Source organism: Nelusetta ayraudi, unplaced genomic scaffold, assembly GCF_046127955.1.
Source record: "Nelusetta ayraudi isolate G7.1 ecotype Tasmania unplaced genomic scaffold, CSIRO-AGI_Nayr_v1 ptg000042l, whole genome shotgun sequence".
In the NCBI taxonomy this organism is placed as follows: Eukaryota; Metazoa; Chordata; class Actinopteri; order Tetraodontiformes; family Monacanthidae; genus Nelusetta; species Nelusetta ayraudi.
The window spans coordinates 3,788,607-3,910,215 of NW_027466092.1; the positions used below are offsets into that span (position 1 = coordinate 3,788,607).

General features: G+C 44.0%; 2 protein-coding genes across 8 annotated transcripts; one reads left to right on the plus strand and one right to left on the minus strand.

Moving 5' to 3' along the window:
* Positions 1 to 4,917: 4,917 nt before the first annotated feature.
* On the plus strand, positions 4,918 to 65,009 carry gas7b (growth arrest-specific 7b). Of its 3 annotated transcripts, XM_076033727.1 has the most exons (16): positions 5,177 to 5,361; positions 18,906 to 18,998; positions 19,255 to 19,318; positions 26,738 to 26,855; positions 33,881 to 33,958; positions 34,602 to 34,690; positions 36,979 to 37,032; positions 41,466 to 41,555; positions 44,342 to 44,457; positions 44,688 to 44,762; positions 50,411 to 50,489; positions 53,203 to 53,331; positions 53,837 to 53,960; positions 60,830 to 60,909; positions 61,450 to 61,548; positions 62,582 to 65,009. In XM_076033727.1, the coding sequence occupies exons 1-16, from the start codon at positions 5,315 to 5,317 to the stop codon at positions 62,693 to 62,695; spliced, it is 1,449 nt and encodes a 482-aa protein (XP_075889842.1). In that variant the 5' UTR covers positions 5,177 to 5,314; the 3' UTR covers positions 62,696 to 65,009. The 3 variants fall into 3 exon arrangements, with proteins under 3 accessions (XP_075889843.1, XP_075889842.1, XP_075889844.1); XM_076033729.1 differs by lacking the exon at positions 18,906 to 18,998; XM_076033728.1 differs by lacking the exons at positions 18,906 to 18,998; positions 19,255 to 19,318 and having other exon boundaries at positions 4,918 to 5,361.
* Positions 65,010 to 66,060: 1,051 nt separating this feature from the next.
* LOC142893290 (putative uncharacterized protein MYH16) lies at positions 66,061 to 117,835 on the minus strand. 5 transcript variants are annotated; one of them, XM_076033732.1, is made up of 23 exons: positions 117,575 to 117,835; positions 100,356 to 100,583; positions 95,763 to 95,867; positions 92,880 to 92,966; positions 91,825 to 91,970; positions 89,835 to 89,925; positions 81,619 to 81,675; positions 76,665 to 76,751; positions 75,995 to 76,240; positions 75,778 to 75,895; positions 74,383 to 74,510; positions 74,105 to 74,301; positions 73,900 to 74,032; positions 73,311 to 73,527; positions 72,149 to 72,285; positions 71,956 to 72,059; positions 71,250 to 71,442; positions 70,781 to 70,984; positions 70,564 to 70,689; positions 69,518 to 69,688; positions 68,075 to 68,275; positions 67,833 to 67,979; positions 66,061 to 67,499 (listed from the first exon to the last, which is right to left on the minus strand). In XM_076033732.1, the coding sequence occupies exons 1-23, from the start codon at positions 117,671 to 117,673 to the stop codon at positions 67,347 to 67,349; spliced, it is 3,375 nt and encodes a 1,124-aa protein (XP_075889847.1). In that variant the 5' UTR covers positions 117,674 to 117,835; the 3' UTR covers positions 66,061 to 67,346. The 5 variants fall into 5 exon arrangements, with proteins under 5 accessions (XP_075889847.1, XP_075889848.1, XP_075889846.1 ...); XM_076033733.1 differs by lacking the exon at positions 117,575 to 117,835 and adding an exon at positions 109,638 to 109,793; XM_076033731.1 differs by lacking the exon at positions 117,575 to 117,835 and adding an exon at positions 102,439 to 102,603 and having other exon boundaries at positions 92,880 to 92,963.
* Between the last annotated feature and the right edge of the window lie 3,774 nt (positions 117,836 to 121,609).

Consider the following 121,609-nt stretch of genomic DNA (forward strand, 5'->3'; position numbering starts at 1 on the left):
TCTCCGTGACTGCTGCTCCCCTCAGTGTAAAGCAGTGTATACCACCACAGTGTGGAAGACCAGTGTGAAGTAGACATGTATGCTTGGATCAACTAAAATGGATTTTGGATAGATAGTGGTGTGAAAGCAGTGATGCAGAGTGGAATCTGTCTGTGCCTGGATAAGAGATGAGGGGAGAAGAGTTCTGATTACGGCACACTCAAATGAAAACTAATAATAGCAGCATACCATCATGTATACAACCACTGGAAAAAAATTGGTGTAATTATGATTGTCAAGCTCTACTTTGACCAAAATGTTTGGTTCCTGTATCCAACATTTATATATATATATATTAAAAAAAACAAAGTGAACTAATGTAGCTAACATGTGTTAGCAGCTCCTGGGTTTATATTTTCAACATAATGATGTAAATAGATCCAGAGCCCTTCCAGAGACAAGTGACTTATAATGTGCTGTTTTGTCCTCCACACCCCAAAAAACAAAGTGCACTAAAGTCAAGTTCAATAGAAGCAAAATACTGAAAGAATAAAAAAATTCTCAAAGAAGCTGTTATTGTAACTGTAACAAATAAAAATAAATAAATGGGAAGTTTACCATCTGGATCTAATCTCAGCGATGGATCTATGTTTAATTTCTCCACTGAACTGGTGCAGTCTGATGATTAAAGTTCCTTTTTTTTCTTGGTTGCTTTGTCTTCGCATTCACGGCTCTGTAATGGTCATTGAGGAGTAGTAGACAAAGCAGTGACAGAGACTATGACCCAGCAGTGGATGCCTGGCCTCTGTCATTGATAAGTAGCCCTCTGTGAGATCTATATGATCCAAATCTTCAATACGTATAAAAGAAAATTGAAGTGCATTATACCTGGGTGTGTTTTATAATCAAATAAAGACCTTTGAAATGAAATTCCAGAATTGAACCAATATAATGATCTGTCATGTCAAAGAATAAATCATGAAGTTTCCAAAAAAAAACTGTTAATATGCATTTCCCCCCTTTAAACAATATGTTGCTATGTGTTTTACCAGCAAGAGCCACTAGAGGGCTTCCTTTATCAATAGAAGAAACAAATGAGGAGCCATCGACGTCTCTCTCTCTCCCCCTCCCTCTCTCTCTCTCTCTCTCTCTCTCTCTCTCTCTCTCTCTCTCTCTCTCTCTCTCTTAAATGGGACAAACAATAATTGATTCGTCATGATCAGATAACTTGTGCTCTTCTCAGTCAGAAGATCGCACACATGCAAAGACTTGCGGTACTGAAACCAAACATCCCACAGCAGATGTTTGAGCGCGAGCGAGGCAGCGTTATTACAGAGAGTCTCACTCAAATACTGACACTTAGCTCCTTTGTCTCCCTTCACCAAGTGTCGCATTTACGTTTCATTCCCCCCATCGAGTTTGTCACGGGGGCAACTCCACAACAAGTTAAAAGGTCGACACAAGGGTCTACTGTTAAGAGAGAATTTTAATTGCGGCAACTGTTAGGAGGAAGCTAAAGGCAGAGCGGGAGGCTGTAAGCAGATGGCCAGAATTCTGTTTTCGGAGACTTATTACTGTTACTCATTCCTTCAAAAATAACTAATGGTGGGAGGCTGCTCGGCCAGAGTCTGGGGTGAAATATAAACACTTCAAACAATTCTGCTACTCCGTCTATTTTTAGCCATGACCTTTTAATTTGAAAGAACAAATATATACGTATACTAGCATAGATTCTCTGCTCCAACGAAATAAGCATGATTTGTGTATGTTTTTCCAAAGTTCACACGCTGTTCATCTCTGTCCACACTCTGCTTCTTGTTAGGTTAAGAATGAGCACAAATCAACAAGGATTAAGACACATGACGGGTAAATTAAAAAAAAAAAAAAAAAAAAAAAAAAAAATCCGCGATGTGTAGTGTTATATTGACGAGGCTTGACAACCGAGCTTCGTTGCGTACATCATTTACTGACTCACGTGCATCAACTTTCAGTCAAATCAGAGCCACCAACACTTCCGTATATCCACATCAATAACTACGGGTACCTGTAGAGGCACAAACACTTAATACATTACAAGTAGTGGATGAACGTGGCCTCCAGCCCCTTTTCTCATCATAGTGCCCCAGTAAACTACTTCTTAATTTTATTTTTTAATCTTAACATTTAAACCAAGTTTAACGGTGCAGGAAGTGATTGGTTAACGTGCCACCCACAGTTGAATACAAACCCACTAACAACCCATTTCAAACAGTAATGCTAGAGAAAGACAGTCAAAGTGCAAATTATAGTTGTAGACCTTGAGATTTTGCTGCTGTTGCCTGCCAGTCATGGCAGTAGCAACTTGTGACATACAAAAACAAAACTCATATAATAAAAATAATACATCTTGCCACAAGAGGGCGCAAAAGGTACTGAATACATGTGTAAATGTAGGTAATTCACGATATTCTGACTGGGGCCCTCTATTGACAGAAGCCTGTGCAGTAAAAAAAACAATGCTGGTGTTCATACAAAACACAAGGCATTTTCTAGTAAGCAAGGACTTGTTATTTCCAGCATGGCTTCCCTTTCTGGAGGAACAGTTGTGCATGTGCTCAGGCCTCTGTAGTAGAGACGTTGCATTCATCGAAACCCTTGAGGTGGAAACTTTTTGGAGGGCTCATCAAACCTTTAGGGAAAGATGTGCCGATCCACAGGCGTGGAGCCCTGGTGAGCGAAAATGAAAGATGTGCTCCAAGAGGACCAAGGAGCCGGTGTGAGCTCTGGCAACTTCAAGCCTGCCTCCAGTCACGGGGAGGTGCTCACACCACACTCATGGCGAGTGCCCTGGGAGTGAGAGGCCCTCACCTTGGCAACCTCTTCAGCGGGAAGCCCAGGACAGCCTCCAGCAGCCGCATGCCAAAGACACAGTGGTGGCACATAGCTCCAAGTTGGAATGCTGGCTGAGGGGGAGCCAGTGAAAGAATAGACCTTTGTCACTGCAGTCGTTACTGCTAAAAAGGCTTCCAGTGGTGTTCGGCTCATTCCAGACAGGTCCGGAAGATGTCAGATACTGATCGTGCGCTTGTGCTTAACTCGAAAAGCTCTGCAAATGGTACTTGAGCTTTATAAATTTGATAAAATATTTATTTCAGGACAGGTAACCTTTAGCCATGAACACCATGAGAAAGGACGATGGAGATGCTTGTTGGAAGGGTCGCAAAGGAAACTTTGCACACCCTTCCTTAGCTGCCAGCTCCAGTAGACAGGGTCTTGGAGCTGAAGCTTCTGAATCACAAACTGTGAATCTGGTCTGCGCACAGTGGATGGTGGCAAGTAGGAGAGCGACCTACGGTGCAACGACTCTTAAGTCTGCTGTGTAAAGCGCAGCTTCTCTCCCACTGATGGCAGAACTGTCTCAGATATACAAAGCTGCCTGTTGATAAAGTTATTGTCTAAGTTACAATGCACACACTTGTTTCGTTATAAATAATGTTATGCATTTTTGATTTACTGTTTTGTTTTATTTACTTGAAACAAGGAGGAATGTTGGAAAGCTTCGCTGAAGTGAAAGAAAAATTGTTATGACTCAACCATAAAAGGCAAGAAAATGAGCAGGCGATTCGAGCTTTATGAATTTTCAAAGCTCAAGAACAATATCTCTTTCCAGGGGGCAGGCATTCAGGATAACTCATAGACCTTGATGATGGCAGTTTATCGTTGGAATAACTAATTCTCTCATTGTCTTTTTGTAATTTGTGGCCCCTTGTATCTTCTGCCATCTGAAATCCTGTGGCTCGATGAACGATCTCAGCGCCTTCCCGGCATTCATCAGCTGCTGAGACAAATCTTGTTGACAAAAAAAGGCAAAGAGGTAAAAAGTTGTGTCTTCTGCAGAAGTATTTTTTCTTTTTAGAGCACCAACGTCATACAAGTGTTGTACACACAGGGAGGTGTCTGAAAACGTGTTTAGTATCTTTTTCTTTTTTCTTTTTTCTTTTTTTTTAAAGTCCATGACTTGAATACAATGAAAAAGAAGAACACATAAAATCTGTCAAGGGTTAGTTCTATTGATTTTGATATAAAGGCTCTTTACAGCCACTGCAGTAAACCTGTGTGCCTCACCCGGGCTTGAGTCATTGCACATGGTGATATCTAGAGGCTAAAAATAAATAGATGTCCTAATACCTAGCAACAGAGCAAATGAGGAACTAAGACTTGGTGTTTTTGGAAAATTTCATAATGACAGAAAAACTCGAGTTTCAAGTTGCCTACTCTACAGAAACGTCCTTTCCTCCAGAACGTTCTTCCTAATTATGTTGCTCTTGCAGCATTTCGGTAAGGGATAAAAGGTCCTTCGGGTTGTGCTAATTACATAAATGAGCAGTTACCAAAACCACTGAACTGAATCAATACAGTAATGAAACCTCTTCATCTTTTAGTCACTGCTTCTACAAGCTCCTCTATAATTTATCAACAGTTGATAACTAAATTGATTGAAGAAAACATAGTGTCGCACACAATTTCCGGTGAGGCTTTTCAAACTAAACACCGAAGGAGCTTTAAAAGAGGACAAAGTAGCCAAAAACTGTTTTTAAGATGATGATGCTGGTGGTAACTCGTTGTTGCTCATTGCAGAATTTATTCTCAAACATTTTGGAATTGAAAATAACAAAAACAAACAACAAGAAAGAAACAAAAACAACAAACGAAACACATCGACTCCGGCTGCCTGTTTGCAAACAAAACTACCCGAAATAATATTTACAAATCACGTGACATGGATACATAAAGTAATAAAATACAAATTTATATCCCCTCTAGTTCGAAACGTCGCGAATCGTTCGTCTTCGCTTACGGTTTGTGCTTTTATTTTGAAGTCCGCAACGAGTTTTTGTTTCCGCTGTGCGCGTCACTTGCAACTTGATGCAGTAGTGGCCGCCCCTCGGGCTGAGAGCGGCGGCAAGCTGAGCGGCAGAGCGGCTAGGGTCGTCCTGACAGTCGGACAGAGTGCAGACGAGCAGCAGGAGGCAGAGCGGAGGGAAGCAGCGCCTGTTCCCGCAACTTTCCCGCAACTTTCACTTGCCGCGCTCCCCAACACGCGACAAGACTAACGAGTTCAACAGACGACAACAAAGCCCTTTCTTCATTCATTGAGACAAGTTCCGTTCGTCCTCGGGAGGTGTGTCGGGAGCTGTCAGCCGCCCCTCACCGTTCACCACCATGTCCGGATCCTACTACAAAACTCTGTACCCGTTCAGCGGCGAGCAGCACCAGCAGGGACTGACCTTCGAGGCCGGGGAGATCATCAGAGTGGTCCAGGCTCTGCCCGGAGGATGGTGGGAGGGCGAGAGGGATGGACACAGGGGGTGGTTCCCCTCCAGCTACGTCCAGGTCCTGGAGGTAAGAACCAAGAGTTCCTCCCTAGTCTAGTGATGATAATGATGATGATGATGATGATGACATAGTCACTGTTTTGTTTTGTTTTGTTTTGAGTGAGTCTACAGATTGGACTCACTTTATGTTATTGTTCTTGTTATTTTTAAATGTTTTAAACTACTTGTGTGTGTGATCAACTTTCAACTTGATGCCACAATAAGTGACTTGAGGGGGCAGTGGGGTGGAGATGAGGTTACGGAGCAGCAGCCACAACTTGAGCATAAAGGCAGCATTGACAGACACACTAATGAATCATTTTCTCGTGCTGCGCACAATATCACATTAACTCCAGCCTTCCCAGCAGCCTGGCTGAATTCTGGCTCAACAGCCACACACTTCCTCATTCCACACGCATTCCAGTCACACACACACACACACACACACACACTCAGGTCTCGTCTGTCTGTGAGTGTGTGTGCACAGGACATGTTACTCTCGGTCTGTCTGGTCAACCTCCCCCGAATCCTCCTCCTCCTCTTCCTCCTCGTCCTCCTCCTCCTCAGCAGCGCTTCACTTGCTCTGTCACTGGGTTCACACATTCAGCTGCAGCTGCAACAAACTTTTCACAGTATCTTTTTTTTAAGTCGTCATGGCTACAGGGGACAGACACAGTGCTGCGGTGGTCACTGCTGTCGCCTCGACGACAGAAGGTTGTGGGTTCGATTCCAGAGCCTCCCTCTGTGGTCTTCAGGCATGTTCTCCCTTGTTTCTGTGTGTGTGTGGGTTCCGTCCTGGTTCTCCAGTGTTTGCAACATGCACATTGGGGCTAGTTGGAAACACCGAATCAGACGCAATTGGTTGTGTGTCTCCGTGTGGCTCTCAGATGAACTGGTCCTGGGTGTCTTGGGGTGACAGGCTGCAGTACTCCCAAGACCCTGAGTGCAGGGGAGGCACTGAAAATGTAAGGTTTGATTGAAACACTTTGACTTTGTGGCACGGCCAGGGAGGCATCTCAGTGGGCTCCTCCTTGGAAGCTTGGTGCTGATGGCCAGATGTCTTTGCAGTGACACCACTGCTGCTAAATACGCTGAATGTGCGTATGAAACAGCGGTAAATGGTATATTGTTCACCTTGCAGTGCAGCTGGAATGCATTGGTTTTAAGTTTGAAATGTCATTATTTCTAATCTAAAGCATTTTAGTTCATGTTAAACTACAGTACCATATACTGTATGTGATTCTTACATTTTTGGTTTTACTGGTCATACGATCTATTTCATTCGTAAAAAAAACAAAAAAACAACCCAAAAATCATGAGATCATATGGAGGTAAGACTATGTAGAAAATGTAGTAAAGCGTTATGTTAAGTTAAAGTCATAACTTGACCAGTGAAATAACAGAGTCCATAAGGGATTTCTGCACTTTTTGGAACTAAGCTCCTCCTGCAGGAACAATTTGGAGGAGAAGCTGTTTTGAAAGTGTGACTTGGCACCAGCTGAAACCAGTAACGGACCAGTGACAAGTCCGTGTATTCTATGACCTTTAAGCCTCCTTCAAGCTGCAAAGTAAAAGATGGACTCTTTCTGAGAGGTTCAGTGAAAGGTTGGAGACCTTTTTTTATGAGAAAATATTGGCAGTGAATTTTGGCAGAATGTGGAGCCTTAAAGGTCATGGCCCCGTCTTAATTAAACTCTTCAGAAGTCAAACCCCTGGGAACCGCCGTCCCATTTTTTTTTTTTTTTTTTTTACCCACAGTCTTCATTTACATCATGTATTTGTTGCCTTTAGGAGTTGTTAGTGTGATGTCCAGTCATGACTTTTTTGAGTGGTCTGAAATACAGTCTACTCAGCTCTCCCAGTGTGATGTCAGTACTTTCTGTGTGGACGTGTGAAATGTATTGACTCTGTGAGGTTCATCACTGAGAGCATTCACCCCATCCGTTATCAAGACTGTTGAAAACTTACCTGCTGCACTGGTCACCTGTGTGGACATGCAGCTTCTGGCTGATGCGTCCTGCTGTGCACTGAATCTTGTTTCCTTAGGAAACAACAAAATGGCAAAAAATTGAAAAAAACAAACAAACACACACAGCATAGAGCACTTTTCAAACTGTTGTGTGCCTCATTTGTAAAAATAAATAAATAAATAAATATATATATATATATATATAAAAAAGAAAAAGTTCTGACCGGAACAAAAACAGCCCTCAAACTGAATGATCCAGTTGTTGAATTGTGGCATGTGGTTGTTGTTGGGAAGTTTGGGGAAGTTTCTCTGCCTGCAAGATATTTCTCAACCCACTCAACTAAACAACGGGATTTTGTCAATAAAGTCACTTGACTTTCGCAATACTGCATCTTTCTTTTGCGGCATCGTTTCTCTTTATTCTGTATCATTCCATTCATGCACTTCTGTCATCTGCTCTGAATCTGATCTTTGTCACCAATGATGGTCGTCTTGGGTTTTTTTCTCCGTTCAAACTGAAGCCTCACAGCTCTGGTGTTAGTTGTGACCTGACGCGCATTTTCATCCATCCATCCATTGTCTGCAGGTGTGCTGGAGACTAGATGCCTTTTAAGCCCTTTATTCTAACACCCCAAAGTCTTGAGGGATCTACTGAAAGCAGCACATCGAACCCTCTGTTTACGGCCTGCTGTTGAATGGCTCAGTTTTATTGGGCCTTTGTGTTTGGAGGTAGTTTATAGTGAAGTGGTCTCAGTCTCAGTCCCTGACGGCAGGCTGGCAGTGTTGCCACTCACCTTGGAGCGGCATCAGAGCCCTTTTTGACGCCAGAAAAGGCAGATTGTCCGAACTTTGTGAACTTTTATCAATTCCAGACTGTTTATTGACAGGCAAGGGGCAATCATGTGTATTGCTGATAAGAAAACATTGGTCAACCCTGACGTTAAACCAACAATGACTTCATTTCGCTGTGACAAATGAGTCTGTTTGCTTTCGCTTCCTTAACTGCAGGGCGTCGAACATATGACATCGCTGCGTATTAATCTGAAAGAAAGGCCCTGTGCGGTTTGTACAATGACTCGCTTCCACACTTGGCAACGCGGCCGTGTTTCACAAAACACTGACAGAAAGCTCGATAAAGTCCCGAGTCCTGCGGCTAGACTAAATTAGGCAACAGCAACATGCTTATCTGATGCTGCTCCTGGCTTATCACACCCACCGATTCTCCACAGTTTCGGGTAAAACCCAGGCGACTTGGCAGCGGCGGTGTTGTGGTTTCACATCTTGATTCCTACCACAAGCCATCGTTCTTGTCACTGCCCACTGTTTCCTTGCACTTGAGTGGAGGAACGGCCTGCGAACGGGAGCTGGAGGAGAGCGGAGTGACGGAGAGGCGACGGTGGGCGGAGGCCCAGCAGGGACATTCTGGGTGTGCTCCGCTCTTAGGACACTCTGAAGGTTTTTGGTTTTCTCAGCTAAGTTGTAAAATAAGACAAGTTCCACAATTTTTTTTTTTTTTTTTTTTTTTCCCCAATCTACTGAGGAAGTGACGCTTTTCATTTTACACCCCTGAGCCGTCACTGCACATCGCTGCTTCCTCCTTTTCAAACAGAAAAAAACACCAATAATAGTGCTGCCTGTAATCTTGACCCAACATCAGGAAATGGATGGACGTAATGCATCACCTTGCTATTGGGCGTAGCACTGCCTCCTAAACTAAAATGACAAAACAATGCTACCAATACCAATGAGATCTGAACAGACAGACTGCTGTGAGTGTGTGTGGAATGATTTGTGTGCTTTTGAGTACTGAGACATCTGATCGACATTGTCACTGTCTGTATGTTTTAACCAGCCGCTCACACACTCACATAAAAGGGAGCTGTTGTTACGTACGGTGTGATAGCTTGATTTTCCAAACAACACGGAATCCCGTTCATTTCTGAAAAGCAAAACAACGTACCTGGCCACCTTCAGCTTGTCATTACATTTCCTGGTAGTAGTGTCTCTGGCTGGCTCAGGGTTACTGATTAATGTGTACTTAATCAGAATATTAGTCACTAACTACGACTGGGGAGGATGGCTTCTGCCCTGCCTGTGGTGCTGTGACTTGATTCACCCCTTGACCTTGTTGTGAGTTCATTCTCAGGGGCAGTTTTTGGTTCTGGTTTACCAGGTTGCGTTTCTTTGTTCCCAGCGCTTGCTTTCTGACGCTTCTTTCCTCTTGGCACTCCTTATTTATTGTAATGTGCGAAGAACAATGTTTCAATGAAACAATGGAAATTAATCAGTCAATGATGAAACCATCAAACTTCAAAAAACATCAAACTGCAAACAGAAGATTTTCAACATGCCGAAAACAAAAAAATATGTCACCATTTTGTCCTTGTGGTCATTGTCAGGGACTCTCAGGCTGCTATACCATCATTTAGAATGGGTCATATGTTCAGGCTGGTGTGCACTGATCACCTTTGGTTTGGGGGGGGGGGGTTATAAAACTTGGCCCAGTAAACAATGCAGCTCTGTTTGGACCCTGTTGACATCTTCAGTATTGCGGCTTTGTTCTACAAACAGCTCCATTCTTTCAGGCATAATGAATCATTCAGAATGTTGCCGCCTGGTGCATCACCCAGCAGTAGACCGTTCCTCACTGACTGCCACTTGAGCTTCACATTTGGGCTGCACAACTTCTGATGGAATAGATGATGCATTTTCAATAAAATCCAGTCATATTTGTCAGACCAGAGTGGCCTAACGTGTTTTAGTTGTCCCAAGTGAATCAAATGTGTGTGTGTGTGTGTGTGTGTGTGTGTGTGTGTGTGTGTGTGTGTGTGTGTGTTTTTAGATGAAGTGATGATGTTGGTTGCTGTTGCTGACAGATTATCAGACAGAAGTCACTGAAAATGAATTCTCAGTAAGTATTTGTATTGCAGGAGAAGCGCAGTTCTTTGTTTAAAAGACACATTTCTAAGTGGTTGGATCTTCTATCTTAACTGCAATCCAAAAACAGAATGCAGGCTCTTTCCATAACGATACAGATTTTCCAAAAGACTATGTCAGCTGAAATGCGCCCAGAGAAGTATACCATTCACTGTGACTGACAGTGAATCAACAACAACAAAAAGATAAATATTTTGTAATAATCCTTTAGTTATCCATAGTTTCACTTTTTGTGTTGTCATAAAGTTATATTGGTAGTCTTGTGCGTGTCTCCTTCCACTCATGGTGTCACAATACAATCAGGGGGAAATTACAACATGTGTGCCTTATATGGTGGTATTAACTAGCGTAGCCACTGGTTGCCCCACCTTGCTTGTTTGACTTTTATCTGATGCAGACGTGACATGGTGGTGTTCATGGTGTTGTGCGCTTCATTTAGACTTTTCAGTGAAACACAATATCTCTTTTTAAACTTCCAGCAGTTTAAAGAGTAAAACTCTGAAACAGCATGTGTAGCTCTTTATTTACTGCATCCTGCATGTTTAAGGCACATTTCATTTTAAAGGGGCGCTTGCCAAAGGGTTTAAGGATGGACGTGTTCCATGGAATTCACTGACAGACGAGAGAATACATTTTTTGTGAAATTTCTTGAAATTGTGACCTTATGCTATTTCAAAATTGTCCTGTGTGAACGGTTTAACGCGGTCCTTCACCATTTCTGTGACACTGTACAGCATATCTGAAGTAATTCAGCTTTTCCACCAAAGTGTCAGCACGGTGATGAGAATGAGTCATATTGCCGCTTGGCTCATTAGTCCTTTGCTATGCACCTCATGAGAAGGATGTGAAAAGAGGGTGCTGAAAGGAAAACTGGGTTCAAGCCGTGGCTGAAACCGCCATCGATGACTCAGTTTCCGCCTGATGGCTGTGATGTCACTGGGCCACTCAAAAGAAGATATTGTCCCAAAACACACGAGAATGTCTAAACAGCTTTTGTCAGTGAGTGAGTCACAAATGATTCATTCACAAAACCTTTTCAATGAACCTGCTCGCTTTTTTTTTTTTTTTTAATGCCAGATGTGCTTGTGAGGGTTCTGAGCTGTCACTGCTGTTTCCAGAGGGACAGATGTTGACTTTCTGCAAAGCTCTTCGTCACCAAGTTACTCCAACCGTCTGTGTTTATGTAGAATTATATAGATAGACATTAGCCTCAACAGCCATTTTATTAGGTGAAATGTTAAACCACTTGTTAACACTAACAGCTAATCAAACCATTAGCCGGCGGCTGGTCTGAGTATTTCACAACTTGCTGATCTGCTGGGATTCACACTGACACAACCACCTCCAGGGTTTACGACGCGAGGATGTTTCCAAGATGAGAAAATATCCCGTGACCAGCACTCACCCTCGCTCTGTTCCGTGGCTAACACAATGGAAGCCTGTTGTGGCCTTTCACTCAAAGGTTCAGAAACAACACAACAGAACCCACGTTTATAGCCAAAATAACCCGTAAACAAGAGTCACATTGGAGTTGGCTTTGTGGGAGGTGTGTTAGGCAGTGCGTAAACTAACTACAGGAACGTTTATACACATCTGGGTACATTGCTACTGTAGACCTCCACTGTATTGGCACTGGATGAAATTATTTCACTCTGTGAAACTCCAGAATGGTTAATGTGGATATAAAATGCCACCAGTTATTGTTATTGGGGTGGGGTGGGGGTGGGGGCACTTCCTCTTCAAAACTGAAGCACCTTTTCAAGAGCTGGGAGTGCATTCATTTCTTACTTCCAGAAATGTATTTTTTTGTTGGTATGTGAGAAATGACCACACTTTTCATGTTAATCCAGTAAACAAACTCGTGATCAGTGATTTCCTCACTCCTGAAATGAGCATTGTTAATTATTATTAGTTAGTTGTTAAGTTTTATTTTTTTTAACATTTATTTTAAAACTGCGATTTTGTTTACCTCCATTCATATCCACTTTTTAATAATGATTAATCTTTTTGGTGTTTTTGTGCTGAAATTAAACAATGAAAGAAGACCCATGAGCATCTTGGCCTAAAACTGGCCAGTAGAAAGCTGAGTTTTTTTAAACAAAAAAAAAAGTAGTAGTGGTAGTAATAAAAAAGTATTGAAAAGTATTTCCGCATATTTTTCACATAGCAGGCAAAAGAAAGGAAGTACGCAGAAGCCCCTAAAGCCATGTTGGACCAGTGTGAAGGAGCTTAAATCACTGAGTTGAGGACACACAGGCTTCTAGCCCTAACAGGCTGGCTGAAGGACTGTTACGGCTGGTTCTCCACAGAGGAACACTTTATGTTCTTATAACAATTTAGGAATCCCGTTGAAGAGCTTAAATATCGACGCACAAGGCAGTTAATTTGTAATAGAGGCCCTGCAGCTGGGCCTGCAAAAGACCATCTGGAGGTAAACTCCCCCTGACTCTCATAGAAGGATGAAATGTATTAAGTGCAGCCATGTATGATATAGTTCACCTTTTTTCCACTCGAACTCTGGATTTTAGTCAGCCTTTCTTTGCACCATGCTTTGCTTCTCTTCAGTGTGAAATAACCTGTGCGACCAGGGGAGCTACTAGAAGCAATTAGCATTGAACTGTGAGTTATAGAGAAGCTCTCAGGCTCCTAATGCTTCTCCTGCTAGAGGTGTCAGCTGTGTTTATTATGAAATTGAAGAGCCTGCAGCAAGTACAGGGGGCTCGCGGAGGTCTGGATGGTGATTGAGGCTGGCATTAATCCCTGTCCAGGAAGGCTTGGGGGGCCAAACGGCTGCTGTGGAGCTCCCATCTCGCAGCCAGGTGCTTCCCTTGTTACGCTGGAAAATGAACACCAGCCGTCTCCTGCCAGCGTCATACCAAAACAGACTCGCGTGTTGTCATGGAACTGCTGGTGTTGAGCTGCAAAATGTGTCAGCACTCAAAAAACACCTTTCGAGCCACGCCGCGTTGTTTGCAGTGAGACCAAACTGTTGGTTTGAGGTTTCACACTTTCACACAGGAGGACGGCTTTGAAACCCAGAGTCAGACAGCGACAGCAACAGGAAAGAGCAGTGCTTAAAGCCCTTGACAACATGAGAAGGATATTTTAGGGGAAGGAGCAGTTTGAATATCTTTGACACTTGTGTGCATAGCTTGAATGGTACAGTCTATCTTCGAATAGGTGCATTTATGGCAATTGCAAACTTTGCTTGGTTTTCTATTTAGCTACAAAAGGCACTACCGTCACTGAACGTAGCAGCCCATTTGCCTACCTGTGAAACTACAAAACATGTATGGATTTGCCTTTGTGAAATACTGTCCTTATGGCATTTTATTCACACAAACACAGCCTGGCTGGTGAGGAAAGAATGTAAAAAGTAGTTTTTCCTTGATGTTGATATAAGGGGGCATGGAGTTGTGACATTTCTGGTCATTCAGCTCTCATGGATGTTGCAAGTTCTGAGGATAATGGAACACACCTTTATCCCTTCATATGTTGATCAGAGAAGCAGGGCTATATCTTCAGACTTGCATAGTCATTTTTTTAATCCCCTGTTTTTCTGCCTATGTTTATTTGAGAGTTGGGATCTGCTCAATGTTTCTGCCTTCTAATATAGACCAGACAGTTTGTCCTAGCAGCTCTCACCTCCGTGTTTGCTCTCAGCAGGGACAATTGGCTATAAGAGCATGGTCTAGACCTGCTCATCATGTAAAGTGCCCTGAGGAAACTCTGTTAGGATATAGCGCTAGATAGATAGAGTTTTTTGGATGACAAGCTTCTTCAGTCTTGAACATGTGCTTTAAGAGGCTCTAAATGTCCCAGGTATCACATCAACATTAGGTACTTTGCCTCTCAAGATGCAAATCCTTCAGTGATGCATGGTAGACGCTTTGGTATCCATAACCAGTTTGTTGAGCCTCACCTCAAAGTTTTTGAGGTCATACTCAAAGGGTTGCATCCCCACGTCCGGTCTAAGTAAGTGTTGCCTAGTTAAAAACTGGGTAAAATCACTCCTTTTGGCATTTTCTCACTCGGGCGGATGATGAGTGACGTAGAACAATTGCAGATTTTCAATCCTTGTTCTAATTCGTGTGGCTGACCCCTGTGGGTACAGCTTGTTCGCCTGGCTGAGACAAACAGATCCCTATCAGATGAGAGTCTGGCCGCGTTTCTTCACGAGAAAAAGACTGTGTGCAGTCGGCTTTACGCCGTCGTGACTCACGTTGATATACCCGGCAACTTGGCTTGTGCAAGTTTGCTTTACCGGCTGAGTGATACAGCTCAATGGCATTCCAACCTCTGGCAGGTTTCGGTGAAAAAACTGCACCAGTATTTGTGGAGATATGTGCCAGAGTGGAGAGCAGAGCGGCTGATTGATTCCCCGTCGTATCTGATCCTGTGAACAGAAGCGGCCGGGTCGAGATTAGACCTGCACACCGTCGTGCACGGAAGCACCATCCCACCTCCTTCACGACATTTGTCAGGCTGAAGCTGATGTATCTTTAGGCATGCGTTCGCTGCCTCAGCTGTTTGGCTTTCTGAAGTGTCTGCATGTGGGAATGTGGCTTTCTTTATGCTCCCACATCTGCCAAAGCCAAAACAATGTCTTCCAAATACAGATATGCTCCAAAGCCCCCATTGGCCTGCGTCCCTCCGCCTGCCTCGCCTCGCCTCGCCCTGCTCTCCGGCGAGGGCCGTTGCTGTTCTTTCACTCGGGCTCCTCCTAGTCCTCCCCTCGCTCAGCTTTGTCTCGCTGTATCTCAATACATCCCACTCTGCAACTCTAGCCAAGAGTTCGCGTTGCGGATCACCATGACTGTATTCTCGACAGCGACGGGCCCCTCAAGGTTTTACACAGAAGTTTGTGTCACTGTTTAAACCACCAGTGTCAGGCCTGTTCTGAAAACATAGCACAACTTTGAGTTGTGCTTCTGCTGCTTGGTGTCAGAATTAGTGATGGGGTGAACTAGGGCTGGGCGATTTTGGGGTACGCGGTGGTGGTGGAGGGGAGCAGGGCACTGCTGACAGCTCCTAAACGTCTGCACACAGCAATTCGTAGTCGTGACTAAAAGTTAACCTACGGCAAAGTACACAAAGTGGGTTCCTTTTTTTTTTTCATTCCGCAATTATTAACATTGAGGACAAACGTGGAAAGGGGACGTGATATTTTCACCTCCGATACACAGTGGGACACTTGCGACATTAGGCTACAACTCATCGTCAAAGCACGACTGGCTCACGTGACATTTCTCGTTAAATATGCTACAAAACGGAATAAGTGCATGTCGTACGCGACTTCATTAAAATAATTTACTAACATGTAGTTTTGACATCTGCTGTAGCTAGGACAACTACAGATATGAGTAAACAAAGGTAGCCAGTTAACATAGTCGTGAGTTAATCCGAAACACCGGTCTTTCGTCCTCATGTACAGCCCCCAAAGTAACACACTGCGCCCAGTCTGGCTTGTGGTGTTTGCTAGGTGTTGAAATAAGTTTGTCGTGGTACGCCTTCAGGCATACTTTGCAGCGGGGAGTGGTGGCGCACAGACCGGTAGCATGCGAGAGGAAATCGATTTTACGATCTTCTTGACGAAAAAGATTGATTTTGATTTTAAATCGATTAATTGCCCAGCCTTAGGGTGAACTGAATCACTTGAATTGCGACAGTAACTCGCTCAGTGGGTGATTGGTGGTGCGTCCGCTCTGAGGCTGGGAGGTTGTGGGTTTGATCCCAGGCTGGGTCATACCAAAGACTATAAACATGTTAACCATTGTCTCCCTGCTTGGCACTCAGTATTAGAGGTTGGGCAGTGATGTTTCCCAAGCATGGCACCGCTACTGCTCACCACTTACTCAGTGGATGGGTCAAACACAGAGGACAGATTTCACATCCTTCAAGATGTACCTTTAATTAAAAACAATGGTTGAAAAGATTAATTCACCAAATTGTTCAGCTCCCCAGAATTTCTCATCTGAAAGCCACAGCGCTTCAGTTTTAAAAATCTTGAATTTTGTCCCTAAACGTGGACAATTGTTGCTTGTTTTTATGCTGTTTAAGTTTTTCCTGTTGACCTACGGTTCTGCATTATTCTTTAACTGACTTTTTTTTAAAGAATCAGAATCAGTCATGGTCTTAGGACTGAGGTTCATTCAGTGACGAAATGACGTCCACCGAAGTCAGCATATTCGGTGAACGAGTCATTTAACGTGCACTTCTTTTCACTGGCAGGATCTAACTGAAGTGAGAAAATGAACAAATGGTTTCAGGAAGTGATTCAGTTCAATACGCTCGGCCATAACTTGCGGCCCTTCGAACGCAATGTTGGCGAGCGCTACGACACTTGTCAGAATGTTGCGACAAATCTTTTGCAGCTATGTTGTGATACAAGCTGAGACAAACTAGCCACATTTTTACTCGGGGCACTGGACAGGTCCACTGTAACAGTCGTCACCAGCTGCGTCAACAATTGCCGCAGTAATTCGCCACAGGGCGTCTTAAAGTACATAGAAAACGAAACTGGTTTCTTCACAGCTGCCTAAAGCGGGGACCATAGCAACAATGGCCAGCTATAAAATGTCTACTGCTGTGATTAACTGCCTTCTCCTTTTGTGCATATAAATATATGTACCTGTCACAGTTGATTGCTAGAGCAATCTTAGTGGAGCGACCTGCTTACTGACAAAAAAAAGAGAGATCAAAATAGAAACTTTAAGCGTGTTTTAATGCCCCGCCCTAAAAACAACAGTCATTTTATATGCCATTACAATTGAACAGTCATCTAGAACGCTTTGCTTCAGGTTTAGCAGGTGCCAATTCTTGACCTAACAGCAAGGGGTTATAATTAAGTCCTGACTGAGGACTCGCTGTGTACATTCAGCTGTGTGACAGTGCCGGCTGGGCAGCTGTGTCAAGCCTCGGCATTTGTGTGTCGACTTGCCAGCGATGACCTGGTGCCTTGCAGATACCACCATGTTGGCTCAGATCACGAAGATGGAGCGATTCGTGAGCGAATAATAGGAAACAGACACTTCCCCTGTCTGTTGCACCTATGCACCCTGCTTGCTCCTCGTGACATGATGAGTTGGAGCAGGAAATCGGGCTTTCAGTGTACAATCACCATGTAACTCACTCTACAACAGAGAGTGCGATGGAAAACTCTCTCCGCGGGTCTTCGCCTCAAAGTCTCTACACTTTGAGACGAAGACCCTCTCTCACTGCATTGCACTGCAGTTCAAAGACTTTGTGTCTGAGGCTGTGTGCTAGTCCACTGGTGGCTGTTTACCTCCGTCAGCTGCACTATGTATACAGCTGGATTCTGTTTGGTGGTGGGCTTCTCAAGAGGTGCATGCCTGCAATGCTACATCCAGTGTCTTAACAGTAAGGAACTAACTGGAATGTATCAAAGACACACTTACTTGTGCAAGGTATTTATTCCAGCAGACAGAACCTGATGGTAGCAAAAAGAAAGAAAGAAAGACAGAAAGAAAGAATCAGAAGTCTATGTTTATGGAAGCTACACATCCATTTGTCAGAGAGCCAGAAGAAAACAATTAGGAGTGTTGAAAGACAGATTAAGCTGATTGGACACGCCAGAGTTTTTCATTTGCATTTGAACCGTTTGCTAACACCGAGGCATTTCCTGTTGGTTGAGGCATGTGTGACCGTTGTTCAACTCAACTTTACAGTTACCAGCTACAATTAGGGAACAGCCACCAACGCTTATGCTCTGGCACTCTCATGTCTTCAAATAAGGAAATGTCCAGCCCTAATAAAACTGCAAGTTGGCATGGCTCACAAACTTTGCTGCAGCTTCCTATTCAGTCAGAGCGAAACCCTGAACCCTGAACCACAACCCAGCCGCTAGCCTTCTGCCTTCCGTGGTCAAAGTCTTCCTCTCAAGCTTTTGCACCTGTCAGCTTCACTGTGGACGTTTACAGACTGGATGGTTTTTAAATTTTAAGACCTTTTTTAAGAACTATGTAAAAAAAAAGTGCATGAAGTGCATTACAGTGCTGCCTTCATCATACCAGAAGTTGAAGTCATGCATTTTTGACATGTTTGGTGTAACTTCCGCATCACTGCGCTTCCCTCCAGAATGCCACAGACTTCAGAACACAACAGAAGCTTTCCCAACATTCCTGGTGACCCATACATGTGGGCTCAGCTCATTATCTGTGTGTGGCTCAGCAAGACGTTAGCTTGAAAGATAAATAACCTCGCGTGGAAAAGAGGAAAAGAGTTCCCGTGGCTTGGTTTGATGTCCTTTCACAGCGGATTCCGATGGTTAAACAAGTCTCCGCAAAGTGAAGAAAAAAAAAAAAAGTGCCAACAGAATGGCGGATGTTTGCGGTTTTAACATGTGCGGATACAATTGTGACTGTGAATAGTAGCTGTTGGTGTAACGCTGTCCTTTCAAAAATCTCTGAATGGGAACAGATGCCTTTTCCAGGAGGGAGCGGGACACAAACATTCTAAGGGCCTCTAAAGTTCATATTTTGCCTAAATATCAGTACATAAATATTACACGTCCCATCCCCCAAGGTCGTCTAAACACTACACACGCTCCCTTCAGTTGTCAAGCAGGATCTTTTTCTCCACATGGTTGGCAGCTTGTGTATCACCTCCTGCTCATCACCTTCTGCAACTTTTCCTCCTCTTTCCAGCTGGAGGCTGCTCTCACAGACCTTGACACCCCCCCCCCACACACACACACCCACAAAACTCAACTTTTCCCAAAACCCAGATGTTTCCCAGTGGTCGAGTTCAGCTCTTGTGCCTGCACGCACACACGCACACACGCACACACACACACACACACACACACACTGACATAAACATGGCATAAAAATGCAGCACGACATGGAAAAACGGAAACAGAAACACTTTTTCGCACCCACTTCTGAAAAGCACAATGCAAACCACACACACGCACGCACATGCACAGTTGGGAGTAGCTGAGTCACTCCAGCTCATGTGAGGTCTGCTAAGCTTCGGCCCTCTCCGGTATTCCAGTCTGTTGCAACCCTGGACCACTGATGGCTGCACACTGGTCCTCCTCCGCACTGCCACCGGGTGGGTGAGTGGCATTTCACAACGTGTACGTGTGTGTGTGTTTGTGTGTGTGTGATTTCAGACTGGGACAGTTGTGTGCGGGTGACTCACCTCTTCAGGATGGCAGCTTGTGCGTAGAAGTTGCTGTAGTTGTGAGCTCACTGTCGGAAATGGCGATGGCTCTTTCTGAGTTCACCGCTTCTCTGATGTCGTCCGACCACCAGCATCAGTTTTTCTGGCCTAGCATTCTTTGCTAGAGGTGTCCTGCGTTAGAGCTTCACCTGGAGCAGCAGAAATTATACAAGGCAGTTGTAATGCCGGTGAAGCGCCCGTGTCTGAGTTTACTACTACTACTCCAACAAAGACCAGCGATTTATTAAAAAAGAAAATCATTTTCCAAGGGAATTGGACAAATTATTCTTGGTTTTCCAGGCAGCCAGCCAGTGGCACTAAAATAGGAAGACCATGAGGTATTTTGTTTTTCCATAATAAGATATGTTGCACGTGTTTGGGGGTGTGTGGGAAAGTCCATGATTTGACCCCTACGCTTCCTCCCTCCCTCCCCCCGAATGAAAGAGGCTGGGATCTGGTCTTTAATACAATAAAGAGGGATACTTTCTATTTGTACATGTGTTTAAAAGTCAACCTATGAAAATGTAAGTGTTTATAATTTGTGAACATATGGTTCTTGTAGTGGCTTTATCAAACTAAAAACATATTTAAAAAAAAAAAAATCCTTTCAGGCCAGTAAACCCTATGGGTTGGAGATTTCACACACTGGGCCTGTATTCAGCGTGGACAAAGTGTAACTGAGGACCTGTCCAACACTGGCCTTCTGCTATCTGGTTGGCTAACAGATAGCTTGTGATAGGATTAGTTAGCATTAGCATTCACTTTTGCTCATGCTCGATGTTGTGTTTTTCTATACACAAAAGCACATTAAATATGGGCTGTTTTCCAGTATAAATGATATAATCGCTACTGTACTGCCTGCACCAGACATCAAACAAAGTTATTGACGAACAAGTTTATTTCACAATTGACACAATTGTAATAGTTGCTATCTGTTAAAGGTTGAGAGGTTGGGATATTTTGCTCTCCATTTAAGATTGCAGTATTTCTGACTTTTAAATTGATCTTTAGTAATCTTTATTTTTCTTCAAACTTATTGTTTTCCTTTCCATTTAACGCTAAGTCTGTTGAATTAGGAGACGTCATCAGGTTTTTTCTCAGCCTTCCGCAAACAATCGCTGGCGTGTAAAACCTGCTTTCATTACAGGAAGTCCTAAGAGTCAGTGGAATTGTATTAACACAGTGACCTCTGGGTCTCCTGATCCTTGAACCACCTTAAACACACTTGTCACGTTTAACCGAGCGAACACATTGGTACAATAGGGGCAGTGACTACTGTTTGCACTCTCACCTAATCTGTTGATCCTCTCGATGGTGGACAAGTAGCTCGTCATCCCTCAACTTCATCGCTGGTTAAAGTTTCAGCTTCAGTGAGTAGTTGCACAGTTAGACAGGTTCATGTTCGGTCATGTCATGTTGAGTCTATCCTGGAGAGGATCTGAAGTGTTTTTGTGACCTACAAACTTGCCGTTTGTCTTGGAATGGGGAAATCATGGAAAATATATTTTGGGGAAAATAGGTGCAATGGGAGGGTGACGCACGCCTGTGTTTCTGTCCTCCCTATGTCTGCGTGGGTCCTCTCACAGTGCAAAGATCAGCACATTAGGCTGTTAGTCATCTCTAAATCGTCTGATAGCGAGAAGTTCCCGAGGTGACGTCCATGAACTTGTCTCGAGACAGCTGTGAAAGGCTCCAGCAACCCTGATTGCAGGAAATTCGGTCTCAGGAAATGGATGAATACCATCAGAAATATATATATTTTTTGAATTTATCAGTCACAGCATTTCATGGTGACATTGCAATCAAATAAACTGTAGATTCATTTTTGGCTGGATGGCTGGATTACCTGACAGCATTTTAGGCCATGTTGGGAATTTTAGTGGAGCTCCCAGACAGTCAACCAGTCAGTATGGTTGCTTGGCGATTGGTTGCTTTGTGTCCTCTGCCAGGAGGCTTTCTGGGCAAGGCTGTGAATTTTGCCGCCCAAGGCAGTGCAGAGTTTACAGGGTTAGCCATGTGGACGGTGCATTATTTAATAGTACATATGCCGAGACAAACTGGCTGTGAGGTTTATGTGAGGTCTTCACTACCAAGGTGCTCCCATTCTGTGGATCCGTGGACGAATGAAGAGACAGAAACACCAAGGAGAACTGTTTAAATTGCAACACTGGAACCGAACCAGAAAAACAGTCTAATGTCTCATCGTGTCCAACATTTTTGCAGATCGTTCGTTAGTTTTTTTCTGACTACAAGCGGCCCACTCCCATCTGTCTTTGCCTGCCTCTCTGGGCCCTTTCTTCTCAGCTTAAAGACCAAAAAAAAAACAAAACAAAACAAAAAAAAAAACAGGTCTGCGGTATAATTTCACACACTAAACTGCAATTCTGAGGATAAACAAGAAAAAAAGTCAGTGTGAAGTCCCAGTGTCTTTTGTTACTGGCACACGTTAACGCTGACCTCACTTCTCAAGTCATTACAGCAGCTCGTCGTTTACACAAGCTCAGCTAGGGCTGCTTAGATTCACTGAAATTTCCCTTGTCAGTGCGTGCTTCATTTTAGAAGTGCCACATTTTACACACAGTCACATGTGACCAGTTAGGATTTGGAGGGGAATTGCAGGCTGAGTGTAATGTTTGACTCGATCCAGAATTTGTTTTAGACACAAGTGGAATTTGGTGCAATCACTTCTGCACTGCATATGGACACTTGTTTTCATATTGGATGTTGTTTGTGATTCTTGAATGATATGTATCAACAACGGAGAAACAACATGTAGCCTGACCTCGCGGGCCACATGTTCTACATTTAAAAGTTGGAACTCAAAGTGGTCAATTTTAAATAGAACAAAAAGCAGAGGGGCACTTTAGGTAAAACGTGATCTCTGTGTAGGTTCAGCAAAGTGAATGAATGAATAGAAATGTGTCGCAATAGCGGCACACCCTGAATCCACACAGGTGGAATTCCCTCATTCCAACAGCCTGAAATTCCTCAACGCGTTTTTCCGCTTTTGGCCTGAAGTGGTGAAGAACACAGTTTTGATTGCGTGTGCCGCAAACTCTGGTGAAAATTGCTATGACAAAAGGCCCATTTGTGCACCTCTCAATACCCTGTTGCAGCGCAAACATTTGGAGTTGGTTGATTGAGGTGCTTCATTGACAGGCCAGGTCGGTGTGATGGAAGCCCAGGTACAGCTGCACCTTTGCAAGGATCCACCGCCAGGCTCCCTCGCATCACGACAGCCATGATAAAAATGAATGCCTACGCGCTCCTCAAGGTCTTTGTTCTGTCTACAGACGCTTTAATTGCATTTTCGTCATCGTTGGCAGTTTTGTTTTTTCCATGTGAGAACACTTGTTATTACCCGTCAGAATGACTGACAGCTTTCAAATAAGTGGCAAAGTTCAGTCAGTGGCAGATTTTTTTTTTTTTGTGTGTGTGTGTGTGTGTGTGTATGTGTCCTCCCTTCAGTTTCTGTTTTCCATGTGATAAGTGAGGAAAAAAAAAAAAAATCACAGTCGGCAAAACTTAGAAATTTTAAAACTTTTCAACTCAATAACCATGTTGACTGAGGCTCTGGTGATGTTTTCTAACCAATTCAAAAGTCCTGCAGTTTCCCCCCAAGAGCAATGCAATTGAAATCTATTGTGGTCATAAAGTAAAATATGAGAAACAATGTGTCCATCCAAAGCCAACATGAACGTGGCTCCTGTCTATGAGACTACGATAGATATTTTGGAAGAAAAAGCAACACAGTAGCGACAAGAAGACCTTTCATGCTTTTCATCTATTGTTTGCCCGTTTGAATGTTCAATGATCAAAGTCAACACGTACTTGCAGTGTGTTAACACTGGAATTCCCTCTTTGGAACTTTCTAACAATTACGTTGGTTAGAAAATGTCACCACCAGAGTCTTGACACAATGGAGAAAAGGAAGTGTGTGACTGCTCCTTTAAAGAAAAGCCACAATGAAGCAACATTTTTCAACCACGACAACCATCGAGTTCCACCTCTTCACTTTTCCCATTGGTGACTGGTGTCTTTTGAAATGAAACCACACAAGAAGAGACTAGGAGCGTTCAAGCTGCCCAGTCTTACACATAAATGCAACATATACAAAACATGACAGTTGGGAGAGTGGGGGGGGTTCACTGGAAGATTGCACAACTTTTTTTTCTCTCTCTTCTTGCTCTGGGGGCCCCTAAGCTGTTCAGTCTGCCTCCTCATTCCCTTTAATAACATAACATGTCTAGTTTCTCAGCCACTTATTAGCCTGAAACGGCAATAAGTATTGACATGTTGGTCATGATGAAAGTAGGGATGTGCCGTACCACTGATTTTCTTTTCAGACAGATACCAGGCCGATACTGATATGACACTGATACATTTTTAGAAGATTAATGTTTTAATGTGGGTAAAAAAAAAAAAAGTAACAAAACATATGTTTTCAAAATATAAAGATAGATTTAAGGTATCCAAACACCATTCGCCTTATGAATTGGAACTGTTGTTTTCAAATGTAGAACAGTTGATTGTTGAAAATTCTTTGAAATGACGCTTCTAAACCAGAGCAGGGTAACGTTGTAATCAAACTCCCTGTTTCTTTTGTGTACAGTTTGTTCTTGCTCATCCTTCCAACTGAGCTCAGCCTACCATCAATGTGTTTTAACTGTGCATAAATAAATGTAATTTGGGCCCATTTTTGTCAAGACTAGCTGATCTGCTCCCTAAAACAGACATATTTGGTATCAGGAGAATCCATATTTAAGCAACCATCTGTGCAACTCTAGATGAGAGAGAGATAGACTGTGAACCTTCAGTCATTTCACAATTCAAGTACTTCCATTTCTCACTCAGTAAGTAAACACAAGAGAACACAATGATTTTGCTTGGATTTTCTTTAATGGCATGTTGGAACGTATTTACATCCGTGGCCACTGTCGAGGAAAGTCCGTTCCTCAGAGACACAAGGAAGTACATTCATATATACTGTATATATATATAACAGTTACCACCGTGACCACCACAGTGAAACATTGCTGCTGCTGCTTGGTCAGACACTGTGCAATTACATGGCGTCATAAGTCAAACGGGGTCCACTTGGATTCATCCGCTTCGACCGATAGTTCAGGGCTGTTTTTTTTTTTTTTTTTTTTTCAGAGGCAAAGCAGAAATGACTTCATCCACTGAGGTGATGGAGCTTCTCCCTCCAGAGATGGTTTATGCTCAGATCGATTCCCACTCCTGCTTAATTACCGCAGTCAAATAGACGACGGCGCAGCAGATGCCTCCAAAATGTTTGCCTGGTGCTGCAACACCCTGTGGTCCCTCTGCTTGCTGTGAGGCATCGCCTTCTGATAATGAATAGCGTTCCTGCTTCCCATCAGCCACCCTGCTGCAAACATGACTCCGACAAGACCAGAGAATTTAGACCCTGCACTTTCACTGATTACTGGCTTGCATGATGGCAACCCGTTTCCTGTTTTCAGTCTCTGGCACGTGAACAACTTGATTGACCCACTGATTGGTTTGGGACAACCACAGCCCCCCCCCACTCCCCAGTTTGGCTCATCTTACTTTCGGTAGTTCTAGAAAGTTCATTAATATATGCAACTTTGACTTTACTAGATTGTGCTCTCTTCCAAAGCCGCGCACTCTGAAGTGCTTTTACTACAAATTGCAGATAAATAGTGCAACATTTTGTTATTCATTATGTATAGCCTTAAAAAAAAATTGTAGGGGCTGCGAGGCACTTGAATACAGATAAACACACTTAATACAAACACAGAGCTTGAGGAAGGGCACCCAGTGCCACCGAAATAGAAGGCTGGGGTAGCCATGTTCTCGAATGTAAACGAGAACCAAAATATAAAGGAAGGTGATGTTAATGTGCCAGCCGTGTGGGCGGAGTTTCATGTGGCTCTTGCCACAGTTAGCATGCTACTGGGACTGGACATACTAGCATGAACACAGCGCATGTCAAGGAGGTCACAGAGTATGTTTCTCCAAAAACATGGACTTATGTTGTTTTAAAGGGGCCCTAAAATAATAAAAAAAATATAATTTTTCAACTCTGTAACATGTCTTTTTGCATTACTGGCATATCAACTAACACTTTTTTCGATGTGGGCTGGATTTTTTCATGCCACCAGGCTGAAACGAGCTGCTCGACTGTCTACGCCACAAGTGGAGCTGATTAACACAGTAACGTCTCTGCAGACTTTGTTCTAAATAAGGTTGAGGCTTCGCTGCATCAGCACAGGAAGCCATCTTTCCCGCAAGCTAGCACTAGCAGCACTAGCAGCACTAGCAGTAAGCAATCTTTTTTTGATAAAATAAACCTTAATTATTGTTTGTCTGACACTTTTTCTTCATTGGTTAATTCTTAACAATTGAGAACATGATCACATTAACTCACTGGTCATGAATGTTTTGGTATTTGGTAGAATTCTGTCCCTCAGTGAAGCTCCTGATCTGTTTGATGGCAAAGAAAATGGATCCTGAAGATGGATTAGAAAAGAAAAGTCAAACAACGTCAATGCGCTTGTCAAGAAATATAAATACAAAAAAAGGATGGGCTTTGCAGACAAATGTAATAAATCAAAAGTGGGAAATTGAGAAACTGCCATTCGTTTTCATAAATGTTTGCTGTTTTATTTTTCAAAGTGTCAGCAGGGTACAAACTCTCTGAATAATGAACATACCTCCTGTTGGCAGAGCCGAGCTCCGCACAACTTTATCATGAGCTTGCTTACCAAGCTGCTTCCTGACTCATATTACAGAGCTACCACCCGTCTGTGATGTTTGAACCGCAAGTACATGGCTCTCAGACACTGGTTTGGAGTTGTCCTGCATCTCCTTAAACGACCCTGCAAGGGTCCAGTAATGACCAATGTGGCTCGCTCCCGCCTCCAACTCCAAATAGCATGTATGCACAGTTTCTGCAACGCTCTTGCACGGCCTCTTGTTTTCTCGCTAATCGACAGCAGATGTTTGCAGTCAGGGTCCAACTGCCGTTCGTTGCACTGCTGCGACAGAGACAGCGGCGAGCCCCCCTCCACCATGATGTCACTGCTGGATGGTTGTGAAAATACTTGAGAAAATGAGAACCTCATTGAACCTCAGCTGAGCACTGCACGTGTCTTCCTGCACGCTGGTCTTCAGTGGTTTAATTTCACTCTCTTACATCCCCATCACTCAACTCTGTCGGGACCGATGCTGATTTTTATTGCGGCTGCGTCTCGGTGGAAAGAACAAAGCTAAACCAAACTGCTGAGCAGAGAAATTTCAGCGTTGCTATTCTTTCTCTCGACAGAAGACCTCGTCTTTGAGCCAGCTTCCTGTTGAGGAGCTCAAAGACCCCCTGCCTCCGCCTTGGAGATGCTACATGTCTCCCCAAGGGCGGCGATACTATGTCAACACCACCAACAACGGTAAGTCTATAGACTTAAACAGCTGAGCCGACATTATCTCAAATGTATATGTTAATGTATATCATGAACTTTTTGCAGTCCTTCACAACGTCCTCTGTCCTGCCAAAAAGGAGCTGAAGCAGTTTTGTCTAGAGTGCAGCCATCTTCACATTTGAAAGGTCACAAGATCAGAACAGCAAGGTTTTTTTTTTACTCTGTGGACGACATTTATTTCTGCTTTACTCCCGACTTGCTTTGGCAAGAGTGGCTACTGCCATTACTCCCATAATAACAAATCTGATTGGTCGGTTAGACGTCTTGTTTGCCTTACATCACCAAGTTTTGCTTCCCCTTTTTGAACACTTTCTATGGTTGTTCTTACAAGATTTCCAGGTTAAATGTGACAAAAGTTATTTTTAACGCTGTCTATATTTGTTGAAGTTTTGATTTGGTTATTTTTTGAGGAATTTGTGATGCTTGGTTGACATTGACAGGTCATTAAAGGGATTTTTGAAGGCGTTTAGCTCATAGATTAGTTGTTGATCGTGTTTCTTTAAATCTGTCTGGAGTAATGGATGTAAACCATCCCAAAATCAAAACATTTCTGTTTGCTGGAAACAAACAGTGGCAACATACTTTTTTTTGGCAGTAAGTCACCGCTGTGGCGATGGGAAAACAAACTGAGACTTTGCTGACCCTCATTTTATTCTTATCTTGCCGTTTAAATCAGTTTGCAAGTTTGCTTTACAGAAATACATTTGTGCTCCTGCAAATGAGGTCCTGGTGGCCTCGCAAAGTGGCGGGCCTTTGTGTTTAAAACTGTACGTATTGCTCAAAAATGTCTCTCAAACCCCCGTTTGTAACCTATTGGACCACACCACATGATTGTGCGGCAAAATAAACACCGCAGTTTCATATCCCAGGGTTCCAAGCACATTTTCATTGTTCCAAGCACGGGGCTGTGCTTCCTGCTCAGCACAAATGTAACTTGTTAAAGGATTTTTTCACGCCACATTGGCAGCGTGATTTTTATTCCGTCAGAATGCAAAAGACAGACCTTTATTTCCCCTTGCAGTGCGGGGAATTTACGATACAACAACACTTTGAACAACGCAGGGGCTGGCGTTTATTTTAACAGTTGCACCTGAGTCTGTGCAGCAGCCACGGTACCAGTGAGAGACAGAGGGCGTACGAGAACTCTGATACTGCTGATTGGGCCTTCCCGCTGTCAACACAATCACCCCTCAGTGTCTCCCTGAACACACACACACACACACACACACACACACACACACACACACACACACACACACACACGGCTTTAATACCCTCCACTGTTCCGCAGAGATGGCAGCAGAGCTGATCTTTACGATCCCCGGTGATCTCGCTGTAAAACCTGACTGATGATACTAATATCTGCTTTTAGCAGCCCTTGTGTGCCTTTGACTTTGGGATGTAATAAAGTTGAAAAGTTCAGTTGCTGGCAGAGTGCACTCAACCACTCAACAGGTTCAAGCACAGAATGACCAACGCAATGCTTATCAGCTTAAATGTAGCGTACTTATTAGTCTTTTTTTTTTCTATTATCTTCAAAGGTTATGATAACATTTTTAACATTGTATTTTTTTTACTTAAATATTAGCATTATTGTCATCACTTCCACTTTGGTTCAGTTGTTTGCGTTCAACATACTGTATGGTATTGTTACAACCCTTTTTGGATAATTCACAGTTCTTAAGTGTGGAGATTTTCCTAAAATAAGGGAGAAAAACAAATCCCTGACATCTGTTCTGATAACTGAAGGCTTTGAGTGAAAGAGCATGTTTACGCTTAAGAATTATGACAATTGTAGGATGCCGTTGGCACGCTCAAAAAAGTTCAAAAGTTACGTCAGAGGATAAAACGGAGCCGAGGACACGCTTCAGTCTGCAGAAATGTTTGTTGTGTGTGTGTAGGTTTGAATGCTAGCGAGTGTGAGGAGCTGCTATCTCCCAGCCTAGCCTGTATTTTTTTTTTTACACATTTGCACGCCAGGCACTTATGTTGTGCTTCCAATTTGGTTGCAATGTGTGCAAGTTATTGGCTTGTAATGTTAATATTTTACAGCGCAATATGTGCGGTAGTAACTTTGACTGGCTGCAAGTATTTGTGAAATGCAGCAACTAGCACTTGCTGTTCTGGCAAGGGAACCACATAAAGTACACTGAGGTCTTTGAAAAATTTCAAAATTAAAAGAATCCAAACTTTATCTATTTGTTCATATTCTTACACAACAAAATGCAAAACACAATCCAAAGGCCTCTGATATTAAGTTGTACAGAGTTGTTTCCTGGTCCACACATGGCAGATGTGTGTGAGACAAAGACACAGTGTAATTCAAACCTGCAGTCACCAATCAGACAATGTTTTTCCTGACTTTTCCCCAAGCAGCACTCATTCTCTGGGTGATGTCACCAACTGGTGGCTCTACCTGTCAGTCTGCCTCAGGACCAATCACTCGCACTCCTCTTTAAAACACACTTTGTGGTTTATCACTCAGTTAATAGTGACTGCACCCGTCAACCACGTCTCTGGTCACAGAGGAAAGGGGCTCTGGAATTAGCCGAGGGCTACGCCCAGCCATGAGGCTGTAAAGGGTGTTTCACACCCCCCACCCGTCCTTTTCAAACTCTTGATTTATGGCCACCATGAACGTGTCTCTTTGAGATGCACTAACAGTTCGCACAACCTCAACTATTTTTCCTCCTCCCACTCAATGCTTTGGATTATTCCTGTGAGAAAATCTGTTGAAGAAGATGTCATTTCAGTGCGACTGGCTTTGTTTTTCTTCTTTCTATGGTTGTAAAACCTTCCGTGCCCCAGAGCAATGGGCTAAAGTGACGAGCTCAACATTTTCTTTTTATTTCCTTAAAAAGAAAACTGCTTTTTTTCTCATCCCACATAAAATGCCTCTGCATCCCTGCTGACTTGTATCGCTGTGTTATATTGGCAGTGTGTGTAACAGTGGCCACTAGGGGCAGAGAATCTCCACCGGGACTCATTTTATATATATATTTTTTAAATCTGTTTCTTTTTGCTGCATGATGACTAAATAAAAGTCCAGAGCGTCTCAGCCCTGACACACTCTCACCGTACCAACGGCCCATCTGATAACATTTTTCTCGAAGCATTCGGTATTTATAGCATGTTTTCAGCAGGCCTCCCCTCTTTGTTTCTTCTAAAGTTCAGTCTGATTAGACACAACTCTGTGTGTGCTTGCTTGCGTCTGCATTACCATAGTAACACAAGGGTGCGTGGGCGAGGCCTGCATGTCCTTGTGCTGCCGTGCTTTTATTTTTATTTTTAATCTTTCCTTCCTGTGCTGCTGGGTGCTGCGGTTAGCAGCTGTCTCCTCAGACTCACCTTCTCCCAGTCTGACCAGTCGACTGCTTAGCAAACACACCAAAACAGAAACACACACACACACACACACACACACACACACACACACACACACACACACACACACACACACACACACACACACACTCGTTCATCACGGCACAGTCAGAGCCTCTGGCGTGCAGGTGCTTGGTGGAAACTCTAACTAACCTCACTGAGGTTTGCTCTTCACCCTTATACTGTAGTAGCAGAAACTAGACGGTAAGTACTGTGTTCTTACTGCGAACCCCCTGTGGTTGTTTGGCCGAGGGGGCCGGAGCAGCAGCAGATGGATGGAGTGTTTTGGTGGCTCACCTCATAGGAGGAAAATATATCATGTAGAAAACATGTGCTTTAAAGTCTGTAGAACAAAAGCGTTACAACAAAATAAGTGTGTTGAAGCCCCACAGTATTCGGCTCTTTATTGAAATGAATTTGAAAAAACACAGGAAAAAGTGAATGAAATACAGCTATTTTATGACTTACTTACCGTTATTATGATTTAAAGTTAAAAAGAAAAGTCCCAGTGATTGTCACATCCTGAAGGATGTGAAATTTGTCCTCAGCATTTGACTCATCATCCCCTGAGGGAGCGGTGGGCAGCAGCAGTGCCGCGCCCGGGAATCATTGGGTGATCTAACCCCCCAATTCCAACCCCGAATACTGAGTGCCAAGCAGGGAGGCAATGGGTACCATTTTTACAGTCTTTGGGATCGAACCCACAACCTACCAGTCTCAGGGCGGACACGCTACCACTAGACCACTGAGCTGGTTCCTCAAGTTCAGTGGGCCAAATTAAAAAGCTTGACAGGCCGCGTATGGGCCCCGGGCCTTAGTTTGCCAATGCCTGCTTTAGAGCATGCTCAGTAGCATCGCTTCCCATCATGCCTCTGTAACTCCCATAATGCATCGGAACCTGCACGTTCATTACTCTGAGCGCCATGCTCTAAGTAAAGTCTATTCTCCGTATTTTCTGACCTTTCGAAATGTTTTTGAAAGATTAAAAGTCCACGACTTAAAATAGTTTAAAATATGAAATATTATTTCATCCACACTTTCTACAGAAGTTGTAAAACATTGATTTTAACCTCCAATCATGTCCCTGGTCTTAGTCGCTGCTAACGCCTTAAGCAGCTGTATAGTAGTTTAGCATTAGCTTAGCATAAGCCAAGCGTATATTTATTCTGAGCAGTGCAGAACTAGCCTTGCTGTATGTGCAACAGTCTGAGATGTGCAAGGGACAGATCTTAGCAAAATACACACGCTTGAAGGTTTGAGTGCTTCGTGTTTTAGCATCTACTTCTTGCCGCCCTCAAAATCGTCAAATGAGATTAAGTCTGAACTATCTCATCATCCAGCCCGTTTGCCTGGCATCTCGATGCTGCCCCACTTCACGGTGGACTGTTGAGCGAGTCGTTCTGCGTGGCTGGCCTTTCAGTCACTTGCGTCACCGGCTTAGGCTGACAAAATATCAGAGCGGATCTCTTTATCACCGTCCTGCTCAACACCAGTCGACTGAGACACTGGAGCGTCTCCTCCTGGCTGGACTCATCTGGTCTGTCCTTTTACCGAGTCAGAACAAGTTGGCCCAATGGAAGTTTCTAAATGAGTCTTTTCTGGTCAGTTACATATCATTCCAAAGTCTCTACCGGCGTGTCCACTCAGTGGCTGTAAACGCTGGAGCAGTTCATTTTCCCCCTCTTCACATCAGGGCGCCATAAACTATATGTTGTGTTATTCAAACGGTTTGGTTTGTTTGACAAAGTGCGGTATGAGTGCAAAACCTGCAGCAGCTCAGTGCTGCGACTCACTGCTGAGTGTGAATGAAAGCAGCTTTATCATTGGGATACACGGGTTGATCTTTGGCAGCCGTGTTGAGACAGACACTCCTTTCTGTCAAGCACTGGACCTTTTTAGGGCGTGCCTGTCGCTGCTGCTGCTGCTGCTGCTGCTGTTGAATGCATGTCACTGGACCTGCAGGCGCAAATCTGGCAGGTGTCACGTCTGATCTCTCACCTGCATTAAACACGCGGCAGTCTGTTTGAAGCCTGCTGCATTTCAAGTGCCAGCTGCCCAGAAACTGAACCTGAGTCGGTGCGACGCTACGATGAATGCGTGGCATTTCCAAAATACATTGACTGGTTCCATCAATAGTCAAGACAGAAATTCATCCACTGTCTAATTCTGACGTTTGCCTGAATCTTTTTAGATTTATGTGCTCTTCCAAACAACACAAATATCCCATTAACGTCTCAGCCTTCCGGCTTTAAATCCTCCACCTTTGTATTATCGCCGCTCTATATGGAATAAAAAAGACGGTTCTGTAAATGTTGTTTTGACTGTTTCTGTCCTCTTATCGAGGCAGACAGACATAATAACAAACAATTTCCCTTGAGCAAATTGAATTAGGCTATATTTTTCTACATTAATATCCTGCTTCCCCTCGCTGCATTGATTTGTTTATGACAAGCTAACAGAGAAAAATGGAGGCATTTGAGGCCAGTGAGTGGAGGCTGTGCGCTGGCATTGTACATCAAACGTGAGGGCACGGTCTCCCTCCATGAGCCGGCTGCCAGTTTATCCCCGCCATGCGTGTCATTCGAGCTGATTGGCTCGCCTCGGTTTGAGAAGAGAGGCAGCCAGAAAGGCCCAAATGCAATAAGAGCCTCTTTACATGTTTGTGCCTCGTCTTTCCGAGCCGAGAGTAAAGGGCTAATTGGTGAGAACAGCCGCTTGGGATGTCGGACAGTGTGCCATTATTGTTCATTCTATTTATCTATCTATCCATCTATCTATCTATCTATCTATCTATCTATCTATCTATCTATCTATCTATCTATCTATCTTTATAGAGATTTACAGAAACTTAATTTGATCCTCCTAAACCTTTTGAATTTCCATTGATCTCTTGTCTAATGTCCCAGTGCTTCTTCAGTCACTAACAAGGTGATATCCCCTCTTCCTCCCACCAAAAAAAAAATCACAAACACAAGTGTCTGATCCACAAGTGGTCCACCAAACGTTTGGCCCCACTGACAGTTTGCATTTAAAGAGTCCTCTTCACCACGCTGTTCACATTTTGACGTCATCAGAGCAATACGCTGTATTTCTTTGGAACCATGGGGTGGTTTGTTTGCAGTGTGAAAAATAGTGAGTCATCAACCGCAACAAACAGCTTTGATGTTTGCTGCCTGGCAACTGGCGGCAATGTAGATGATCAATATCTTGAATACATGAATGATATAGCATCACACCCTTTATGCCTACTTGTATTAACTTAGAGCTGTTCAGTGGCTCAGTTACTTTGTGTCCTCCAACTTCACTCTTTGCTGCTCTCGTCATGAGGCTCTTGCGAGGGTGTTTGCTCTGGCCGCCTTTACAGCGATGCACCCTGGACACAATAGGACACTAAAATAAAAAGGCAGGTTGATTTGAATCAGATCACCTGTTTCACATTAAATACCCATAAAACAACCTGGAGTTCGACGGCACCTGTGAATTGCGAAACGCTTTAGCAACCCGTGAACAGAGAAAGTTCTGGTAGTAGTTTTCCATAAATCTCAGTGAGACGACTGAAATACCGCAGCTCTGGTGACATCACTTCCTTCTTCTCATGAACCCACCAGAGACCACATGGGAGAGACCCTCCAGTACACCTGGCACCCCCAGGATGTCGCCCCACCACAAGAGCTCCCTGCCAGCAGGTACGACAAAATCTCATTTCCGTCCAAACTTGAAGCTCAAGTGGCTCCGTGGCCTGTGAACTCATCCAAGTAGCCACGGTTGGACAAAGCAACCACTTAGGCACACCGAACACACGCACTTCCAAGTGGCTAATTTCATCTACAGCCTCAACTGCAGTACTGAGGCCTCCTATGTTCTCCCTGCGGGCTGCTGCTCTGACAGCACGTAAAACACGGCAAACTGGAGGGCTTTGTGACATTTTTCCTCCTTCCAAAAGCCGTTTTTCAGTCAGATATTTGGTGATGAACGAGTGCCTACTTTTACCTCCACCCAAACACGTTCCACTGACATGCATCGGTTTGACTGACGGCTTTTCTCCCAGACTCAGGACTTTTTGTTTGTCTCATTTCAATAGAGTTGCATAACAGCACATGTACTAAATTGAGATTTTCTGAATGATGTACCAGTTAAAATCAAATTGGAATCTGGCACTCAGCTAAAATGTATTCTGACTAAATTACACATAAATGTATACAAACATATATTTCACTGTTTCACCTCATTGTCATTTTGAACTGAAACCAGACGCTTACTTTCACCTTAAGCCAAACTACTAACTAAACACATTTCTCCCTCTCGCTCTCTCTCTCTCTCTGTCTCCAGTGAATGGCTTCCACTCAGGTGGCAGCCCGCTGCACCATGTGGAGCACGCCCACAACAGTCCGGTCTGGAAGAGCAGTGCGGAGCCGCAGGTAAAGCCGTCCCAGTGACTGTTGCTACACCAGTTTCCTGGCAACGCAGTGCACACTGTAAAGGTTGTTTGGCTTGAATCAACCTTGGCTGGAGGAGAGCAAAGTTGCTGAGTGGCTTTTGAGAATTAATTTCCAAGTGTCCCCTGGCTTTGCCGTAATGAGACGTGTGTTCGATGGGGACCATGGCCCGATTTTTGGTGGCATTACATTTATTTTTATTTTTGTTTAACCTTTATTTAACCAGACGGAGCCCGTTGAGATGAAGAACCTCTGTTTTTAAAGGGAGACTTGGCAAAGATATTCAGCAATAAGACACAAAACAGTTACAATTAACACATAGAAAACAATCAAATTAAGTAGAATTAAATATATAAAATGGAAACAAGCAGGTTACGATAAACAATACATTGTAGTGGAGTCAGCCTCAAGTGATCTCAGTTCAGATTTAAAAGTCCTTCAAGAAATTAACAATGTTAACCCTATTAAACATACCATTCAACATATTCCATGCTTAAGGTGTAAACTAGTAATAGGCCTATTTACCCAATTCAGCACAGCATGTGGAATAGAAAGCAACAAAGGAGTCAGACATAGAAAAGTATACCAATGACTGAGCCTTCAAGTGGCCAGAGCAGACCATCCAACCCAAGAATATACCTGGCAGTGGTGTGTCAATGGTTTACAGTGAGTAATGAACACACATTAATCATATGAAAGGCACAGCAGTGGGTGATAGTTCCCAGTATCAGAGCCGGTACTTCTTTGAGCGTGGACAAGGAGCAAGAACCTGAATTCAAGAAGGAAAAGCGCAGGAGAAACCTGTTTGGCTCTCGACTAACAGGCCTTTCAGCTGGTTCCTGTTGTCCGCACTTGTTGGATGGTTAGCATGTTAAACGAAATCATACTGAAGGACTGCAGCTGTCAGGACTTCTGTCTATTTGTCCTTGACTGGCTTTTTCTCACAGTGTCTTCTATCCTGTCAGTGAACTCACGCAAATTATAATAATTAATCTATTACTTCTTTTGCTCGATCCACTTTCCAGCAAGTGTGTTAAAACACAAAGTTCTGGGGAAAAAAAGAAACATGTCTTTGTGGTTGCACAAAGGGCACTGATACCTTCCCCAGGTTGGTAACAACACTCCCAGTCAAACCTATGTTCCTTCCTGTGGCTGCACTGTTTTAACTCCTTCTGAACTCTTGATAAACGACAAAGTTGTTTTTTGGGTTCGTTAATCATGTTTCCTGCTGCACTGGAGTTCAGGATGAATAATGGAGAGAGCAGTGAGTCCAGTATGGGACCTTTAAATACTTAATCTTGTCTAGATACGTCAACAAGACCCGTTTTTTTTTTTTTGTTTGTTTAAGCTGAATTAAAACTTCATCAAAAGCCGTAGTGGGTGAGCGGTGTGAAGGTGAGGCGGGGGGGGGGGGGGGGTGAAGGTTCCATCAATGACGGGTGGCTAAAACACAGTCATACCAACGTGCGTTGGAGGGGGGCGAGCGCCCTTTGTGGCTGTTTAGCGCCTCTGTGGCGGGCCGCGTCTCTTTCATCTCTGCCCAACCATAACGCGCGATGACGTCTCTCCAGATTTCCGACACATCAAAAACCGCCCCTCACTGTCTCTGCGCTCATTATTAATGTAGGGGCCGGTGGCAGTTAAAGCAGATTAATCCCTCCTACGGTATCTGCTCTCTTGATCATAATTAACCAGGCCCGGTCCGGTTAGACAGACAGGATCCGCCCACAACTAAATCTCCGCGTCCTCAAGCGCTCCCAATCTTTTTATTTATTTTATTTTATTTTTTAAGTGCAGCTTATCTGTTCCACACACAAACATGCACACACACACACACACACACACACACACACACACACACACACACACACAAACACATAAACAGACTGTGATTTACGTTTGGCCCCGTCCTCATATATATATTTTTTTTTGCTGCAGCTTCAAATCTGCACCAGAAACTTCCCTTTTGGAAGCTTGCAGAGGCACAAATCACAACAAACACACATGCATACATGCACACTCAGACACAAAGAGATGGAACAAGCCGACTATGCCTGCTGCACTGCACACACACACACACACACACAGCGGCAGCAGCAGCAGCAGCAGCAGCAGCAGCAGCTCCGGACAGACTCTCGTGCTGCTCGCTTGGCTGAAACAGCTGCTGTGTTTGTGCGTCGGTGCGCGAGCGCGCGTGCATGTTGGGAGCAGCCGACATGTCCGACACGGAGGACGGAGGTTTTGACGGAGCGTCTTTCTTCTCTGTGCAGAGCCCGGGATCGACGTCGCCCACCAGGAAGCAGAACAAGGAGACCACGCTGACGGTGAGTGCGGCCAACTGATGCAAAAAGTCCACCAACTGTTTTCGTGGCGGCGGCTGCAGCACCAGCAGCAGCAGCAGCAGCAGCAGAACTGTGGGGAGCTGCACTCGATGGCAGCAGTGTAGAAACTTTATTGACATGCTCAGACTGGAAGAAAAAACATCTTGTCAATGTGATCGGTGGACGAGCCTTTCAGTCCGTTTCTTCCGTCAATAACTACACTCACAAAGAAACACACAATTGTTTATGATGAGACAGCAACTGTGTGAATGTCTCTGTCCTCCTGCTTGCAAAGTGTCTTTGCTGCTTGTTTCCAGTTGCTAGTGGTGCAGAAATTGCGGTGACATCATCCCATCTAGATTCTTCTTCCGTTGTCAGGCCGCCGCGTCCTGGCCGGGGCCTCACTCCCGTCACGTCAGTCAGTGCTCCCGCTCTCCCATCTTGTTTGTTGTTTTTTTTTTTATTTCCCCCTGACATCACAGACTGACAGCAGGAGGCGGCGTGCCTCTGCTGCCATGGCTACCGGCTTGATGTTGTCGATGTGCAGGGAGCTCCCACAGGCGTGAAAAGGGAGAAACTGTGGAGATAGTCTTGTGCCGTACCTCAGTCAATAATACTGGGACTGCTAATGACCAGTACGGAGTCAGCCAAAAATAATGGAGACACCACATCATCGTCTGTGTCCCGTAAACACAAGTATGTCGGTTAACGTTCCATTTAGCCTTAATTGTGCGGCTCGTCGCCTACCATGTGTTGAAACCACTCGCACAACTGGTGGCCTTTAGACACGAAAATGAAAATGCATATGCAACAATCCCATTGGACACTTTCGTTCACCTAGTTCGCTGTATGCATAATGTCTGGAAGCCAACGGCCACCACTTTGAGTGCTTCCTGTAATTGTAGAGGTCAAAGGTAACTTGTAATAATCTTGCGCTAATCCCATAACAAATTTTATTTTAAAACATTTTTGCAAGTTTTTCTTTTCCTGATCCGTGTGTACACTATTGTGGCTGACTATATATTAAGTCAGTATTTCCAGGAGGTTTTTGCCTGAGTCAGACCAGGGGGTTGGAAGTGAGAGGCAGGAGGTCTGGAGGAAGAGCAAAGAGTTTTGTGGATGCGGTGAAAGAGGGCATGAAGTCAGCTGGTGTGAGAGAAGAGGATGCAGGTGACAGGCCTAGATCGAGGCACGTGATTGGCGGTGGCAGCATGCAAAGGGAGGAGCCCAAGGAAGAAAAGGTGCATTGAATTGTTAGTTGGCAATCTTGATTGTAATTTTTAGGCTTGTATTTCTTGAGAGGCTGAGAAGGTGTGTATCTGTTACTGCAATGCTTTCGGAATGAATCCATCAACGATTGCTAGCAATCAGCCCTTAGCAGTTAGCAATTTCCTTCAAACCTTTTTTCTAATGCGCAGGAAGAAGAAAGTTGCTTCAGTAATTTAAGCAGCATAATTCCAAACCACTCGTTAGTCTGTTTTGTCTCCGGTCAGAGCTTAAGCATAATCCATTTTATCAAAACAAAATATCACCAAAATGTTCCTCGGCCTCATTCAAGAAAAAAATAAAAAAATGTAACAACCATTCTTGACAGCATTTGTTGAAATCCTCTCTGTGACTCTGCAGGAAGTGAGGGGAAAATATGCGATGCGTACTCTGCTTTCATTAGGCGACAATGAGGATATCAATTTGTGGCAAACATGAACTCTGCCACTCATCAGTACACTTTGACAATGAAGCTAGTGTTCCATGATCTTTTCAGCATCTCACGTTTCTTGATGTGTCACAAGCAATTCCGGCTAGAGAAGACGCTCTCTTCTGTGCACCTACTTAATCTGATTAGTAGCGGCAACATCATAGCAGCAGAAAGGAGAAAAGAGTCTTGGCTTTCCCACTTGCATCTGTTCTAAATTCATGCAGAGCTCCGTCGCCGACTTCAGAAACTAAAATTTTTAGTAGTGTTTTTTTCCTCCAGAGTTTTCTTCGGCACACACAATCTCTGAAGATTTCAGTTTTGCTGCCAAATTGTGTGCCCGCATTTACTGAAGTAGCATTACTGCACCAAAGAGAGTGTTTAAGACGCTGAAAGCGAGCTGAACGATAAAAGCGTGAGGTTAAAGAAAACACGGGGCCGCATTTGTATCAATTTCTGCCTTCCTGAAGTGGCTCTTAAGTAAATGTTTGTCAGTTGCTTTTAGAAGTGAATGAGGAGCTTTGCATGATTCTAGGCTGAGTGTAAAACTGACCTGTTTGACTCAGTTGCCATGAAATAATAAAGAAATATTGTTTACTGCAACAGCTAAACAGTCGTTGTGCATCTCTGTGTGTGTGTGTGTGTGTGTGTGTGTGTGTCTGTGTGTGTGTGTGTGTGCGTGCGTGCACACACTTCAGAACTCCCTTCGGAGCTGCTGGTGTCCAGAGCTACTGTTGTCAGCTTCCATGCCTTGCTTCTGGAAAAGTCAATCTATGACAGAGCACCTAATGACCTCCTTTTTGATATATTTTTAAGCTAACGAAGTTAGCTGTGGTTAAATCACTCCCTACTCACTACATAGTGGGTTCATTACCATACAGTGCAGTGCTAATGCTTAGTGAGAAATATTTTACCTTATGCAGTGGACTCAATATGGGAGTATGGAAGGAGTGATTTCAGACACAATCAGGAACTTAAGCTAGTTTGTTAGTTTGCTCACTCTTCAGTTCGGTCACCCTGTTTGCTAGCTGTGTGCGGTAATTAAGATCCTCTGTTGCTGTAATTTTGATTTTGACAAAACAACCGATAGCATCTGCCAAAGCGTGGATAATTGCCGCGCCTGACTTTAGTTTACCCAGCGTGCAGCTGCACCCAGAGGTCGGCAGCCTCGCAGTAGATTGCGACCAGCGTTGAGCTAATATTGCACATTCACGGTTCAGAGGAGGGGGCGGTTTAGTGAGAGTCAATTAGCAGGGGTCAGTGCTGCAAGCCGCGAGCGGGCGCAAACAGCCTGCACCCGTCTGCTGGATGTAGCCTTGGCTTCATCCTTCAGCCCGGGATATGAGGGTCAGTGCAAAACCCTGCTAGCTGTCAACCTCCAGACCTTCAGCAGTGATTAAGCTGACAGACACTCCCTCATACAAATTACAAGCCTGGTAAGCCAACACAAAGTTCAATTAGAGGTCCTTCTCTTTTTTCCCTCTTGCAGTTGAGCCTCATGTCGGCTCTGGAGAAGTCGTCAGCCTGGCGCTCCAGAGAACGATGCTTTTCTGTGTTGGCCAGGGGTTCGCTGGTACCACCCATTTTATTCTATTTATTCGTTTGTGCATCCCTGCTGCAGGCTGTTATAATTGGGATGAATGTCAGAGGAGAAAGCAGGTTCCATTTGTGTATCCTTGGGGTTTTGACTGAACCTGGGTTCTGTTTGCATGTCTGTATGATGGAGACACAGCTTTTAATTTAGCTTCATTCAAGACGCATGTTCTCCCTCACTTTTTTTCCTCGTGTATTTGCTGTTTTTTCCACCACATGAAGAACTCTGCTGACAGCTTTAGAATCTCCAGAGCTACATCTGCATTTTTACTGCAAACCATGGACCTTCTTTATTTATTCTTCTTCCTCTGAAGCTGGAAGTCGCAGTCTGCCGTGATGTTATGAAAGTGTTAACGCAGGCAGCTGGTGACGGTGTTTTAACTTTCCGGTGAGACTTATTTGATTGCCTTAAAGGTCCAGTGTTTGAAATTTGGCTTGATTTATGATTTCTATAATGGTAAAAACTGAACATACAGCCCATAAATACAATAATACCAGTGTGCAATCACAGTACAAGAAGAGTAATTTGGTTTTACTACCCTTAGAACAGTTTTCATATGTATATAAGAATATACAGAGAGCAAAGGTCTTGAGCTAGCTTCTTCCTTTGGGCTTTCTTAAAAATTGTACACACTGGACCTTTAACACGGAGATTTAGAGGGAGAATGTTAAAGCATGATCACCAGTGCCGGAGACAGAAAGTACCAGCTGACCTGCCTTCCACACCGTCCTATTAAGTAGCCCCGGTGCAGGAGCAGGCAGCTCCCAGCAGGCAGTCCCGCCAACCGCACATTGGGCGTCTCTGGGAGGCAAAGACTCGGGAAGACATGAGTCCCCGGGGATCTTTCTCACAGGTGCCTCCTTGTCAGAGCACAAGTCTGAAACTGTCTGAATCCCAATCAAAGTTCCAAACGCAGTGAAGGACGCCAATAAATGAGGCAGGAAGTGAATGAACAATGGCCGGTCGGCCCGCAGCTTCTCTCCCTTTTTCATTCTGGAGAGTTCACCGAGCTGCTGGAGACGACGGTCGTTGCCCGAGCAACCGGGGGGGGGGGGGGGGGCGCAGCCTGCAGAGTAAAAAGTCTATGCGTACCTTCAATGGAGTTTGGAAGCGTGCTGTTAACCTTCCTTTTGCTGTGCTTCTCCTCAGATCAACTGCGTGACGTTCCCGTCCTTCACCTGCCTGCCGGAGCAACAGCTGCTGAAACCCAATGAGTGGAGCTACTGCGACTACTTCTGGGTAAAATTCACCCGGCGACACAAAAATACATTGCATCATTTTACCTCCGACGGTGCCGCGAGTCTGCTAATGTCAGCTACGTCATCGTTGGAATGTTCCGTGAATTTCTTTTGTATGGTGCCGATCAGAAGTTCAGCATCAGGTGGAGCCAGACATCTGAGTGTGCAACATTTTTATCATTTTTCACATTCCCGATTCCAGACTTTGGTGGAGCAACATCACACATTTAATTAGAGAGAAAAATAAATAAAGAAACTCCAGAAAACAGCATGTATATCCCTCTCTTCACATCCCACTGTAAAAACACATAGGTTTAGCTTCTTGCTGGAAAGAAGCTTTGTTAGACCTTCAACATGTTTGAATGAAGGATCTAAATTTACTGAACTTTTTTTTTATTTTTTTTATAATACACTCTGAATGTAACTGATGGACTTTTTTTTTATGACATTGTCAGGATAGAAACACAAAGTATTTTTTTTTCACACAATGTGGGAGCTATAAATTAGCTGGGACGCAGCAAAACCACAACTGCAGAAGCCTAAACACAAGGAAGAGAAGTGAGCAAGGCAGCATTTGTTTTGTGACGTGTGTATAAGCCTCTTGGTTTTTCAGTTAATCAGGGTGATGATAGTGCAACGGTTAAAGATGTTGCCGATGACACCATTGTTTCAGAGGGTGTGGGGGGCGGGGAGGTCGCCACTGCTGCCGTCACCGCCTCTCTGTGTAAATCACTGAATGGAATTTGCGGGGAACAAAAACGACGGCGGAGCCTTTTCATCTTTCGCCATGACTCCATATTCATCGGTGTCTGGCCGCTCTGACGACGGGCTCCGGCTTTCATGAGATCCACCCAGGCTGCCTGCTTATTGGATATTACAGCGCACGTACATGTGGCCAGGGCGCAATGAGTCGGCCGTCTGCCGCCGCTCTGCTCTCTGCTCCTCCTGCACGGTAGCCACAAAAGGAAGGTGTTCGCTCCAACGCTCGTGAAGGGAGCGCGTAGCTTTCAGATCTGCAGCAGGACGCAGATTAACACTAGTTTATGAGCGTGGAAAGTGTTTTGTTTACCTGAGCTGCACATGTTAACGGCTGCCAGCTGTGTCTTATTATGCGTTTAGCGATCCAGCAGTTTAGAGCGCGTAAACAAAAAGGAGCAGCCCAGAGCTCCAGGTTCTGAGATTTGAATTTGGGGGGAAATTTTGAAATGATTAAGTGATTATTCGGGGTTAAAAATGTGACAGCAGCAGAGCAAAAGCAAACCATTGAAAGCGATCACCTCATAAAATGACTTCGGTTGATCACTGAGCAGAGATTTCCTCACACTCGTCACATGCACGGTGCAAATCTTTGTTTGTGCGTTGTGTTATTGTTGCATGCACGTCACCATGGCCACTTTATTAGGCGCACTGTTCAATTGCTTGTTAACTTGATTACCTAATCAGCCAATCACACGGCAGCAGCTCATTGCATTGCACATGGTGACTTGCTGACGTTCAAACACGGATCATTCAAGTTCACACTGGCAGAACCATCTTTCGGGTTTGCAGAGAATGGTCCCTAAAAGAAAACAGATCCAGTGAGCGGCAGTCGTGTCGAGGAGAATACCTTGTTGAGGTCAGAGGTCAGAATGACCAGACTGATTACAGCCAAGGGCTGTGTCTCAATTCAGGGTCTGCATCCTTCGAAGGAAGCGTCCTCCGTCTGAAGGAAGCGTTCTCCGAAGGACCCGGCCGAGAAGGACGAACCCAAACCCGCCTCCCCGGTAACCGCACAGGACGGTCGAGCCTTTGCTGTATTTCCTGGTTGCGTCGCCGCCGTTCCCTCCTGCTGGCCAACCCCGGAAGTGACGTTTACATAGCATCAAGCTAACCATTGGTTCGCCATCTAACGATGGCGTTGGATGATCAAATAAGTAAAATCCTATGTTAAAAACTGAATATTTTATTTGAAATTTCAATACTTAAATGTATAAGTCGTGTCTTTGCCAGGACATGCCGCTAATTTCAGCTGACTTCCCAGGATCCCATGATGCTTTGCAGCAGCACGAAAAGCATCCTGGGATACAGAAGGACGCGAAGGATAGTAGCGGTGTAGCCTTCGAATCGGCTAAAAGTAGGGCGCATTTCAAGGGGGCGTTTGGAGCGTACTTCGGATTTTGGGGGGACTGGGACAAGCCTTCGCGCAGTGCTATGACGCAACTGGCCTTCAAATGCATGCTTTGAAGGATGCAGACCCTGAATTGAGACACAGCCAAGGTCTGCAGGATAGCAGCATGGAAGCTGTGTGCACATACACTCTCACCGTCCGCTTTATTGGGAAATGACCTGGTATGCAGGGGGGTGGCAGTGGTTTATCTGTGATTTGGTTCATTGGTGTTTCGCAGTAACTGACATTACAAAGTCAAGCACTGAAATCAACCTATTTTTACAGAGGACAGCTGAGCCTAATCATCGCAAAACTGAAGGGTCACATGCAAGATAAGAATGTTCTTTTTCGAAGGGAAGTAACTTGTTTGATAAGCACGAAATCCAAGTTTTCAGACTTTATCACAGCACAAACTTCAGCTGCACACCATGTTATCTGCTGCCATTTTATTATCAGCTGAACTACACTTGAACACATCATTTGTTTTTGTTTTTTTTAAAAATCTATTTTCATTTTTTTGTTCAGTTCATGACGTCATTCTTGTTATTATATTCTTATTAATATATTTATTGTGTGTTGATCCATGTATTGCATTGTTATCACGTTTGCTGACCGTGTTTTTTCTTGTGTTTATCTGGCAGACGGACAAGAGGGACAGCCAGAGCAACGGGTGCCTCACAGGCTTTGAGGTCTTGCTGCACAAACAGCTGAAGGGAAAGCAGATGCAGAAAGAGATGGCAGAGTTCGTGCGAGAGAGGTATCGGCTTCTAGGAAAAACCCTTGTCAGTGTGTCAGTGTCAGTGTTTACCTTCTTATTTTTTTATCACCCCCTGGATGTAACCAGGAAACCACCGTAAACAGTGAATCTAACATAACATTTCCCCTTTTTTTTGTGCTGATTAATATACCCAGCAATATTGCTCAACACCCCTGAAAAATGCAGATGTAAAACCAGATTGTAAAAAAGCTCTTTGCTTCCCCTCGCAGGATAAAGATAGAAGAGGAGTACGCCAAGAGTCTGTCCAGGCTCTCGCAGATCCCCCTCGGCAGCCAGGAAGAAGGGTGAGCGACCTGCGTCCTGGGGAGAATCTCACTAAAACACAAAACGCCTCTTCTTGCTGCCTGGTGCACACAGAACAGGGACTGTCAATGACTCTCAAAGCTGCCACTATTTCTTGACACATAGGCAGTTATAAAGCACGACTTTAACCCTTCACTCCAGGAAACAATTAGATATTAAAAAAAAAACAAACAAACTTATAGTTAAAAATTGTTCAATTTTAAGGCTAGGAGTCAAAGAATTTTCCATATACGGTTGTTTGCCCAAGACCTTTCTTTTTTAAAGTTGTATGTAAGATGATGAGAGAATAAACATAAAGTTAGAAGAACATTTCTTTTGGACACTAGTAATGAGGAACTACTCATCAGTCAAACAGGACATGATGCAGTGTAAAAACAACTTGAGCAAGTCACAATCAGAGCGACTTGAACCTCCCCATGTAACCAACAGCAAGAAAAGCTGTTGTATTTATTGTCTAATAACGTACCTGGGACCATGACCAGATACGGTTTCTCGCCCTGTAAAGGGTTAACGGCCAAACCTCCGGTGAGGCCAGTAATTTCTTGAAGAAGCCCTTCGCCCAATTCTGTACAATACATTTTTTTGTGGGTTCTAAAAATAACCTCCCGTGGTTTCTGGACTCCGCTCATTAGGCTTCAGATCGGTGAAAAATACGTCAAAATAAGTCTCCCAGCTCTCCAGTGAGGCAGACAGCTCCTGGGCGAGCAGCACAGCCAGCCAGCCAGCCAGCCAGCCAGCCAGGCAGCCAGGCAGCCAGGCAGGCGAGACGTCCCGCCGTGAGTCTGGGGTCTGCAGGCGCTGTCAGAGATGCCGTGAAACACTGAGACCTTCCTGTAAATCACCCGCCGCTTTGATATCTTGTCCTGCAGCATATCTGGGCCGTAAAGACAAATGATGGCTGGGGCGAAGATGAGGGGAAATGAGATTTGAGGAGGCAGATATTTTGTTGTCTGTGTCGGGGGTGCTTGAGGGAGGAAGGGTCGGGGGTCCACAGAGAAAAGAAAAAAACTGGTCTGTCTTTCCCAGTTTGTGGAGGGGATATCACGCTGAGGGTCAGTCTTTGTCTTTGTGTCCGAGGGGTGTGGACACACGAGAGTAGAGTGAGCCAGCAGGAAGCTGAGAGCTGATAGACGGCCGCGGACGCCTCAAGAGACCCACAAAAGCTGCAAAGAAAAGCTGCCATTTGTACTGTAGCGGCCCACAGCAGCGCTATTAAGCTCATCTTCATTAGTACTCCACCAAGAGGCAGTGAGGGTGGACGGCAACAGGGTCAGATGTCATCTCCTACATCTTGAGATCTTCTACAAATTGGTGTCATTTAATGGCCCCATCTTCTGTAAAAACGTGCCATTGCCAAATGAATGAACTTCCCAGAAATGAGATCCTTTGCTTGTTTTCCTTGCATCACATTTCAGGAAGTACGTGCTAACACACGCAATTTGTTCTGTAACCAGCCTGATGTGAAGTCACAAAGGAGACTCACAGATTAGTGAAAACACCCAGGTGTTTGTCCCTCACCCTGAGGCCACAGCAACCTGTTTTTTTTTCTTTCTTTCTTCCAAACATCAGGAAGGTCTGACAAGCTTTAGTTTCGGTGTTTTTGATTGGAAGCTTTAAACAGAGGGCTAAACATGCTGGTTTGTAGTTGGAGTTTTGCAAATAACTCATAACTCTCCATTGATACTCTTAAGCAGGAGTTAGAAAAAAAAAAGCCTGGAAAAAATGTTAAGAGAAATACAGAATCCAGGTAACAAAAAAAAAAAAAAAAAAAAAAAAAAAAGCCATCCAGCCAGCGAATTTCAAGCATTATTAATAAAACAGATGATGCAGCACTGATTTCTATTTGAAGAAGCATATTTATCCTGATTCATGTTATGCAGTCTAGTGCGTGTATTTAGCATAGTATTCAACATCATATTTGTTTTTAATAAGCCTATTTAGCCCTCTGTTTACAGCCTCCATTAAAAGAAACTCTTTTAACTTGTGGCTTGTGGCCCTGCGATGAACTGCCGACTTGTCCCTGACCTCGGGACTAAGCGGGTATGGAAAATGGATGGATGGATGGACTTTTAACTTCCTGCTCCAACTGATGCTTTGTTGGACCCTCCACGTGTTTGGGGTCAAACCTAGTGAGGTCATCAATTGTGGTATAAGTGCCCTTGCGACATCACAAACTTGCTATCTGGATGGAAGGAATGAGGAAGGATGGAGAGTTCACTGACAGGATAGGACTTTATTTTATGGTTAGAAAAAAAACAACTTTATACAACTACTTTTGGTTTGGGACCTTTAACACTTTAACTTGACAAATTAGAAAGTGCCAATCAAATAAGTGAAGGTTTCTCCGCACTCTCTCCACATGCCTGACGACAATAGCTGCTCGTAAGAAAAGCGGCAATCAAGAAGTCACTCTGCATCATTTCTGTATGGTCCCCTATTGAAAGACATTAAAAAGAACACGTTGACTGACACTTGACAAGCCAAGTAGGTGTGAAAGACTACCCACTCTATTGTTGGTAACATCTATAGAGATGCCGCTCACCCACAAGGAAGTGCTTGCGGTAAGAGTGTCGCAGAACGCTCTAGCGTCTGAATAGACTCAGTACTCAAAGAAAACCACAGCAGCCTGTCTGTTCTCTTGCACTGTCTCACGTCAGCGCGTCTTCTCAGCTACCCAACTGTATTTACTGTACCTCGAGCGTCTCAGAGAGCTTAAGAAAGTATAAGCCTCAGAGGAGCTTACCCTCCCTCACGCTGCAGACGTGCTTATCGGACAACATTCCCATCGTGTTTACGGGGCAACAGAGGGCCCAAGTGGGACGGAATTGTCCCATATAGAATCCAGATTATGCCAGCCGGCTCAGTGTGCCCACGCCCAGAGAAAAAGTGCAGCACAATACTTTCATTATTCTCCGCGTCAGGCCAGCGCTGTTGTCACGCAGGACAATCGCCGTTTTGTTGGCCGGCTCCGGCCGTCGATTTATTCCTGAATTTACCATTTGTCTGGCTGAGATGCGTCCGCTGGGTGGTGGGACCACTCTTACACAACATTTAATCGCCACAACTGTAGCACTTCTGTTGATTTGTATTTTTTATTTATTTATTTTTTTTTGCAGACTTGCAGATTTCTGCGTGATTACCAGATGGAATTTGCTGCGCACGAGCAATGCAACTGTTGCAACTCGGGCATCACGAGATGCAAAAAAAAAAAAAAAAAGCTCCATGTCCTCATGTGTGCAGTTTGTAGAGGGAAAGTGTGCACCTTCAAGTCTGCTGCTGCCTTCTGCTGGTCTCTGTCTGCAGAGGACAGAGGAACCACTGCGAGGTCGCTCTGACTCTACACACACTAAGCCTAGTCGCTGTGCATTCTGTAACTTAAACAACATGCATGAAAGAAATGTTTCAGGGAAACCATGATTACAACATGGTTTTCATTTGATGTTAGGAGGCAAGAAAACGTTGCACCGGTTCTCACGACGTCATCCTCAGTCCATAAGTTACTTGTGATTCCTAAGAGTGTACATGCAGACAATTGGCATGCCACGGTAGTGTTGCAGTGCTGAAGCATATTGGATTGTAACTCCCCACCCAGTGTCGCAAGTCTAGTGTTAGTGTTAAGACTCACTGCTTTAGTAATCATGCTATCAGGAGAGGTTTCCAGTTTCAGTGGAGCTAAAGACTTTGAAACTTAGCAACAGTAAATGAAACAGAGTTTTTTAGACGCCAAAAGTTTGTCTTTTGGCGTCTAAAAAACAAAACAAAACAGGAACTAAAGACAGATTTAAGGTTTTGCATGACACACGTTGCATTGGCAGTGAAACAAGTTTTGGCACTGCAAAGGGGTCTTACTTAGAAGAAATACGATCCAATCCGGTCCAAGGCGTTAGGTTTTTATCTCCTCAGCCCATCTGCTCCAACATGACGTAAATGGTTCATCGGAAATCCTTTGTGTTCACTGTGGAACAATCAATTTATCTGGTGTTTACACACATCTGGTAACTTGTCAAATTTCTCTGCCCTGAAATGTCTAAGTCGTTAAAGAACACCCAACATTTAATCCCCCAGAATGTAATTTGTGAGCGCCGTCGTCTTGGGTGTTCATCTTGAATTCGGGCTGATTGTGTGGATATTTTGAGCTGCTGATGTGAATATTTGTGTTAAGAACCCACAGTTTAGATCACAGGACCGCAGCCGGGTACACACTCTCTGAATCTGTTGATATTATGTTTCGGGCAGTTATTGTGTGAACCTCGGCACCGGGCTCAGCTACAGCAAATAATATATGAGTAATTGATTTAAACTGCAGCGGGGTCTCATCAGTGGGGACTAAGCCCTAACCAGGCACAGCAGATGGAACATTACAATAAATCTGTTTGAGTTCTTTCACATATCCATCTGGGAAGAGCACACAGAGAATGTTGGGAAAGGAGAAGCAGATACGAGGGGATGTATGTGGTATGTGTAGAACAAACCTTTTGTTTATCACAGTCCAGACAGATCATGCATTTTTGCTGTTATTTGAACTACGTCATAGTTAGCAAACGTCCAAACTTCCTGCATCAGTGTCCTGTGGTGAGCAGAAAAGCACATGGAGTCACAATTTATTCTTATTTTGATGCAAAACTTGACTGGAGTTCTGATAAAAAGGTGCTCTGCATGCTAGTCAGGATCACAGCCACTTCCTTGATGCCCTTCTGTGTCCTCTCCCGAGGTGTTCAAGGACAGTTTGCCACAGACTGTTTCAGCTTTTGTCATGACTAAAAGGACACTAACATGTTATGCTAACGCTGCAAGCCATTGAAAAGACACCAGGTTGGAGTTTAACTGGATGGATGCGCGCAATTGCTGAGCTTAAATCCCAGTGATCTTTAGTTAACCGGGCTGCGGTTGTGAATGTCATCCTGTGACACTGAGGCTGACCCATTCTTTTGACGGGGCAGAGTTGCAGGTGCTAGACTTTACCCCAGCGGTGCCAGGAATGTTTTGCATGTCAGTCTGATGGAATTCCACACATGTCTTCCATTCAGAGCGGCGCTTTGAAGTAGCCCGCCTTCCCATAAGCAGCAGCAGCGTCGGTCGGTCGGTCGGTCGGTTGGCTGAACCCGCGGCCGTCCGCTTAGCGTCAGCCCATCCGCCTGCCTGCTGGGTGACACCTCAACGTCCCCTCGCTGAGTGAAATACACATCTTTTACAGCTAATTACGAGGCCTTCACTTTCTCTTAAATCAAACCAAATGTGCGTCCTATTAAAAAGACAAGTGGTGCATTACATAATGCGCTTACTCATTTCGTTGCACTTATCCCCAACACAACAGCGGCCCTTGTCAGTGTGAATGCCCCCAGCTGTGTTGGGAGGCAGTGGGGAGTGAGGCGGGCCCTGCCTCGTGTGCCATACATCCTCATCATCTGCTGAAGCGGCCGAGGACCTCGGCTCGGCGCCGCAGATTTACCGCTTCTTGTGTATCTGTGAACTTTTGCACCAGCTCCAGCCCCCATCTGTGCGAGTGTTTGTGTGTATAAGCCAATGTCTGTCTCCCTTCCCCGCGCGTCCGTACGTGAAAAGTGTGTGTGGTCCCCGAGATATGACACGTACAGTCCTCCTCACCGTCTTATTGCTTATCTGTTCCCAGCACTCTGGGGGAGGCCTGGGCCCAGCTGAAGAGGAGCTTGGCCGACGAGGCCGAGGTTCACCTGAAGTTCTCCTCCAAGGTAATTTGTCTGACCCCCCCCCACCCCCCATCATCACCAGCACCACCCTACCCCTGACTCATGCTCGCTTCGAGTCATGCTCAAGCACGTCTTGTGAAGGCTGTATGGGAGCCATGTTTGACTCATGAAGTGCTTTAGAAGTGGGTGCATACTTTACCTTCGGTAGCCAATGTATAGACTTTGGATGAGATGCCAACACGCATACCAACCGCACCTGGAATAAGAGCTGCGCTGAAGTTGTGTTTGGGCTGCGTAAACACACAGGGGAGATCTCCAAAATCTTCAAGAACTCCTTTAGTTTATAAATTATAATGCTTAGTATCTGTTGTCTTCACACCGTCAAGCCCTCAAAATCTGATGTGTCCTTCACGCAAAGCTGTTGAATGGAAAATGTCTTGACGATCAAACGTATCAACAGAGGCAAATATTTTATATGCAGTCCTGAATCTCTAAAGTTTGGATTCAATAATTGTATTCACAAAGCCTGTAAGTAATTGCATTAAATGGTGATCTGATTAAAGGGCCATCATGTACGACACTCCATTCTGATCAAATTGGCCAAATGTGATTAAAATTTCAATTGGATAGGAGAAGGAAGTGTAACCATGGTTTTTCAGAATGATGTTGACAACGACATAGCGGGAACATAATTATCATTTTATTATTGGTTTGTTAGCCACCTTATATAAATATAAATATATGGAACATTTTGGACCTAATGACATTTTTACATACTCTGTTCACCAGTGACTATTCTCATGTAAACCTTCAAGGGCGACATGGTGGTGCAGTGAGGTTGCAGGACATTGTTCTCACTGTGTACCCAGAAATACATTGACAACTATTGTCTCTACACTGAGCAAGCTTTAATGTTATCCAGCTGCTCGTTTATGGGTTAATGCACATTATTAGTCAGTGGGGAAGAAGGGAGAGAACTACTCACAACTCAGTCTGTTGATTATTTTGTGTAACCAGGTTGCAGTTTTTTTTTGTAAAGAAATGTCTCCTCTCATTTCCCAGAGGGCTGCAAGTGAAGTGCAGACTAGTTCTGTTCTTTGAGAGAAGCCAGATGTCCCTCCAGCAGATAACTAAGCAACAAGCAACCCACAGAGTAATGTGTGAATAGATGAGGAATTTGATCAAGATTTTGATCATCTCCATCTGGTTCTGAACGGACTCTTACTTTCTGTTGTCACTGTCATTTGGATTTATCTTATAAGGGTAGATTCAGGTTTCACGCCAACAGTTTGAGGGTTAACAGAGAAGCATGTGAATCTTCTTTCAATTCAGCAAGAGAAGAAAAGAGACAAAGGCCAGATTGCATTTCCACTGATAGGGGGGGAAATGGAGGTGTTATCCTCCAGAAATGTGCAGATGTGTGGCACAAATCCAGGTTCTCACAGAAGAGAGAATCTGAGAACCTGAACTCTGAGTGAGGGTTACATTATTATCAAATCACAACTGCTCAGTCACTGTAGTACTAATATTGCTAATGAGTGATGTTGAATTGAAGTCTCCATGGTACTGTGTGACATGCTGGGCATTATTTGTATGACTTTTAGTTCCTGTCGCCGGAGGTTTGAGTCCAACAGGCAGAGTTGTATTATAAAATCATATGGCCCAAAGAAAAGAAAGATCAATGCTCCTGTAGACATGTCCCAAGAGTTTTCACGGAGCTCGGCGTGTAAGATAAATGTCTCTGAATACTGCAGAGGATGTTTCGATTCTTATGAGAAGCAGAGTTGTACCTATTGAATTCAAAACACCAGTTTTTCCATCACGGGTCTTGAACTGCCAATATTGGGAATTTAAGCCCTTTCTATTATGACAACATACTACAGTATGGCGATTTTTTCAATTCTCTGACATGTTGGGATTTTGCAGTCTACCCCTCATTTTCATACTAAACTACGATATCATTTGGCTACCTATTGCATACGTACTTATTATGAACTAGCTTGCGCATAGACATTGTATATACCATGTGTGTCATCTATTGGAAGAACTTCAATACCAACAATTCGGCTACAAAACACACGTGATTGGTTGTTTATAAAAGGGGAATGGAGTTTGCACCGTCAAAGTGACCTTGTGCTCTGTCTCCTCATAGAAAGGTCTTTGATAAAATGAAGTAGCCACTAGAGATTTACAGTGTTTGCCCTATTCATCTGTCTTTTCACAGACTGGCTTTTTTCTGGACTCTCTTCAACTCTTGGATGATTTAGTGCAAACAAATTTTCCTCACTCATAACTGTCTTTTCTGGTCTTTGGTTTTTCTTGGCCAAGACAGGCAGCAGCACGAACTTTAAAGGTTACAATGAAATAATTGACTGCGTAAATATCGCAGCCACAACCCATCATAGAATCCTGTTGAAGTGTTAAAGTTAGTTAAAGTTAAAACAAAGACATCCTGACAAATGTATCATCACCTGATTCGGGGAACAGTCGAGAAATGACAGCATCTCCACTGGCTGCACTGGTGATTGAGAAAATGCCAGATCAGTAGACAGGGCCCCTTCAGTGACTGTGCAAAATTGAGTCATTTCATGGTTACATCTTCCTCCTTGAACGTATTGACTCTCCCCTCCTACCTGTTTTTCATTTGCTGAAGCCCACGTCAGCGCTGCGCTCATCAAGCGCAACTTCAGCAAGCTACTCTCGCTGTAATTCGCTGCCGGGCGTTGACCTGAGTCTTGCTTTTGGTTTGGAGCAGCTCCAGAGTGAAGTGGAGAAGCCCCTTCTGAACTTCAGGGAGAACTTCAAGAAGGACATGAAGAGGTTTGACCACCACATCGCCGACCTGCGGAAGCAGCTGGTTGGCCGCTACGCAGCCGTGGAGAAGGTACAAAGTCACATAGAGGCGTACAGCTGACCTAGCATGGCAGCTGCTATGTAGCTCACACATCCACTTGCTGGCGATTAAAATTCCACAGCCAGACGGCTGTTTTCCATTCATGGAATGTTTCCTGCTTATTGTAAATGCACAATAAAGAAGGAATTGCCCGAAGGCCTTGTGGTGGGGGGGGAGGGCAACAGCAGATCTTTGTAATCAGTCATACGAGCAGCTTCGGTAATTAAATGAACAGTTTCTTCCTGATGGACAGTTGAGCGTTTGAGGACTGGACAGGAAATAAGACATTAGTCATGGAATCAGTCACAATAAAGCTTTGAGAATAAAGTGAAAATTGAGAGTGTTTGTGGAAAGAGCTCTTTCATCACTGCAGACTGCGATTATCAACTGTTGCCACCTTAGGTAAAGACTGATGCCCGCTCCGGTGAAAAGTTGCTCGATTCTGTTCTGGGTGTTGAGATCTGGTCGATGACCTCCGTCTCCTTTCATGCGGCAGGCCCGAAAAGCCCTGACTGACCGGCAGAAAGAGCTGGAAATGAAGACTCAGCAGCTGGAGATGAAGCTCAGCAACAAGATCGAAGAAGACATCAAGAAGGCCCGCCGGAAATCCACGCAAGCAGGTCAGAGCCAGGGTTCAAAGGTCACCGGGACCCCAGGGTCACAGTCTTACTCAGGTGTTTGTTGTCTTAAGTGGAAGGGAGCTCTCTTGGGTCTGCATGTGGGGAACGGGATCTGACTCTAATGTCTGATTTTACACCCACTTTCCTTCATTCTTTCGTCCTTGACTCCAGTGGAGCCGCCTCGCATCAACAATTATCCCAGAATGCTTTACAGATCCACAGGAAACTGCATATTCAGCCGTCTGTTTGCAGCCTCCTGCAGAAATGCTTGCTTAGCTTCTTGCCAAAACTGAGGCTAATGTTTCACTTGTTTAAAAAGGGGGAAAAACAAAGTGCTCATGACTCAAGAGTCTCAAGAGTCTGGGAGTGTTGGTCAGGTATCACTGCCCTTTATGACATCACAAATGGATGTTATTTCACAATGTGTTGCCTGGTTTCCTGACATTTTCCAAAAGGTGGAGCAAGCAAGAATAACTTTTCTCATTTCTATTGAGTTTTCAAACAAGGCAGACACACAGTTGTTTAAAGAACAAAGTGAATGGGTTAAGTGAGTTTTGCACAATTGATTTTAACCTCAGATAATAATTCAACTCTGCCCAAATCTGAGAAAGCCACTAAATATTTTTTTGTCATCACAACAACTTATTTTTCTTTTATTCATTTTTTATCATTCCTTGGTATAGAGCCTACAAATATTACTATTTTGTAAAATTATTGTTGAAATAACCAAGAGTTACATCTACAAATGTGCACTAGACATGATGTGGATCTTTTAATTGTGTGCAAGGTTGTTCCTTGACACAGAGCTGTAAGCTTACCGGTCAAGCACCTCACTGCCGATTAACACACAATTCACCCAATAAATACTTATTTAAAACCTACATATGAACAACATCAAATATACAACAAAGCTTTTTTTTTTAAAAATATATATATATTTATTTTTTATAAAGCTTGCTTTATAAAGCGTGTTTGTCAGTGTGATTTAAGTTTTGCCAAAGTTTTGCTCCAACAAAGCAACTCAACCCTGCAGTACAGGGAGAGGGCCTCTAGGATATCTGTCCTCCGGGGACCATGGATTTTGGGTTGCAATTATTTGTGGCAGTCTGGTGCATCAAGTCGCGACAATTGATACTCTGCTGATCCCTGTTTGACCAGCTCATAGTTCATTTGAATGAGCAAAACAAACTGTGTTTCAAGTGCATCAGTTCCACTCCATTATTAAACCCCCATAATAATAATTTACCATCAGATGAAACACTCCCAAATCAAAGATCGTGTGAACATTTCCCCTGATCTGCAAAAAAACAGACGATGCTGACAGCTCAGCCCATTTTATTAAGGAAATGTTTCAATGACTGGACATCTCCTGTGTCTTTTCTTCATTTGAAACCGACTGTGTGTCCATATTCTATTTGTCTTCCTACATGAGTCATCAGCTTATCTGTACTGCCTGCCAGACTGGGATTTTTTTCTTAGCTTTTTTTTTTTTTTTTTTTTCATTTAATGGAGAGATAGAGACGGAAATGAAGGAAACTTTCTCCACTCATCCAGTGTGTGTTCACAGCAGACTAACAGAGGCGTAGTCGAGAGGACGGGGGCCTTGGGGTAAAACTGAAACACATACATGCACACGCATACAGTCAACTTCAACTGTTACACAGTTCTCTTAATTCCTTTTTTTTTTCCTTTGTGGAAATATTCTAAAGCAGACTTCCTCTTTCATCAAATGAATGGAACACTTGTATTGCTGCCTTGAAGGTTTCCACTTTAACGTGGCAAATGTGAGTACTGCATAGAATGTGCTAAGGCCCGGAGTGTAACATTTGAAAGGTGCTATTGAAATTAAATAAAAGTGCGTGTGTATGTTTTTAGTTCGAGGCACTTTCTGCAATATTCAGCATATTAAACTTCAGGATAAACACATTCGCTGTGAAATAGTGGTGTTGTGACATCACAGTGCCCCCTGTGAGTGTTGTTCTCCTGCTCCTCTTGATGGACACTGCTTATTGCTAATGAGAAGCCTAATAAATCCTCATAATATAGTAACCTATGTTCTCACCTCTGCATGGAGCTGAGTCTTGCATACTTGGCAACAGGTAGCTTGCTAGTGTGCTAGTAGATGTCATTTTTACAGGCGCAATATTATAGAGCAGGGGTCCCCAAACTACGGCCACATCCGGCCCGCTGCGTGTCTCTGTCCGGCCCGCTGCGTGAAGGCAGTCATAACCCACCCCCGCCACGTAACTTTGCCGACACGTTAGCGTAGCGCGACCCGCTTCCGTTCCCCCGCACTCTATTTCCAACCAGCAGCCCCCCCTCCCCCCCGTCAACGAACCGTGGCCCGCCGACATGATGCTGTTCCGTCATGTGGCCCTTTGCTAAAAACGTTTGGAGACCACTGTTACAGAGAATAGCTTCAGGCTTCTCTGACATGCAACAAACTGTTAGCAGCATTGTGGTGACTCAGATCTAGTCTTGGACTGAAACACAGTTCAGGCTTCCAACTGAGGGGATGATGATGACACAGTTGGGACTGGGCTTGGAACCTCCCTCCATGACTTCGACTTAGACACTGAGATTCAACAACGATTTAGAATCAAAAACTGGTTCAGTAGTGAACCTCTGTAAAGACCCCAAAGAGATGTCTCCACTAAATATAATATACTTTGAATTTACAAAGTAAATTGTGGCATTTTGTAAAGATAATGAGTGTGTCATTGTAGGCAGACCTCTTCATCACAAGTCCGTCGTACCAACAAGTGATGTGATAAATCTGAAGATTTCAATATCATTTAGTATACATGCTCTTGGCTGATCATAACACAGTTTGTAAATCTTTCTCACACACAGCCCTCATGCTGTCTGTTACAATGGTAAATTTACGAGAAGGTAATCTAACCCTGAGGTACCATTATGCATGACTTTATGAATAATGATTTTGAAAAAAAAAAAGTAAAAAAGAAATATATATTTTACGTTTTTTGTTTTTTTTAGCAGACTAGTAAAGAAGAAAAATAGCTACTCCAATTAGGACGAGCTTCAACAAGATTTTTAGCTGTGGGAGTATTTTTGCAACTTAATAATTATTTAAAGCTCTCCAGAAAAGTTTGGCTTGAGAGAGCCTATTTGCATCTTGCCAAATGCAGCCACCTTGTCGCTAGCAAGATTTAGGTGTTAACAGTGACGTTTGAGCTTGTTGTTATTCAGTTAAATAACTGATTGGATCTTTTGGAGATAAGAAAAAAACAAAACACTTTCAACAAACAGCAATGTGATGAGAACTACCTCAACCATCAGATAATATGTTGGACAAAAGTGTTGTGGCCTCTAGTGCAGTTCAGCACTAAATAGTAGTTAAGATTCACTTTGCATTGTTCCAGCTCTTAAAAGCAACTATTAATCAACTGAGGTGACAAAGCTTGTAACCTAACATTGACCTAACACATTATTATGTGGCATTAATCTCACATATTCATCTGGTAAAAAGCCCATAGAAAGCAAACTGCTGAGATTTGTTGTGCTGCACAATTAGCATTTCACTTCCTCCCTGTGGCTAAAGGCTAATGTTTTGCTAAAGACAGTCAGGCGTAAAGCAAAACAGAGTTGTCCACCAAGAAAAGTCTCTGTTGCTTTAATTTGCCTTTTTAAAAGTGCGATGTGTTGAAGGAAGGCCTGTGTTTGAGGAAGCCATCCATTACAGTAGTCCTGTTGCAGACACAAAAAAATGTGTGTAAGCAGGGAGTGAAGGAACAACGCGGAGGAGTGACATTAGCCGCCACTTTTTTACGGGTGCGTGATCAGAGGAAAGTGAATGGCTCAGAGTAAACATGTCGACTCCCGGCTGGAGAGTGATGTCAACACGAGACGGCTGCGTGCTGTCACACACGTTTTCCCCTTCTAGCATACACACACACATACAGAGAGAGAGAGAGAGAGAGAGAGAGAGAGTGAGAGAGAGAGAGAGAGAGAGAGAGAGAGAGAGAGTCATCCCTCCTCCAACCTGCTTATGCAACCGGGGAGAAAAACAGCAGCAGTTGTTGACGGTGCTTGTGGTGTCTGGCTGCCAGTGACGGCGGCGGCGCTTTTGAGGGAAGCAGGCGGAGGCCCGGTGCCAAACAAAGCAACCAAAGCATGGCATCAGTCCGCTCACAAAGGCTCCTTCTCTGCTGCACATTAAAAGGGACCTCTGCAAGTTTTCATTTGGTCCACTTGTAGTGATGTTAGAACTCATTACTGCTTGTTTTCTGTGAAAATAAGGGGATTTATTGCTTTTGGACTTCCATCTGCTCTTCCCATATGTCTTTACTTAACGTTATATAAGCATTTCGACAGCTTGATTTTTTTTTTTTTTTTTTTAATGAAGTAATAACCAATGTAAAATAACCTAAGTAGTCGTTTGCATACCGTACACCTTTATACCTTAAATCTAAATCAGCTTTGTCTGTCATTTGTCTCCTACACAGCCTGTATACAGATTACTTCTCACAAACATAGACATTACATAGAAGGAGTTGCCTGCGATATGTTCAGCTGCTTAGAAGTCAACTATAACAAATGCTTGCAATGTTCAGAACGAGCAAAGTCAGGACAGCTAGAGGAGAGAGTGTGCGTTGTTGTCCTGCTCCTTCTTGGTCCCACGGTGTCCGTAAACAAGAAATAGAGGCAATACTGCTCAGTGCGTCCCATTAAAAACAGCCTGTGTGAATGGTTGTCCAGTACAGGAAAACTACACTACGCAGCGGATATACTAAAGTGGATACTCTCCGGTTTGTGATATCGTGCACCTTTGCCACTTGACATTGTCTATAAGCAGTGATGGTGCTGTCGTTGCAGCACAAAACTACCTATGAATTCATTTTTGATGTTGTTCTTAAAGTCTCACTAAGACACTAATTCCAGTTCCCCTACTGTTTATTTCTGTTGGACCGGGTTGTGATTGCTTTTTTGAAGCACTTTTTAATCAGAGTAATGCATAGAAGACCGAGAAACGTTTTCACAGCACTTTTCCAGCCCTCAGAGGGTCTGGACAACTAAATGGAATTAATCCGAGGACAACACGTGTTCGTGATTGTGCGGGGGGGGGGGCACCCAGGAAACCCACACAGAACATGCAAAACTCCACATGCAGAAAGTTCCCTCCCACCTGGGAATTGAACCCAGGACCTGACAATACAAAGTCAGCATATCTTACATAACATTACACACCACTATCGGGCCTTTGGGTTGTCTGTCTTCCATTGAGGTAGATCAGAAAACGAGCGTTCAGTCAGTACACGGCGATGCTTAATCAGCCACTTTTCTCATGTTTCCTTGTGTCTTTCTAGTGACTATGTATATATATATATATATATATATATATATATATATATATATATATATATATATATACATATATATATATATATATATATATGTATATATATATATATATATATGTATATATATATATATATATATGTATATATATATATATATATATATATATGTATGTATATATGTATATATATATATACATATATATATGTATATATATATATATATATATATATATATATACATTTATTAAATTCAGAAACATTCAAATTTACACATAACAGGGGACCAATTATACTTCGCACAAGGACAAAGAAATAAAAGCATTAATAGCAATTAAAAAAATATAGATAAATGAAAGGCAAACAATAAGACAAAGAGAAAAAATAAACTAAACAAACAAGAAAAAAAAACCCCCAGAGGACGCCAGGGATACTGAGCAATTAGCTTAATTAATAAAGATGTTAAAGTGGGAGCATAAATTGACAGTTTTCAATGCTTTCTTATTCTCAGCAACAGCTATTGACTGGAAATATATCTGCAGTTCCTTCATAAAGACACAAAAAACAGGTGTTGACTTAACAAACTGAAGCATTTATGAATCCTTGTGTCTCTACACCAAGTACACGTTGCCACTGAATGAAGTCAGCGAGGTGTGTGAGGGCTCAAGACCTTAACAGTGTGCTGGCAGACAGTTGGGTCACACAAACGCAGACTTTGTCGTCGTGACCTGCTGGATGTGCCATTGACTATGAGGAGACGGTTGATGTAAAGCAAGGGTCCACAAACCTTTTTCTTTCCTTTCTGTGATGTGGGGTGGGGCCAACTGCAGTTTCTTTGCACTGGACAAAAAAAATAAATAAAAAAAAAATAGTAATTTGTCCACTGCTGCGCATGGTAGCTGGGTTCTGTTTCCAAAACAGTTTCAGCAGTTTGTTGTCTGGCTTTTCCTTTTACTTGACGACTGATCACACGTAAAGTTACGCTGAAATTTAACAATTTTTAGGCGGTGAAAATTAGCCACTACTGAATACCAACCTTAATCCTGAAATGCTGATATTTTATAATAAGGGGGGGAAAAAGTAAAAAAAAACAAAAACAAAACAAAACTGCCATGTTTCGATGGGTTGTTTTGGGATGTGAAGTGTGGATCCATCGATTGAATGATGGGACGATCCGCATCATTTCCTCCTTAAATCTAATCACAAGGTTGATCATCATTGTTGCATGTGTGTGTGTGTGTGTGTGCGTGTGTGTGTGTGTGTGTGTGTGTGTGTGTGTGTGTGTGTGTGTGTGTGTGTCGGCTGTCAGCAGGATGCAGGCGGCACCGTTAATGGAAGCCCAGATTAGCTCTGGCGCTCTGCCACTGATTGTAATGAATCCAGTTGGGGTTGTGTGCGCTGGTCTGACAGGATCAGCTGAGGGCTGGCGCTCGTGTCCTCGCCGCACAGCTGAGCAAGTGGAAAGATTTGGTAGCACCCCCGCCTAGTGGCTAATCGCGGAACTGCGGCAATGTTATTTAAAGGGCGTGTCTGTTCCCTCTCCTCTTGCAGGAGATGAGCTGATGCGCTGCGTCGACCTCTACAACCAGGCTCAGTCCAAATGGTTTGAGGAGATGGTGACAACAAGCCTGGTAAGACATCCTGCCATGACCTTCTTCACACATAATAATCCTCCGCTTGCTTTCTTCTCTCTATTTTGCTCTAGTAACTTTGCAAGACTTCTTTTCTACTTTTGCCCCTCAGAAGCAGATTAAAATAATCCCACGACCCTAATCCAAAAAAAAAATGGATTACACTAATTTATGCTTTAATCTCCGTAAAATAAACACCAGCGAGAGGATGCGTCATAGTGCGCGAGGCTATAAATGAGAGGGTGAAGTGTTCTAATGAACAGCTTGAGCCTGGTGTGTGAGGTGGTCGACTGGTAGGCGTGGCAGTCGACTCCATGCCTTCATGTTGGTGAACTGGGGTGAAAGACGCTCGCTTTGCTTTTGCTGCTTTCTTGATCTTTCAGTTCTTCCTGCAATTACGACAATTTGCCTCTTGTCTTAAAGATTTCACGTTTGTCCCTGCAGAGATTTCGCCATGACTCACATGCTCTCCTCCTCCTCCTCCCCCTCCCCCTCCTCCTCCTCCTCCTCTTTTTCCTCTTCCTCCTCGTCTTCCTAAAGGAGCTGGAGAGGCTGGAGTTGGAGCGGGTGGAGATGATCAGACAGCACCTGTGCCAGTACACAACCCTCCGACACGAGACGGACATGTTCAACCAAAGTGTGAGAAACAGTGTCTGGCTTTTCGTTTCGGAATCAAACGGTCCAGTTCGCCTCAGTATCAGTTTGTCTGGTCAGAAGTTGTCACAGCTTCAGAAATCAACGTATAGATCATTAAGACAGATATAGTGGGTAAAGAAAATACTTTTCTTCATTCTGACTTTTCATTGCACTTCCTACATTCTGGCATGAGACCTGGTCATGTGTGAGATGTTTCAGACATCAGATATCAGACAACATATTTTCCTTTAGAACTCAATTGTTTTTTGTTTTTGTTTTTATCCCATGTCTATGTGATGATGCTATGACGGTAGGCGCTCATAAAGTACAGCATCTGGAGTTTGCCTTCAGTTCATAAGAAAACTTTTTGCCGACCCTGCCACCGGTTGAGCCATATTGCAATATTTGGTCATTGTTTACGTTGATTATACGTAAAGATTTTCAGCATTTTTCTTTTTTTCTTTTTTAATGAAAACCTAAAGTTTGATCCTGGAGGCGTATAATATCCTAGTGTCGAGCCAGCAGAGGGAGCCACATCTTAGTGCATCCTGTGCAAGGAAACTGAATAAAGGATGTGAAAGGGTTCGTTTGACCGGACGTCTAGAATATTTTGGAACATTAATTTGTGTCCCAAAGCTGTCAGTGATCTCCCCAAAAACAAGAAAAATAAGAAAATTCAAACTTTTACTTCTTTTGAGAAGACATGCAGTCCTGCAAACTAGCCTATTGCGATGTCACAAAGGGCATTGATTCTTAATTCTAATTAGTGACGACAACAACTGTTCCAGATTTTTGGGATATTTTATTTGCTCCCTTTCAAACAGGCCGCAGGAAACTAAATCTGAGCTGTAAACAGAGGGCTAAATCGACTGTTTTCTGGAGATCTGTCGCGTTCAGGACAGAGAATCATTGAAAGCTGCTCCGCTGGGGTCTGAGATCATAACAATAAAGAACTGAAAAAGAGATTTCCTCTCGGACCAATGACATGTGACGTTTTCGAGGCCTGCAGTGACCCTCCGTTCTCCCTTGTGCCCAGACGATGGAGCCAGTGGACAAGCTGCTGCAGTGTGTGGACCCAGTCAAAGACAGAGAGCTGTGGGTTCGGGAGAATAAGACGGGAGAGATCCGGCCCGTGGACATCGAGATCTGACCCCAGCGCCCGCCGGCCATCTTCTCACGCTAACACTCATCCGAGAGCAAGACGCCCGAGGACTGACTCAACTCTACTCTGCTCGCGCTGGGATCTTTTCTGCACCCGACTGGAGCTCCCCCCACACTGTGACGACAGTGCCGGGGCAGTTCAGTGTGACCTGTGCTGTGAATGAAGATGTCAGGGTTGTGCGGCAGGCTTCGCTTCCCTGTTGTCCAGGCTCGACAGCCGGCTGAGGTGGCGCAGAAAAAGAGGGATTGTGAGGCGGAGGGGTGGGGGGGGGCTGAGGCCGATGATCAGGGAGGTGCATTTTAACAAGATTTAACACCTGTCCATGTTGGGAAAAGCTTTATGCCGTGCAGCAGCGCAGCGATCTGATCCGTGCTCCGGGATGTGATTCTCCAAAACGGCCAGCGTGACCGCGCACTCATGAATTTGCAGCCACAAACAAGCTGCTGCTCAGCCAAATCCTGCATCCTGACAAAGAAGCAGTTCCTACAGTGCAGAGGAGAGATAGACTAAAGTATTTTATTACTAGTACCCACCCTGGAAGTATTGCCTGTTTGCCGAGTCTCCCTGCTTGCTGGCCTTAAATTGCGAGTAAAATCTCAAACTACCAGTCTCTTCCCATCCCATCTACTTAAGAAAAACAGCAATTTGAATTATAGACATCAGCATCAACACATCACGATCATAAAAATGACAATTAAATGATGATGACAGACTGACGGCGCTAATGTGAATGGATCCCAGACATTTAAAAAAAAAAGAAAAGAAAATGCACATCCTCACTCAATAATAGCATTTGTGGCACCATGCGCTGATCAAAAGTTGGATAAACTTAAATGTACTTATTGGGTTAGCTTTGGGCCAAAGGCAGAGACAACATTGTGTTTCATTGTAACCACAGAGTGACAGAAAATAACTCTTGTTTACAACTAAATCATCAGGTATTATTAATCTCGATCAATGTTTCCTGTTTATACAATAAGCAGAACTTCTAGTCAGACTCCCTGAGCCGAGAGAAGGCATGGACAGAGCTAACCCCAATGTACCACCCATGGCTGTTTGTTGTGACTGACTGTCTGCCTCCTGCTGGGGCTTAGCAAACAGTTGACCCAATTTAAAAAAAATCTAAAATCTGGAACTTGAAATATGAAACTCTGGAACGCACATTCCAGCCTGAGCTTGAAGTCATTCCTAATAAGATTTAAGGGCCCAGCGTGTAAGCTTTAGCAGCAGCTAACGCTAACAAGCCCATTGCTAATTATGTTGATTCCTGTTTTCTGATTCCACGTCTTTCTCAGCATAGACATATATATATAAACACTTGATGACTCGAGGCGGAGTCAGCGACGTCGCTAAACGGCGGCCATCATACTTCAGACAACATTTCTGCTAGGCGCCATAGTAAACAGTGGAAGGTGAGTGACGTGCACCTACAAAACAATATTAACCCACTGAAATTACGTCTTACGATTTATAAACGTTTTACAGCATCACAGACCTTATTAACGTGGCTGTAATTTAGGATGCTTGGACATCCGTAGTTAAAATTATTCATAAGTATGTGGGAACGTAACTACATAACTGACGTTTATAAAAAAAAAAATAATTAAAAAAACGTTTTAAAATCACTTCAAAACTGAGTCCGATATGTTTTTAAAAAGGTATGTGCACTGTAGACAGTAATGTTATGAATGGCTTAGCTGTCTGAAGTAAGATGGCCGCTCTCCATTGAAGAACAGCACGTATGAGCCACCTAGTGTTTATATATATATCTCTCTGTTTCTCAGCGCAGTCATGACTTCAAAGTAAAATTGTGAAACCCCCGACCAGACCTGCATTCTAACCGACTATGTGGTGGCACCCACTTTTATGTCAATATAAATCCTAATTATAAGTAAATGGAAACACAGTGGCTGTTTATTAGTTATTTTGAATGACTAAATACATACACATGCATATTCTATTCATTTCTCAGCCCAAAAGATCGCTGTAAATCTTACAGACTGGGCCTTTAAAAGTCCTAAAATTGCACTTTATTCCCAAGTGATTTTGAATGGATATACTGTTGATTGTCGTTCATATGAAAACTCATGGCTTATTTCAGTGATTTCAGTGATGAAGTTGGGGGTGTGGTGCTTGCATTGACAGAGACACAAGTGTATATACACAGAAGAGTGATGTAGCAGAGGTAGAGATGTAACATACCGTCAATTGTAAGAAATTTGCTATATAGGCATTTGGTACAGATAATATATAAAGTGTACAAAGTGTCATATATGCAATAAAAAATGTACTGTCCCCTTCAGTATTGTACAGTTTGGAAATTATAATCCAGTTGCTTCAGCTGGACTCGGTGTCAGTGCTGCTGCCTGTTTAAGTTAAAGACACATTTCACCCTCAATAGAACTGCATATCTTGGCATGTTTCTACTGAAGTTCAAGAGAAGAAAAAATATGCTTTTGTCCATTGTGGTGTGAACTGTCAATTTATTTGTTGTACAAAATGCTCTCTAAACAATGTCTTGATCAGTATTACGGCTTTGCTTTTCTTCACGCTGAAGGAAAATGGGGACTAAGATGCTTTTGTAAATTTAGCTGAAGGTTGATTTTTTTTTTTTTTTTTTTTTTTTTCATTAATAAACCAACAATATACATCTTAGCTCATCACATGGTCCTATTGGTATGGGCTCCTGGTATGGTATGGTATGGTCAGGTGACCAAACTCCCTCTTTTGAACAGACATGTTCACTTTTCAAGTTGTGTCCAGGGTAAATTGACATTTTATACTATCAATAATAAACTGCTGCAGCGGATTGTTTTCATTTCATTTTGAGCAGCTGCAACCCTCAGAAACCAGCCAATGAATGAAGTGACTTGCTTCTCGAACCACTCTGCTACACATACCGTAGTGGATAAAACATTTAGTTTAATGTTTAAATTATGATGAAATGGTACATGTGGATACATGTACCATTTCATCATAATGTAATAATCTTAAGTGTTATTCTCAGTAACCACTGCTGCTGCTTGCTGTGAATGAAATAGGTATTTCAATGTGGCCCTGCAAAGCACAGTGGAGGACGACATAATGAAATATTGATGAAACATTTAGATGCTTTCCATTGTAAAGAAATAGCGTTTTGTTTTAAACTCAGAAATCAAGACGTGAGGCCGTTGCCATGATTAAAATTCTGCCGCTGTCAGGTCACTATAAAAAAGAAAAGTTGATTGTTTGAAGATTGTTTAAAAAGACCTTTGACTTCCTTTTGAATGTCTGCTGCGGTGTCTTATGAAGTTGCCGGAGAAATCAAAATTTATTGTCGCGCAAGATCTGGAACAGATGAACTCACTGGAAAGTGGAAAAAAAAACATTTTATTACTTAAAAAAAACAAAAACATTTTCACATTCAACAGTAAAATGATTTGGTCAAGCCTTGTTACAAGTTTTCAGTTGATAATAAAGAGATATACACTTGGACATCATCACAACGTAAAGGTAAAATAAATCTCATTTCATTTATTATTTGGCCCCCAAAACATCCCACAAAATGCTGCATTTTTGAACCGGCACGTGACTGATTATATGTCACACATGAAGGATTAGTTAGAAATCAATAGCTTGCAAATCAATGTAAAAGTTGTTTTTTTTTCCAAGCAGTGATAGTTGACCTGATGCAGTTGCTCATTTCATCCAAACTTTTAACAGGTAGGAAACATTCGCTGCAGCCCAAATCGCATTGGTCACAATTTAGGCCCTAATTTTGACATTGGCATTATTGTTCGAAATGGCTCATAGCTATTTTGCACTTCCCAGAAAAACTGCTGTTTTAACTGCCACTTCTTTTTTTTTTTTTTTTCAACCATAAACTGAAAACAGACAATGAAGACTGCGTAAATGACATTTGATTGCACATAAATCAAACGCACACCAAGACAAGGTTGTCTGATTATTACGACGTGCAGCTAAAAATACACTAGCTAGGTAGCAGATAATAATGTTATGCTAACATGCTAACAGTACACTTATGGCACCAATATGGCGTTAGTGGAGGGTGTCAAGTATCGTGTAGTTATACGCTTAATATTTGGACTGTTTCAGGTGTAAAAATTGGACACTGCACTTTCTTATGTGTTGCATCAAGTATTTAGTACAGATATGTAAGATTTGGCTTCAAGGTTTTAGTACATAGCTCTTTAACTTTTCAAGAGACGTTTGACTGAAGTTTGACTGAGTTTTTCTTTCTTTCTTTCTTTCTTTCTTTCTTTCTTCCCCCAAGATATACAATGAACACTTTCATCTTGAGTGAGCTAGTGAAGCACTTGTGTTGTTTTTTTGTTTTTTTTTTTACTAAAGAGCAAGACTACGACCCTGAACATAAATGACTCAACCAAAATTCTCCAGTTGGTTGGAAAGTTTTTGGAATCCCAATGAATCTGTTAGAGTAGCAGTTAACCATACTAAGTCTGTTATTTTTATGTTCACAAACAATATAATGGAGAGTATAAATTTAGTTGGATGAACTCTGGTTGGTCATATCTAAGCTGCAAGTCAACAGCGAAAAAACACCAAAAACAGCTGACACGTCGACTGGCTTGTGTAGAACCTGAAGGTGTGAAAGTGTAGCGTCTGACTTCAGGCCTTTCTAGTCGATCATGAGCTTCTTGAGGGAGTCCAGGTAGGCCGGGATGAGAGAGCTGACCGACTCGTTGTCGTCGTTGAGGATCTTCTCCCCTCGGCCCTCGGAGCCCGCGGAGCTGGGGGAGCGCACCAGGAGAGGGTAGGGGGTGCTGTAACCCTGGAGGGGTCACACAGTGCCATTGAGGACAAGCAAACAGAAAACATCAGACATCACGAAGACAACGTTGTCGTGTCATGGAGGCATTTTCATACAGCGCAAGGCAAAAAAGTGATGTTTAGTTTGAAAAAAGTCTGATATTATGCAGAATTGACCATAGCATGTGTCTCCAGCCTGTCAGACATGACAAGTCCAAACAGATCATTCTTCTGCTTGCTCCACTTTTCAGAAAGTGGGTGTATTTTTGGGCTGTGTGTTAAGCTTTTACCAATATGAAAACCTTAAACTGTTTATCCCCCCCCCCCCCTACATCCTCCAGCAGTGGTCACTTACAGACGAGTATCCTTTGCCGAAGCTGCCTCTGTTCTTGGTCCTGATCTTGGTCAACGCCGACTCGGCGATGTCAGCCCGCTCCTCGGCGTCGTCCAGCTCGTGCACGGTCTTCCTGTACTTGGCCAGGTTCATGTTGGCCTGCTCCTCCTGCGGCGACAAGAGCGCATCGGTCAGAACACTTTCCCTGAGGTGCGGCAGTGAACCGGTGCGTGGCAGTGGCGGCGGCGGCGGCGGTGACGCACGGCCTCCTCCACTTGTCTCTTGTAGGCCTTCATCTTGTTCTGCAGCCTCTCCACCAGCTCCTGCATCCTCTGCTGGTTCTTCTGGTCCTCCTCCGACTGGAACAGCAGCTCCTTTAGCCGCCGCTCGTTCTTCCGCAGCGTCTTCACCGTCTCGCCGTGCCGCTTCTGTTCCGAGTCGAGCTCCAGCTCCAGCTCCTTCACCTGACCGTGGGGAAGACAGTCGTGACAACAAACAATCACTCGCTCATGTTCCACGCCTGCTTCTCCTACACTCAGGGTGGTGGGTGACGCTGGAGACAATCGCAGCTGCCTTCTTCTAGCACGGCCGGACGAGTCGGCAGCTCATTGCAGGGGCCACATACACACACAAACATTTGTCTTCACACTCCCAGCTACGGTCAGCTATGATCATGGACTAATACTTTCTGTATGGGCAGCAGCAAAAACAGTCCACTGCTGTTCGTTGATACATTTATCTATTTACATTTTTGAATAATTTCACATATATTTATACACTAACATTTATTTATATACATAGGGATACACATAGGGATACACATAGGGATATATATATATATATATAAAAAAAAAATATATATATATATATATATATATATATATACATATGTATATATATATATATATATAAAAATATATGTATATATATATAAAAAAATATATGTATATATATATATATATGTATATATATATAAAAAAATATATGTATATATATATATATGTATATATATATATATATATATATATATATATATATATATATATATATATATATATATATATATATATATATATATATGTGTGTGTGTGTATATATATATATACATACATATTTGTACAGATACTTACAGTATATATTGTCTTACTATATCTGGATATGCTATTTGTATACATATTTATATCTTTATCTATATTATGAGAGCTTTTGTAAGTATTTGGTCGTTCACCCTGCAACTCATTCTGGCCTGTCTGCCACTTCCATCTCTATCTCTCCTTCTTTTGTATTTCCTTTTGACCACGACTGGTCAAAGCTGATGAGCGCCCTCTGGAGGCCAGATCTGCTGCAGGTTTTTTTTTTTTCCAACTGAGGAGTTTTTCCTGGCCACTGTCGCACCTTTGCTCACTCTGGAGGATTCAGTGGATTTTCTCGAGTGATTTATCGCTTTGAAAAATAAAAATTTGATTGATTGTTGATGTTTCTTGTTTTTTGTTTTTTTAATTTTACAGTATGTTCACTTGTGGGCGCAGGACGTCCTGGTTCACAGATAACTCGTCGAGTGAATGAGAGTTAGAGCTATTGGAGTTGAGCAGGATTACACGGTATCTCACTGCAGGTTCTACCAGGATGGTGAGGGACAGACGGGATCTGTGACTGGCTGACTGGCTGGCTGGCTGACTGGCTGGCTGGCGTCTCAGGTATCGTACCTTCCCCTCCAGCTTCTGGATGATCTTCTTGCCCCCCTTCAGCGCCATCTGCTCGGCCTCCTCCAGCCTGCCGCTCATCTCTTTGATCTGAGCCTCCAGCCCTTTCTTCACCCTCTCCAGGTGCAGCGTGTGTTCCTGCTCCAGACGCAGCTCCTCGCCCACCCGCGCCAACTGCATGCATTGTAACGAAGGATTCTGTCAGAGGCCTCACACAAAACATGCACACGTGCAAAAAAAAAAAGAGACTTTATCCATGAGAGAGGCTGAGCAGAGAGTTCTAGATGCAATGCTTTCTATAGGTCTATGGACTACAGCAGGGGTCAGCATCCTTTTTAAACCTGACAGCTAATTCATGGGTGCTGAGTCCTACAACCAGTTTGCTACACTCTTCTGAAATAACACATTTTCTCAGTTTGTCTTTAGTTATATATTCGTATTAATGATACTCAGCAATATGAAGACACTCTTCGTGTTAATGATTTCTCACAATAATTATCAACAATGACTGAACAAGGTTACTGAACAGATAATATTATCATACAACACTATTATCAATTATTCTATTAACCTCAGCAATTGTTCAAATTTCAGATGATGACTTGAACAACATTTCATAGAAGAAAATGTCTCATTTTCACTCTTTGCATTGACAAACCCTTTTAACCAATCATGAACTATGTTGCAAAAACATTCCTACATGTTTATAGGTGCAAATCTGCATTTTTAAGAAAATTATATCTGTTACATTTCATGAACACACTTTTGAATTGAACTCCATTTTCAAATGTCCACCTGAGCTTCTCTACACTTAATGTATAATGAAGTATTCACAATTCACATTTAAGATATTGTCATTTTCAAATCTATATAAATGCAAGTGTGATTACAAAAAAAATAGCAAAAAAATTAAATTAAATTTTAGGCCGAGTTGTGCAATTTTTTTTTTTATAGCAGACCATGTTGATGACCCCTGGACCGGGGTGAGTGGATTGGACATGGGATTGCCATGTATCCTAGCATGCATTGCAGTGTAAGTGCCCCTTTACCTCACAGCAGGCCTTCTTGGCTTTCTCCGTGGACGCCCTCAGCTCGGCCTGCAGCTCCTCGTGCTCCTGCAGCAGAGTCTGGAGATCCACCTCCAGCTTCCTCCTCCCGCTCAGGGCCGTCTGGAACTGAGCAGGAGCGGCGGGAAGAACAGATTAAAAGTCGGACGTTCCAGCGGCAGGGAAACATTAAAATCAGAGCGGCGGAGCCGCTCCCAACCTGGTTGTTGAGGTCGCTGAACTTGTCGTTGACGTCCTGCAGCTCCGTCTCCAGGGCCTTGCGGGCCCTCTCGGCGCTGTCGAGGGCGGCGCGGGTCTCCTCGCTCTCGCCCACCAGCAGGGCGCAGCGTCGCTCCAGCGCCGCCTGCTCCTCCCTGTGGTCCTCGTGGCTCCTCACCTCCTCCTCCAGCTGGGTCTGCAGCTCCTGGGACAGAGACAGCAGGGCGGGCGCTCTATCAGCTGCTGTTCTTAATGTTGTCTTTTTTCTTTCTGCTCTTAAAAATCCAGTGTGTGCCAAATTTTAAACATTTTGGACAGCCAATAAAGCATATCTATCTATCTATCTATCTATCTATCTATCTATCTATCTATCTCTATGTCTATCTATCTATCTATCTATCTATCTATCTCTATCTATCTATCTATCTCTATGTCTATCTATCTATCTATCTATTTATCGCACGTCAGACCTTGATCTGCTGCTGCATCTTCTTGTTGCTCTTGCTGAGCTCCGCGTTGCTCTTGGTGAGCAGGTCCACCTGCAGCTCCAGGTCGTTGATGTCAGACTCCAGCTTCTTCTTCAGCTTCAGTCCCTCCGCCTTGCCTTTCATTTCCACGTCCAGGGTGGTCTGGAGGGATTCCAGCGCCCTCTGGTGGGTTTTTCTGGCAGAGGAGGCGAAGAGGAATGACAAATATTCGAAGGAAAAGTTTGGCTGCAGACAGCGAGAAGGGGTTTAAGGAAACAGGCTTTTTACCTCCAAAGCGGAGACTTTGTAGAAGAAATAAAGGGGGGAAGAAAAGATAGAGATAAAGGTTAGCAGCACTGTAAGCAGAATGTTAGTTTATTTGTAGAAACTGTTTCAATAACACACACAAATTAATTTGCAAAAATTGGAGAAAAAAAAGATCAGTAGGAAATCACAGTAGGAAGTTACATGTTCAGAAAACAGAAGCTTTTGAAAATGATCCATGGTACCTGTTAAATCTGTGGAGGATGACTTAGTTTTTAAAGCAGCTAGCAAGATTTAAACCCTGCTTGGCCAAAATGAACTGATAGCTAGCTGCCGTCTGCTGTGCTCCTTCTTAACGTGGTTATGCTGTAAGACGATGACCAAGAGCCTTATTTCTGATCTCTGTGAGGAGGAAAGCAGTGAGATAACTCAGACGGGTCCACACCTGGCTGCCTCTGTCTCCTCCTCCTTCTCCTGAAGTTTGCGCTCCAGCTCTCCTCTAGCCTGAGACAACTCCAGCTGCAGCCTCAGGACCTTGGTCTCCTCGGCCTGGCGGGTAAAGAGGGAGTGAAGAAATAATCAAATCGATGGATGGCAGGACATAACCTGTTCTGACCAGTCAGAGCAGATGCACGGACCTCCAACGCTGCCTCTGACTCCTCCAGTGAGGCCTGTAGCTCCTCCTTCTCCATCTCAATCTTCTTCTTTGCTTTCTGGAGCTCGTGGACGCTTTTGCCTCCGTCTGAAAGCTGGTCTGTCAGATCTGCTATCTCCTCTGCAAGTTGGAAAAAAAGACCCAATAACACATGAATAGCCCCTTTATACGCTTCAAGTGTGTAGCAACAAAGGGTTAATGCAATGGTAATGCAATGGTCTGACTGTGTACGGGAAAAAATGCATAGCGTATGTCAGACTCAAGTGCCCCAGTATTATATATTATATGTCTCATATTATTGGTTGTTTGTTGTGTTCAACAACTGAACAACTGAAATCGAGACCTTTCAGTGGATTGCACAACCAATCAAAGTCCCTCCATTTGGAATACAGGACATGACTGCTGCATGCTTTTAAAGTTCATGGATGAAGAAGCAACAGGATGCCGGTACAACCTTTTGGCTGTGTGTAAAGATGGATGGAGCTTCCAGTTTCATGAAGGAGGCTAACGCAGAGGTGGCAAAAACCTTCATTCTATTGATTGGCCAGCAGAGGCCACCAAAAACGGTTGCAAAAAGGGTTTCAATTTCTTTTGTTGGTTTGAATCGTTATATCACAAACCAATGGGTGACATCATGATGACTCTGCCCATCTTCATGTACAGTCAATGGCATATAATAATGCTACACAGTAGCAGTAGCTTATGTGTATTTGAGGGTATTTTCACATTAAGAGTAACAATGAACAGCAGTAGAAGAAAACCAGTGAAAACTTCTTTTATTCAGTGGTGAAGATGTTTTTGTTTTACTCCCTCCTGCCTTTAGCGAGAGCTTATTCAAACGCCACTGCACAGCTGGCACCAGGGAGCCGAGCTGTCCCTCATGTTGCCTCATGCAACAAGAAGCAGGAAGCCTCAAGCTGCTGCTGCTGCTGAACGACTCGAGCAGTAAAAACCTCTTTGTTCCTATTTGTTTTCCATGGTCTACCAAATGATCCAATAAGTCCCACAGATTTGGGAACTCACTGATATGGCGAGTTACGTTAACAATTAATATTATATATTTATGATTTCATCATTGCTGGTTTAAAAAAAAAAAATCAATACCATTCATCTTCTTGTCTGTTATGATCCCGTCATTGTCTTACCCTGGTAGGCCTTGTTCTCTCTGCAAACGGCCTCCAGCTGCTCCAGAGACTCTTCGTGGGCCGTCTTGAGCTTGAAGAGTTCGCTGGCGTGCTGCCTGCTCTCCTTCTGACACGACTCCACCTCGGCCACCAGCTCCTCGCTCTTCTGCTTCCAGTCTCCCAGCTGCTTCTCCAGGATCCTCTGCTTTTTGTCCAGCGCTTGGCCACAGCCGCTGGCCTGCAAGACAACACGGAGGCTCTCTTCAACACGGGGCGCTCAAAGCAAGAGGCAAGAGCAGCTCAGCAACACTATACTATCACAACAATATCATCTGATTTCACATTGGGCTCAGCTTGGCTTCTCACTGTTTAAGCCATGCAAAAGTTTAAGGTCGCAGTCGTCCTGTCGGCTGTTACACAGGCGTTTCTTTTTGTCTTGCAGTCTATGGAAAAAAAAAAGTCTTGGGGCCATTTTCGGTTTTTTGTCTGCAGTACCGTGAGTGACCACTTGGACAAATTGCCACGCTTCCATATTAGCAGTCTGGTATCCAGTTCTTATAACATACTTCGATGTGTGAGACCCATGCACGGCTTCCCCCTCTGCCGTTACCTTGTCCAGGTCCATGCACAGCTCCTCCACCTCGCCCTGCAGCCTCTGCTTGGTCTTCTCCAGCGAAGAACACTTGGCCTGGGTCGCTTCCATCGCCTCCTCCGCCTCCTGGAGCCTGGAGGCCAGCTTCTTCCTGCAAGACACGCAGTGGTTAGCGCCAGCCGGCGGTGTCCAGAGCGACAAGCGGAGCGTTTGCGCCACCCACTTGGTCTCCTCCACCTCCTCGGAGTGCTGGATGGCGTCGGCCTCGTGCTTGCCACGCCAGTGCGTCACCTCGCTGTTGAGCTTGGAGACCAGCCGCTGGAGCTCCTGCTTGCTCTCCTGCTCCTCCTCCAGCTGCTCCTTCAGCACCTCGCACTCCTGCCGCGCCGAGCCCAGGCAGCCGCTGACCGCCTGCCTACCCTGAAGATCACCGCGAGATAATCAGAACAGAGCTCCCGACCCCGGAGCGCCAATCCTTCACCCGGACGACCTGTCGCTGACCTTGACCTCCTCGTCCAGCTGCTTCTTCAGCTCGTCCGCCTGAGACTGGAGCTGAGCCTTGGAGCGGCTCAGCTGACCGGCCCGACTCTCCGTCTCCTCCATCTGACGACCCATGTCTGCGTTATCGGCTGATGGGACAACAAATCAAAAGCTGCCCGTCAAACACGAGGCGTTAAAAGGGTCCAGTGTGTAAAATCTGGCCTGATTTATGATTTTTACATTGGTAAAAGCTGAACATTCTACTCATACATGCATTAATAAAAGTGCGTCCTCGCACTGCAAAAGTAATTTGGTTTTCCTACCCTTAAAACAGTTCTTTTTTTGTGTCATTTTTTAAGGAAGCCCACCAGACAGTTTCATGAATATGAAACGTCAGGTGGGCTTCCTTAAAAAAACAGACGTCAAACAAATTTTACACACTTTACTTTAAAGAACTCTGCCCAAGCCCGGTTCTGCCGAGTGTCAAGCGGCTCTGTTATTATCAGGGTTGACTGACGACGGTTAATGTTCACCGCGTCAGCCTCGGTGCGGAGAAAAATTACAAGGTATAAAAATAAAATAGAATAGTCGGTGCTCAATGAGGCGTCAGTGACTCGTCACCCTGTCCGTGAGGACCATTCTGCTTCGAATAGGCGAAGGGAGTTTTGTGTTGCCATTTTAAACAAGAACAGAGCTGTGTTATTCACAGCTGCAGAGAATGGGCCAGCTCCACGCAGCTCCTCCACTCAGCCAGGGAAAACAGTGGAGAAATGTCCTCACACTCGGAGGCTGCGCATACTGAGGGAACGGTGGTCGACCTCGGTCAGGGCAAGATATTTCTGACCTTTACCAGAACTGTGGAAGCTAAAAGGAACCCGAAAGCTGACTTTTTAAGACAATGGAAAAACCTCGCAAAGAAGTGTTTGTTTTAAATCCATTTTGGAGAGGGGGATCGTTTATATCGATTGCTCCTCTGAGTTTCTCTGAGCAGAAACGTTTTTGGAGTCCAGGTATTCCAGTATGTCCAGTCGGTCCGGTATGTAAAACTTTATCATATTTAAGGAAACCCACCTGACAGTGCGTTTCGTATTTAGGACACTGTCAGACGGGCTACTTTAAAAAATGGTGCTGCAAAATGGCAGCTGGCTAGGTGCAAGACCCTTATTGCTCTATGTATATTCTTACATATATGAGAACCATTCTAAGGATAGGAACACCAAATGACATCTATTGTACTGTAAACTGTAGTATTAATGTGGAGTATGCTAAGCTTTTGCAAATACAAAAATCATAAATCAAGCCAAATTTTACACTATGGATCTTTAAAGAAAGTCTCAAAAGTGCTCCAACGACGGTCGAACCGTGACCATGTGACCTAAATCTGTTCAGCCCAGTGTCACTCCAGCTTGTCTCTACCTGTGAGCCTGTTCTTGGCCACGCTGAGCTCAGTCAGCGCCCTCTGCAGGTCATCTCCTCTCCTGTTGGCGTCCGACAGCTGCTCCTCCAGCTTCTTCACCTGGCTCTCTGAGGACGTCTGCAGCACAGTCCAGGCACAGCAGCACGTTATGCTCGGGTGCATTGTGTTCAGAGTTCCGGGGGGGGAGCAGGAGAACCTTGGACCAGACGCACTGACCTTGACTTTCTGCACGCTGTCTAGGGAGGCTGCCAGCTCATCCACCTCCAGCCTCAAGTTCTGCTTCTCCTTCTCCAGCTTGGCCCGCGTGCGCTGCAGAGACTCGCACTGCTCCGTCAACTCCGCCACCGTGTCGCCGTGCCGCTTCCTCAGAGACGCCGCCAGAGCCTCCGACTGCACCGTGGACTCCTCCAGGTCTCGCCTCAGACGCTGCATCTCGGCCTCTCGTTTCTTGTTCAGCTCCATCTGTCAGTCACAAACAGGTTGTGGACCTCTACACCGTGCTGGTGCACACTTAGTGATGGGTGACGTTCGCATCGGAACGAGAACTTACACAATGCTAGCATTAATTTTGGAAGTTGGATTAATTATGTTTTCAGACACAATCCGATGTTGATCCCTGTTTAAATGCAATAGCAATCAATTTTGAGCATGAAAAAAAAAAAAACCTTCCAACTTTATGAATAACTGTGAGATACCGGTTGCTCTCAGCTGCCTCTGGCTATCTAATATATGCAATGATGGATAATGTTTTAAAAATGTACTGCTGAATTTAAGAGCAAAGAAGTGAAAAGACAGCACAAGACAGTTTTGTCTGAGCAAAACAAAACTCTGCCAACAAAAAAAAATAATACCATGTGACCTTTGGACATAGGTAGACAGAGTTTACCTGAGAAGCCGTGGCCCCTCCGGCCTCCTCCAGTCGGTCTGTGAGATCATCCAGCTCTCTGGTTAAATCTGCTCTCTGCTTCTCAACCTGGAACAAACAAATGCAGCCGGTCACACAAGGCGGAGCAGTGAGCAGAAGAAGGCAAAGGTGCGATGGCAACACAAGGATGGGATGCAGCTCCAAAACCAACATGTGAGCAGGCCGGTGACCAGCACGAAGAGGATCTACCAGCTACTGTTGCTATGGTTCTCCCACCTGCTACTGAGGCTCCTGACTTTAGTTCAATCAATAAACTTGAGATTTACTAGCATGTCTTTTTTTTGTTCCTTCTTACTTACAGAGCTTAAAATTTCAATCCCATGGCACAACCTGAAAGCAATACCAAGAGGAAACAAAATAGCCTGAACTATTTCAAATTCATTGACAAATGATAAGAAATACGATCAACCAAAGAAATTCTTTAATGTTAATACCTAGACAGCATTAGTCTTGAAGGCCCAGTGTGTAGGACTTAGCAGCAGCTAGTGGCAATACCGAGTATTGCAAGCAATATTAACACTGATCCCTGTTTTCTAATGTTTCACCTGAACCCACATCTTTAAAGCAAAACCATGATGGCCTGAGGACGGCTATGTTCTGGGCTACTGTAGACACATGGACCTGCTCCTCATTAGCAAATCATAACCGCAGCATTCATTTGCTCGTAAAAACCTAAATTCGATTCATGTTTATTCTATTAAATGCGAGTCGATCCCTTAAAGTGTGACACACACTTCCTTTAAAGGTAGAAGATGTTTTCTGACATCCCCCTCCCCCTTCCTCCCCCTCCTCTTCCTCCTCAGATGGGGGCCCTGAACCGCCAGGGGAAACGTCTGATTGACAGGCCACAGGGGGAAGTGATCTTCAGGTCAAAGGGCCTACTTGTAGCCAGTCGGGGCAACACTGAGGTCAGCTGCTGTCGCACAATCCAAATATTGTCAATGACCTCTTGTTTCCTGTGTTAGTCACACGATTCCCAGCTCACCGCTAAACATCCTCCACATGTAGGTCAGAACGCTTAGATGGAGCTGCTAATAACACGGCTAAACTGATCACCATTGAAGTTCAATCACCAGATTCAACTTCTTCAGCCCTCTTCTTCAAAGACCTCTTAGTAATCTGGTGTACTTCTTTTTGAGACGTCAGTCAGATTCAAAGTGTAAATACCAGACTAGAAAGCTGCTCGCGGCTTGATGGATAGTCCCGTGTAAAAGTCACCTAGAAGCTCTTAAAAGAGTCTCATCACTTCAGAGACAGGTGTGCTTAGACCTGTAACTTACTTCTTCAGCTTGTAACTGTCGTGCCTTCATCGACTGCTAGCGGTAACAAAAAAAAAAAAAAGAGGAATAGGAAAGGTAAGTTTAGGCCTCCTCCACGTACTCTAGTAAAATAAATACATATTCAAGGGAAAGATCATGAAAACTGGCATTCACAATCAAGTGTGCAGAAGCCAGACGACTAGCTAATAATATTGTTGTATCGATGTACGTACAAAACGGTGATAAATTACACTAGAGCAGTCCTTCAAACATTATTAAATAAGCTAATAAAGCTAATAACATTGATATAATGAGATATGAATAGATACAATGTGGATTAGATGAGAAAATTAGATGTTGAAAATGAATTATCAAAGACGCAGCAACAAACAAAACAATAACAATTTGCTACTTTAACGTGGCTAATGGCATTTCCATGTTATTGTATGATTGACTCAAAATACACACTGTATACTGATGTCACAACATTTGAGTCTGTACAGGGCAATAAAACCCCCAAAAAATGAGACATCAAAACAGATCAAAAATATCAGAGTGGCTCAGCGGTTCGCACTCTCGCCTAACATGCAGATGATTGTGGGTTCTATTCCTGCTCTACTAAATTAGGATAGTACAGTAGTGGAGTTTGCATGCATGGCTTCTCTCCAGGTACTCCAGGTTCCTCCCACAGACTCTGAGACATGCACATCAGGCTAACTGGCAACACTAGACTGGCCGTTGGTGAGAGCGTGGATGGTTGTTTGTCTCTCTGTGTGTGGCTGCACTTGCACAGCGGTGTTAGAACATGGACGGGTGGGACCATATAGAGCTTATAGAGCTTTGGGAATTGTGACGTGTGGCGACAACAGACTGGCCATGCAGATTTACCTCAGAGGAAACTTCTCACGCTCAGACGCGGCATGCATGGAGTGAGTTTATAAAGTCGGGCCATTACACGCAGAGACAGCCGGCGCTCTGCAGTTAAAGACACTTGTTGTTTTTACGCCGATGTTTTACAGCCGCTCTAAAGACAGACGCGGCCATGGGACGGCTCTGTAAAAAGCTCCCACCCACCCACTTACAGCAGCAGTCAATACACCTCAGGCAGAACCAGGGAAAACAGATGACACCAACCAGGGGGCCTCCCGTGGAGGACCCCCACCACTGGAGCCCCTTCCCCAGTCTGCAGCGGTGACCCGTCAGCGGAGAGCAGGGCTCACTCGTCGCTCTCCTCCGCACCACTGACTGAGTCAACAGCTCCTCCGGATCATCAGCAGTGTCAGGGTCAACGCCCCTGAAGATGTCTGCTGAGGAGGACAGATCCATCTTCTCATGACTGGAGGTGGAGGGGTGGGGCGGGCGGGTTGGTGGTCCTGGTGGGGTCTTCGCGAGTTCCCTGCCTAATGCGGGATGGAGGTTCGACCCTTCGCCCCGGGACACATCAATAAGCAGCGCTGCACTTACTGTCTTGGCTGCAGTGCCTGACAATTAAAGCCAATGATGGTCGTGCAACGCATGACTCACATCCACTTTGTGGATTTTCAACTTCCTCAACTCGTGTTGCTTTTGGCCTTTTGTGTAAAACTCCATTTAGAGTGAAAACTCTTCTTTAATGTTTGTGTGAGTACAGACCCCGCATATTTTTTTTGTTTGTGTAAAGTTGGTTGACGGGACTTTATCTCCAAAAGCAAAAAAGCAGCCAGAACTAATTGGTAACATTCAATTCCACCTTCCACCAGCAGGAGTTCCTACGTCAGTGGATAAAAGTGGATCTAATCTACCAATGCAGCGAGGACATCCTGTGATTATGTCCTATTAACTTTAAAACCGAGTGGAATATTCATAAGTAACTGAACTGGCTGACTAGCAAATTGTCATTTTCCCGAAATGTGACCCTACACTCAGACATTTTACCTCAACGCACCTGGACCTTGATGTGACAGCCTTTATGATTAATGCAGCAGTGGACCTGTGTGCCACTTGGTGGCAGTAAATCATGATATGCCTCATGTGGTGCACAGGTTAGCTGTCAGGTTGCACCCTCTGCTAATTGATTGACATGTGAATTACATGCACGTTGATTCTTTTCTTAAGTCATTTTCTTTAGCCGAAAGCTAATTTGATTGAAGCTTGGTGACTGCAAACAATACAATGTCTATATAAAAGTATATCATGTACAAATAGTGAGCTTTGTCTTCTTCATCAAGGCACAAGCACTAAATGTATTGATTTGACCAACTGCGACTGACACAGCGCCCCCTTCTGGCTTGGTATAGAACAATATCATTTTGGTTAGCTGGTCGTTTTTGGTCTATTTGGTGTTTCTCCCATTACAAACACACAGACAATACTTGGCTAGTGACATCCTTACAGCCAGACAATGCAAATACAAAGGTGCCATTCCCAATGTTACAAGTAAATAAATCATCTTAAAAAAAAGATTTTTGAAAAACTACACAGAGTTGCTCCAAACCTCTATGTGTGTGTGTGTGTGTGTGTGACGATACACCAGTGTACACTTTGAGTACATGAGTGAGTATGGGGTGGTAGTGGGGGGGGGGGGCTGGCATTCCATTGGGAAGGGGATGCCATGGAAAATAGCGGCGCTGCCTGTCAGCCTCCACCTCCTGATGATATCTCCCCTGTGTGACCTGAGGAGCAGAGCCCAGACAATGGCAGGCCTGTCTGCAGGAGAGGCATGTCGCAGATAAACCCCCCCCCCCCCAAAAAAAAAAAAAAAAACCTGCATGTCTCAGCCTGCCTCCTTCCTCGCTCGCTCTCTGGCTTTTTTTTTTTTCCAGAGGTTCACTGCTGAGGTGGCGGGCTGCTGCTGCTGCTGCTGCTGCTGCTGGTGGGCCCACTGTTCAGGAATACCACCCAGAGTTGGAGCCGTGTGTAAAACCACGGCCTCAGGTGCCGACTGTCACTCCATTCAACACAGTCGGTGAAATATGCGCATTCTCTGCACTCCTACTGTATCCTGGAAGCTGAGGCGGGGGACTCAGGAGGGTCAAGCAGGGTTTTTTTTTTTGGGGGGGGGGCGGCGGGGGATGAAACACACACACACACACACACAGGCTTTTAAGAGCCTGTTTGAACGCCAGCGGCCACCTCGCTGGTGTTGAAACCTCCACTTTCTGTGCCTCGGGAGAGGACGTCATCTCGGAGGGTTTTGCAGGAGATGCGTGAGACGTCGCGGGAAGAGCTGCTCTCTGATTCTCGGAAGGATCCCCTCACATCCCGGAAGGATGTGAGGGGATTACGAGAAACAGAAGGTGCAACGACTCGTGTGATGGAGACAGATTCTTGGAGGGGAAATAAGAAAATGGGAGAAGGAGGTGGTGGCGCTGGTGGTGCTGGTGGTGCTGCTGGTGCCTTCTGGGGTCACTCCTTTTTTGTTTAATCAGAAACACAAGGTCCTCTCCCCGGGCCTGCTTTATTATCACAGGTGCAGATGGTTTGGGGTGACCAGAGGCACCGGCAGCATCAACACACTGCACCCCCATCGGCGGCTGCCGCCACACCGGCAGACCTCCCTCCATCCCTCCTCCCTCCCCCTTTCCTTCCCCCCCTCTCTCTCTCTGTGTTTCACCGCACAGCTCGACCTCCCGCAGCTTCTAGACGGGCAGATGTTTTGCAGCAGCGGCGAAACGTACCTTGGTTCTCATGGCCCGCTCCGCCTCCAGCTCCTCCTCCAGGTCCTCGATGCGTGCCTGCAGCAGCAGAGAGAAGAACAGACCCGTTAAAGTGCAACCTAGCGGGGCCGCCGGCGCCTCCACGGTTCTGACGTCCTGACGGAGGACAAATGGGGCGTCGCCTTCGCAAAATGTTTTTGCTATTTCAGGGCGAGCGCTTGCGCCTGTGTGTGTGTGCATGCGCACGTGCGTGTGTTTTCTGCCTCTGTATTTTTTTTCCTTTTTTTTTTTTTCTCCCTTCCTCAGGTAGCAATTTGGGGGCAAGGATGTCGAAAGTCACCATCATTATCTGTGTTGTGAGCCAGGGCTGCTGCGTCCGCTGGCAGAGAACACCGGAGGGCCAGTCATGCCAGTTTTCATGGCATTCAGGGAAATTCTTAGGTTTTGTTTTTGTTTTGGGGTTTTGCAGTTCAGGGTGAGGACTGGAGGCCAGGAGTCTGTTCTGCAAGAGGTCTGATGAGCTGATTATTACACAGCTGCAGGGAGCAGCAAAAAAAAAAAAAAAAAAGGAAGAAGAAAAAGAAAAAGAAAAAGGTCCCTTAATGGCATTTTGTGTCATTCATTTTTTTTTAGCGTTTACTTTTTTTTATATATACTATAAATGCAGTAACTGTACACACTGACTCTACATACTTCTGATGATATTTCAGTGTGTCTGCACACATACTCAAATGCAACATTCGCCCAAAACCTATTTGAAAAAGTATACGGGACAGTCTGAAAATGTCTCCAACCATCACAGCCACCTGTTTGCATGTAAATGTCTCACATGACACAAATTCATATGATGCCAGCGCTTTGACCGCTACACTTGTTGAATACTGGCAGGCAAAGAAGGCGCAGGTTTTAAATGCAGGTTTCACACTGAGGGCACAAGACCCCCTCAGTACAGTAGAACAGACCGCGCTGGTTGCAAGTGATGCGAGAAAAGAGCAGCGCGGCAGCTGCACACAACAGCAGGACACCTGCGAGCGCAGGAATAGTTTTTACGCCGCGCTTTAATTGAAGGGTTGCAGTTCGACTCGCGACAAAAACCATTCATACACGAGTGAATTCTCCTCCCCTCCCTTCAGTGGATGGGATTCTGCTCCGACAGGCTAAACAATTAACCAATGATCCAACGTAAACAAGTCAACCGCGCAGCAGCTTCTGTTCAGCCGAACCTTTGCCAAGGCTGCGTTCTGCACCGCTTGTTAAAAAAAAAAAAAAAAAAAAAAAAAAAACTTTACAGTTTCCCGACGAGGCTGCATCCTTCCTGCCAAGTCGTGTCATGTCCCTGCGCTATCTCCTGCGCCCATCTGTGTCAGGAAGCATGTCTGACATGACACGCAGCCCGGGACGGTTCACAGCAGCGGCACCTCCAGCTCACTGATGTGGTGAAAGCTCTCTGAACGGCTGCAGGGGAGCCTCGCGCGGCGCAGGATCGCATTCTTGCAGCCAATGCAGGCGACATTTTTCAATTTTTCGAACAATTTTGCAATTAAAAGTTCCCTAAAATCCTGAGCAAATGTGTACGGCAGACGTTTCATCGCCTTTGTGGAAAATAGCCCACAAATAAAAATGACCATTCCTGGCTCTTCAAACTGCGATTTTTCTTTAAATAAAAAAAAGGAAATGCAGAGATATAATGTAGATATAAGTAATGTTTGGTTGTTTTGTTTTTGTTGTTTTCAAAATAAAAGCTAATATAAAAACTCACATGCCAGCGCAGGACATCTGCAGAGAGAACAGCCATGGTGAGGCAGCAGCAGCCCAACTGACTGACTGACTGACAAGCACGCGCGCTGCGCGCACACACAACTCCGCCGCTGATCCCCTGCGGCATTTCACTGTCCACACCCCCTCGTGCATGCACAGCCTCTTTTGTCTCCCACAGTTCTTCCTGCCCGCGTCTGTTTCTTGTTAAATTTCGACTTCGCTCTGCCTCGAACCGCTCTCAAAATAAATAGCGCAGCCCCCAATACAATTGGAGAAAACATCGTGCACCACCAACAGATGTCGGCAGCAGAGCGCACGACTTGGATCAGAGCAATTTGAAGTAGACCGGAAGTAGACTGAAGACGTCCAGGAGGTGATTTCGAGCAACAAATGGCATCCGTGTGAGAAGAAACCCTCTCACAGCCTTTCACGTGATGAAGCGTTTGGATTTTTTTTTTTTTTTTTTTCTGAGGGGGGATTAAAAAAAAAAAAAAAAAAAAAAACACTACCGGACATGATGAATGATTTCCTATCAGCTAATATTAAGACTGAATATTATGGCTGTGGATACTGTGACTGTAATTCATGCCTACTTTTCACCTGTACGTTCAAAAAGGCAAATCCATTTTGATAACTGTACAACCGCAGTCTCCATGCAGTCAGCCTGAAACTTTTTGGAGCACGCATTTTTAAAATATATTGTGCTGTTTTCCTGTGAAACATTAAAAAACGACAGTGTAATTTATACAGTTGGCCATCTACGGTGTGAAAACAGACATTTTGCTAACGTGAGGGGAAAGAAGGGGAAACATTTCTTTCTTTGCACTGAGTCAAATCGAAATAAGTCTGGAAAAAGTTATTAGTTATTGTCTGCAAGTGCAAACGTTGTTTTTTTTTCCGCCTTCTCTGCAATTTGCGTCCTCTGGGAAGGTGCAGCAGGATGAGCTCATGAGCGCCACAGCATAGTTTATATCTGTTTCCACATTTTTATGCTGTTATACTTCTATGCAGTCTATCACTCTAACTATCTGTCACTTTAATCCAACACATATTTATCCAAATAGTCTCACTCACAATGGAGATTTTAGGCTGCATGAATTGCAGCGGATCACTTCCATTACTGGAATCCAAAGCAACACTGTCTTTCACTGGAGGTGAGAAGGAGAAAGAGTAGACAGGTGCCTGGCAGACAACAGGGCGATAGAGTCCCGTTCCAGGCCAGTGTGGGGCGCTGTGTCAATCAATGGATTACATGCTGCTTTATATAAAATTCACTTCAATTGGCATGTGCGTTAATTTTTGATGATCCTATAACTGTAATGTTTTTTTTTTTTGTCATTATTTTATTGATGAATGCATCACGTAGAAGACAAAAAAAAAAGACACTTCAAGCTAGTTTTTCCTTCAGCGCGCCATAAAACCACTGTAAGTGCTTGCAAATTGTGATCAGATGTGGCCTCATCGCGCTGCTGATTCAGCCTCGTCGGCAGCTCTGTCCTGTGAGATCCCCCCACGTGGGTCAAGGGGGGGGGGGGGGGGAGGCAAGTGAGTGGGAGTTCTGCCTCTGAACCAGACTCTGTCCAAGCCATGTCAAACAACTCAGGCACACGCAGCCTGGATCTGCTATGTCGTTGCAAGCACCTTCGGGTGGCAGTGGCAGTGTTCACCTTCACACTGCGTATGAAGGTGCAACTCCAAAATGTTGGTGCTACGATTTTGCCAAAGACTTCAGAATCATCACGACGATGGACTTTTTCAATAAGTGCCAGTTATCCCAATTTCCTTTGTCCTCTTCAACATTCAAGGGTAAGTAGGTCACCTCCACCTTAAAGTGGCGCCATATCGATATTCAGTCTCTAAAATCCAGAGAGACCCAGCCCACCTTCTGGGACAGGATGCATCATCGCACTGAACACTCCCTGGTTTGAAACAAACCCCAAACCCCACAGGGTTTGTTTTGTTTTTTTCCAAGTTCACAGTATATTGTATAAAGGGCCTGTCCTCAAACAGTTGATCTTGGTCTCAGAGTGGAGCTCCAGCAGTGTGTGGGTAAATTCACACTGCATTAAGTCATAGCTAAGCACTTTGGGGGAGCTGCTCTGTTGTTACAGTGAGAGTGTGAGGATGAGGAGCAAGAGAGCGGAAGCTTGGAGCCTGCGTTGGAGCATCCTGGGAGATCCAAAGCACAGTTGAGAAGTAAAACAAAGACAAACTGTGGGAGTGCAAATGTACTATTTTTGTGATATTTACGTGCCTGCAGTTCAGTAAGACGGAGGAATTCTGAAGCTTGTTAACACATTCAGCTCAGACCATTAACAACAATCAAGAATCTGTTCTTACACAGTGGAAAAACACATCCTGAAAGACTTTTCTGGGAAATAAATTCTGTCTAAATAAAGAAACAGAATGTAAAAGTTAATTGTACCTGTAAGATATTGTAAAGAAAATTCCTTCAATAGCTTTGGGCTCAAAGTGCAAGTCTGCTGATCGCCGCCGCGGAGCGACTGAAGAGTCTGATGATCAGTGAAACATCTGGTGCAACAGGCTGCAGGCCAAGGCTCAGCTTTATCTCCTCAGACTGGGAGCAGCCTCACGGCACAGTGTAACTACTTTATGACCATGTAATAAAGCAACAATGAGATGTTTGTGAGATACCAGGACTGCAGACCTGCTACGACTCCCTTTACAGCCCGTCAGAAACCCGATGTTGCGTAATAACCGCATCGCTACCATGTCAACTCTGACTTGCCGCTCATCCATCTCAACCAATGTCCAGCAGTCCGCATATTCAATATGAATTATGATCATGGCGGTTTCACCAGACAGCCTTCTTCACGGATTAAGAGCAACGCTGGGAGAAAGTGACTCTTAAACTTAAGTCATGTATATATATTTTAAAGCAACAAATGAGAGATTGCTGAGAGAGAAATGCATGGATAACTGAGCTTGACTCCTCTCTGGTTAGCAGCCTTAAAATAAAATTAACCTTTGCCTTGGAAAGAGCAGGAAGGTGGGCAACAAAGGAGGTGGACTGCACAGCGTCAGCTGCTCCGTCCACCTGCAACCAAGCTTGCTGGGACACAGATAATGGCCTCACTGTGAGAGAAAAAAGGCCACAGTAAATTTAAAACCATGCCTGTCCTTACAGGTACACACAACTCGCCCAACTCCAGGACAAAAAGGTCCTTTATCTTCCCTCCAGATGACACATAGGGCTGAGCGACAGAGCGGAGAAGCGCCGCCCGACCTTTTAAAAAAGAAAAGAAAAGAAACTAAACTAAAGCCACCCAGACTGTCTGTCATTCAAAGGGATGGACGCAGACAAAACAGCCTATCTGCAACACGCACCAGTGACGCGGATGAAAGCTGTCACAGAGACTCGATTCTATCAGGATTCGCAGGAGGAGCTTCACTGTAAACTTCAGGGACTTCTTTTTTCCCCTGGGACTCTGCACACAGGCAGACTAAACATTAGAGTTAACTGTGTGCTAAACAACCCAATAAAATACAAACAAACAGTGCTGTTCCTTTCTAAATGTGAAACGTGCTACACGGCCAAACGTCTAATCCAGACGACGGCTCTTTGAACGCAGCCGATCACATCAAGACCGTCATGCCGCGTGTTTACCTTCCGAGTTGCCGCTCGCTTAATGAGTTTTCCCTCGCGAGTGTTGTGGGTTTTTTTTTTTTTTTTTTTTTTTTTTTTAGGCAGCATTCTCTTCACGGTCGCTGATCTGAGAGCTGCCAAAAGGTCTGACGAGCCCTTGTTTGCTGTGGGCTCTCGGCGATTCCCATGTTGTAAACACACAAGTGCAATTTTAGACTCCATTCCATGGAAAGTAACATCACACCCGCACGTTGAAGCACAGCCAGATACAACAAAGTGGGAAGTTTTCTCCACTTTCACGAGATGGTTTTTCAAAAATGATGACTAAACAGGAAAAAAGACGAGCCCTCCTCCCCCCTCAACCTCGAACCAAAGTTACGGTGATGTCCCCTGATGTCAAACACTTGCTGAGGGTTGCAAATACGATGAAACACGAGTGTCTTGCAGCATCAAATTCAGGTTGACGCTTTCGAAATCTTTCACTCAAGGTTAACGCTTGAGGAGCAACTATTCCTACAAGTTCTTTATTTTAGATTTTGAGCTGTGCCTTCCTCCTCTGCTGTGTTTTAGCATGCTAGCTTGACGCCTGTGAGGACAAAAATACATCAAAAGCTCACGTTGTTTTTTCCCCCTTTTGGAGAATCGTGAGGGCCAAAAACGAGATACCAAATAACATGCAGAAACTCCTGGAAGCACCGTGTTGTTTGTGTTTACAGTGTATCCACTGTTGCTTAGGAAATAAAGCCACGTACAAACAAGTGGTTCACTCAAAAGAGGACGACAAACACACACGGCAAAAAAGTGCACACACTTAAATCTCAGAATCCATCTTGTGTTCACTGATGCGGAGTTAAAACCAGCCTTAAGTTCCCACAGTTAGTTCCCAAACCTGATGTAATAAAAGCGTAATGATACATGTGCATCGCTAGTGGAACCAGTGGCAGATCAGCACTGTGGACTTGGGAACTGACAAGTCGGCCATGTGACAAGTCACGTGTGCACATCTGTCACAGCAGCAGCAGCAGTTTGTGTCTGAACTGGCTCACAGGTGGAATGCGGGGGGGGGGGGGGGGCTGTGGAAAAAAAAAAAATGAGGATTTCAAAAAAAAAAAAAAATACATTGCAACATTTGAATGTTTTTCCGTGAGCCCTTCAGGATCAGACGGGTGGTGGTTCATGAATGTGTCAAATGTAGAATAACATTAACATTTTTTTTTTTTTTTTTATCATAATAAAGTTTTTTTTCCCTCCGATTGTACAAATCGGTTTTAGACGCCTTTAGTTGTAATTTAGTGCTGTACAAACAAAAGTTCATTGGTTAAAAAAAAAGTTGAAAGTTGAAAAAATAAAAAATATTTGCCCAATGGATCCCATTAGACTCAGACAGTTCCGGCTCTAAAATTCCCAGTAGTATTCCAGGAAGTACAACACTTCCTTCCTTCTTCCTGCTGTGATGCAGAGCCTCGTGATGGACTCAGTCTTCCTTCCTGACCAACCTGACCAACAGGCAGCTGCAAATGACTAAACTCTGTTGTATCAGTCCAAACAGCATCATGCGGTGTTTTCAATGAGGACATTGACTATTTGAAGATATTCCTGGAGATGGTAAACAGTTTGGATGCGGGCGGTGCATGCTAACCATCTCCTGTCCTGACAGTGTCGGGGCTGCTCAGTCACTGCTCCAATCACGGGGCAGAACCCAGTACCTCTGTTGAAAGGCAGGAATGCATCTCTCACAGCCCCGTGTGCACCATCAGGAGCTGGTCCCCTTCAGCCCAGGAGGTTCCTTTGGTTCCGGCCGCCAGTGACCAATAAAATCACTAATTACACTCTTCCTGGGCTTCATAATGCAGAGAAAATAATTTCTCCACAACAGCAGCTATTGCACTTTACCTTTTCACGCCTCTGATATCCTTAAGAAACAACAACAAGTGCCACCACGACTTTGATCATCTCTACTGTCGAAACTTAGAAAGCCACCTGCAGGTTGATTGAGATCCCGCTGAGTTACTTGTATTGGCACGGTAAATTAGAGGCTGTGGATGGAAGTCACATACCGGCTCTGACGCCTCAGAGATGTTATCAGCTAAAGAGAGACACACTCTCAAAAGAAACCTGCCCCCCCCCCCAAAAAAAAAAAAAACACTTCAGGAACATTCGCTAACATCAGCTTCCAGTAGCCAGCACTTCCTGCTTCATTCACTTTGTTTTGAGCCAATGAAGCCAGAGTGTGAAGCAGAGAAAGCCATCATCAACCAACCTGATTATATATTATTTTTTAAATGTCATTTTATTTCATCTTATTCATCCAGTCTGCATCCTTTAAGGAGAAACAGGTGGCAGCCATGCGCAGGCTGCTGCAAGCTGCTGCTGCTGCAGTCTGAACGATGTTTCATCTTATTGGACAGCATTCAAACAGCACTACAGGCTCTTGCTGATGGAAAAGATGACTTCATTCCACGTCTGACAAGCGTCAGCAAGGCTTACTGCGAAACGTTTTGATTGGCCTCCAATAAGTGTGACAGACTGACTTGACCAATCACTTTGTTTGCACTAATTTTGACGTGGCCTCCAGGCAGCAAGCTAAATCCTACAGAACTGTAAAACATGAGTTCCAGCTTCTCTGTAAGGTTCACTTTTGACTGTATCGCAAACACACACACACACACACACACACACACACACACACACACACACACACACACACACACACACACACACACACACACGTATGCAGGCACACTTCTTGACTTGGCCTTGTCAAAACAATAAGTGTCTCACTTTCTTTGAATTAAAGCTGAAGTCAGAACACGGATTCCATACAAACACGTCCTTATTACTTTGTTTTATACACAGACAGGCAGAGTCTGACCTGTTGCTCCTTGTTCTTTCTCTGCAGGCCGGTGTTCAGGGCCTCCTCCGCCTCCAGTTTGGAGCTGGTGCTGTTGATCTCCATCTCCTTCCTTTGAGAAGAGGCGCATGTGTCAGGTTTGTACTAGACGTTGCTTTTGCATAAGTCAAAAACAATGTTTTTGGTAATATTAATAGTGTACTGTCATTGCAGATAGACAAAATAAAAGTCCTCTCAGAGAGTCCTTTATGGAAGGACAGACTTCTATTTTTTTTGATTGCAACAGACTGTTGCTATTAACTTTCTCACATGCTGTCACACAGGCAAATCACCGGTTGCTAAAGTGGCAATGCTAAGGTCATAACACTGAGCTTCATGCTAAGACTATTCTCAAGCCTTTTATTTTCATCTGTGACACAAGTGTAGCTCCTTCACATCGTTCATCGATCAAAAACCTCGCAGGAAAAGAAGCATATTAGCCCTCTGTTTTAGGCATCCAGCAAGAGTGATTCGGTTTTAAGCTTCCTGCTAAAGCGTTATTGTACTTGCTTGTGACATCACAAAGGGTTGATCGCAATTATTTTTTTGTTTGTTCTGATGACTGAGGACATTCTCATAGTTGAGACCTTTAACCCTCAGCTAAATAAACAGAAGAATCAAAATATGAACCAAATCATCAAGCATTCTAAACACGTCAAAGGGTTCTCTATGAAATTCTCTATGACTGCATTGGCAACGCGTCCTCTGATCACACATCACACTGCTCAAGTTAATAAAGTCCAAGTTAAGCAAACACGAGGGTGACGGATCTTTCATCCCGTCAGCTAAAGAATCACCTCATGAGTCACTGGTATTGATAATATTCACTGTTCAGAGTTCATAAAGCGGATATCACCGCTCAGCCGTCTTTGCTTCATCCCCAGAGTGAGTGTTCCTGGCAATCTGTCCTTGTCTCCAGTTAATTAATGCTGCAGGTCATACTGTATGCATCAGTGAGCGACGCGGGCTTCTCGCACATGACTGAGGGCAGATCGCTACTTGTTTGAGAACTCTGATAAACGATGTGTGGAAAGGTTATCGCTACAGTGTTTGCTCTTCCGCCCCGGGACAGGATCATCTGACACCTTTCAGAGCTTCAGCACTTTGTCTCTTCTTTGAGGTTAGTAGATCGTTTCCATAAAACATCCACGGACACATAGGATAGGATCTGCTGTCAACTTTAGTGTGACTCACGTCACAGAATTGTTTTTTTTTTCTTTTTCTAAATGCATACTGGAGTGCAAAGAAATGAAAGATACTGAATCATCATTAAGACCAAGATGTCTGAATGAATATTATTCACACACTCAATGGTGAATTTGAATGTAATTCTCCACCACTTAATGACGGGTCAGGACACCCTGTGATTGAAGAAAGCCTGACACTGAAAATAACAAATGATTTGAATCTTGATGAATGATGAATTTAATGATGAATGACTCGTAGTTCTTTTGCTCAGTGCTGTGCTAAACGTTTCAAAAATCAGCCCTTTGTGATGTCACAAACCCCATTTTCTCCGCAAAAACGGTGCTAGTGCTAAACTAGCTGCTTTTTTAATTTGTCCTTGACTTCAACTTCAACGCGAGATCATTTTCTTCAAAAACACAAGCGGTTTATTTTACCTGCTCTGTTTAGCTTCCTTCAGCTTGCTTTTCAGATTCGTCTCAGAGGGCAAAGAGGCCACATACTACTACCTTTGATTGTTTGTTTGTTTTTAATAATGATGTTGTTGGTGTATCAAAAAAATAGTGGCTTGCACTGTATTGTAATCCCGCCCTGATGACCTGACGTCACTCTGGATTTACTTTTCCTGACTGGAAGGTCGAACTCAGCATCAGTTTTAGCAAGATGTCAAAATCTCAAAAAAAAGCATTTTTGCACAAGACTGTAAACAGAGGGCTAAATGATGTATTTTCCTAGAGGGGTGTTGCATTTGACTTTGACTTCCTGGTGACACCAGTTTGCCTCTGACCTCTTGATGAGCTCCTCCAGTCCACTCCTGCTCTTCTCCATCTCTCCCAGACTCTGCTGGCTGGACCTGCCGTCGCCCTCCACTTTCCTCCTGCCTTTCTCCAGCTCGCTGCGCTGGCGCCGCTCCTGCTCCAGCTTGTACTCCAGCTGTGCACAGAAAACGCCATCATGAAAAATGTGTAAACTGATGACAACGTTCCCACGGTGACAAAATGTGTCATTGAAGAATGAAGAAGAATTCAAGTTTATTGCTGTAACGTTGTTTCCATGCTGCCCTCTTGGCTGCGTGACTCTTCAAAGAGAGGTTTTGTTTCCTTATTTTTCTATATTAAATAAATAATTAGACTGGGTTGTAAAATAAATAACTTTAATTTCTACTTATTGTATACACAAAGCTTGTGTTTTGTGGTTTGGTGTTTCATTTCAAATTTCAAATTTCTTTTTAGAAATGTTTAAAATCTGGTTTGAGCTTACATCTCATGCACGCTTCATGAAAAAAATAAAACAAAAATATAAAAACAATGTTTTATTTTATTTTTTTTAAATTGGAAAAGAGAACCTTGTACTATACTGGATAGTATGGTTCAGTCAGTTCATGTTCAAATTTTGAGTTTGTTTTTATCTTACACTTCAATTGGAATACATTAAAATCAGTGCAGACATTACAATTACACTGTCCACTGCAGTTGTCAAAAGCACATGAGTAAAAATGCACTTGTAAAATATACTATGTACTAGTAAACTAGTTACCCAGCATTCCACCCTGTCTTGCTTGTCATGCATAATATATATTAAAATGTTAGTAGGATTTTGATTGAATTCAATTGCAATAATAAAACATAAAGTTGATCAAAAACAATTTTTTTGTATCAGTAATTAGGTACTTGACAGTGTAATGAGAGTAAATAAAGGCCATTCATTCATACAAGCCTGCTCCATATAAAGACTCTCCTCATATCCCTTTGCAGGCTTCTGAAACTACAAGGATTCTCCATAGGTTCAACAACGAGTTATGGAAATCCGTGTGTTCTGAGAGGAAACACGACTTGAACTTACATCTTCGGCTTGCATCTGTAGCTTGGTTTTCTCTTTGGTCAGCAGGATCACCTTTTCCTCTTCTCCCTGCAGGTCCTCAATGGCCTGCTGTTGGAGAAAGCAGAGGATGTCAGAGCCTGCGCTGCACGTGGGTCCCTCAGCCGCTCGCCCTCAGCGCCGCTGCCTCACGTCCAGCTGCCGGCCACATTGGCCCATGGAAAGTCAGGAGATGTTTGATTGCAAAGAAAATGTCAAAAGTCTTCTCCACTTTGATCTGAGGGATTAAAGTTTGTCCCTCTGCATTATCCGTCAACCGAGAGCGAAACCCTGGGATCAAACTGTGCCCGCTAAACCCACTGCAGCAGCCTTGGCGGTGCCGGGTCCACTCTCTCTCATCACGCACAGGCCGTCCTTTGTGTTCCGGGTTAAACCCACGAACTGACGCGTGCTACACAAACACTTGGGGATAATGACCCCCGATGCTTAATCGAGGTGGCTACTGCCGGTAGCATGTGGGGGAAAACCAGTGAAGATGTTGCCTGCCGGGGAGCGCTGGTCAAGTCGGTTAAGGGTTAATAGTTCTCTGGCTTTCAAGGCATCTGCTCTGCTTTTTAGAGTCCGGAGTCCCGCGTTTCTGATGGAGAGCACATTCATCACCAGTTTCACTTCTGGCAGGAACACAGGCCATATGCTCCTGTTTAAATAAACTTCCATTTGGGGTCAAGCAGAAAGCGAGGTGTCTGCCTGCACTCTTGCAAACCTGACCGAGCCTTTCAGCTTCATGATGATAAAACTCCCCAAATAAAGACAGACAACGACACCCTGACTAGAATTTGGTCCCATTGAGGTCGTGCATTAGTTTGCGCCGTACGCTGCAGACATGCCCCACACTGTGTTAGATATAGAGATGAAAACTGTTTTCCTTTACATCTGTTTCCAGAACTTCCAGTGCATTTCAGTGCTGTTATCAGAAAGGAGGGTTGACAGATGCTTATATGAGCATGTCAGGGTCACGTGACCATCACTGAACAGAACTGCTGAATAAAACTTTAGGATCAAAGAAAAAAAAACAAAAAAAAACACCAGTCGATTCAGTTAGGTCTTTACACATGACTGCAGGGTTTTCCCACTGCAGGCAGGGTAAAGGTCATAGCCAATGAAGTCAAAGGCAAAATTTGTTGGCAACAAATTTAATTGAAGAATGCTAGTTGGTGACATCATCAGGTGTGTTCTTCACGCTATGGAGCCGAACTATGTTTCATCCAAAGGGTCAATGAAAGTGCATCTCTGTTCCCTCCTATGTCTGGCAGTCACAAACATCTGACCAGGTATTACAGAAAACTAAGTACATGTAAAGACAAAAAGTCTAACTGTGGCAAAAATGGCGTAGGATCTTGTATCAATGTGTTCAAAATGTAGGTTTTTATCTTTGATATGGAAAAAATGGAGCTGTCATATGTTGACCTCTATGCTGTTAGGTGGCAGCATGTCCTAGTAACACTGACTTGACCTGGCAAGATAGCTTGACGATGTTGTCTTAAATTGTCTTGGCTAAGCTTGTCTACACTTAACACACTTACCATTAAACTGCACACAGTATGTGTGCAAGTAGATTTTAAAAAATAGAAATTTTACCCGCACATCATTCATGCCACAGACTAGTGGACCTGCCTGGAGAAGAGCATCTCAACACTGATGTTGCTTTTTGCTTTTGAAGAGAGCTTGCAGTAGGCTTATCCAAACATAATATAACACAATTTACAAGAAAAATCAACAACAAAAGCATTGGCAATGTACACAATTGTAACAAGACCAGAAAACCAACCCTAAATAGGTTCTAGACTGGTTAGTCACAGAAAGACACATGCCTTGGTGAGAATCACAGCATGTAAACATAACTTCAGACTGTTTATAAGAAAATTCCACAAGACACCACAATGGATGGATGTCATCTGTGGCTTTGTAGGAGCTTTGTCAGGGATCATAAAATAACTGCCCTGAGGTCATCTTTCTGAACTTTTTAAATCCAGATCCAAAAGGAAAAGTCTATATTTCACTTTTCCCTCACAGCCAACCATCACAGCCATTCTGTAATTTACTGTGACATGGATTTGGCCCATTTCCGCAGCAGCTACAACCCATCATTTCCGTGGCCGGGTGAAGTCGGCAGAACCGACAATTCAGAAGTGACCTCGTATACATGCGGCCGACAGCGTGACTGGTATCTTATGAAAAACTTAAAAAATAAATTTAAAAAATGGTTGGGGACACAGACACTTTTGATGGTATCCAATGTGACCCTCTGCTAAGCCCCACCTCTTTGGTGACTGCTGCGGCTCCAATGTTTTCACATAATCACGCCAATTGAGTTGTGAGTTATTGCAGTTAGTAGTATTACAAAGGCAATGGTGCGCAAGATATCATATAGAAATATGTAAATGTGTCTCAAATTGTATCGGGAATGAGGAAAACATGAAGACAGAGGGAAAAGCTTACTGGTCATAATGCAAGCATCAGGTACCACACAACTTTGACACAATCACTGAACGACCACATATTTGTACAGCAAGGTGAGTCAGTATGACGTCACAGACCAGCAGGTCCTGTAAGTACATTGCTTCTTCATATAAGCCTCTGCTGAAAGCTTGACAGGACTCCCCAGGTCGAGCGCTGGTGCTCATGTTATGATATTATCTTATGGAGGGACTGAGCAAAAGGTCAGTTGCTAAAAGAGTGAAGCAAGCCTAAGACATGGACTAGTTTGTTTTAATGAAATAAAAAACAGGCAAAAACAAGTGTTTTTTTGTTTTTGTTTTGGATAAATATTTTCAGCACTTTTACACCTCAATGGGTGCTTTCACCGTGCTGTATCCCACGGTGAATGTCCTTGGGTGTTGCGCTTACCTGACTGAGCTCCACCAGATGTCCTCTGTCCTCCTGGAGCTTCTGCACCTCTTCCACTTTCTGGCAGAGCTGTTCCGAAAGCCTCCTCACTTGGCTGTCTGCGGACTGGAATCAGACAGACAGAAGGCAATTAAGAGAAATGTAGCGCTCGTGGACGTCTCTCCGCGTTCGTAGCTTGGTAAAAAAAAAAAAAATTCTCTCTGCGATCGTTGATGCTTTCACCCGTGGAGCAAACAGCCACGGTTGTTCGTGGACGCAGAGGTTCACATCTGCAAGGGTCTGACTTTGTAACTGCTCTGTAACAACCAGCTGCTTTCAGGACAGAAACACGTGTCGTTATTTTGCTTTCCTCTCACAGACATGAAAGCTTTGTTTCATGCTGGAATCTGGCTCCTATATGGAAGCTATGAGGTCCCGATGAGGCAAGCGGGATGCTTTTTAGAAGCGCCGGAGTGCTGGGCTGCAAATGTGGACCGGTACACCGAGGTAAAGACACATAGTGGCGTCCGTTTGTACAGCTATTCTTCATAAAGTTGGATAATGTCAGCTCTAAACTGAAGGGCCAGATCAGACAGATGAGTGAATTCTGCCTCAAACACGGGTTCGCCGAGATCAAACGGTCCTAATGATTGTTATGACAGCATACCACAAATATTAGACACGGTCATGTCATCTTTTTCAAAGCCCTGCGTCAGCTCTGCTTTCAAACACGTCTGGTCTTGCTGTAAGTTGCCATGACGGTATATCTTCTCACACGTCTCCCTTTACAGTATCTCTCCCTCATGGGGGGCCCAATTAGTGCGGCAAAAAAGCTTCACAACATGAGCCCCCTTAACACTGTGACCCGCCCCCTCCATCACATTAATTAGTGCAGATTTGTCGGGGCCATAATCAGCCCTGCATCACTGAAAAGACCCATTCCATCGTCGCATACCGCACAGTGAGTACAGTGCATTCCTGTGGCATTCCTGAACAAAGATAGGATCATAATCCTTTAATGCACCCCAGTGAAACGGATAGGTGAGGGGCTGCTATGAAGTGGTTGGAGCCGCTGCTTGTCCGGATTATCAGGAGAAAGACAGAAAAGGAAGTAAACATGGAGTCACTTTTCCACTTCTAAACCTTTTGGAAATACCTCCCTAGGTGGCCTTGCCCAATATATTTTGATTTATATAATATAGTTCAATAGTGGTTAGTTCACTTGGTATTTGAACTACTCAGGATGTCCACTGCTGCGGCAAAGTATCAGGACAGTGCAAAAAGATGAGCTCCCACAATCAAGCATCAGTTCTCTTTTTGATTGCCGTAGCTGTTGAGACAACTTGAGGTTTGTCACGCCAGAGGAGTTTGTTTAGGCTCTCTCGGTCCCACTGTACAGGTGGGTGTCGGCCATGTCATATCTCCACCCCAATAAACTACATCAGGGTTCATTAAAAAAAAAAAAATAGTCTGTGAAGCTGATTCGCTCCACAACCAACGATCCGACAACATCAGCAGGCCTTAAGTGGTGCTGGCATGACAACACACAGAAGTAGTGTTTGTGATACTGTGAGTCTGCATCTGCAAAGTATTTTATATTGTGTCTGTAGCAGTTTGCGTTTTAACTTCTGTTACCACTCTGGGACATTGAAGAGTTTCAAATCAAATCAACATGTCTCAGTCTGACTAAACAACGATAAATGAACAAAGATCTACTGGTGTTCAAATGACCGAAACCAGCAACTGTGAATTCACAGAAGAAAAAAAATAATTAAAAGAGAGAAAAACTTCTGATCTGGCAGCCGATCACAGAAAATGACTATCAGCTCGTGCATGCAGAGACGGAGCGGTATCGTCGACATCAATCAGAAAATGACGAGCAGGGCTTTGGCTCCACCAATGCTATTGGCCACAGATTGTGAATCTCCTGGAGAAGGTTGTGTGTGCAGACCAGGCAAAAAAAGAAAAAAAAAAAGAATGAAAACTTCTCGGGGCCCTCACACCAACAGCTCTTCTAATATGAGGTCTCTGTAGACCAGTTCTTGAAATGGGAAGACTTGAGGGCATCTGTCTGTTCCATGATGGATGTGGACTTTTCGTGCTGTGGAAAACAGATGGGGCGTAGCTGGCTGCAGAGTTCTCAATCACCCAACCTGGAAACTGAGTGAAACCTACACATGGCTCGTTTAAGGAAAAAGAAGAGAAGCTTCAAAATGAAGTCAATTCTCTGATCACATTGTGCATGTAATGAAAAATATCTAGTAGTGTGTATTTTTTCATATATAATCTTAAACATGCACACAGTACATAATATGAGAGTAATGGTAGATACCTTACTATGGACAATGAATCTCAGATATTAAGGGCCTGCCATGCAATACGTGTTGCACTGTGCTGACAGCTGAAGACCACAGAGCAGGTTTTCTCTTGACGATGTCTTTGACTTTAAATTCAACGTCAAGCAATTGTGAAATGCATTAGGGTTAAACATATTGTGGGAAGATAGGTTGAATGGCTCTTTAAAACCACTCACCCACAAAATAATTAAGACAACTGACTTTTTCGGATTTCTTTGATTCCATACAGAGTAGATTTGAACCTCAGATTCTTCTTGAAAAAAAAATGACAGTTTGTCTCAGGGTGTGTGTGTGTGGGTGTGTGTTTGTGTGTGTGTGTGTTTAAATGATTGTTGGTCTTTGTTTGTCTTGTGATGAGTGTCTGTGATGAACTGGAGATTTGTTCAGGGTGTATTCTGCCTTTGCCTCATGATGGCTGGGGTAGGACAGAGCAAAAAGGATAAAATGTGGATGGTACGGGTATTAGTATCAGCGATAATGGTCCAGTTGTTAATTGGTATCGGGTTGATACCAAATCTCGCAGTGTCACACACCACTAGATTTAAGAGCAGAAACCGGAATGTTTCAGCTGCATTGTCAGGTATCATACAAATATCTAAATGAGATGTTGTCTCTTCCACAGTTAGACAGACCAGTTGATGTTTTGAATGTGGACACTGCACTCTGCTGGAAGAGAATCAACCTGGGACAAGTGTAAAGTGGCTGGTTTTATGGCGGCTGCTTCCTACCAGTGGGAAGTCTTGGGCAACTCTATGCTATGTTTACCAATTTGAAATTGAAAAAACATCTTTCCACTAAAACACAAACAACCTTAAACGCCGTGGTTAACGTAAAATACAGTGAGCACTGGATGTAGGTTAACGCTTACAAAAAGTGCAGCATCAAATTCCCGTAAATGAACCAACAGACCCTGAATTATCTTAACTATGGATGGAAACACACGTCACTTGACTGCATGCCTACATGGCAACAACATGAGAAAATGAGCAGGGCGGAGAGTGGCAGACAGAGAATAATTGAGGACTTGCTTTGATTTCTATTTTTGCTCTCCCCTTAGTGGGTTCTCTACATTGTACATAAGTGTAACTTACTTTGATTTATGAGAGTTAAGAGATGCATGAAGGCAGATGTGTGCACTGTTTGAGGCTATTTGGAGTTTCACCTTTGAACCATCTTAAGTGTTTTATTTTGCCTTTTACTGTCAAGCACAATAACAGCCCATGATCACTTACAGCAATTCCTAGCAGAGAATGGAGAGGCATATATATATATATATATATATATATATATACATATATATATATATATATATATATATATATATATATATATATATATATGTATGTATATAGAGTATATATTTAACAATATAAAATGAACAACCATTGTGTTTTCATATAAGCATGAATACTGTTAATAAGAGGCAGGTCTGTGACTGCACACACCTGCATCAGCTGGTCAACACCTGCTGCTGCAGTTACTAGTGATGCAGTCATTGGCTGTGACATTTGTCATACTTATTAGTACTCACAATTCTACACAAGTAGCAAGGAGTAGCACAAGTAGCTACACGTTTCCTCCACCGCCTTTTTCTGGTACCTGCAGTTTGCTTCCCATTGGGAGTCAGGAGCAGCTCAATGTTCTTAGCACATCCTGTGCTCTAAGACGTCTTTGTAATGATGTGGTAAATAAACACAGCAGATTTCTATTTTATGTTTAACAGCCAGTTTGGTGTTTCTTTAGTAGATTACGTTGGTACTGGTATGTAGAAGCCAACAATGTAGTAACAGTGAATATAAACTGGTTATTATATCATTGGCCTGTCAAAAAGATATGGGTAAATGTAGTAAACTGAGCCAATAACGTAAAAAATGATTAAGTTATTGGCCAAAAGTTGTTACGTTATTGGACTATTGTATTTTAAAAAGGGCAAATTTGTTACGTTATTGGCTGTTATTACGTTATTGGCTTCTACATGGTATGGAAACCTCATAGTTAAATATGCAATAAACCACTGAAATGAATCAAAAGTGAAACAAGTGTATGTGTATATTTTTTCCCAGGTATATTTATGCTTTTTTACTTGCACCCAATAAATGCTTCAAACGCAAGTAATGCCTCTTTCCAACAAAAATGGTAAGATTCAGATGTCGCATCCCCTTTGTGTGAGTCTTGTGGGCTATCTTCTCCCAATAAATGAGGCCACATCAGATAATCTTCCCATGTGAAGACCAAAAAAAAAATTAAAAAAATCTACCTGTCTTTCGTGCTCGGCACCAGTCAGGGCGTTCTCCAGCTCGTCCACGTCTCTGCGGAGGCTGCTGCACTCTGCCTCCAGCCTGTCCCTGTAGATGGCCAGCTGGGCAGAGCAGGCCTCCTCCTCCTGCAGACGCTCCGAGACGCTCGAAAACTGTCGCTCCAGCTCGAGACGGGCCTTCTCCAGTTGGACGCAGTGCTGCTCGGACGCCTGGGCCGTCTCCTGCTCCTGGGTGGGAGGAGGGGGTCACAGAGCTACAGGTAAACGTCAGAACCACACCAGCATCGCAACCCGGTGTTTATTCTGCAGCCGTGCTGGATTAATAACCATCTATCCGCTGAATTTCAATGAGAAGAGATGTCCAATGAAATCGTAAAAAAAAATGAGGATGATCTGTTGATTCTTTCCCAGACAAAAATAAAAGTAAAATTCGACCGCACAGATTTGCACGAGGAACGAACTGGAGAAGATGAAGCAGGAAAGGAAGAGACTGAACACTGACATGAAGGGATTAAGCTTGAAGCAAAAAGAGTCAGTTAGTTCATACCAAGACGATCTTACCGAAAGGTTGTGGCTGAAGATGAAACTAATCCTCCTCACAGTCAGGGAAAACCCTTTGCGATCGTTAGCTGTCTTAATATAGTGCAGTGGCCGAGCAGGCACCCCTGTGACGCTAACCGTAGACCCGATAAGACCAGATCAGGTCGAGCGCAGCCGTCCATAAGAGGAGTGAACAGACCAGCATGTGACAGGCTGCTCTGCTCAATGTTGCTTTCTTGTCGACCAGTCATCATAGGCAAAACATCTGGGACGACCTAATAGCTTACCCAAATAACTGGGCATTTGTGAGCTGATCGGGTAACCACATTTCCATCTGCACTTTTTTCCATAAAAGTCCTGGTTTTGTGCCTTTTTCCCTTCCTTTTTCTGCCTTCTCACACCATTTTTGTCCCTGTGCTTGTTTAACTGTGCCACGGGGGCTGCGATTGGAGAGCAGTGGTCAGACAGCGTGGCCAAAGCACACGCGTGCATGAATGCACATGCATGGCAACACGCTCATACAAACAAACAAAACAGACGCAAATGGCCTGATTCACTAATAACCTGGCCTTTGTTAAAGCAATAGCAGCAAACCAAAGATTGCACACCCATGTAATTAGTTCAAAACTCTGCTGCCAATGAAACAGTTACCACAGTTTGAAAACGTAGCCATCAAGCTCGTATTGTAACAACTTATGAGTAGGAAACTCAATAAAGCCTGTCAGAATTTGGCCCGAAAGACCTTGTGGATTTGATGGTGTGTTATTTGTGATCACCATAAAGTTCACAGAAGCAATAACAAGACCCACAACATACGTAGGGGTGATCTGAACTTAAAAGCCCCCTGCGGCTGGTGATGCTGTTCTCTCACTTGCTGAGCCTGCACTCGCATCTCAGTTCCTCCTTTATACCAAGCTGCAGTTTCAACCTGAGAGAACTCCCAAACCAAAGATAGATTTTTTTTTTTTTCTTTAGAGAGTGCCCACACGTTTAATTATTCCTTAAAATTTGGACTAATCCATGTGTTTTTATCAGCTGGGTCACACCAAAGACTATAAAAATGTTCCCCACTGCTTCCCTGCTGGCTCTCAACATCAGCGGACTTTGGTTTGGAGTGCCCTGATTCCTGAGTGTGGCACTGTTGCTGCTCACCATGGGTCAAATGTTGAGGACAAACATCTCATCCTTCAGATGATAAAGTATTTACATTGTACTGTCTGTACGTCTGTACGAATGGCATTTTAATTAAAAAAAAAAAAAAAAAAAAAAAAAAAAAATTCCGTTAGAACCACTTGTTTAGGAATTATAGGAATAATCGCAAAACAGGACGAAATAACAAAACCATCCATGACAATGTATGGACATAATATTTCAAAGCCAAACTGTTGTACAACTGGACAGGTGGCTGAATGCTGCTAACACAGGGGTAAACATATATGCTTAAAGTTTGGTAGAACAGCAGTGCAATGATAAGCAAGTGTTAATTTGTGAGTTAGGGGTTTTAGAATGTAAAGGTATGACATAGTAAGCCTGGTTTACCCACAGCTGCTAGCTTGTGCTCCAGGGTTGTGCTGTAGCCATCCCAATCAAGTTCTTCAGGTTCTGCTTCTGGTCCTGGGTCTGTGTGGGTTCTACACGCTTCCTTTGAGTCATCAGAGAAAGAGTTGCATCGGCGATGATGCCTAATAGACATCTTCTCCGTGTCCTCCAGCTTAGAGTCTGTTGTAGCGCTACTTGCTCAATTCCAAAAAGTGAATTATCTCCTCGTGCCGTCGGTCTTTTTTTTTTTTTCTTTGCTTCTTCCTGCTGTCAAACATCCATGGCTGCACACTTCATGATAATACATGTAAGAAATGTTCCAATTGGTCCTCTGTTTATGTCAGCAGCTGCTCCGCAACCTGCTTACATTATAATCCGCCGCTCCGACTAATATTAGTCGCCTTTGCTTTCCTCCCTCACTGTTGTCTCCTCCCTCCAGAAACAGGTGGTTCTTTCTACTTTCCTGGTGATCTAAAGGTGTTCCGCGGGGATGCCGGCTGCCGGTGTAGGGTGTCAGGTCAGGCGATAAGCCCTTTTCACGGGTTTGCCACAGAAATTCCGCCCTTCAGACACGCCATGAAAAGCCACACCGCAGAATGTCAAGAAAACAAGGGCACCATCACAGAGTCAAAAGTCTTTTCTCCTTTCGGGTCTACATTATAATTGACATACATGTCTTGTGCGCCCACGCCCACTTGCTTCCCCCCACAATGCCTGGGCATTCATCTTAGCCCGAACAACGGGGTATATTGTACTCCACATTCAATGCGTATGGGTTTTTTTTTCCCCCCCTCAAAAAAGTCGCCATGAGTCACAAAAGCTGGACTAAGCCTCACCGTATCTTACATTAACATCAAGCAGAGAAAAGTAGGGGCAGGATGACAACCAGAGGTCTATCTTTCAACTTTATACGGCATCCTCAACAACACTGTTGCCTGCTGGCCAATCTGTTTAAAATTCTGCCTTTGTATTAGATTTATTTATATCGTCAAGGCAAGTTCCTGTTCAGCAGTTAGTCAGTATGTGCTAATGATCTCCATTCCCAATTTTTAAACCCCCAAAAAGTAAACAATTAAGTCAAATTATGTAGAGATGAAACAGCGTTGACTCTCAAACAGCTGGCACGGTCAAAAGAGTATGGACAAGCCCTCTGCTAATGCCACTGAGCTGTGGAAGGCGTCCAGTAACAGAAAAAGAACAGGATTTCTGGGAATTTCAATTGTCCTTTTTTTGACAATGCGGTCTGAGTTCTTGTGTGCAGAGGGAGCACACTGAGATCTGTTCATGTCCCACCCACTCAGGGTGTCTCTCCAGACACCAGCCATGTCCAACAAAAACACTCACATGTCTGACAAGATGAAGACAGAAATGTGCCTGATTGAAATGCATGTTTAATTTGCATCTTACAATCTTCATGAATGGGAAAGAAAAAACTTTTTTTCTTAAGGAATCGCTGCCAAGAGTGACTGCCGTGTTTGAAGATAATGTTGGGACATTGTTATTGTAGATGAAAGCGTTCCAGGAAAGCCCTCCGGTTACTCAGATGATCTCTGACATTGCTTCACTGCCTCATGTTAGATTAAACCCATATTCCATGACTCCAGTGAGTGGAGAGCAAAGAATGAAGATGCAGCTGCTGCCCCCCCCCCCCCCTTTTCTTTTGTAATATGCTCTGTCGTCTAAGAATAGGAACACATTCTAAATAAAAATATAAATATATTAAGAGAGAGAATCACTATTTTGGATGGCCCCTTGCGATCTTTTCAGAGCCTTTATCTGAAACACTGTCCAAATGGTGTTAATCATGACCTATTGTATGCTATGAGCAGAAAGAAAAAATGTGTGTCTTGAGAGTATCAGAAAACATCATGGCGCTCAGTTGTATCTCTAAACTGTAAGAGTTAAAAACAATGGCATGGGCAGTACATGCTGTGACACCCTGAAATCCATTAGCAACAGACACCTTAGCAACGGTCATCACAGCAAAATCAGTGCGCCGCTTTAGCTAGAAGGCATTCTTTGGTACACAATAAGAAGTTGATGGATGGTAGTTACAGCAGACAGGTGTTTGCACAGGAGCTGGTTTTACAGGGTAAAACTGGAAATAGAAAGCCGTTCTCGTCAGGTTAAAAATCAACAGATTTGTATTACTGAGCAACATTAAAACAAACATACAGGGGTAGTAAACCCATCATGGAACCACATGAATAGAACCATCGGTCAAATATTAAAAAGCTTGTAGGGATTAAGTTGCTCTCACACCTAATAATCTAGTCCACTATTATGAGTGTGTTTGCTATCACACCTTCCGACTTGTTCTGCTTTAAACCACCTGAGGATGTGCTGAAGGCAACTAAAATACAGTTGAACTTCACCTCTTGTAGCTGAACCACTGTCCAATTAAAGGTCAGATTAATCTGTTACTGGTCATTGATTTGAAAAATGTGTTTCAGCCACAGTTGGGAAACTCCCAAAGGTGAGTAGGGGAGATGTGAAGCCAAGAAACTTGCGAAAAAAGTGATTTTGCAATGAAGGTTGTGTGTTTCAAACTTTGAAGCATATGCATGAATTCATCCAATATAATTCTTTGAAGCAGCTGCACCTCCGCACTATTCCAGTTTGGCTCGTTATAATGAATGCTGCTGCTGTTGTGAAAGGGCAAATGTGTTTTCCTTTAATCCACATAGCAGCCTACAGAGGTAATGTGTTAGTCCACTTCAGCAAGGTCTTAGCCCGCTTGATTGCGGGCAACTTACGGCAAGACCACACCAACAAACCTCAGTACCCACTCTGATTAATAGAGGATGGAACCCTTAAATTGAATGTGTGCAGGGTGTCCTCAACGTGCACCGTTTCTTTTGTCGGAGTTTGTTTTGCAAATAGTGTCCACACGCACGGAAAGAGAGAGGATAAAGAAAGGGAGACTCTGCCTTGGCCTTTACTGTAAGTCAAATACATTCCCTTATTTCACTCTGTGGTATTGTCAGTAGGTATGTTACTATTTATGTCAACCCAGGACATTCAAAACAAGCCCATTTGATGGTGTGCTCACTGTCAAACACCTAAAGATCTCAGGTCATGCGGCTATAAATGAAACCATCTGACCAGAAAACCCAGGAAATGTCTGAGCTAAAAGATTCAGATGATGGAGGAGATGGAGGACAGGACCCCCGAAACGCAAAGCTGAGCACAGACAGTAAAAGACGACTGCCAGTTGAGTTTCACCATATTGTCTGTGACTATCTTTGCTGTTTCCCACACTCACAGCTGACAGTTTCTACAAAGTTTTTGCCCCAGACTTTTTTACCCCAAACCCGTGTCAAAGTTTATCGGCCGGCCAGTTTGTTCTGAAATTCAAATGCCTCCATCTATCTCGCCTTTGAACGTCAAGTCAGTGTTCATTTATTAGCCTCCATTCATCCTGCATTCTTTCTTCTCCATCCTCATTCATCTCTCCCTGCCAGTCTTTTGTCTCATAATTTGCTCTCGGCCTCCAGAAACTCCAGAGAAAATCCAGTACAAATGTTTTTCCACACACATGACAAGGATATCTGGTAGAGTTCTGCAGGACTACTCCACACTGAATTCACATCAATCACCAGTTCCCTCTTTTCAGAATTATTCCCAACACACAGAGTTTAATGCAGTGAGCACTTTTCCACTGTTCTTTTTCCATGGCTAGCGCTGAAAGGGTCTGTCTGGCTGTGACTCCTTATTTATATGTAGAGTTTTAACGTGCTACCACATGAAAATAAGTTTAATGACAGAGAGTTGGAGCCGTGGTATTTTTTTGGCCTTGTAGCTTGAAGCAGTAGTTGGAACCAATTCATTTGCTTTGTCTGTTTGGCTTTTTTTTAAGAGTCACTCCCAATCATTCGTTGTCCATTTAGCGTTAGGGTTACATTGAACTGCTGGATAGAGGAGCAGACTGAGGTGTTGGGGGTAAATAATTCTTTGAAATCTAACGACAATAAAGACTGCCTGTAGCTAAGACAGGTAGCTGGGCGAGCTTTTGTTTGCACGGTCAGAATTCTCCTCCAAACCTTCCATTATCAATATCAACTTAACAAGACCCATTTGTTGTTTTTTTTTTAAATTCTCACTATAGCAATACTATGGTCGACTCATTGACTATTCAAAAGGGAACAAACTCATTGTGAAAAACTTTAAATTAAATCAATGCCATGTTGCCAGGATGGCAGTGACCTCAAAGAGCAGCAGTTCCTTCAGGCTGATTAAGAAGCAGGAATTCATTGCACCCCTTTCTGAGAGGTGTGCAGAGTGTCCCTCCACCCTCAGCAAAATGACAGGATAATGAGGAATAGGACAAGCCTTCCTCTGGAAACCTAGAGGACGTTTTTTTTTGTGTGTGTGGAGTGGAGGAGGAGGCACAGGGAGCAGCGGCACTAAAGAGCTCTGACAAGGGGTCACATTTCTCACTGCAGTCGAAGAAGAAAGGCTCTGAGCTATGAATTACGCTGGCTGATCTGTCTTCTCCCCAGATTAACTTCATTATTTATGGTCCGCTAATCTAAGCAGCACGGAAAAGAAAGTGTTTGAGCAAGATCACACCTGGCAACTCTGCTATAAAGAGTTTCTGTCTGTAGGTAACAGAGAGGCGTGAGGATTGATAATGTAAATAGTTGACCCCTGCTGGCATAATACACCGTGACATGACACACATGTGGAAGAATGAGTGGTTTTACACGAAAAAAATTTGTTACCCGTCAAATTCAAACTGACTTAGCAGATCTATTTAGTGTCAACAAAGCACATATGGCCGTGAAAAGCGTAAAGTGTCGGTTTTGGTGTGTTCCACCGAAGCCCTGCGAAGAAGCGAAGAATCTGCTAAGGCGCTCAGTACCAGTAATGACCAGACCACATGGGAAGCCCTCCAGCACTTTCCACAAACACTGGCGGCAGCCGCACCGCTCCACTCTCTCTCACACTAAATCTTCTCCCTCGAGGACACGCTCACCCCAATTCAGTTTTTTTTTTTTTTGAAAATCAATTTATTTATTTTTTTGGTCATTTAGGCAACCAAGTTTAGTGAGATGGTGGGGAGCTGTGGAAGTGGTTTCAAAAAATGAGTTACGTACAAACTTTATTGAAATATATGAAGTGGGGCTTTGAGTTTAAACGGACCACTGGATTTCACAAGCACTTGATGTCAAATAAGTATAGTGTCAGCAGAGTTTGGTCTGTTTTATTTCATCTTCAAGTATGGAGATGGAGATGGCTTCCATTGAGTGGAATTCTTTATATCATGGGTATAATTGAAAAACGTCACCAGAACCTCCGTGGACATTATGGTGATTGTTTGGGTGACGTCTCACTCCAGGGAGAGTCCAGTTTTTTAAAAGTTTTATTCACTGTGAAATATCAATGTTATAGTCTAGAGAATACAAAGATATTCTGCTTTTTTGTTTAAGGTACACATTTGTATCGAGGTGATTCTTAGGGTCTAGATAAGCCCAGACTTCTCTCAAGAGAAAACTGAAAACCAGGCTCTCTGCTAAAGTTATTGGACTGTGGGGGCTACATCTCACACTGTGAGAGTCAAAGAAAACTACTTTGACAGCTGAATTTGCCCATTGCCCATTTTTTTTTGTTGTTGTTGTTGCTTCCACAGGAGTTACACCTACAATGTACAATATTTATTTGCATGACTGCCTCCAAAATGTTTCACAATTCATCTGCACATCTGAATGTACAAACCTTCCTCCTCTGACACAACGCTTGCCTCTTAATCCTCATCTTCTTCGACTTCTCCTCCTCCTCCACTTCTGGGGTGGCCACAGCCAATCATGTGCCACCATCTAACCCTATTCTCTGCAACCTCATCTCTCACACCAACTAACTGGTAGGTCTTTTAAATTGGTTGCATCTTACCAGAGTTTGGTTCTGACACTGCAGTTTGTTTGGAAGGTGTGAAGGTTCCAATCACAGCCAAGTTCAAAGCGAGGATGGAGCATAGAAAAGTGCAAGGACCTCCTGGGAGAACTTGTCTCTGAAGGCTTTCAGATTCAAACTCTGGAATGGTTTGCTTGTGGTGAAAACTTGAACTGATCAGACTGAACCGCTGAAAGAATTGTGCATTATTGGCCCAAACCATCGCACGAGAATTCAAAGTCGGTCAAATCTGCTTTTTCCTCTATTGGATCTTTCCCACAAGCTAATTCTGACAGTTTAGGAAACGCCATCCGAGACACACATGGCCAAGTACTGATTCAATACGCGACTTGCGTTGCTGCATTTCAGTTGGTTTCACCAGCTCATCAACTGATTCGAATCAAAAGTGTGGCATAAAGAGGAACCTGAGGTTTGGCAGAAGCACTCAACAATCTATTTTTCTATTGGTCCAGACCACATGAATTGAACTACAGATGTGAACGTGACCTTTTCAAAATGTACAGCTGCCTGCGGTCTGGGCTGCAGACTGAAATCATTCTACTCGCTGGGTTTATCACTCTGAGAAAATCTTTTTTTTTCTTGTTGCACATAGTCATTTGCGGAACTATTCACATGAAATTACTGGTTGGCCCGTCTTTGCAATCTTGTTGGTTAAACATTTCACTCATAAGCCACGGACAGTCTGAATCTCTCTTCAGAAATCCGCGGAACCGTGTTGCCTGTATGGACGGAATAATTCCCGACAGTAACGGCAGGTTTGTTGTCACAATAAAAACTTGCGGAAACACCACCTCTCAAAAGCCAAGGGGGGTGTGCCACTCAAACAGACCTCCTCGCCGTAAACCAATCAGTCAAAGCGAGCGCCCGAAGGCAGGAAGCGAGAAGCACAGTGCCTCAGAGCACTGGGATAGCTGAAGTAAAAGCGGAAAAATATCTGGTTCTTTTAATATAATGTTCCGGTGGAAAATTGTTACAAAAAAAAAAAAAAAAAAATTAAACGGAGAAGCCGCAAAGAAAAACTGACATTAAAACATGCTTGAACACAGTGACTGCCACCACTCTCTGCCTCTCTGAGGCTGTTATTATCCACTTCATTTCATCCAGCGTAATGACCACATTGAAAATCCCTTATCGAAGCAGAAATCGGCGCCCCAAAATCGCAAATCACCACAGTTCCAAAGTATCAAGTTAATGAAAGAAAATAAAATAAAAAAAAAGGAGGAATTATTACTTTTCAAGGGAAAGAAGCAGAAGCGGAGGGCTGAGAGAGATGCGGCGCTGCAGACTTACAGCTCGGTATTTAGTGGCCACCTCATTCTTTTCCTGGTTGAGCTGGCTGTTCTGCTCCTCCAGCTGCCGGACCCTGGAGAGGAGCTGCTCACTCTGCTCTACGGCTCTCCTCAGCTCCTCTCTGTCCCTCATCACTGCCTGCCGAGCCGGGACAGTGCCACTGCAACTACAGCTCGGGCTGCCACAACGCACACAAAGTGCGTATCCTCACATGCACAAACAGAAAGCCGCCGTCTGGTCGCTCCAACTGAGGTCTCTCCCTCCCGCCTGCTCTGCTCTGTCCTCCCTCTCCTCCATCCACTGCTCTCAAACACACACACATGCACGCACACACACACACACACACACACACACACACACTGACAAAAAGCTGTGCCCTTTGGACTCACATGCACGTATGAAGACACACATGTACTCACATTCACCCCCTTCTGTCCTCCATCTGGCCTCCCGCTGGCCTTCTCTCCTTCTTCTCTCCCTGAAACAATATTAATCTTTGCTCCCGCCAAGCCACCTTCTGCTGCTAAGTGGTCAATAATCAAGACAGAAAAAAAATACATTCGCCACAAAGAGAGTTCTTGGGAAGATGAAAAAGATAAGCGGCGGCTGCAATATCGCAAAAAGATTCTGTTCAAAACGTTTCAGTTTCCGTAAAAATGTCAAGGGAATTTGCAGCGAGCTCTTGAACATTTGCTTTAAAAAAAAAAATGTAAAAAAGAGAGAGCGACACATTTCCATGAAGTGATTTAGAGCAAATTAACAAGGCTACATAAAGTTGTAGTTACATCATAGGATGGCACCATGAGTCTGCTGGATGAAGGAGAGGTGAACAAAACCATGTCTTGGAGGTCAGCTGGTGTTGACCATGAGGCACTCTGCTTTTAAAGCAAAACAAAATAATTGCTGTAGCATTACCAGTACGAATGCACTTAGTTTGGCTCCTATTTAAAGCACCCAGTTCCTCAACTCTCCCTCTGCCTGTGAATTTTCCCTCTGTGGTCAGAGACCATAAAGAAAAATAAATGCAAATAATGCATTTTAGTGGATATAGTTGTCAATGGTGGGGTGGCAAAATGTACCATTGGAATCAGCTGCGTACACACATGAGAGTTGGAGCAGGTCCAGTATTCGGATAGATTTCATCAAAAGCTGAGTAATAAATAAAGCAAACGCAACCCGAAGGAAAACAAAAGTCGTCTCTAAAACAGATCCAGAAAATGTCAGAAATTGGAGAAAAACTCATATTAAGAAGGGAAAACACATTGAGGACCAGAATACATTGGGCAGAACACAGGGGGAATGCTAACAGGCAAAATACGATGGGCTGCAAAAACATAACGATAAACAAAGAGCTGCAGCCTCAGCTCACAGCTAGTTGATGGCTATCAGTGTTTTTGTCATCAGCCACCGACCAATCACAACCCACAACAAGTGCACACCAGCACGGCTCTGCCTCCACCCGCCTGCTCCGAGCCCAGAGTCAGTCCAGAGCTGTGCGGAATTCAGCGTCTCGCTGGGTTGGCGTCTCCCGTAATTAACGCTAACAGGGCGCTGTTGCGTAACGTCAACCGTTGTACCGAGTTGCTGTTCGATCGCCAAGAGGTGTGAGACGGCAGTCACAACATGACTGAGGCCACCCAAAGGGTTGATCCGGGTTCAACTTTAATGCGCTGCACCAACCTGTGGCGAAGGTCTGTCACTGTGAGCACTCAGTGCAACACTGTTCTTTCAAGCTAGCATTTGCTTATAGGATCGGGTCTCTTCACTGTGGGGTTAACAGGTGAGATCTGGCACCTGCGGGCCAGTTGTGGGAGTGGTCAGTGCCGTGCAGTGATGGGCTCCGGCTGACAGAGGTCAGAGGTCGAGAGAGAGTGAAAGCAGCAGTGTTTACTCGATTGGAGGAGGAGGAGGGTAACATTGTGTAGGTATGCAAGTTTCACCTTATGGCTCTAACCTGTAGCCACAGAGCACATCTGCTGACCGTCAGACAGACTGATGCAAACACAACAATATTCTGTAAACAACAACAAGACGTCTGCTATTCTGGTTATCTACTAGATTATTTTGCTCAGAGAAGGAAGAAACTATTCTTTTCCTTTGTCCAACAGATGTTTGTTTTTTCATTAAAAATGTGGGTTCTACTACGAGTGTCACACAAGTTACCTCAGTTTGGCAGCAGACAGATCACAATCTTTCAAGTTCTCGTAAATTCCCGAGCGCCATCAAACTGTCAACAGCAAATGTGAGAGTGGAAAAACGACACAGTGTTGTTTTAAAACCAGCAGAAAACCAGCAGGGGGGTGGGGGTTTCTTTACAAATGGAGCGGTTTAGTTCCTGTTGATCATGTCAAAGTAAAAGCGTAGATGTTGATGCAAAATGAGAAAATATTTGTGTTGAACCATGTAACGCTTCCTTCATCTATTGTTCATCCATCTTCCTGCGCTGTGTCTACATGGACTTCATGTGTGTGCATTCAGGTAATAAAAACACAGAGAAAGAAAAATACACTCTCTGAGGTCTCTGAACACGTTCTTGTCGAAGCAGCCAATCAGAACGAACTGGCATTTGGACAGCGGCATTCAAACTGATTGTGAGTTCGTTTTTTCTTCGGTTGGTTGAATGTGCAGTATAAACTCAGGATGTCTGGAGGCAAAGCTACACGGGAAGGTGACACGATTGTTTTTTGAGCGCCAGTCGGGGAAGCCTTACAGATAAAGGAGCCTTTCATTGTGTCAGGTGAAGGTGTGACTAGCCAAAAGTACAGCGCAAAAGTCGCTGCATGACAGCTGCAATAAATACATTAATCTAATATGTTTTCTTGCGTCGAACGACGGCAGCCTTAAGCACACGTCGGCCTCCGCGTCGAGTCCCGTCACTCCGCACAAGATCCCGCGCGTCAGCTGGGATTTACTCCTTCAAAGAGAGACACAACAAAATGTATTTTCCTCTCCTGGAAAAACAGATGTGAGCTCACTTTCCACTCGCAGATTATCTGCTGAAGAGGATGTTTTAAAGGGGAAAGCTGCATTTCAACACACACACGTAGAGTGGGAGGTGGGTGGGTGGGGGGGTGGGGGGGGCCTGTTGCTGCTCGAGAGCTGCTACTATCTGCGAAGATGGAAAAGAGAGCTGTCATTAGCTCCGCTCTCGGGGGGCCCCTGACAGCGTTTTCAACGCTCGCAAACTCCACAGAGTCTCGAGCTTTGCGGGGGAATTACGGCTGGAAAATGCGCTCATCATCTTTCCTAAGTGTGCGGCGGCGTTAATTGCCAAGTTGTTCAAATAAGACTTCCAGGATGTGTGTGTGTGTGTGTGTTGTTGTTTTTTTTTTTCCCAAAGTGTCATGAGAACCAGTCTGCCAACACACCTGAACTTCCCCCGGTGCTGCAGCAGGTTCATATATCAGGGCTGTCAGTTGCAGGATTTAACCGTTGCACTCGACATCATTGTGCGAGCCGACGCCAAAGAAAGCGGAGGAGGATTAATGTGACACATCAATGGTTCACCTTTAGCGTGATCACAGGGCTCAGCCCTCTTAAGCTCGGCGCCATTGTCGAGCGCGCAACAGAGGACATTCCGCCTTTGTCGGCGGCGCAGTCCTCCGTTTGCGCGCTTGAATGCGAGCTGAGCCTTCCTGTTTTGACTTGACGCTCGGGAAGATGTGCGTCTCGTCAAACTAAGCAGAGCAGAAAAAAAAAAGCAAAATGTTTGATCTTGAATTTTCCCTGCCCAGTAAACAAACCTTGACAAACGGTCGCCCGATTCCCCAACTGAGATGTTTTCCGAATTTTCCAGTGATTCCCTGTAAGATGTCAGATTCCTGGCATTCTGTCACTGAGCAGACTGAGGCCTAACCGGGATATTAATAATCCCATCGTCGTCATTCTTTCCTGTATTTGAACAGCTGTGGGGTACTTCAGCTCCTATTCACACCTGGCACCTGCACAGAGTATTGAAACCCTTGAGCAACGGACCGGTTTATGTACAAAGTCTTGGACAAAACCAACAAGTTGAACTACTTTCCAATAGGAGATTAAACATCGTCAAAATGTCATTTGCAGGTCATTTTTTCTGCTGGAAAAAAAAAAGCCTTTTCATCCCCCTTATTAGACTCCTGTGAAGCACTCAGTCATTGCTTCTGTTCAAACTCAGTGTTAAAGATATAATAAAGAAAAAGCAGTATTACTACAGCTATTACACCACTAAAAATTCCATACAGCCAGATATATCGAAACATAATCCGGATCCGCACATAGAGATGATATGTTTTTCCCATTTATTTTCCACTTTTATTTTGAATAGATGGCTGAGGTTTTCTAAATATCGGGTTGCATGTGATTGTGTCGGTGGGATGTAAATGTGCTTCAGGCTTGTTGACAGTAATCATTTACAGTCCTAGTTGGTAAACCACCGAGTCTGATAATCTGCCTTGGGAAAGATTCTGGAGTCACTGAGCTACGGAATCTAAATCCACCTTGTGCATTTTCACCCCAAGCATGATCCATTTTGCCCGATGACAAACTCCAGTCTGCCATCTGCATCTCGAGCAAGATCAGTGTCAGTTAAAAATTGAAAAGTTGCTATACATCACACTTTGTTAGTCTTTCCTCACGACAAGACCTCGCCCCACCTTTTGCACCAGAGTTTTTATGCCAGATTACGCCACAATGGATTCACTTCTGGCACATCAACTGATCCATCCATACATTTCCAGTGACTGCTGGAGTCTGTCCCAGCTGCCAAAATTCAGACACACACACACACACACACACACACACACACACCTGTGGCCAGTTTAGAGGTGCCAGTTGGCCTCACTTACACATCATTAGACTGTGGGAGGATGCAAATTATTCTGTGAAATGATTAGAGCTGGAGCTGCTGCCCAGAAGTGTCATTTTGTTCTCAAGGTCATCTCAAGCCACTTTGAGCTTTCCAGGGACAGTTGAGCAAAATTAACAGTAAAGCTGAGCAAGCAGTGATCCCTGCTCCATGAGAATTATTTCGCTTGTGGTTCCTGTGGAGCAAAGCACAAACAGCTGTATTCTCCATCACAAATCAGTCAAATATTCCCGACCTGCTTTCATCAATCAGACGTGAAGCAGAATTAATTGCCATTATTCACAGGTGTTGTACCAGCGTGATGTTTTGGAATGGTGTCAATAAACCGTCTGCCTCAGCTGCCAACAAAAGTTCTTTGTACGTTACGTGCACCTTGGGCGGCTGCTGCTGCTCTGCGTGTGAAGGGACGGCGCGCCAGACACACATGGAATTGTTTTCCACTCGGTGGCTTATCTGCATTTGCGCTGCCGAGTGCTCGTACCGTCCGGTCCGTCGTCCAGACCGTGGTGCCGCAAAAGTGCTACCAGGTGAGCGCGGCGCCGGATGAAGCTCGGCCTCTGGCTGAACCCCGGCTCACGGGTCACGGAGGGAGAAGCGGAGCCAGGCTTTGATCAGCGGAGCACCTCGCGCTTCTCTTGCACTCATGCGGCCAACTGGTTGCAGGTCAGCTACAATAACGGCTGCTTATAAATCATATCAATGGCATGACTGTGATGGGTAATTGCCCCGCCGACATCATAAGTGGCGGTTAGAGCTCGAGTGGGGCCGAGTGGAATTGTGGACCACAGTGCGTGGAGATTACAGACAACAACCATGAGACCCAATCATGCACTCCCCCACCCACCCGCCCCATTATCTTTAAATCACTGAGATTCCTCTCAATTTAGCACCATTCATGTGAGTTATGTGATAAAAGTGCACGCGCCGAGCTTCAAAGTCCTTGTTTCTGTGCTGAAAGCAGTGCTGGATAGAACAGCCCGCACGCAGCATCATCAAAGAGAGAGGAACGCAGCTTTTTAGTGTTTTCCTAAACTCACCCAGGTGTGTTAGACCGTGCGAGTGATCAGAACTGCACCCATCTAGTGAGAAAGAGCCATCATGGTGGACGACGGAGGTGGAGACGAACCCACGGCTGCACATCAGAGGTTGACGGTGAACAGTGGAGCACGCTGAACACGCCAAATGAATCTCTCTCACTAACATCTATGGAATAAAGGAGTTAGACCAACTCAAGTCCTGAGTAATGGTTGCATTTTCTGTTGGAATGAATATGATCTAGACCACCATATTGGATACTAAGGATCCGAAATGGTGGCCCATTCATTTCAAAGGATTTGATCACCCAGAGCACACGCCAAAAAAAAAAAGTTTTGGGGTTCTGGGTTGCTTCTGCGTTATCTGGCCGTTATCATTTTTTTTTTTTTGCAAGATTGAGGGACCGTGACTTAAAAATCTACGATAGAAACATTTATTATGAACCACATTTCAGTTTGCAGTCGTCCTGTCAGCCGTTTAACAGTTTAACTTTTTGTATTGTGGTCTACGGGGAAAAATGCTTTTAGGGCTCTACGGCGTTATTGGCTGCAGTACTTTGAGTGGCCACTGGGAAAGGATTGCTGCGCCGCCATATTGCCAGTCCGGTATCCAGTTCTTATAAGACATGCAGGATGGAGGTGCAGTGGTTAGCATTGTCACCTCTTTGCTAGAAGGTCTCAGGTTTGAGTGGAAGGGCCTTTCTGGGTGGAGTTTGTGTGTTCTCCCTGTGTCAGTGTGGGTTATTTCCGGCCCTTGAGGCAACTGGCACAGCAACCCTGCTACCCTTAGTGCATGGTAACTGACGATAGAAAACTGATGGGTGGGTTGATGGATATTAAAGTGTGTCTGGAATTTTACATTTGCACTGATTCCAGCGCCCTCTTTGGACAACAGGTAACGACAGGATTGCCTGATTGATGTATCGTAATGAGTTGATGTGTTGTCTGACTGTGAAGGATTAGCAATGGCACAATGAGGGTGGTGAAGTAAAAACCTTTACATTGCCTGTTACTGTTGTTGTTACAACTCAGGTACTACAACTGTAAGGTTTATAACCACAGCAGAAAGGCTAGAATGAGTCAGTTTTCAACAAACAGTTGAAACAAAAAACGAGTTTGATTCTAATTAAATGATTTAATTGGGCTGAGGTTATCAGCTTTCTGTGTATATTATGTCTTCATTGCACTGAACTTACATCCGGAACACAGCGGTCTGGCTGAGTTCAACTGTTCGACTTGGGTTTGCAGTGATTTAGATCCAATTGTGGGTTTCAATGGTAATTACTCAAAAACAGCATTCAGTTTTTTCAAGCAGGGTTTTCAGTCGCTGTTACAGGAAATGTTGGTTTTACGGAAAATGTTCATTTTTCTCCATAGCTCCACAGCCACCTTAAGAACACGGTTCCACAAAATGTGTTTGTCCCATCTATGCATATTATATATATCCATGTATATTTATGACTAATAAGTCTTAGTAATGATATACTTTTACAATATGTTGGACTTAGAACATTAGACATCTTTGAAATGAACTAAACTCAGATCTGTTTCCACCTTAACTTGGACATTTAGACACACAGCCAGTTCATCTACCTTGATATCTAATCTCCCTTCTTTTTTAACTGCAGATTTCTCTCAGCTACACCTTATATCTGTTCAAATTACTGCTTTGGTGATATTCTGTTTACATTCCTCTGTGTGTGTATGTGTGCGTGTGTGTGTGTGTGTGAGAGAGAGAGAGAGAGAGAGAGATAGAGAGAGGGAAAACAGACGTGTCACTCTGTCATAAAACTCTCATTTGCAGCTAGAACCAGATACGCAGACAGAAGGCATTGAGTGCAACTCTATCACGCAGAGACGGCAACAATGAGAAACGCACTCCGACGCCCCCTGTTGGTAGAACCGCCGAGGGCCCACTGAGAGGAGGAGGAGGCAGGAATGTGCTGAGAGACTGAAAGGCAGGAAGGCAGGAGGACATGCAGGAAGTGGACGGCTCTTGAAAAGTCAGAGGGAGAGACAATAAGATGGAGGGCGCGAGTGCCAGGAGTTTGGGTTCTCACCTGAGCGAAGGGTCTGCCGTGCACGCCGATGGTCGCTCGGTACTGGTGGAAGTCGGTCTGGATCACACAAACTCTCTTCTCCATCCTCACTGCTCGCATCTGCCCATGCTGTCTACACCCAAGCAGGCTCCAGAGAACAAGTGAAGCATGCGCGTGTGTGTGTATGTGTGTGTGTGTGTGTGTGTGTGTGACACAGAGAGAGAGAGAGAGAGAGAGAGAGAGAGAGAGAGAGAGAGAGAGAGAGAGAGAGAGAGAGGAGTGGTGTGGTGTGGTGTGTGTAAGTGTGTGTGAAAGTGTGTTAAGCTTGCTACCTGACCCTGAAAGGAGGGACGGGAGGAGGCAAGGAGGGGATGGGTTAAAAAAAAAAAAACAAGGACGAGCTTGAACAGCAACCCCACAATCCCACACACACGCACAATCACAATCACACACACACACACACACACACACACACACACACAAACACACACACCCTCCCTCCTCCTTTTGGCCTACAGCCGCGCTGCCTTGTGACAAGCAGAACCTCGCCTGCAGACAGTGAGCCTCCGGCAGGACAGCACACACACACACACACACACACACACACACACACACACACACACACACACACACACACACACACACACACACACACACACACACACACACACACCATCTTAATAAAGTAAATTGTAAACACATTGTTACAAAAACACAAAAACACACCTTTCTGTGTCTCTGTCTGTTTTACTTTGACAGGGAGAATTTTACAAGGGGCAAAAACAAGTTAAACGAAGAGCACAGAGTTGCAGCTCAGAATTTAAAGGGAAACCATTAAACAATAATACATCTCTGGTTTGCGGCTCAAAGACAGAAAGAACTCCAGCCAGTTTAGAAGATTAAACTGCACCAGGCCTGCATTCCTCCATTCAACTTCTTATCTGAGTAACCGTGCAGCAAATGGAACTGACGTGAAAATTCCTCCATGAAAAGAGGAAGAGGTTCACTGATGAAAACCAGGTTAAAAAATAAAAAAATAAAAAAAATAAATTAAAAAACTCTGGAAAGCAAACAAACACATTTCCGTTGACTCAAAAAGTCCAAGAGTTGAGTCCCTCAAACAATGAGCCTTCGCCCTCACCTTTGACGACAGCAGTCAGTAACCAGACACCAGGTGTTTACTCTGTCTTTATCACGGCACCGAGATCAGGCTTTCAGCCTCCAATTAGAATTCTTAAAGTTTCTTCTGCTCTGCTAGCCCTGCAGCCATCAGCAGCAGTGTTGATGGCTCTGTCTTATCACCTTTATTGTCTCCTAGTCCCATTTAGAACTGGTTTGTCCTCCTGGTTCAGACACTTCCAGCCAACACTGGAGTACAGATGTTTAGATATAAACAGGAAAACAAATCAAAAAACAAAACAAAAATGACACCTGACAAAGTTCATCCCTACTCATTCCAAACCACTCTTTTTTAATTGTATATATATTTATTTATTTTTTTTTTAAAAAAGCTAATTACTTTTAGCCTAATATCAGTGACTGAAGTGAAGTCAAGAATCTCCATTGTGTCATCAGCACTGATAATCATAATACCACAACAAGAACAAATCTGCTGGAATTTTTCTTTTTCCAAAAGCACAGAACGTCAAATTGTTCATGTGGAATAAAAGGATTAATGAAGTCATGAACTGCTTTTAATTCTTAACCCTTCCACAGGCGCCTTTTGTTCTCCTGACGATCCGCCTGCAGGTGCCGTGTGGCAGTTCGCCATCTCAAACCCAGGTGGGGTCAAATTATGCACAAGGAGAAATGTTTACCTGGCAACAGAGGGGAGAAACGGCACCAGAGGGTGATTAATACAGTTTAATTGAGGAGGAGGTGGAGGAGGAGGATGGGAGGCAGGAGGACAATTCATTTTTCACTCAGGATGGCAGTGGAAACTTGGTATTTTATTTCAGCGGCTTACTGTCTGACAGGAGATCAGATGACAGTCCTGGCATGTGTTTCCAAAGAGAGCGCAAATTGAGTGGATGTCAGCGTGTGTGCGAGGCTCAAGAATTTAACCTCGTGCTCGGCAAAACACGCAACGTACGTCAAAATCAGTTTATACTTGAACAGTGCAGAGACGGAGCGACTTCAAGAGAAAACAGTCATCATGGCAATAACCGTTTCCTGTGGCTTTCAGGATGTGCCTGCCACAGGCCAGGCCGTGTCTACAAAAAGCACCTTTTTTTTACATCAAAATGAACGCCGCACTGACAAGTGGACTCTTGGTGTGAACGTTCCTCATGTGTAGGTACTGACAGACACACAAGGACTGTTGAACTTTTAATCTAAAGCTGAAAACGTCACCCGTTCTTCTTCAGAGCTAGCTAGCTTAGAAGTGAGCTAACTGAGAGCTAATGTCTGGCCGACACATGGCCACAAACACCACTGGAAATACAACGGTTGATTTCAGATTGAAAATGTTGCCTATTTGGAGGTTGGCAAAAATGACAACGTATTTTTTCAGAGTGAAGCCAGCCAGCTGCCATTCAACACTGGTCAGAAGCTAAAGTGTAATTTATATCGTAGAGCGTCTGTTGAGCTTAAATATATGCAGCTTTTTGGCAGCTGTACAAATGAAATAAAATAAAACACCCTCTGTCAAATTGAAACATCATGATTGTCAGCACTTACAACTACAGAGGACTCAATAAAAAATGCTTTGATATGATGCCATGTATGGACTCCTTGCACTGAAAATGACTTCAAATCTATCCAAAGGGCTCACATCAATCCAACTTTTCTTGCGAGCTCTTGTGCAATTCCAAGCATTTCAAAGCTCCTATGGGAAACGTCTGGTGCGGATTTATTGTTTAGTAATGTTTTGAGTTGGATGGATTCCGTTGGGGTGCGATACTTCCAAGAAAAGGCAGCTACTGTTGTGGTAAACACATTCATCCTGTTGTCAATGTGTTCTTTGACTTTGAATGGATCCTCTTCATTTGTTTGGGCTGCCTTCTTAAGCGCTGAATCATTGAATGTCCTTTAAAAAAAAAAAGTGTTTGTCTGTTCTGTTTGTTGTTATACTTACATATTTACTGACTCAATCTTGACTCCTCAAACGATCCTTTCACAATGAAATTTTGTTTAATGAGCTACGTGTTCTGAGAGCCTCTCTGCTGTGTTTCTTTGTTTTTAGTAAGTAACTGTAACTGTGAATTAGGTGAATCAAAACTGATCAATCAATATGCACTTATCAGAGAGAAGGTGGAGAAAATCAAGCTGTTCCTCACCAGGACAGTTAGCTCAGGCTGCTAACTGTCTGTCACCACAGTTAGCTACCTTCCTTGCTGTATTTTGAGATTTGCCGTGTGCTTCGGCACACTTAATTTCCTGCACGCTGCAATTTGATATACTGTACTGTACACGAATCAGTGAGACCGAGGAGTGAGTCATCTTAGTGGAAGCAGCGCTGCAGGGATGCTCCAGAGTCGTGTTAAGGAAAACAAAGATTTGACTTAAATGGAAGTGATTTGTTGTGGAGTGTGGCGACGCAGCATGCAGAGATTGGGGGGGTAATCGCACACTGTCAGGTTGATCAGGGGGAAACACTTTCTAATGAGACTGCAGGATAACCACCACCTTTAACCTCTTAATTGCAGTAATCCAGCTATTTTCTAGTGGCGAGTAATTACAGACTTCCCTTTACGACCCACCTTGCAGGAGCAGATCTGCAGGCAGCGAGTGGCCGCTGGAGCTCGGAGGAAGACGGGGAGGGGTTTCTGCGGTGGAACTGCGATCTGGAATCGAGCATCTCTCCTTTCTTCCAGGCCTGCGTCGGCTTGTTCTCGGCAGCTTGGCAGCCTGTGCTTGACACGTGTTTATGGAATTTGATTAATTAAAGGTTTAAGGTGGCGGCTGAATGTTGACACAAAGATTACACGTTTGGCACCCAAAAAGAGAGGCCCCTCGTGTTATCAGCCGTGCATCCAGTGACGTCTCACACACGCTGAGCTCCGGAGTCTCTGAGGCATTTAAAGGATTACAGCAAATACTAACAAGCAGGAGGCA

Bases quoted from the DNA above. Each gene is read 5' to 3' on its own strand.
- gas7b (XM_076033727.1), top strand. From the start codon at position 5,315: ATGGACACAGGGGGTGGTTCCCCTCCAGCTACGTCCAGGTCCTGGAG. The intron at 5,362-18,905 runs GTAAGAACCAAG...TCCTCTTTCCAG, and splicing joins GCTACGTCCAGGTCCTGGAG to CTGGAGGCTGCTCTCACAGA. The intron at 61,549-62,581 runs GTGAGAAACAGT...CCTTGTGCCCAG, and splicing joins CGGACATGTTCAACCAAAGT to ACGATGGAGCCAGTGGACAA.
- LOC142893290 (XM_076033730.1), bottom strand. From the start codon at position 102,588: ATGTCTATTAGGCATCATCGCCGATGCAACTCTTTCTCTGATGACTCA. The intron at 91,971-92,879 runs GTAAGTTCAAGT...TTCTGTGCACAG, and splicing joins TACAGATGCAAGCCGAAGAT to CTGGAGTACAAGCTGGAGCA. The intron at 76,752-81,618 runs GTACGTTTCGCC...TGTTTGTTCCAG, and splicing joins AGCGGGCCATGAGAACCAAG to GTTGAGAAGCAGAGAGCAGA.